This window comes from Alternaria dauci, chromosome 10, assembly GCF_042100115.1.
Source record: "Alternaria dauci strain A2016 chromosome 10, whole genome shotgun sequence".
NCBI lineage: Eukaryota > Fungi > Ascomycota > Dothideomycetes > Pleosporales > Pleosporaceae > Alternaria > Alternaria dauci.
In genome coordinates, this window is record NC_091281.1 from 1774462 (window position 1) to 1909130 (window position 134669).

The 134669-nt window shown below is 48.7% G+C and overlaps 37 protein-coding genes across 37 annotated transcripts; 22 read left to right on the forward strand and 15 right to left on the reverse strand.

Annotated features, from left to right (window-relative positions):
• The first annotated feature begins 3367 nt into the window (after window positions 1-3367).
• ACET3X_009986 (uncharacterized protein) lies at window positions 3368-5387 on the forward strand. The gene is made up of 2 exons (XM_069456161.1): window positions 3368-3693; window positions 3842-5387. Exon 2 carries the CDS (start codon window positions 3900-3902, stop codon window positions 4974-4976), a length of 1077 nt encoding a protein of 358 aa, XP_069302819.1. The 5' UTR covers window positions 3368-3693; window positions 3842-3899; the 3' UTR covers window positions 4977-5387.
• Window positions 5388-5899: 512 nt separating this feature from the next.
• On the forward strand, window positions 5900-7486 carry ACET3X_009987 (uncharacterized protein). Its single transcript, XM_069456162.1, has 4 exons — window positions 5900-6164; window positions 6268-6380; window positions 6457-6870; window positions 6927-7486. Exons 1-4 carry the CDS (start codon window positions 5995-5997, stop codon window positions 7142-7144), a joined length of 915 nt encoding a protein of 304 aa, XP_069302820.1. The 5' UTR covers window positions 5900-5994; the 3' UTR covers window positions 7145-7486.
• Window positions 7487-7821: 335 nt separating this feature from the next.
• Window positions 7822-9611, forward strand: ACET3X_009988 (uncharacterized protein; the record flags this gene model as incomplete). The annotated part of the gene is made up of 8 exons (XM_069456163.1): window positions 7822-7857; window positions 8038-8254; window positions 8332-8388; window positions 8444-8478; window positions 8534-8839; window positions 9024-9401; window positions 9469-9553; window positions 9598-9611. 8 exons carry the CDS (start codon window positions 7822-7824, stop codon window positions 9609-9611), a joined length of 1128 nt encoding a protein of 375 aa, XP_069302821.1.
• Window positions 9612-10417: 806 nt separating this feature from the next.
• On the forward strand, window positions 10418-12029 carry ACET3X_009989 (uncharacterized protein; the record flags this gene model as incomplete). Its single annotated transcript, XM_069456165.1, has 2 exons — window positions 10418-11547; window positions 12020-12029. 2 exons carry the CDS (start codon window positions 10418-10420, stop codon window positions 12027-12029), a joined length of 1140 nt encoding a protein of 379 aa, XP_069302822.1.
• An 864-nt stretch (window positions 12030-12893) lies between these two features.
• Window positions 12894-15065, reverse strand: ACET3X_009990 (uncharacterized protein; the record flags this gene model as incomplete). Its single annotated transcript, XM_069456166.1, has 3 exons — window positions 12894-13804; window positions 13853-14270; window positions 14595-15065. The coding sequence occupies 3 exons, from the start codon at window positions 15063-15065 to the stop codon at window positions 12894-12896; spliced, it is 1800 nt and encodes a 599-aa protein (XP_069302823.1).
• Window positions 15066-20994: 5929 nt separating this feature from the next.
• Window positions 20995-23015, reverse strand: ACET3X_009991 (uncharacterized protein). The gene is made up of 2 exons (XM_069456167.1): window positions 22976-23015; window positions 20995-22922 (listed from the first exon to the last, which is right to left on the reverse strand). The coding sequence occupies exon 2, from the start codon at window positions 22829-22831 to the stop codon at window positions 21188-21190; it is 1644 nt and encodes a 547-aa protein (XP_069302824.1). The 5' UTR covers window positions 22832-22922; window positions 22976-23015; the 3' UTR covers window positions 20995-21187.
• A 158-nt stretch (window positions 23016-23173) lies between these two features.
• ACET3X_009992 (uncharacterized protein) lies at window positions 23174-25572 on the forward strand. Its single transcript, XM_069456168.1, has 2 exons — window positions 23174-23699; window positions 23751-25572. The coding sequence occupies exons 1-2, from the start codon at window positions 23400-23402 to the stop codon at window positions 25524-25526; spliced, it is 2076 nt and encodes a 691-aa protein (XP_069302825.1). The 5' UTR covers window positions 23174-23399; the 3' UTR covers window positions 25527-25572.
• Window positions 25573-27437: 1865 nt separating this feature from the next.
• ACET3X_009993 (uncharacterized protein) lies at window positions 27438-27955 on the forward strand (the record flags this gene model as incomplete). The annotated part of the gene is made up of 2 exons (XM_069456169.1): window positions 27438-27498; window positions 27552-27955. The coding sequence occupies 2 exons, from the start codon at window positions 27438-27440 to the stop codon at window positions 27953-27955; spliced, it is 465 nt and encodes a 154-aa protein (XP_069302826.1).
• A 665-nt stretch (window positions 27956-28620) lies between these two features.
• On the forward strand, window positions 28621-29118 carry ACET3X_009994 (uncharacterized protein; the record flags this gene model as incomplete). The annotated part of the gene is made up of 3 exons (XM_069456170.1): window positions 28621-28669; window positions 28722-28970; window positions 29021-29118. 3 exons carry the CDS (start codon window positions 28621-28623, stop codon window positions 29116-29118), a joined length of 396 nt encoding a protein of 131 aa, XP_069302827.1.
• Window positions 29119-30507: 1389 nt separating this feature from the next.
• On the reverse strand, window positions 30508-31503 carry ACET3X_009995 (uncharacterized protein; the record flags this gene model as incomplete). Its single annotated transcript, XM_069456171.1, has 2 exons — window positions 30508-30785; window positions 30837-31503. 2 exons carry the CDS (start codon window positions 31501-31503, stop codon window positions 30508-30510), a joined length of 945 nt encoding a protein of 314 aa, XP_069302828.1.
• A 2766-nt stretch (window positions 31504-34269) lies between these two features.
• ACET3X_009996 (uncharacterized protein) lies at window positions 34270-35856 on the reverse strand (the record flags this gene model as incomplete). Its single annotated transcript, XM_069456172.1, has 1 exon — window positions 34270-35856. One exon carries the CDS (start codon window positions 35854-35856, stop codon window positions 34270-34272), a length of 1587 nt encoding a protein of 528 aa, XP_069302829.1.
• Window positions 35857-36274: 418 nt separating this feature from the next.
• Window positions 36275-37336, forward strand: ACET3X_009997 (uncharacterized protein). Its single transcript, XM_069456173.1, has 2 exons — window positions 36275-36647; window positions 36703-37336. Exons 1-2 carry the CDS (start codon window positions 36460-36462, stop codon window positions 37301-37303), a joined length of 789 nt encoding a protein of 262 aa, XP_069302830.1. The 5' UTR covers window positions 36275-36459; the 3' UTR covers window positions 37304-37336.
• A 554-nt stretch (window positions 37337-37890) lies between these two features.
• Window positions 37891-40084, reverse strand: ACET3X_009998 (uncharacterized protein; the record flags this gene model as incomplete). Its single annotated transcript, XM_069456174.1, has 7 exons — window positions 37891-38456; window positions 38506-38565; window positions 38638-38703; window positions 38752-39371; window positions 39561-39768; window positions 39822-39902; window positions 39958-40084. 7 exons carry the CDS (start codon window positions 40082-40084, stop codon window positions 37891-37893), a joined length of 1728 nt encoding a protein of 575 aa, XP_069302831.1.
• A 580-nt stretch (window positions 40085-40664) lies between these two features.
• Window positions 40665-41635, forward strand: ACET3X_009999 (uncharacterized protein; the record flags this gene model as incomplete). The annotated part of the gene is made up of 3 exons (XM_069456177.1): window positions 40665-40824; window positions 40873-41079; window positions 41127-41635. 3 exons carry the CDS (start codon window positions 40665-40667, stop codon window positions 41633-41635), a joined length of 876 nt encoding a protein of 291 aa, XP_069302832.1.
• Window positions 41636-43593: 1958 nt separating this feature from the next.
• ACET3X_010000 (uncharacterized protein) lies at window positions 43594-45371 on the forward strand. The gene is made up of 2 exons (XM_069456178.1): window positions 43594-44130; window positions 44198-45371. The coding sequence occupies exons 1-2, from the start codon at window positions 43861-43863 to the stop codon at window positions 44504-44506; spliced, it is 579 nt and encodes a 192-aa protein (XP_069302833.1). The 5' UTR covers window positions 43594-43860; the 3' UTR covers window positions 44507-45371.
• Window positions 45372-47571: 2200 nt separating this feature from the next.
• ACET3X_010001 (uncharacterized protein) lies at window positions 47572-48308 on the forward strand. Its single transcript, XM_069456179.1, has 3 exons — window positions 47572-47845; window positions 47920-48032; window positions 48104-48308. Exons 1-3 carry the CDS (start codon window positions 47737-47739, stop codon window positions 48188-48190), a joined length of 309 nt encoding a protein of 102 aa, XP_069302834.1. The 5' UTR covers window positions 47572-47736; the 3' UTR covers window positions 48191-48308.
• Window positions 48309-48674: 366 nt separating this feature from the next.
• Window positions 48675-50601, reverse strand: ACET3X_010002 (uncharacterized protein; the record flags this gene model as incomplete). The annotated part of the gene is made up of 2 exons (XM_069456180.1): window positions 48675-50049; window positions 50114-50601. 2 exons carry the CDS (start codon window positions 50599-50601, stop codon window positions 48675-48677), a joined length of 1863 nt encoding a protein of 620 aa, XP_069302835.1.
• A 602-nt stretch (window positions 50602-51203) lies between these two features.
• ACET3X_010003 (uncharacterized protein) lies at window positions 51204-52006 on the reverse strand (the record flags this gene model as incomplete). The annotated part of the gene is made up of 2 exons (XM_069456181.1): window positions 51204-51612; window positions 51669-52006. 2 exons carry the CDS (start codon window positions 52004-52006, stop codon window positions 51204-51206), a joined length of 747 nt encoding a protein of 248 aa, XP_069302836.1.
• An 895-nt stretch (window positions 52007-52901) lies between these two features.
• Window positions 52902-55451, forward strand: ACET3X_010004 (uncharacterized protein; the record flags this gene model as incomplete). The annotated part of the gene is made up of 9 exons (XM_069456182.1): window positions 52902-52981; window positions 53042-53189; window positions 53239-53294; window positions 53341-53481; window positions 53532-53869; window positions 53930-54397; window positions 54446-54578; window positions 54629-54944; window positions 54999-55451. The coding sequence occupies 9 exons, from the start codon at window positions 52902-52904 to the stop codon at window positions 55449-55451; spliced, it is 2133 nt and encodes a 710-aa protein (XP_069302837.1).
• Window positions 55452-55527: 76 nt separating this feature from the next.
• On the reverse strand, window positions 55528-56421 carry ACET3X_010005 (uncharacterized protein; the record flags this gene model as incomplete). The annotated part of the gene is made up of 4 exons (XM_069456183.1): window positions 55528-55698; window positions 55755-55927; window positions 55980-56037; window positions 56266-56421. 4 exons carry the CDS (start codon window positions 56419-56421, stop codon window positions 55528-55530), a joined length of 558 nt encoding a protein of 185 aa, XP_069302838.1.
• A 244-nt stretch (window positions 56422-56665) lies between these two features.
• On the forward strand, window positions 56666-58283 carry ACET3X_010006 (uncharacterized protein). Its single transcript, XM_069456184.1, has 3 exons — window positions 56666-56829; window positions 56879-57846; window positions 57912-58283. The coding sequence occupies exons 1-3, from the start codon at window positions 56710-56712 to the stop codon at window positions 58102-58104; spliced, it is 1281 nt and encodes a 426-aa protein (XP_069302839.1). The 5' UTR covers window positions 56666-56709; the 3' UTR covers window positions 58105-58283.
• A 121-nt stretch (window positions 58284-58404) lies between these two features.
• ACET3X_010007 (uncharacterized protein) lies at window positions 58405-60344 on the reverse strand (the record flags this gene model as incomplete). The annotated part of the gene is made up of 6 exons (XM_069456185.1): window positions 58405-58628; window positions 58700-58864; window positions 58926-59878; window positions 59946-60015; window positions 60219-60238; window positions 60283-60344. The coding sequence occupies 6 exons, from the start codon at window positions 60342-60344 to the stop codon at window positions 58405-58407; spliced, it is 1494 nt and encodes a 497-aa protein (XP_069302840.1).
• A 4542-nt stretch (window positions 60345-64886) lies between these two features.
• Window positions 64887-67463, reverse strand: ACET3X_010008 (uncharacterized protein; the record flags this gene model as incomplete). Its single annotated transcript, XM_069456186.1, has 7 exons — window positions 64887-65627; window positions 65679-66122; window positions 66196-66488; window positions 66552-66997; window positions 67062-67177; window positions 67242-67265; window positions 67332-67463. The coding sequence occupies 7 exons, from the start codon at window positions 67461-67463 to the stop codon at window positions 64887-64889; spliced, it is 2196 nt and encodes a 731-aa protein (XP_069302841.1).
• Window positions 67464-67815: 352 nt separating this feature from the next.
• Window positions 67816-72083, forward strand: ACET3X_010009 (uncharacterized protein). Its single transcript, XM_069456188.1, has 4 exons — window positions 67816-68311; window positions 68374-69027; window positions 69088-69514; window positions 69567-72083. Exons 1-4 carry the CDS (start codon window positions 68022-68024, stop codon window positions 72003-72005), a joined length of 3810 nt encoding a protein of 1269 aa, XP_069302842.1. The 5' UTR covers window positions 67816-68021; the 3' UTR covers window positions 72006-72083.
• Window positions 72084-76590: 4507 nt separating this feature from the next.
• ACET3X_010010 (uncharacterized protein) lies at window positions 76591-78264 on the forward strand (the record flags this gene model as incomplete). The annotated part of the gene is made up of 2 exons (XM_069456189.1): window positions 76591-76837; window positions 76913-78264. The coding sequence occupies 2 exons, from the start codon at window positions 76591-76593 to the stop codon at window positions 78262-78264; spliced, it is 1599 nt and encodes a 532-aa protein (XP_069302843.1).
• A 3525-nt stretch (window positions 78265-81789) lies between these two features.
• On the reverse strand, window positions 81790-83422 carry ACET3X_010011 (uncharacterized protein; the record flags this gene model as incomplete). Its single annotated transcript, XM_069456190.1, has 4 exons — window positions 81790-82015; window positions 82079-82451; window positions 82518-83140; window positions 83205-83422. 4 exons carry the CDS (start codon window positions 83420-83422, stop codon window positions 81790-81792), a joined length of 1440 nt encoding a protein of 479 aa, XP_069302844.1.
• Window positions 83423-84949: 1527 nt separating this feature from the next.
• Window positions 84950-86137, forward strand: ACET3X_010012 (uncharacterized protein; the record flags this gene model as incomplete). The annotated part of the gene is made up of 3 exons (XM_069456191.1): window positions 84950-85519; window positions 85582-85696; window positions 85752-86137. 3 exons carry the CDS (start codon window positions 84950-84952, stop codon window positions 86135-86137), a joined length of 1071 nt encoding a protein of 356 aa, XP_069302845.1.
• Window positions 86138-91719: 5582 nt separating this feature from the next.
• Window positions 91720-92178, reverse strand: ACET3X_010013 (uncharacterized protein; the record flags this gene model as incomplete). Its single annotated transcript, XM_069456192.1, has 3 exons — window positions 91720-91772; window positions 91886-92071; window positions 92124-92178. 3 exons carry the CDS (start codon window positions 92176-92178, stop codon window positions 91720-91722), a joined length of 294 nt encoding a protein of 97 aa, XP_069302846.1.
• Window positions 92179-94512: 2334 nt separating this feature from the next.
• On the reverse strand, window positions 94513-95866 carry ACET3X_010014 (uncharacterized protein). Its single transcript, XM_069456193.1, has 3 exons — window positions 95757-95866; window positions 95131-95700; window positions 94513-95073 (listed from the first exon to the last, which is right to left on the reverse strand). The coding sequence occupies exons 1-3, from the start codon at window positions 95814-95816 to the stop codon at window positions 94666-94668; spliced, it is 1038 nt and encodes a 345-aa protein (XP_069302847.1). The 5' UTR covers window positions 95817-95866; the 3' UTR covers window positions 94513-94665.
• Window positions 95867-96341: 475 nt separating this feature from the next.
• On the forward strand, window positions 96342-97373 carry ACET3X_010015 (uncharacterized protein; the record flags this gene model as incomplete). The annotated part of the gene is made up of 1 exon (XM_069456194.1): window positions 96342-97373. The coding sequence occupies one exon, from the start codon at window positions 96342-96344 to the stop codon at window positions 97371-97373; it is 1032 nt and encodes a 343-aa protein (XP_069302848.1).
• A 149-nt stretch (window positions 97374-97522) lies between these two features.
• On the reverse strand, window positions 97523-98887 carry ACET3X_010016 (uncharacterized protein; the record flags this gene model as incomplete). The annotated part of the gene is made up of 4 exons (XM_069456195.1): window positions 97523-97723; window positions 97794-98378; window positions 98439-98533; window positions 98587-98887. The coding sequence occupies 4 exons, from the start codon at window positions 98885-98887 to the stop codon at window positions 97523-97525; spliced, it is 1182 nt and encodes a 393-aa protein (XP_069302849.1).
• Window positions 98888-99118: 231 nt separating this feature from the next.
• On the forward strand, window positions 99119-100551 carry ACET3X_010017 (uncharacterized protein; the record flags this gene model as incomplete). Its single annotated transcript, XM_069456196.1, has 2 exons — window positions 99119-99456; window positions 99534-100551. 2 exons carry the CDS (start codon window positions 99119-99121, stop codon window positions 100549-100551), a joined length of 1356 nt encoding a protein of 451 aa, XP_069302850.1.
• A 696-nt stretch (window positions 100552-101247) lies between these two features.
• Window positions 101248-102509, forward strand: ACET3X_010018 (uncharacterized protein; the record flags this gene model as incomplete). The annotated part of the gene is made up of 4 exons (XM_069456197.1): window positions 101248-101277; window positions 101330-101583; window positions 101641-102202; window positions 102264-102509. The coding sequence occupies 4 exons, from the start codon at window positions 101248-101250 to the stop codon at window positions 102507-102509; spliced, it is 1092 nt and encodes a 363-aa protein (XP_069302851.1).
• Window positions 102510-104086: 1577 nt separating this feature from the next.
• On the reverse strand, window positions 104087-105962 carry ACET3X_010019 (uncharacterized protein; the record flags this gene model as incomplete). The annotated part of the gene is made up of 2 exons (XM_069456199.1): window positions 105698-105962; window positions 104087-105642 (listed from the first exon to the last, which is right to left on the reverse strand). The coding sequence occupies exons 1-2, from the start codon at window positions 105903-105905 to the stop codon at window positions 104087-104089; spliced, it is 1764 nt and encodes a 587-aa protein (XP_069302852.1). The 5' UTR covers window positions 105906-105962.
• A 1488-nt stretch (window positions 105963-107450) lies between these two features.
• Window positions 107451-109259, forward strand: ACET3X_010020 (uncharacterized protein). Its single transcript, XM_069456200.1, has 2 exons — window positions 107451-107613; window positions 107671-109259. The coding sequence occupies exons 1-2, from the start codon at window positions 107510-107512 to the stop codon at window positions 108827-108829; spliced, it is 1263 nt and encodes a 420-aa protein (XP_069302853.1). The 5' UTR covers window positions 107451-107509; the 3' UTR covers window positions 108830-109259.
• A 4987-nt stretch (window positions 109260-114246) lies between these two features.
• On the forward strand, window positions 114247-115094 carry ACET3X_010021 (uncharacterized protein; the record flags this gene model as incomplete). Its single annotated transcript, XM_069456201.1, has 2 exons — window positions 114247-114394; window positions 114448-115094. 2 exons carry the CDS (start codon window positions 114247-114249, stop codon window positions 115092-115094), a joined length of 795 nt encoding a protein of 264 aa, XP_069302854.1.
• A 772-nt stretch (window positions 115095-115866) lies between these two features.
• Window positions 115867-116980, forward strand: ACET3X_010022 (uncharacterized protein; the record flags this gene model as incomplete). Its single annotated transcript, XM_069456202.1, has 4 exons — window positions 115867-115971; window positions 116028-116257; window positions 116330-116676; window positions 116730-116980. The coding sequence occupies 4 exons, from the start codon at window positions 115867-115869 to the stop codon at window positions 116978-116980; spliced, it is 933 nt and encodes a 310-aa protein (XP_069302855.1).
• Between the last annotated feature and the right edge of the window lie 17689 nt (window positions 116981-134669).

Sequence of the window (134669 nt, forward strand, 5' to 3'; positions counted from 1 at the left end):
GGTGCGGGTACGTGGTCTGGGCCTGCTAGTCATGGTTCGCTGCTGTCTTGCATTACGATCGGCATGTGGTAGATGGGGGTTTACTAGCTGGCGGTGCATATCGCATTCCTATTGTTCCCCTTTCCTTCCTCCTTCTTTGCGCCCTCGGCGTGTTGGGGACGCGTCATGACGGGTATTGGTAACGAGCCAATCGTCTTCATGGTGTTGGCTTCGCGACAAGAGCTGGGAGTCATGGGGTGGAGCTGTGGGATCGAGGGTTGGATGGGGGACATGAACGTGGTGGCTTGCACAAGGCCTTGTACCGTCTCGTAAGCGTGCCTGTGGCTTTTTCGGAGAATTTTAGTAAGTCGCGAGGATCTTTGTATCTCTTGTAGCAACATGCGTACTAGAGTTATGAAACTCATATTCTGGTTTCATAATACAAACGTGGTTGGTTGTACACTAGACAGACCGTATGCACCTTCCTGTTACGGAGCCTTCAAAGGACTTGGTGAGTTTGTTAGTGTCCTCATCCTATTGTCCAGGTAACAGCTTCGTATTGTGCGCCCGAATCATCGTGCATCTATTCATCACTCATTCGCGTGGTTATCAGCACCAGTACTGCATCATGGATATACGCAAACTCATCTTGTCTCAGTCAACACTGTTCACACCCCAGCATGTGCCGGTCCACGTGCATGCGGCGTATGAGCAAACACTGCAGGCATTGGATGGGCAGGACAGTGTCGCATATTGCATCTCTTGCTATTGTACCTTATTGAGCGTGACATTTAAAAGGATGACATGGGACAGTAAGCAAGCGGTACGTACCACCGCGCCCCGAATCAGATACCTAGCGCCGTCTTTGTGCCAAAGCACATTCCAATCATATCTAGCAAAACTCTCCACCCATATCCACGGTGCTGCTACTATTATCATGCAAGTGCGCTCGCACACGACACGGGCGCTTAGCGTTTCTAACCAGCTTCCTTCTCTCCCTCTTGATTCGCTCCCAGAGCACTCATCCTCATTCCTCGATCCATGTTTCTGATTCGCGGGCAGAAGACTCCGCTCGCACAGTACCGGCATGTGGCTGTAGTTGGCCCAGCCAACCAGAAGTCAAGCGGCTGTAAACTGCTTAGCGCGTCGTTATTGTGACAATAGCAACAATGGGTATGCTAGAGGCTCGGTGCGCGATCCTGTGCATTGCCGGGGCGGGCTAGCTGGCATGGAGGATCTGGATCTGTGTGGCGTGTGGTGGGTTCGTGGGTGGGGATGGAGACATGCGGGCCAGGCTTCTTGCTATTGTGTTGGGTGTTTCAGGTGTGGTGGTTAGTAGGTGGAAGGCATGTGACTGTATATATAGATGGCTGCTGGTGCGTGTTGCTAGAGGGGTTTACTGAGGACAGCGCTGACGGCTAAAGGTTTGTGGTTTCTGTTGCCTTGCGCCTGGGGAGATGAGTGTTTGTTAACGAGTCTAGATTTGTACGGCAAACAACGCACGAAGACCAATATCTGCGGCAAACGTCATCGGCAACACATCTACATCGAAATCACACGACCTAATACCAGTCTCTTCCTACATCCTACACGTCTCGTGGTTGCGCAACAATATACCGGCAAAGCCTTTAACCACGATATTTTCCTGTACTCGTTGCACCCGAACTCGCATGATCGTCGCGCGAATCCGTCACACCAACATCACGCCACAACTCCACGGTCACGATACTCCACAAAACATATCGTCAAAACTCGGGATATTCTTGCTTGGCTAAGAGAACAGCTGTTCATATATGTCATGGGCCCATTTCAAAAGAATAGCGGAATAAATCCTGTAAAAGCATCACCATCGATATCTCATCACGATTCATTGACAACAAACATACCAACTACTACACATACCCAGAACAACACTACACACTCGCCTTCTGAGACAGAAGACCAGACACCACCAGCACCACCACCAGCCTACCACACAATCATACACCCAAACATGCCCATCCCCAACATCTCATCCCCCTACGACCCCTTACCCCACTCACCCACCGACCCCAACCCCCACGACACCGACGACGACACCCCAGAAATCACCATCAACGCCGCGACCCAAATCCGAGGCCACGGAAACATAATCTCCATTGCACAAATGGACAGCATCCGCATCGCAAACCTAATATCCAGCGTGCTCAGCAGCGCCAATTCTACCGAGACTCCCAAACCAGAAGAAAACGAGGACAACACACCTCCAACACCAATATCCTCCCCTACGACGGCGAGTCGGCAATATACATCCACAACCCGCGTCCGCGGCATAAAACGCTACCCGAATATAAACATCACCGTGCACTGCGGCGCGACCATCATCGGGGATAGGAATATAGTCGGTCCCGGGCTCGGCGATATCGCGAGACAGATGCAGATTGCGCAGAGGAATCAGGCGGCGATGGTGGCACAGCAACGGGCTGCTGCTGCTGCGGCGACGACGACGATATCACAGGGGTATACGGTGGGACAAGGGCAAGGGAATGGGAATGGGGGAATGGGGCAGGGGCACGTGCGGGTACCGATGGGTGTTGTGACGCCGCCGATGAGTCGGAGTTGTAGTTTGGATGGCGGGGTGGGGGAAAGGAAGAGGAAGGGGGTGGAGGGGGTGGAGAGTGGCGCGCAGAGGAGGAGGTGTTGAGGAGGAGGGGAGTATCTTTCTGGGTCGTTGGGATGGGTTGGGTGGGTTTGGGTGGTTCCTTTGTTTGAAGCGATCTTTGTGGTTGCGGCGTTGGGGTATTGGGATGGCGATTTTGGCGAAGATCGCTATGGGGATTTGGCATTGCTGTATATTGAATCCATACGGGTTATGAGTTATGAATTACGATGGGTTCTTTTTTATGACTAGGTTAGTGCGTTGTATTCATGGTCGTGGTGCAGTTGCCCCGAGATCTAAATGGAATTCACTCGTCTTACTACTATACCTTGCCTTATTCCCGTTGAGCAAGCCAGTTGCTGTCTATATGACGTCGTGTGCCACAGAAACGCAGAAAAGGCTGCTGTGAGACGCGCAATATCAAACGAGAATCCAATGGTGCACCGGCAGATGATGAATGGCCTGCGAATGGCGTGGTGTCAAGCCGCTTAAAAGGTTAAAGGCCGCCGTCGGGGTCGGAGTTCGTCTTCCGCTTCCGCGCGCGCGAGCCTGTGCTTGATGCTTCGTGTCCTTTTCAAGTTGCACGTGGGCGCAGATGGAGCAATTGAGTAGTCGTGGACGAGACTCGAGTGCGGGCGCGACGAATAGAGAAGGAATTGAATTGATGTCATCAACGCATAGAGGAAATATAATCACCCGCCTCCTGTAATGCATCCTACCGCCGCAACTCACCCCTGCTTAGCGGCATCCCGAACGGGGAAGCACATGCTCGCACCTTCACCCCAGCATCTCCCCTTCCTCTCGCCTTACACTATTAACACTGTAGCTTCGACACGCCCAAGTCGATGCAAAGGTGTAGCACGTAGATCAACACACACGCCCCCTCAACCGCGGCGCCAGTCTCAAGTGCGCGATTCGGTGGTTGCACTCGACGGTTGCGTAGCTCCCGAAGCGGTTCCAACACCTCTACCTGGCCTCTTCTCACAACGCCATCGACGCCCGCGAGCAAAGCAGCCTGTGCGACGCGTCTGCTCACCACCAATACGACGCCCAGGCTAAGACAAAACTAATTCCCTGTAAGCCCCTTTTGCTCAATACTCCTTGCTCGCCTCCCCCAACTCCGTCATCCTCTCGCCGTCCGCTCTGCCAGCTGGTTGCACATTGCTGCCGCATTCGACCCAATCGCTGCATCGCCGTACAGTGTTGACATTAGACGCTTTGTAGTCAACACCGCATCCTCGAATCGTTGACCACCTCGACGCACACACGCACCTCCGCCATCATGGAGCCGTGGATGAGCTGGGCCGTGTTCCTGGCCATTGGAGGCGCCGTCTACTGGTACTACATGCACCAAGGCACCACGGCCGACGTGCGCGGACGATCAACCACGGGCAAGTCGACTACCTCGTCACTCAAGGAGGCGGTCAACTGGGACAGCTCGGAGAAGAAGCCCAAGGCCGCAAAGAAGTCTGAGAAGCCCAAGGCGGCCCGCAAGTCGGTCAAGACGGCTGTCCAGGACGCCGGCAACAAGGCTGCCGAGACCCTCAAGCAGGCCGCGCCCAAGCAAGCTGCCGACGAGGAAGTCGCACCGCCCGCCGCCTACACAGACAAGGCCCCGAGCGGCAAGGATGTGTCTGACATGCTCGGCGAACGACCTATCTCCCCCGCCGTCATGAGCATCAAGCCCTCAGACAAGCCCGCCAAGTCAGTCAAGGCCCAGACCCAAAAGGCAGAGGTCGCGACCGAGTCCAAGAAGCAGCGGCAGAACAGGAAGAAGGCCGAAGAGGCCAAGGCTGCCCGCGAGGAAGAGGAAAAGGCGCGCAAGGCTCTCGAGGAGAAGCAGCGTCGCGTCGCCCGTGAGGCTCGCGGTGAGCCCGCCAAGAACGGTCTCGGTCAAAGCAAGCCCCCTGCCTCGAACCCCTGGACCGAGGTGTCCTCAAAGGCTTCTCGCGGCGCTGTTCAGCCATCCGCACCTGCTCCTACTGGCCAGCTACTCGACACCTTTGAGGCTCCCGCCCAGACGGCTACTACATCCTCTGCCCCTACCAATGGCGCTGCTAAGACATCTGCTCCGCTCAACAACCTCCCTTCGGAGGAAGAGCAGATGCGACTGGCCATGGAAGACTCGGCCTGGACCACGGTCCCCAAGGGCGGCAAGACCAAGCGCAAGACGGTCAACGAGGAGCTCGCCGAGGAGCTCAGCAACGTCACCGAGACGAAGCCATCACAGTCCGCCAAGCCAGTCAGGCCGACTGAGATCATCAAGGAGAACAAGAACCCTAGCTCGAGGTACCAGATTCTCGCTGAGGAGTTCAACCCCAAGACTGGCGACGACGTCGATGACTGGGCTGTCATGTGAGGCGGATGGACTGGAGTAGTCTCGAGACCTTGGGTACATATACACGTACCCGGACGACGTGGATATTTCTGTCGGAGAGGACCTTGGCGTCGATGCGATGGCTGACAACGTTCATCACGAGTATCATATTTGGCATGACGGACGGGCGGACACAACTCAATAGGACGGTGGTGGAATTGTCTGCTTGTAAGCATGGGCGAGGCTGGGACAGGGCCATCGGATGTGGGTTCCTTGCTCTGCTGTCCAGGTTCATGGAAAATCAATTGGCGTGTGGGAGTTGCATCTGATAAACTATTTGCAAGGGCTTCTCTTGCGTCCTCGTCGTGTATTTTACTACTACATCAGATCGCAGACTCGGTGCTGGCGAGGAAAAGTTATCGAGGTAGAAATTGTGGTTGATAATTAGACGTGCGAACCAATTGCGAGCCCTGTGATGAACGTTGCTTGATTATATGGACGGTCAGCAGTGGCTGCTATAAATACATTTACACTCGACGGTAATAGCGAGCGCCCGTGCCAAGTCGTGAATCAGCTAGTTCAAGACCAATGCGGGAGTCATTCGTACCGACTCGCGTTTCTGACGCCATGGGGAAGAGTATCGAGTGCAGAGATGTGGCCTCAAAGTGGTGTTTTAGCCGGTTGCGCGAACCGAGGGACAAGGCGCAGCGAACCTGGGAATTGCACACCACGCCAGGCGATTTCTGCAGTGTATATATTCACAGCCATCACGCGCGCAGGCTGCTGATTGACAGTTCCACCCTGCAATTTACCACACTAGCCTGTAACAGAAGGCGTTGTAGTGAGACGTACAAGTGTGTGCGCACAAATAGGTCTAGCCTAGCCCAGCTGACATAATCCCAACGTTTCCGAAAGGTTGAATCGCGTCAAGGACACCTGTTCGGAGTGCGGCCCCATATCAACTTTACCAGGGCCATTCAACCTACAAACTCCTGTCTGCCCAACCCACCTCCTTCTTTTTCGTTTCTCTTCTTTGTTATACCTATTTACGACGCAAGCCATGGCGCAGATACGCGGCACTGCTGGCTACCATCTGGGAAACCAGTCGCCGTTTGGTAACTCTGGGCGCAACGACGAGAGCAGGAATGATCCTAGTCCGCTCGACCAGTTGCGGGCGCAGACGAGCAAGCTCGAGGATATGCTGGACACGGTCGCGGACCCAATTAAGCCGTGAGTTCTTGTCTACAATTTCTCGATTCCGTGTTACACACCGCCCGCCCTCGAGGGCCCGACAGCGTCCACGAACATGGCTAACGCGCGATGCGACGAACAGATATCTCCCTGGCATCGGCCGTTTCCTCATCGTCGTTACTTTCCTCGAAGACGCGCTCAGAATCGTTACACAATGGACTGATCAGCTCACGTACCTACACGACTACCGCCACAGTACGTTGCGATCCCTCCCTTCCCTGTACACACAAAACACGTAGACGGATTGCTAACAATCCCTTTCTCTGCACAGTCTGGAACGGCGCAACGCACCTCTTCCTCATCACCAACATCATCCTCATGCTCGTCTGCTCCTTCGGCGTCATCTTCCGCAAATACTCTGAATACAGCGTCGCAGGCCTCATGGCCGTTGTCGTCCTCCAAGGCATCGGCTACGGCCTCGTCTTCGACCTCAACTTCTTCCTGCGCAACCTGTCCGTCATGGGCGGTCTGCTCATGGTGCTGAGCGACTCGTGGGTCCGCAAGAAGTTTGCGCCGGCGGGACTGCCGCAGCTCGATGAAAAGGATAAGAAGATGTACTTTCAGCTTGCGGGACGCGTGCTGCTCATCTTTTTGTTTGTCGGGTTCGTGTTCCGTGGGGATTGGGGGTTCTGGAGGATTATTGCGAGTTTGTTGGGATTGGTGGCGTGTATTATGGTTGTTGTTGGTAAGCAAATATTCCCTAATCACCAATTGCTGCATATGCTGACTCTGGACAACTAGGTTTCAAGGCAAAGTTCAGCGCCATCATGCTCGTCCTCATCCTCAGCGTCTTCAACCTGTACGTCAACAACTGGTGGACATTGCACCCGCACCACCCGCACAAGGACTTTGCAAAGTACGACTTCTTCCAGATTCTGTCCATTGTCGGCGGTCTCCTCTTGCTGGTCAACATGGGCCCCGGACAATTCTCGGTCGACGAGAAGAAGAAGGTGTACTAGATTTGTTTGGGGGAGAGAAGGACGAGATTTGGAACATGTTTTCACGCATATCACGATATGTGCCTAGGCGCTTTGGGGCCTTGTATTCGGTATATACGCATCACAAATGTGGGGGAAAAGCGGTGTTGCAAGACCAGAGATGAATGAGGAAGTTTGAGGAGAGTTTTCATCCCCAGTCTAGGGCTCTTCTGCCAGGTAGTGAGGAAGGGCAAAACGTGTTAGAAATATGGTCCAATCGGCGTTCTCTGTGTCCCCTCTTGCCGGCGATTGCGTTATGAATCGCCCGTGGTCTTTTTATAAAGGGGAGATCTTTTTATTATACATATATGCAAATGTTCTGCCCAAACTTACTGCGTTTTTGTGAATGTATAGGACACATATTCGGAGATCTACACACCACCGCAGAAAGTGGAGCCGAAGGCGCGCTATCGGTCAACTCCGCATTTGTCGGGAATGAGTACACAGACGACCTGCCACGCGTGGTTTGGTTTGGGCGCTATGCATGTGGGTAAGTGCATAACACATAGCTTGGCCGCTAGTTACCTAATCGTACATGTACGTTATCGGAATGTTTAGGTAGCAACTTGGCTCATGCAAGCCCAGAACAACATTTCGCTACAACAATAGCCATTTTGCAATTGCGATTCGCAACTACCCTGAGTATACCGATCGAAGCCATGGCGCCGAATAAAATTATTATAGATACTGATCCTGTGAGTTTTGTTTTTTTATTTCTGGTGAGATTGAGGAAAGAGTGCGGGGTAAAAGTCGGTGGGGGAGAGGGAGATGATAGTGGGACAAGGGGATATTCGCTGGAAGAGCCAACAAACTATTGGAAAGAAAGAGAAGTAAAAGGAAACAGAGGCTGACAAGAGAAATCACAACAATAACAGGGCGTCGATGACATCCTAGCCATGCTCCTCGCCTTCTCGGCGAAAAGCGAAGAGCTAGATATCCTCATGCTCAGTCTGACATTTGGCAATGTCGAAGTCAAGAATTGTTTGCGCAACGTGGTCACGCTGTTTCATTACATTGAGAAGGAGAGGGCGTGGCGGAAAGAGAATGGGCGGCCAGAAGGGTTTGAGACGCTGGGGGTGAGGAAACCGATTGGTAGGTGTGGAGAAGAGCGAGTGTGGGGGTGAAAGATGGTAATAGAGAGAGGAACTTACTGATGTGTGTGGTGATAGTTGCTGTTGGGGCTGAAGAGCCATTAGCGGAACACATGATGGTTGCGGACTTTTTTCGTAAGATGATAGGGTCCTTGTTGAGATGCGTTTGAGACTGACATGTCATTTCTAGACGGCGTCGATGGACTCGGAGGTATACATCACAGCGTGCGCTCTTCCTGCCACCGCAACGCGACCCAGGATCCTTGCTGATGTACTGCAGCACCCCCATCTCTCGCCCGAAGAGACATGGAAATCGCTCTTCACGCCGCAGCCGAGGAATCTCACGGCTGAAGACGCTGCAGCGCTACAAAAGGTCAAGGAGAAGCACTCGCTGTTTACGCCGTCGCTCAAACCCGCACACGAAGTCATGCTCGATTTGTTGAGGGAGAACGAGCCGGATACGATTACCATTGTAGCCGTGGGACCGCTGACGAACCTTGCTATTGCTGCTGCCAAGGAGCCAGAGACGTTTCTGAGAGTCAAGGAAGTAGTCGTCATGGGCGGTGCTATCGATGCACCCGGAAACGTAAGTGTCCTGTTCATCACATCATCGTCCCCTTGCCTTTCTTCTCTGAGGCTACACATAGCGTGCGCCACCACCCCTCCACCTCATCTACTCCCCCTCTACGCTCTTCATCCCCGTCCCCCCATTCGGTCTCATAAAACAACCCAACACCCCCCTCCGCTACTCGCTAAACACACGCAACCAGATGACGCCCGGCGCCGAATTCAACACGTACGCCGACTCGATAGCATCCGCCCGCGTCTTCGCCCTCACATCCGCAAACCAGCATCTCACCATGCCGCCCGCGCTCCCCAACCACAAAAAACAACAGCTGCCACCCTACCCCGAGAAACTGAGCAAGAGGCTCACAATCAAACTGTTCTCGCTCGATACGACGGAACTGCATGTCCTGCCTAAGGCCATGTATGAAGATTATGTAAATCTGAAGCCGATAAAGGGGAGTCCGATGGCGGAGTGGATGAGCCTGTTCCTGGATGCGACGTTTAAAAAGAATGCGAGTCTGAATCCGCAGCAAGATCCGACGAAAGCTGGTCTGCAATTACATGATCCGTTGACGATATGGGTACGTCTTCCTTTATACTCTACACACGCTTGATCCACATACTAATCATGTAACTTGTAACACACAGTACGCACTCTGTTCCACCAACAGCGCCTGGAAGTTCAAGGAAGAAGACGTCAGAGTCGAGACGAGCGGGCAGTGGACCAGGGGGTGTACGATTGTGGATCGCAGGGGCCGCCCGATTACAGAGGGCCAGGGCGATTTGAGTGAGGAGGTTGTGGGCGATGCGGGGGGTTGGAGGGATTCGAGGCGCGGGAATAGGGTGAGTTGGTGTACGAGGAGTCCGGGGGAGAGCAAGTTTGGGAGGATCTTGTTGCATCGCGTGTTGGGGGATGGGGAGCAGTGGTAGAGAGGGGGAAGATGTGTGTGTATGTGGAAAAGGAAGGGGGGGTGGGGATGCTAGAGTTTAGACCGGTTTGAATAGGATGGGACCTGTTGGAGTGAGTCTCGTTCTTCACTCGGATTCTGGGGGATCTGCTGTACTTCGGAAAAATAACAAGTAGATCTGCTATTGTGACTATGTCTCTACCCTCTTGCTAATTTCGCTATGTAACTAAAGATACACCGTAGCTACGCCGTGAATGCTTGGCTCACGCAATGCCTAAGCCTTTTTCATGGTCTCTTGTTAACATGCTTTCCGCTTATTATCAATCATCGAGAAGCTTGGACATATAATGAATAGTAATCACGAGAATGTTAGTAACATTACATTCACAACAATGTCACATTAGTAACTTTACGACTACAAGAATGTCATTAGTAACACGACGATCACACAATGTCAGCAGCAACGTTAAGATTGGTCATCCTAGGAATAGCAATTATCATAATACTTCTCTAGTCTCGCATACACCAACACAGTATGGGGGATGTAGACATATAAATTCGCGTACACCAACTACCCTTTGTATACCATCACACTCTCATCATTTGCCATCTATTCAACGTATCCCAATTGAGCCAACTTGATTTCTCCTTTCCAACACGATACCAAATCCCAGCATTCAACCACCAAAATGAACAACTCCCGTCTCTCCAAGCCAATCACAATTGGCAACCTCAAACTCCATCACCGCATAGGCATGGCCTCGCTCACCCGCTTCCGTGCATCCGACGACCACGTACCCGTAGACATGATGACGGAGTACTACGGCCAGCGCAGCTCTGTCGTAGGCACTCTGCTCATCTCCGAAGGCACCCTCGTTTCGCAAGCTGATAGCGGAATGGATAATGTCCCGGGTATCTGGAACCCGACGCAGGTTGACGCATGGCGCAAGATTACAGATAGAGTCCACGCGAACGGTTGTTACATTATCTGTCAACTGTGGGCGTTTGGGCGCGCTGCGATCCCAGAGGTCATGGCGCGTGAGGGGTTTCCTGTTATAGGACCTGATGCTATTCCTATGGACAGTTCTGCGCCGACACCCCAGCGCCTGAGCACTTCTGGAGTGCGGGAAAAGATTCAAGATTACGTCAACGCGGCGAAGAATGCGATTGCAGCAGGCTTTGATGGCGTCGAGATCCATGGTGCGGGTGGCTTTCTCGTTGACCAGTTCACCCAAGACGTCAGCAACCAGCGCAACGACGAGTACGGCGGCAGCATCGAGAACAGATCGTGCTTCGCTGTGGAGCTCACAAAAGCCATCGCTGACGCGATCGGGTCCGACAAAGTTGGTATCCGGCTCAGCCCGTTCGGCACCTTCCAGGGCATGGGCATGCGTGATCCCATCCCTCAATTCTCAGACTTGATCACGAAGCTAGGACAGCTCAAGCTCGCGTATTTGCATCTCGTCGAGGCGAGGATCAGAGGCACGGAGGAGATTGAGACGCCAGAGACGCCAGAGACGCTCGATTTCGCGTATGATTTGTGGGACCGAACGTTTCTTATTAACGGAGGGTACAAGGTCGATTCAGCGCAACGGCTTGTGGATGTTGAGCGGCCTGATAAAGATATTGTCGTTGTGTTTGGTCGTTACTTCATTTCTACGCCCGATCTACCGTTTAGAGTACTGAGAGGTCTGGAGTTCACGCCGTACAATCGCGCCACGTTCTACCACGCAAAGTCGGCTGAAGGTTATATAGACTACCCGTTTAGTCCAGAGTTTCTTCAGCAGAGCTCTCAACAGCAGATAGTATACAGAGCTAGGTCAGCAATATCTATATACCATACAATCATCTTTTGTACTACGTTCTATAGTCCATTATGCGGTGCCCCTGATCCGTCACACCACTCAAATCACCACCACCACCATCCCTCCCACCCCTACCCTCCCAACGGTCTGGAAATTCTCCGAACAGCCAAACAAAAGCTGCAGTCCGTAGCGCTGCAGCAAACGCCGTGCATATCATGTCGCTCAGCCCCCTTTAGTGCTACCTGCTACAAGACCTGCAACCATGACAAGCGAACCACTCGGTATCGCCGCCGTTTTTGTAGTACGATGGCACAAAAGAATAATGGTGGTGGTGGTGGTGGCGGCGGCTGGAAGACGTAGTGCTATTTTTGATAGGCAGCGAGCGGAGAGTTTCAATCTCCCCTTATTAGCTACGTTCATTTCCGCGAACGCGTAGTGTCTTGTCCTGTTGCCTCTATGTTGAACATCTTTTTGCTAACAGGGTAGTTGGGCTTGATAGTTAGAGCGGAGGTGTTTATGCTCGAGGTTATGTCTAGTCCATCATCAAGTCGACCGCAAGAACACTACTCATCCCATACCATTCCATTTCCATTCGATGCGAACAATACCAAGACTTAAGCGCACACATGATGCAACTGACATCTCCATAACCCTAACAAACTTATCCATTCTAAGCTTCCTCCCCTCCCCCCTCCTATTCATACTTTCTTGGAAAAAAGAAAACAAGTTCCAAAGACCGAAAAGTTGATTAAAGCGAAAGAACTTATATAGTCCCGCCATGTATACGAAGAAGGAAAAAAACAGGGGAACACAATTCGACGAAACCGGGTATATCTTTGTGCATGTGACATATGCCTGCCTGCCCCCAAAATCGAACACACCAAAAAACAAGAGGAAATGAAGCCCACACCCAGCTCCTAACGCACGGTAAGATGCAACAAAGTCTCGTAACAAAATAACCCAACAAAAACGAGGGGGAGGGAGGGGCTACAGAAGGTGTGTATATCAGGGGTTTCAATCATCAACGAAAGTCGCAAAAGAAAAAAACGACATCGCCAAAGCAAAAACAGCAAACGGCAATGGCGATGGAGAGAGACAACTAACGCCCCCGCTTTCAATGCACAAACAATGGGCATCCGACTCGGATTCTGCCTTGGTATTCTTCTTGCCCAACTCCTTCTCTTCGAACCATTGCGCAAACCACTCCGTCCCCTCCTTTACGTCCACACCAGCCAATCCATCTTCGTCACACTTTGGGAGAGACAGCATGAACAAGATATGGGTCAATGCCAATTTCGGATATCCTAGTGAGATATTCATGCTCATCTGGTCCGCGACACGTACAACCAACCATCGAACACTATGAATGCGGGTACGGTAGCGGACCACCACCCGGCCGCTCCTGGCCCGGACCTCCAGGCATTCTCGATGCAGTCCACGAAAACATGGCCATGTCGCAGATGCGCGCAAGGACCTGTTGCGTGGCAGATCGAGACTCGTGACTGATAAACGACATCGCGACGAGAAGTTTGTTCAAGTCGCTTTCAGGAGGCTGGCCGACGGGAGAGGGCAGGGCATTGGGGAACCCGCCAATGCGGGAACCGTAGTGACGAGCAATGGCAATAGAATAGATGGCGTCGCGCACTTCGCGCATGTGCAGGACGGTGCGCAGGATCCCCAGAGCATTGTCTGCGGCTCCAGGCGGTGCGATATCGGAATCAGAGTATTGGACAAAGTCGCCAAGATGTTGCCAGAAGCTGACCTGTGCCCTCGTCTCGTCATCCAGATTGGGTGGATATTCGAGTTGGCGCGTGGGGTTGGACTCCAAATTCTGATTTGTGAGGAGAGCTTCCAGAACGTCGAGTCGTGCTCCAGCTTCTCGTATTCGGAAGTCCTCGCCCTCTGGCGGTGAGCCATTGGCGGCCGGGAGCATGTGCTTGCAGGTGCCCAGCAGGTGCCATAACAGACGAGCTTCTTGGCTAAAGATGCTCGTCATGTCGGCATCTTGCGTAGCCTTGTATCTGATGGTGTCGGTGAAGAAGGCGGCCTCTTCGTGTAGATAGCGGTCGTTGAAAACTCTATTGAGCGCGTTGTTGTTAGCTGAGAACCAGGTGGTTTCGAGTACGACGTCGAGTCCCTGGCAGTAGTCGTTGAGGAAGATGCGGGAGAACTCGTCGTCGAGTTCACGCGGCACCGGTGAAGTTCGCTGAGGAACCTCAGGCGGGCTGTGGTTACATATTCCAAAGAGGTCCTGTATGTTCAATCGCTTGCCTGAATCTGGGTTAGGACAAATGCAATTATAAGGAGCAGGGTACCGACCTTTCATGGGCTCTGGTGGAGGTGGGTACGAGTTACCACCTGGAGGCCCTCTCATGGCGGGGTCCATGGCGTGCACACCGTTGTAGTGTTGGTTTTGTTGTAGACCAGGGTCGGCCTGTGCGAGTGCCGGGTCAATGGCGTGGAAGTTGGCTTGCGGATGCTCTCCACTCGTAGCAGGTGCGGGAGTCGCGTAGCCAGCAGACGAGGCGGGCGCGTAGCCCTGGGGCACCGGACTCTGGCTGTAGTTTGAAGACGACGGGGCGGGCGCCGGTGCGCTTGACGCGTGGGGTGCGGGCGCTGAGTTGGGGGCAGGCTGTATTTGGGCGGGACCGGATTGCTGTTTGAAAATTGGGTCGTAACCAAGACACTCTCGTTTACTCTTCTGGCAGTTTCTGCACATGGGGTGGGCTTCGTCGCACTGTCGGGGTCGTGGTTAGCGCATATGCAGGTGAGTGATGGTGATGATGATGATGGTGGTGATGTTGGTGCGCGATGCAGAAAATTTGCCAGAAACCAGACGGAGCGTGTTGGCAGCGCACGACGACGCGGTCGCAGTCACAGAGGCTGCAACGCACCTGCCAACCGTGTTGCTGCACCGTGCTGCACCGTCGGTCGTTTCTGACACGCGAGAGGTTGGATTAGAGGAGTTTGGGTTCCTCGCTCGGTTAAGCAAGCGACCAGGCAATAGCTCCTCTGACATCGCGTCGCGTCTGCACCGCGTCTCATTGACGTATGCACTCACCTTTATTCTTCGCTTGCGACATGTCAGACAGCCAGTCTTTGTGCGACGCTTGATTTCCTTCTTGTGCCGGCCGCCAGACAGCACTCTCTGGTCGCCCTGCGGCGGCAGCTGGTAGCGCATGGCATTGAATTGCGGACCGCCCATGTTGGCCATCATGGGCTGTCCGGGCTGCGCATGCGCGGGGTGAGGGTAGTATTGCGGCATGCCATGCTGTGGTGGAGGGAGCGGCGAGGCCATGGGCTGGGGCGGCTGCTGAGGTTGCGCCTGCGACTGCTGGCCATCTTGCAGACGTATTGGCGGCAGATTGAGGGGCGGCAACGACATTTGGGCGCCCTGGGGAGAGCTGCGATAGCCGTCGCTGCTCTGCTGGCCCTGGGGAGGCGGATACGTGTAGGTGGGCTGCATTGAGGGCGACGGGTACGAGTGCGGTGAAGGATAGGCGACGGCCTGCTGCTGCTGGCGCGCCTGCATGTTAGGGTCGGCCATGCTCTGGTGGGAAAAGTGAGTCGGGGCGGGCGAGTAAGGCGCCTGGTGGATGGGAGTGGGAAAGTCGTGCGACATGGGCTAGCAATGGAGTATGCCACCAGGGCGCTCGACACTTCTTGGGGATGTCTTGAAGAGCACGGCGGCGCTAGAAAGCTTGAGGCGGATGGGAAGAGGGACGGCAAGCCTGGCAAGGAACTGGGATTAGCTGAGTTGGCGAAGGCGTTTTGACCCGCGGAACAGGGGCCTGGCCTCGCTCGGTTCGACGCCGCCGGCCGTAGTACTTGTGCGTGCACTACATGGATAGTACACGGCGGGATAACTGCACTGAATAACGCGGGAGAAAAGAAAAAAAAAAGAGTTGTGATGATAGCTGAGCCGCCAAGCGACGTGGCGCGGAACAGAGAAAGCGGCTGAACTCGAAAAGACGACGACCGCCGTCCTTCAGCGCTCGAGGACACACGTCGCGAGTGCGCGATATCCCTCGCACGCCTCTAGGAAGTGGAGTGTGGGCTGCAGCATGGCTAGCCGCCTTTAGCAGGTAGGGAGGGTTGCATGTGGCAGTGCCAGAATGAATGAATCAATCCAACCTTGACTTACCTTACAAGAGAAGCGAGCTCGCTTGGGCGGGACGAAAGCAGGGTACTGGTGACAGACTAGCCACGCGCGCGCTGAGCTGGCTGAAGTCGTTTCTGCGAACGCGGCGAAGGACAATGGCGGCACGCAAGACGATGCAGCGTTAGTCGACAGGGAATTTCTGGGCCAGAAAAGCTAAGAGACGCAGACCGCTCCCACGTTCAAAAAGGATTTCGTGCCCCGATTACCCCCGCTAAGCCACATCGGGGCCGGTCACGTGCCCCTGTCCATGGGTCCCGCCACACCCCTCCACGCCGGTTCTTCCTGCAATCAGCGTCGTCCCGCCCGTCCACTGCACCCGTCTATTGGATCTCTGCATCCATTGGGGCTCCAAGTACCTTACTGAGCCAAGCAAATATGCGGCGTGCAGTGTCATTCCATCACCCGTGGGCCCGTGTATGCTGGCTCCGTGCCGGCTTGGGTACTGCCCTCGGTGCTATGGCAATGCCAGGCAAATAACAGAATCTGCAGCCAGCCTTACCCACGACGCAAACTTTGGGAAAAGCGCACCAGCTCCAGCCGTCCCGGGCTGGCAAAATCTGATTAAGGCTGATTGCGCAGCGCCTGGGTCCCGGCGGAACCGGCGCGGGATCTCTTCTCGAACACCTTCACACTGTAGGTAGTCGTCGATTCGCCTACCTGCCCTCCGTCGCTTAGCTATCGGTGGCTTACACATGCATCATCACCGACGAACCATTGCATAGTAGCCTGCGCGCTTTCGATCTCCAGGCTTGACCTTGGTTGCGCCATGGCCGCCCGGTGCCCTCGCCAGAACCCTTCGCATCGTCAATCGCTTCGACAAGGATGACGTAAGGTCCCGTTGTGACAGTGGTGCGCTGTCCATCGCATCGTGAATGAGACCAGACACAAAAGCATTCCACACTGCGTGTGCGGGCCGGCTCCCCTTTCTCAGCGGGCACGAATCGTCTCGTCCAAAAGCGCGTGCTGACAGCCGACAGCAAAGTTCCGTTTGTCCAATGCTCAATTTCCCTGGCTATTTACCCGCACGTAACGGCGCATATCTCAAAGGGCGGCGGCTCCAGCCACAACGCCGTCTGAACAACTAGGCTGCAGCCTGAGTACCCAGCGACTGGGTCCTACTATCTGGTGGCTCTGAAGGAGGTGTCAAGGGCTAACAAGCGGATAAATAAATGCATGCCGGGCCGAGCTGGGCAGCTCAGTGTGACCAATCTGTAGCGGGTGCATCAACGGCAAGACTTGTCCTTCCGCGTAGGATGGCGGGTAGCACTAGGAGCCCTTTCAACACGTGTCAAGATATCTACTGGACACTCCACCACTACCGTCGCCGAACAACTGCTACGCCAAAACAGTTTGGTTCGGCTTTGCGATGCGCGCATCGCTTGTCGCGTCGCATTGCTCCTCCCTTGGTCAACGTTGCACCAACGAGCAGAAAAGACCCTGGCCCTAGGGCTGACGAGCTGCATCTACTCCGGAGTAGCAGCGCCGCTACAGGAATGTGCGGATATTGTCTGCGCGCTCATTCTGTGCGACACCCAAAGCACCGCAGCGACACCGGAAAAGCCGAGAAAAGCGCAGCTAGGTCATCATGCATTTCGCAACAGAGTGAGTAGGCGAAGCGCGACCCTGAGAGCTTATGTATGATGACAAGATCTCGTCTATCTGTTCGCGAGACGAGACGAGAAGACAAGGAAAAGGCGCAGGTCAGGGATCACCCCAGCACAGACCGTAGAGCATCGAACGCTTCGAGAACAAAGTTCCCCAAGGTTTGTACGCCAACCGAGCGACACAGGCGAGGCAAGCCAGCGAGTCGCCCCGCTCTCGGTTAGAGATAAGATGGCTGTGGACCGACGTCGCTGGTTAACATGCTGCATTCTGCGACAATCAGCGTGTAATAGTTTTTATGACGCAGGAGCACAGATGCGATTTCGCAGTATGATTACATCTAGAGCGGGCATGAATACATGCAGGACACAATAGTAGATTCGTGAAGGTCTTTCGACGAACATGGTCCGGAGACCCTGGATGAGTTCGTGTCCTTTAGGTTTGCACTACGGCTGTTCGCGAACGGACTCCCTCAAGTGTCCCAGAACTCGTGCGCATGGCTGAGCATCAGCACAGACTCTTGTTCGAGCGTTATAAGCCACGGACACGACGTCTTGAACACTATACGACACTTTCAACTTTGTACACGGAAGAACACGTTACACTGACAGTCTTACAAGGAGTCCATGAATCGCATCTCTTCGCCGTCGTTGTCAACTCTTTTTGCAACCTATCTGCGGATCCTCGACTTGGCAGGTGCCTGTAGACATGCAGAGACATGGCTTTGTCTGTAGCGCCTCGTCTGTCGCGAACCAAGCAACGTGTGCAGAGAGTCACATTGTGTTTATCGGCTGCTATGGTAACTTCAACTCGCCCTTGCAACCTCTAGGATCATCGGAAACGTGGATGTTCATCGCGAATAATAGATATTTAGGCATCAAGCATTCCCGTGGTACATCGAATCTGGTCTGCCTGGCTAGTATTGCGACTGGACAAAACGAAGGCAGCGGCACATTTGACTAGGTAACCATCAATTGCAGTAAGTGATCTAAGTCGCGTTGAATATAGTGTAGCTTTTGGATACACGTTTCCAACATGCTCCTAATAATCTGTTCAATGTCATGGCTCAGTTCCTAGAAAAAAACCTGAGTGGGTCTTGCAACGAGACTGAACCAAAGTTGTAACGTATGGTACTATGTTCCAACTCCAGGCTACCACTTAGCTACCATGGAACGCAGCTCACCACATCTTTATGAATACACGCCACCATTTCTTTTCCATCTCCTTCAACATTAACTCTATTCCTCCAGCTCTGCCTACAGCTTTTTCGACAATCTTCACCCCGAGGTTCAAAGCTTATCGCAGTGTCTTCCTTCTTTCAACATGAACGCGACACTTGAGCAGCAAAGAGAGACCGCTTTGGAGTTGCTTTCCAGTATGCTTACTTCACTTCTACAAGGATATCCCCAAGTAACAAATTGCATTCCCGCACAGTCTTCCTCTGCGCTCAACACACTTCTCGCGAAGCCCACAGCGTCAACCGAAACCCGCGCCAGCAAACGAGATGTCTTCAAAATAGACGTAGATGATCTGGATCTCAGCCCCAGTAGCGAATCAGAAGACAGTTCTGATGATGATAGGCCGATCAGAAATACCCGGCACCTCAAGTCCGAGGTACGCAGACTCAAGGCGATGATTCGGAGAGCGAACCGTCGGACAGCTCGTCGCGCCGCACGTATCGCCAAACATCTGGATCCAAGCCAGGCTGCTGCGGTATTTGACAGTCTGGGAGCTTCGGTCACCCCTCTGTGGGCGCCACAGCTTGTCATAGAAGACGCCCCGGACAACAGCATGATTGAGACAGTGTTGCTGGAAGATGCATGTGCTGAAGCAAGCGATCCAGCTCCACTGCACACAGAAGCCATCAACACCCCAGTTACCACTCCGCCCATCTCAACCCCCTACTCCCCTCCAACCTCCACACCTAGCTCCGACATCCTCGCGGAAGAGACATCATGGCTCTGCAAGCCCTGCAACACCTCCTTTACCCATCTCGACGCCTACCACAACCACAAGCAGACCAACACATACCACAAAAACAACGTTGCCACCTACAAACATCTACGCCCGACATACACCGAAGAAGAAGTTTCCGCAGCACAAGTCACTCACAAAGCCCCCAGCGGCTTTTACTGCCCCGCCTGTGACTTCCGAACCGGCACGCACGACACCTACAAACGGCACCTGCGCCGCCAAGTCCACGCCAGGAACGTATCTCGACGCCTACGATACGGCCCGGGAGCGAAAAAAGAAGTAGACAATACACCAGCCGAGAAACCGGGTCACTATTGTGAAGCGTGCAAACATTTTTATGCAGCACAGAATTGGAGTCGGCATATAAAAGGGTCGGTGCATGCGAGTAATGTGGCGAATAACATGTATGATAACGAGCGTAGTGTGTTGCTGACGCCGCCGAGTGAGAGAGAGGAGGGTGGTGAGCGGGGGATGGAGCAGAGGGAGAGCTGGTGTGGGGCGTGTGAGATGTATCCGGGGGTGAGGTGGGCGAGGCATGTGGTGAGTCCGGGGCATGTGTTTAATGCGATTCGGTTTGAGAGACTGAGGGTGGGGAGTACGGAGGATGGGGAGGAGGGTATGATGGATGAGGAGGATACCACGGAGGATGAGGATACCACGGAAAATGGGAGTGAGATGGAAGAATACGGTCTCTTGACGGGAGGAGAAGAGGTCTCTTCCCCTTCTCCTTCTTCTTCTCCATCCCCCTCCTCTCCCTGCTCCCCGGTCATGGAGCTAATCCAAAAGGCGCACGTGGTAGTACAAGACAAAACGAAAGAACTACAAGAAGAGCACGAGGAACCAGAACACTACTGCGACGACTGCGACTACAAAGCCTCCGGCACCACATGGCACCACCACCTCACATCCGACGCGCACGTACAAAACGTCGAGACGAATATGCAACGGGATGGCATACAATACGATGACGAAGAAATCGATGAGGATATGCGAATCTTCTCCGATGCCTTGGCCTCCTCGTCTTGTCCTATCTCGATACCACCGGTATACCCAGAATACTATACTGGTGGACCTTTCTCTCCGCCTTTTCTTCCATGGGCGTCCTCACGCCCGTCGGGACAACAGGACTGGTACTGCGATATTTGCGATGCTAATGTGGCCGTTAGCGGGCCATGGGCGATTGGGGTTCATATGGCGAAGCACCAGCAAGAGTTGTATAAGGATTGGAATATGTAGAGGTGTGGTTTAGACCATAATATTGGGACTGAAGTGTATGTGAAGAAGGAGGAAGGAAAAGAGGCATGGACGCGGCAATTGTAGAACGTTGCGGTATAGAGGATAGGGCATGATGTATATATCAGATGTGTTTCGCGGCAAACGTTCATGTAGATAATACGGTATAAGTGCTAGTAATGTGTAATTGCGCTTTCTCTTATGGCTGTAGTTGTCGATTTGAAGTTAAAATGGGAGCGTGGTGTACTGACGTCAAGGAGTAGACTAAAGGATGTTCTGGATGTTAGTCACTATTCCGTCGTCCGCCATCTACTTCTCCGTCTCGACTCACACAAAGACACAACTTCGACGTTCCAAAACAGTCTCAAAAGATCAAAGAGCCCGCCTACTCATTCGTTAACAAGCAACATGTGATTTCAACATTCGTCGCCCATAAAGACCATCACCAAAGAACAGGCCCTCAGGCTTTGCAAATATCCAAACACAAAAGCCAGTATGTATGAAGCAATGTAAAAGCTTTCACAAACTATCCTCACACCTACAATACACGATCCCAAAACCACCACATACCACCAAATTCAGGTATCCCATATCCCCCTTAACAAAACGCCGCCTAATGCGCAGAACCCACCATAAATAACAAAGAACGCCCAGCCATGCAAACCTCCACACCAGCCACCACCCTAAGAATCCATCTTCGCCTTCTTATTCGGCAACGCCGGGACTTTGAACCCTCCCGCATCCGTCTTTCCCCCATTAAGCTGCGTAAAGCTGCCTCCCTTAAACCACCTATCCTCATCCGCCTTCCTCTTCCTCGCCGCCTCCTCCTTGGCCCTCGGATCCACGAGCTCAAGACCCTGCACAGGCGTAAACGCAATCGAACCCGTTCCACTCCCACCACCTAGCCCCACACCTCCAGTCCTCAACCCCTGCGCCCGCAGACTCGTCGCCGTACCACTACCACCAAACCCTTTGAGCGACGACGCAGCACCGAGCGTCGTATCTGTGCCCCAGCCTGCATTCTTCTTGCTAAGCTTCGCACGCGTCTTTGGATCGATTTGCTGCGCGCGCAGACGCCCTGTATCCGTAGCGCCAATCATGCCCATGCCTTTCACCGAATCACCATAACCCACCTCCTTCTCCTCTTTCCCAAACGTCATTCTGTTCTGCGCTTTACGAATCTCAGTCATGGCCGTTGCTTCTTTCGCCTTTCGCGCACGTCTTCCACCACGTTTACGTGATGGTTTCTCGTCTGGGACGGGAAGCGCGCGGCCGCCTGCTTTTTGGTTGGCTGGCATTTCGACGAGCTTGTCGAGACGGCGCTCGCATTCTTTGCGCAGGTCCATGCCGATGTCGGCTGTGTGCGAGTTGGAGTGTGCGTCTACGCGCGCGGCGAGGATGACTTTTGCGGAGACGATGCGGAGAGCTTGTTTGCGGAGATCTGGGCGTTGGTTCTGGATGATGTCGCTGTGGTACAGGTAGCCTTCGTGCCGGAGACCCATGTTTGATAGACCGACGGTGGCGCCGGAGACTTTGGTGGAGCCGAGAGGGGCGATGTTGCAGGCGGGGGTTTTGGCTAGGTTGGCGATACCGCCGGAGTAGGAGATGAGATGGGCGGCGGTCAAACTTCCAATCAGAGCAGTCAGGTTCGGTGCAAAGAGTTCGGTGCGCGACTCGACGAAGGCTAGGATCTTGGACTTGGCGGCGTGCAGGTCGAGGAGGAGATGGCAGGCGCTTGATACCAGGTCGAGCTCGGTTTGGCTGAGCAGCCTCCCTTGGACGCGTGTTGCTTCAATCTCGACAATCATGACCTGGGCCGGCTCCATGCCCTCGATTTGCCGCAGCTTGGGGCTTATGTCTTTGATGTCTGAGAGGGGTCCACCGCCAATGACTAGACATGCTTTGGCGTAGACAACGGGGTTCTTGATGAGATCCTCCAAGTGGGGGAAGAAGGCCGAGTAGTGGTCGCGGATGAACTTGTGGACAGTGGCGGTTTCGCCGTCGATCTGGGTAGAGAACTCGTTGGCCTCGGTCAGGAGCTGGTACTCTGGCGACTCCTCAAACGACTCGCCCTCGACCAAGTCCATCTGGTCCTGTGTCTCTTCGATGCGCTTCAACACGGGGTCGAGGTTGGCCTTGAGCTGCTGGGCGGAGCGGATGTCGGCTGGGCCCTTGTCCTCCTTGTCCTTCTTCTCCCGGTACTGCGCCTCTTCGTCTACCATTTCATCGTCGCCCGAGCCCTCGGCAAAGTCGTTTTCAAGGTCGTGGACATCTTCATCGCCGCTGTCGGCGAAGTCGGCCAGAAGCTCTTGTTCGAGGGTCGCCATGGTGGTGTGTGGTATGGCCTATGGGATCCGGTACAAAGAAAGTCGCCGCTAGGAAATAGCAGAGTCGCGACGGCGGCCAGAGGTTACCCTCCTAGTAGATTTGGGTTGAGTGTGGGATTCGTGATGGCGCAGTATTATACGTACCTGGTGCCTAGCTTGGCCGCCGGTCGAGTGCAAAAGGCGCGCAGGTAAATGGCGTGTCGTGGGGAAGAAGTTGCGACGAGCAGTGACGTGAAAGTGCGAATTGCTTGGCGTGCAGCGGGTAGAGCTGCGCTAACCAGGGCGCGTTCTCACCTGGCAGAATAATCTTGTCGCATCGCTGAACGACTTGCTATATATGGGAATTGCTGTCGCCTAGCTATCGTATTGTGGATGAACCGCGCAGGCATCTGCCGTCACGTGTCTGCTAGTTTCTGGATCAGCGCCAAAGTTTGAGCTCTACCACGACACTGCCGCGGCGCGAGTGCCTTCACGTCCACGACTGACGTGCGCCTCGCCGTCTTCCGCCATCGCGCGCAAACCTCTACGTCCCACATCACGCCGCTGAATATCGCATCCCAATCCGAACATGGAGGCAACACGAGGACCCCCGCGGGTCAAGAACAAGGCCGCAGCGCCTATCCAGATCTCCGCCGAACAGCTGCTTCGCGAAGCCGTCGACCGTCAAGATGAGAAGCTCAAGGCGCCAACGCAGAGGTTCGCGGACATCGAGGAGCTGCATGAGTTCCAGGGGCGCAAGAGGAAGGAGTTCGAGGACTATGTACGGCGGAATCGCATCAACATGAACAACTGGATGCGCTATGCTTCCTGGGAACTCGAGCAGAAGGAGTTTAGGCGCGCTCGGTCTATCTTCGAAAGAGCTCTGGACGTATGTATTCCTTATACAGACTATATACGAGGCAATACTGACTCCCACTAGGTAGACTCCACGTCAGTCCCGCTATGGCTGAGGTACATTGAGAGCGAGATGAAGCATCGCAACGTCCAGCACGCCCGCAACCTTCTCGATCGCGCCGTCACCATCCTCCCACGAGTCGACAAGCTGTGGTACAAGTATGTCTACATGGAGGAGACGCTTGGCAACATTGACGGTGCCCGCTCCGTCTTCGAGCGCTGGATGCAATGGGAGCCCGAGGAGGCAGCATGGAGCTCATACATCAAGCTCGAGAAGCGCCACGGCGAATTCGAGCGATGCCGCGCCATCTTCGAGCGCTTCACAGTCGTACACCCCGAACCCAAGAACTGGATCAAATGGGCCAAGTTTGAGGAGGAGCACGGCACCAGCGACCTCGTGCGCGATGTCTATGGCACCGCTGTTACGACACTCGGGGACGAGTTCATGGACGAGAAGCTCTTCATGGCATACGCAAAGTTTGAGGCTAGACTGAAAGAGCTGGAGCGTGCCCGAGCCATTTACAAATTCGCCCTTGATCGCATGCCAAGGTCGAAATCAGTTAATCTGCACAAGGCCTTTACGACGTTCGAGAAGCAGTACGGAGACCGAGATGGTATCGAAGATGTCATTCTGTCCAAACGGCGAGTGCACTACGAGGAGCAGATCAAGGAGAACCCAAAGAACTACGACAGCTGGATCGATTTCGCCCGGCTAGAAGAGACGTCTGGTAACACCGACCGCGTGCGAGACGTCTACGAAAGAGCCATTGCGCAAATCCCCCCAACGCAAGAAAAGCGCCATTGGCGACGGTACATATATCTCTGGCTTTTCTACGCCGTCTGGGAAGAAACAGAATCTCGCGATATCGAACGCACACGTCAAATCTACCAAGAGTGCATACGCCTCTTGCCCCACAAACGCTTCACATTCGGCAAAGTGTGGCTAGCATTCGCCCACTTCCTGGTCCGACAGGGCGAACTGACTGCTGCGCGCAAACTGCTCGGTCAGAGCTTGGGCATGTGTCCAAAGGACAAGTTGTTCAAGGGCTACATTGAGCTGGAAATGAAACTCTTTGAGTTTAATCGCTGTCGCCAGTTGTACACAAAGTACATTGAATGGAATGGGTCAAACTGCCATACCTGGATCAATTTTGCGAATCTAGAGCGCGGCCTCGATGATCTGGATCGCGCGCGCAGCATCTTTGAAATCGCGGTCGAGCAACCGGACATGGATATGCCGGAAGTGTTATGGAAAGCTTACATTGACTTTGAAGAAGGAGAGGGTGAATACGAACGTACACGCGCGTTGTACGAGAGGCTGTTGGCCAAGACGGATCACGTCAAGGTCTGGCTTTCCTACGCACAATTCGAGCTTGGCGTCCCAGACGAAACTACAGCAGCTCAAGAAGACGACGATAACGAGACAATCAGCGACGCGGCCAAATCCCGTGCGCGCACCGTCTTCGACCGCGCACACGCCCGACTCAAGGACCGCGAGCTCAAAGAGGATAGAGTCGCGCTGCTCGCTGCGTGGAAAGCGTTTGAGGATGTACATGGGACAGAGGAGGACAAGAAGAAGATTGAGGGACAGATGCCGAGGAAAGTTAAGAAGAGGAGGAAGTTGGATGATGATAGTTTTGAGGAGTATGTCGATTATGTGTTCCCGGCTGATGATGAGAGTGCGGCGAAGTTGTCCAAGTTGTTGGCGAATGCGCAGAGGTGGAAGATGGCGCAGGCGCAGCAGGCGGCGCAAGCGCAGGCGCAAGAGGCGGGAGAGGGTGCGGGTGGGGAAGGGGAGTGAGACGGATTAGCATCGTTTATAGGATGGTTATGCAATGGTGTGAGGGTCTGCGCCATACAATCGATCGGTTTACATCTGCTCTTTGCATCTGATGATCTATCTTGCTGTGTTCATGCTAGCTAGATATTAAAGTGAGACGAGCGTGCATGTTTCTGGTTCGCTCGAGACACTCTGATGTTGGTAATTAGAGAAGAATTTTTATCACGCAGTCTGGGACGTTTGTGTATGGAAATTTGGCTGCTGGTTTTGTAGTGGAGCAGATTGGTTTGCCGGCTTGGAAAATGGGTGATGGGGAAGAGACAAGGAATGGGGTCAGAGTGGTGGAGCGTCTGGATGAGTATAGAGAGGGGCTGAGGACATCTGAGAGAGGTTGAAGATCATGCTTGAGGCGGGAAGAGACTAACGCGGGAACAGCAGACAACAATTGTCGAGCTTGAAGTGGAAGGAGTGAGCTTGGATCTCCTTTGTCGACCAACAGGTATCTGGAAAAGAGTTCCTACGCAGAAATCCCCCTCCCACAGTCGATCCGGGAGTAAAAAACATGACTTTCATCACTAATCAGCAAGTCCTGGCGCAGTAAGAAACAAGTCTCAAAGCAGATGTCATCCAGGAGTATCCAGTTTGTTCCATATCAGTCGTGTCAGGCTCAGAAACTGGCTACCAGGTTGACAGGTGATAAACGAACAAGAGACATCGAAGAGTAGGTGCGATGGAAACCTCGGCATTCGTAATCATGATCAAGGGATTGGTGCGCTGACAAGATGACCAAGATTGGAGGCAGGAGAGAGGTGTAGATATGGCGGCTTTCGCTGACTACCGCGATAAGCAAGAAGATCCTTGGTACGTGTTGAAACAGGGAAATTTCACGGGTCCGAATGACCCATCACCTGTCATGGAGGGCGATGAGTCAGATCAAGCGACAAAACCATTTATGATTCATATATGAGTCAAGAAACAGGAACTTCAAGCGAGACAAGAACAATAACATCACGGCATACAGTAGTGTGAGAGTGCTTGCGACGTCATGTAGGCTGGTTGCGAAAGTGGTTTATTGAATCCACTGTCTTGTCCGTTTCTGATCTACGATCATTATCCTTCGACTGCTTGAAAAGAAACGCCCGGCTATCAGGCTAGGCATTAATCTCAACAGATAGCCATATGTGGGTCCCAGTAGTCGACATGGAATTTTGTAGCAACGATCAGGATAGCCTCGCTACTCGTAATCCACTTCCTGCGCATGCTGCAAAGACTGTTTGTTTGCGTGCTCTGAGATTCGTCAGTGTGTAGAACGCTTCTGACCATGTAACTTCCACTCACTCATGTGTGAAGTCATCATGATGCGCAGAGCATCAATCAAGGACTGGTATGCGCCCTCTATGTCGGACTCTTTATGCGCTTCCGACTCTAATAGAGGTTTCCACGAGGGATAGAGGTTGGGTGTATTGTCGCGGGCGTCGGGGTAGACGATGAGCGAGGCAATTGTCATGTCATTAAGCTCTCCGTTCTCATCTTTGTCGAAGCTGCCCAGGTGATGACGACATCGAAATCGTATTCACTGTAGGCTGCCTTTGCCTCGCCTACCAAAGATGTTAGGCATTTAGTGGGATCGCGGACTGGACCAAACCTACTGAGCACTCTAGCTTTCAACAGCTCTTCGTACTGGTCCCGAGCCAGCTTGTCGTGGAAGGAAGGCCCATAGATAGAAGACATTTTCGCTGCCGCTGAGAAAGGGTTCGAGGTCGGGTGTGAGACTGAATGACACAAAGTGAAGGTGAGTCCAACAAAGCGTTTGGCGAGGTGCTTGGGTAAACAAGAGATTTTTCGCGCAGCAACTTTAACTCTTCTACTCCAGCTATCACGATTCCATTGAACACACAATACTCGACAGCAATATCAAGCACTACTACCACCATGGCCATGTCCAAGTACGAGACCATTATTTGGGAGGAGAAGATGAAAGAACAAATCTTGTGTATGTGATTTGCAGCTTTTGACATGTCCAACGTTCAGTGCTAACTCGAGCAGCCCACGCCCGTATTGCGTTTGCCGACAAGCTCGCCCCGACTTCTACCCTCGACATTATCAGCACTGAGGTCCGGCGTGATTTCTTTACGAATTACATAAGCTATGTCATCATGGTCGACCCCCAGAGAACCACCGAGTGCAAAGTTCTTCTTCCTTCCGAGGAAAGCTGCGCTGTGAGTATCAGCTTGGAGAAACTGCTGAAGGTTCTGCGCAAGGACCTGGTTTCTCGCATGGGTAAGTCTCGATACATATTACTCATGAGTATCCTGCTGTACGGTGCTGATGCCATGTTCTTCGACACAGAAAAACTTGCAAAAGAAGTCAACCGAGAGACACGTGCTATGGTGGGAGATCATTCTAGCTCCGCCAGAACGGGCGATTTCGGCAAATACTCTCAGTTTTGAATGTTCCTGTCACCTCCAACAGATACTGGAGGCTACTGAGAAGCGCTTGAGAGAAGCGAGAATGAAATAGGTGTAGCAACTTCGCATATAAACTGGCGAGCAAATAATTCGATACCAAGTACTACTGCCACCATGAACATGTCTGAGTATTAGACCGTTCTCTGAGAGGAGAAAATGAAAGAAAAAGTCCTGGAAAGCCGAGGTGGCACTCCATGAAGCAGCAAACAAAGCTATTATTTCTGACTCACAGGCCCCAGTCCAGTACGAGAAGATTGTTAAAGCAGATACCATCTGTGAGATCACATTCTTCTACCCTTTGCCTTAATTACGTGATAGAATGTGGGTGCAGCTATGACGACGTCGAGAACCCAGCAGTGCATCGACTTTGTTGTTATATGAGACACAGAGAAACAATGCAAGGGGAGCAAGCAGAATTGTTTTGCAAACGGCCACAGTACCTGTTACTAGTCTTCTGTCAAAGAGAGCGATGTTATATTTACCCGCGATTATGTGGAATCAAGTCGGACTGAAGGTAAAGGTGACGTCAAAAAGTCGCGTAGTATCCCACAAGTATTTGAACAGGTTTCGATTCTTTCAATCAGCCGTCCACTTTTTCCCTGCTACACCTAAAGCCGACTCAAAGTTCCCACACGGAAATAGACAATATGTCTTATTCGTACCAAGTCGAGGAGTTCCTCAAATCCAGCATTATCTGTAAGCTAGAACACGATCGTTTCCATGCTCATAGTACTGACGCCTCCAATAGCTCATGCTCGCGTCGTATACGGTTCCGAACACCCAGCTGGCTCTGTTTTCGATGTCGTTAGTAGTTCCCCAAAGCGCCACCGTTTTGTCTCTCACGTCGTCGTTTACCCCAACACACAACCAGTCTCATCAGACGAGGTCGTATCCGGCAAGTGCGTTGGAGTACTGCGTTCCCAAGTGTTCAAAAGTATACTGCAAACCTACGAAGATCTCATCACCTTCTTGCGTACTGAAACTCTCGGTGCTATCGGTATGTAGGAGTAACATAACATAGAGAAACTAAAAGCTAACTGGACGCAGATAAAGAAGAGAGCGAGCAAGAGGACGAGGAAGAGAACGAGGAGGTTGATGAGGAGATGGAGGAGGGGAATATGGAAGAGGGAGATGGGGAGGACTAGCACAGAACTGGCAAGTGATCCCTGATGGGCTTGATGGCACAAGATTAAGCTTCTCATCTGCCGAGAGATAGATCAAGTCATCAGAACGGTTCGTACTATTCATGTAAAGTTAGATGATGAACTGGTTGCAGCGAAGTAAGAGTGAAGGTGGGGCGTTACATCTTGTTTTGTACAAAGGGTATTTATCCAAAGCCTCCAAATATTGCTTCTTCATCTTCTTTTTACGTGTAACCTGGAGATGTTGCGCGAAGACAGTAAAAAATATAGAAAACAGACCGGTTACCACGTAACTCGCATGTGCCCTATGAACCTCGAATGATGAGTGAGCTAGTCAGGACGGCAGTCCGGAATGTTGACATGAGTCTTTTGTCGTTGTATGCGCATACTTCCTCTTATATAATGCGCTGAACCATACTACAAAGTTCCACCAGTAAGACACGCAGCGATTGTTTTGTTTGCAAGTATCGTGTCGACTAATCCAAGATAGGTAAAAACGCGAGGTGAAGGTGAGTCGCGCTTTCAGCCCTTGAAAAAGCTTGTCACGCAAGCAGCTGCAACCCCTCTGCCTCACTCGTACAAGATTTTAGGATCTCATCAGAAACGTTCCGATATCAGCAGAAAGCATCTCCGCCATGCCGAAGTCCAAAATCGTTATGTGGGAGAACGAGATGAGAGAGTAGATCTTGAGCACGTACATGCCTATCAGGTTGGTATATCTAACGCTCAAAGCTAACGGTATCAGCGAACTTCTGTGTTCTGTTCGCTGGCTGAAGAGATCTCTGTGGCGTGTGTCCTTCATGTTGTTGTCATGAGGATGCTAAAGACAGAAGAATTGGGTTACTCAGCTCGCGTTGTCCTCACCAATCCATCAATCAAAGCTCCTTCTAGGCTTTTGTTCAGTGACGCGATCACGAGCTCCGTTGTAAAGAGTCTGGTGTTTCTTCTGCACAGGTCGCGCTTGATGCTGGCTGACCACTTCGGTAAGACTCTATACATACTCTTCAAAGAATCCCAGTGTACGGCACTGACGTCGGGTGTTTGAATACAGATGAATAGGATGAGACGAACGAGCTTTATATTTGAGTTCCAGATCGCGTTTCACGCTGTCGAAGCCGATCTTCCGGACTTGGAGCACCTGGCGACGAGCTGAATCTCTCCGGATGGAATTGGCTGATTGGGTGGTAGTACAGAAGATAGATCGAGAAGAAGCAATATGGGTGCAGGCGGCGGATACAGGGTTTCAAAAGGGACATAGCTCCTACTCAGATGAAATGAGAACAACGTGCCATGACACAATATCTTCTGTACAAACCGTTCTCTATCACACACTCGAAACAATTTCTCCCCGTCAACAACACGCCGCTCATCTCACGTCTCCCACAAGTCCACCTAGAACTTCAACTTGTTCCCCGCATTGGCCACCACCGCCGCCTTTACATTCCCACTCCCCAGCTTCGTATACGTATACGGAACCGAGGTCAAAGTACCATTCGGTGCAGTATTCGTTCCCTCACCAAGACTCACATCATTGACAACAGCGTATCCCGTCACTTTCCCATCGTACCAGCCAATGTCTTCGGCAGTGTTCTCGAACACGGTGCTTTCAACTAGGATCTGGGCGCCCTGACGCGTGTTGATGCCGTTGGTGAAGACGCCGTTGTAGTAGCCTGGTTTTTGGTTAAGCAGAGCGAAATACTATGGGAGGGAAAACGACGTACTGTTGAATATGTGGGCAGTTCCGAAACGGATAGATGGAGTGCGCGAACTGATGTTGTTCCAGTAGTTGTTCGCATAGGTTACGTGGAGATGTCCTGTATCTTGAGCGCCGTTGTTGTCAGAATGGCCGACCAAAGATGCCTTGTAGTGGTCGTGGATATAGCTGTTAGAGATGGTAACCCAGTCTGAAGCATGCGAAACGTCGATGAGGCCATCATAGTAATCCTTGTCGTGATCAACATCAGAAGATACATCAACATGGTCCACCCAGACATTGGTCGATGCCTGGATACCAATCGCATCGCCATTCTCCGCCAGAACTTTAGAGATTTTCAGATTCTGGATGACAACGTTCTCGGCCTTGTCGACGTACAGACCCACGTTTGTGAGCGAGGCGCTGGAATCCGTGCCGAGGATAGACTTGTTGGAGCCGATGTTGACTTTTGCGGGCCCAGTGATGGCACCCTTGATGTAAATGACCTTGGCCGTCGTATCTGTTTTCTTGCCGACGGCCGCAGTGAATTCAGCCAAGGACGCGACAGTCGTGGTCGTACCACCTTTTCCACCCGTGGTGCCGCCGTTCTGAGACGCGTAGCCAACAGGAGAGCCTAGCTGAGCGGCAGCAACGGAAACGAGAAGTGCAACACTGGCAAAGATTGGCGTCTTCATTGTGCCAGTGGAAGTGAGGATGTGTGTACGAAGATGGGTATCTCTTCGTTGCCCTCAGGGTCCTCGTCTTTTTAAACATTTTACAGAAGCTCAGTATATCGCTTGGCAGATCAGGTCGAAGACGTGATTCAAGCAACATTGGCGAAGCTTGTCAATGTCAAGGCCTAGCTCGTCTGCGGAACGATTTAGTCCACGAACAGGGCCTACCCCTCACACACACAACACATGGTGGGTTCCGCCAATCAGAACTGGCAAACTGGCGTGAGAACAGTTCCAAATGACGCAAAGTGATTGAAACGCGCCTATTCAGGCACCAGGTCGATACCAGGGTACAGTCGCACTGCATAATTGGATAGTCCGATTTGTTAGATGGCCGTCGGCAGACAGACTGACTAGCCGAATCTGAAACATGGGGTACGTCCTTTTCGTGTTTCGGGCTTGTTGTAAATTGGACATTAATCAATTCGACAAGATGAGCAAGTACAAGTTTTTCCGGTTCGTGCTTAATCTGTTGCCGATCAAATCATTGAGATTGGTTGTAGTGTGGTGGTGTGAAGAAGCGCGTCGTTAACACAAGCACTTGCCGCATTAGTGTTCCTTTCTATCAACATGGCTACAGTCCAAGTCAAGATCAACGGTGGTCATTTAAGCTACCGTGATGAGAGACTGAGAACAGCGGCTTTTCCATTAGTTGGACGACCATTGTCGGGGTACTGCCCTTGGTTTAGACGACCACTTGGCTTTGGACAGTGTTGGCAAGGAGCAGTGTAGGACAACCTTCGAGTATCAGCGGACGTTTGTAGGATATCTTGAAATGAGGCAGAGGAAGTACAGAAACTTCCATGGCTCAAAGGCTCCCGAAGACCGACGCGTAGGGTGATCAAAGTTGTATAATGTCTCTCCATGCACCACAAATCTCCCACCCCAAAACATCCCTCTTTCTCCTCTCCACACCCTCAAAACAGCTCATCCTCATCCACCTTCTCCCCCCTCCGCCCCGCCAACCACACCCTCCCACTCTCATACGCGCCCAAATACAACCCGGCCCCAACAAACGTCCACACACCCCTCAACGCACCACCCCTCCACAACCCCCTCCACCCCTTCTCTTCCACAATCTCCTTGCCCACAGCCCAAGCACTCTTCCTTGCTTGCACAGAGCCCTTCAGCTTCTCCACCTTATCTCCCGACTCATTCCCAAGCGCATCTACTAAACCACTTTTCCCCTTCCCCCCACCACCCCGTGCATCTCCCCCAGACTCAGCACCATCCCCCGCCGCCAACATAACCCTCGTCTTCACCACATCCACCGGCGTCGTCAGCACCGCACTCAGCGCCCCCGCCGTCCCCGCACTCAGCGCCGTCACACATCCCATTTCCACGATCCCACCCCGCGTCAACCCTTGCCTATCCCTATACGCCTTTATCCCTTCCTTGAGCCGTTCAAACAACGGGAACTGCATTGCTGTAAAAGGAAGATTGCGGCCGGCTAGTGCCGTGTAGCCGCGCCAGAGGGCGAGCGGGTTAGATCGGAATTTGTGGAGGGTGGCGAGGGTGGCGTTGGTGGATGTGGAAGAAGAAGAGGGGGAAGAGACCATTTGTGCGTTTTGTTTTATGACTTCGGCGGGGGTGAGGATGGCACAGGAGACTAGTTCTGCGAGGCTGGAGGCTGTGGCGTGGACGAACGGTATCGGAAGAATGGGTTGGTTGCTGGGGTTGGTGTTGAGGGTTGTGAGGAGGGATTTTGTGCGTTCGTAGGTGGTGAAGAAAGCTCCTGCTATATGGCGCGTTGTTGTTAAGTATGGTGTTGGATAGGGATGAGTGAGGTAAAGGGTGGCTTACAGCTAGGCAACGTAGCGATAATCACACTCCCAATACCTTGGTACACGCCGCGGAATAATTTGGGGTCGACTTTGCCGGTCCGGGTGTCTGTGTAGAGTTTCGCATATTGCGGACTTTGGATGCGTGTTTTTATCGTGTCGAGGGGGTAGACGAGGAGGTCTACTGTGAAGGCTGCTATTGCACCGGCCTTTTGTTCGTGTTAACACTACTCCCTTCTGTTCTCCTTCCCGATATCTCTTTCATTTTTCCGGAGTTGTTTCCTTGCTCTTTCTCGCTCTCTATTCTGCCTCGGACAGATACATGTGCACGTGCTCATAGCCATGCCCAATGTGCGAGCAAGCCCGCCACCCAAGTGGTTGAATGAGTAGAAAACCAGAAACTCACAATTAGAATATCTGAACTCGTATTACCAGACATTTGAGCAAAAACGACACACAGATCCCTTGTACAAAACGCAATTGAAGAAACACGAGTTGTGTTGCTAGGATTATTTTGAAGCTACAAGGTTCTTCGATAAACATATGCATTACGTCACCGTGATCCTCAGAACTGTAACGCGTCTGCACGTGTGTCGAATTCTTGCAAGCGTACATGTCGGATAGGTGTCTATCTCGAGTTATATAATATGTTTGTATTTTTTTATATCTACTATCTTCTATCTTGTCCTGGTAGTGAACGCTTCAAATATAAAATCTCTCCCATGCCTCAGCACGCAGATACAAAAGGAAGGGGTATATCAACCTAACCCCATACCAACTTCAACTCCGCTTCCCAGAGAAAGAAAAATGTCCAGTCTCTCTTTCTCCAAAGACAAATCCCGACAACCCTCCATGCCCAGAAACGCCCAAACCCCACACTTTTCATAAGCCATATCAATCATGGATGCTCGCCCGCGACCATCATCGTCATCATCACACCCCCTTCCTAAAGCTTAGTATCCTGCCTATTACTATCGCTCAACCTCCTAAACCCCGTCAACCCCACAACCCCCATCCCCGGCCTCGCACCACCACCACCCCCATCCACTCTTCCCCCATTCCCAGCACTCCTCGCACTCGCACCCGCCGCACTACCTCCCGGCGTCCTCGACCCACTACCCGCCGCACCACTGCTACTGCTACTCCTCTGCTGCAGCGTCGCGCTCACCACCCACTGCAAATGCATGCGCATGTTGCTAATGGCAGCATTAACGTGCAACATTTCGTCTTTTGAGCGCTGACTCTCATTGATAATCATCATATTCGTGCGGCCATCGAGATCCGTCAGCGCGTTCGCAATGCGTCCTACTTCCTCGCGGAGGCTGTCGTGCAGCGTGAGTAAATGGTGGATCTGCGAGTCGAACGGCGGAGCAGGAGGTAATGCTGTATTACTGTTCTCGCCGTTGCTGCCTCCTCCAGCAGGTGTTGGCGGAAACGAAGCTGGTGGGAGGCGAAAGTCTGGCGTGGGGGCTTGCGCATCGTTGGGGTCCAGAGGATCCGTGACGGGGAAACTCGCGTCGTTGCCGTTGGCGGGGTACAAGTAATTCGTGATATTTGTGAGGCCGTCTTCTAGGATGCCGACTCGGCGTGTCAAGGGCTCTAGTTTTGCTTCGGTGCGCTCGAGGCGGGCTTGTTGCTCGCGGAAGTGGGGCGCCATGGTTGCCATTGCGCAGCTGCTTTCGTGGGCCAGCACGTCGATGCGCTCGGCGGTGAACTTGCAGCCTACGATTGTGCCTTGGCAGGATATAGTGTGTTTGGGGCAGTCGTTGTTGATGTGTGGTTTGAGGTCGACGCGGAGGACTTCAGCTTCACACAACGAGCAGGCGGTGACGCGATTATCGCATAGGCTGCGCTGGTGCTCCTCGAGATCCTTCTTCAGCAGCGAAGCGTGGCAGTCGTCGCAACTGACGGTGTAGTGCAAGCAGCCCTTGTGGAAATCCTTTTGTGATATCTGCAAGCGACAGTCGGCGGCAGAGCATTCTACCGGCGTGTGCTCGCAGTACAGCATGACGTGGTCGTGGACGTTGACGCGCTGGTCGACCCAGGTGCAGCCTGCGTTTGTGTTGGGGCACTTGACCACCAGCTCGTCCAGCATCGTCTCGATGATCTTGGGCACAGGGCGAATGTCGTGGTCCGTCTCCACGGCATGGCGACACGTAGGACACGTCCGCCGGCCGCTGGGCTGCGGCGCCCACGCGTGGTCCAGACACTCGCGGCAGAAGTAGTGCTCGCAGGACAGCTGGACGGGCTTATCGAACGGCGCATGGCAGATGAGGCAGACGAGGTTGCTGTCGGGCGCCGAGACGTATTCGAGGCTGGCGAACTCGGGGGGCACTTTGACGATGCGGCTGTTACGCCGCGCCGTGGAGGGCGAGTTGGACACGCGGACGGCGAGGGGCGAGGGGCTGCTGGGAGGGCCTCCGATCATCATCCTGTCGTCGTGCTCGTCGGGCCAGGCTGCCGCTGCGGCGTTGCTCGAGGAGCGTGACGAGCGGCGGTCGTTGGGCGGCGGGATGGGACTTGGAGACGACATGGGTGCGGAGGGGGTTGAGTTGATTCACTTTGGTCGGGGCAGCGAGCTTCTTGTGGGCGGCCAGCAGTTGGCGGTGAGAGGGCTGTCTCGGGTCTCCTCGTTGAGCGGCGATCCAAGTGAGTCTGGCGGGGTGGTTGGTTGGTTGGTTGGAGGATGGTCGCCCTGACAGTCATTCGGTGGCTGCAGAGCGCCAGAAGCAAAGATTATATAGCGCGGGCAGGCGTGGGCATATTCCAGCAGCGGCAAGGGAGCATGCGGGCTTTTGTGTGTGGTTGCGCAGGAGCGAGCATGGCCGTGCAGTCGTGCATGCATGAGAGACGTTACCCCAGCCCAGCCACGACGGCATGTGGACCGCCAGGGCTGGCTGGTCTGTCGTCAGCGGTCCGCTCCCCAGTGCAGCAGCCTTGCCATCTCTCCACCAAGCGCGAGCTTATCCCGTGTGTCCGTCTTCGCATTGTGATTAATCGCGTCTAATTTTCGTTCTGCGCATACTTGATCCACTCGTGCCTGCCTCACTCGCTCTCCGCGCCTGCCCTGCTTGCCGCATTCCGTCCCCGTACTACACCTCCGCCCTGAATCCGCCCTTTACCACCCCAAGCCACCATGGCAACCAATCCCCCCCAGCTGTTCCTCCTCGCCGACCACATCAAGCTCTCGCTCCTCGAGCGCCAACGTGCATTGTCCCTCAACCTCCCGTCCAACAGTCAAGATGGCCAGATCTCACGCTCGCTAGACCAACTGCGCTCCGGCATTGAGTCGCTCGAGTCGCAAGTTCAAGACACACCAGACGAGTAGGCTGAAATCTTGTTATACTATAAGAAAATTAGAACTAACATCACGTTCCAGCGCAATAACCTCACAGCTCCCCCGCCTCCGCACCCAACTCGCAGAACTCACGGCGCAATTCACACCCGCGGCCACTACCTCCACCACGTCTCCCACCTCCCCAACCCTAACCTCCCCCAACGACCCCTCACTCTCCCGCGACTTCACCGCCGCCCAAACAAAAAAGCCTAGTACTACCACCCGCCCAAACCCCAAATCCGTCCGCTTCACCGACGCCGACGACGAAGACCCCAACCGCGCCTCCCTCTTCCCCTACCGCGACGACCCCTCCTCCCAAGACCCAGACCTCTCACACCTCGACAACCAACAAATCCACGCCTACCACGACCGCGTAATCCGCGACCAAGATTCTCAACTCGACGAGCTCGGCGCGAGTATCAGCCGGCAGCGCGAGCTGTCAATGCAGATCGGCGACGAGCTAGACGGACAAGTGTTGCTGCTGGATGATGTGGAGGAAGGTGTTGATAGACATGCGGCGCAGTTTGTGCGTGCGAGGGGCCGGTTGGATCGGTTCTCGAGAAAGGCGAGGGAGAATTGGAGTTTGACGGTTATTGTGGTGTTGATTGTTATATTGGTGTTGTTGATTGTTATTACGAAGTAGGGATTATATGTAATTTAGACTGCTGGGGGCGGCGTTTATTGGGAAAGGAAGGAATAGACTTTTTTTTGATCTGAACGTAGCCTACGTTATTCAGACGGTACCGTTCATTGTGTGCGGCAAATCTAGCTTGCATTCTACTATTACTCACAACACGCGCCGCCTACTTTGTTGGCTACGTCCACTATCCCCTTACTACACCACACCTATTTTCGCCAACACAAAGCTACAATATTATATGCTTCTCCCCCCTCGTTCCCAGAGTCCCCAAACATCTACGCACACCGGCTAGGCGATATGCAGCCACCGACGCCCAAACGCCACGCATGATGCAACAAAAGAAACGAACAAGACGATAAATGTTTTGAACTCGAAGGGTATCGCTGTCTGTGTATATGCAAGGTGAAGAAACCCCGCTAGGACTTTGGTCATCTGGTGTTGTGAACCAGAGGCCTAGGTCTGACTCGGCCTTTGCTTTGTATTCCCGCCCGGGCTCGGCGTTGCTGGTAGGCAAGTAGGTAGGTAGGTGGTGGTGGTGGATAATGATTGCCCATGTCTCCCACCTCTTTCAATCATCTGCCTTCCCTCCCTCAGGGCAGATCCAACGCCTTCTTACTCTTATCATAAACCACATACGTGATACTCACAGCCGGAACGACCTTGAGCAAGTTCGGCGTCAGACCCTTGAACAGCCCCCTCATCCCCTCGCCCTTGATCGTCTGCCTCGTGACATCCATGATACCCGTGTACGTCCGTGGATGCAGCACCGTCCCCTGGCTTTGCAATCGTGTTCTTAACAGATTAAGCGGATAAACCGCACTAGCACCAAACGCCCCCGAAAAGCCGCCAATGGCTGCCGTCATGAAGCCGCCCGGCTCGGCGTCTTGTTCGTGGCAGCCGAGGCGTTTAGCGTTGCGGCGTGCGACGTAGCGCTTGAGGTACTCAAAGGTGCCCAGGTCGAGGGCGGCGTAGGGAAAGATGCCGACGATGCCCATGGGGAGGCCGCGGTAGTAGGCGGCGATGCCACCGGAACTCCACATCTTTTTTGCTGTCGCCCAGATGAGGCGGTTGCCGTGGAGGCCGCCGGAGACGGTCTCGCATTGCATGCGGAACTTGAGAGTGTCGATGGGGTAGACGGCGAATTGTGAGACCATTCCTAGAACGCGTTAATGTGGGCATGTTGGACCTAGATATTGACGACGCACCGGCTAGACCACCAGCGACGAATTTCGACCAGGAGTGTATTATGGCGGGATCGTTGTGGCCTTCTATCTTGGCAAAGACGCGTTTCGCAGCCTGCGCGAGTTAGGGGAAGCGTTTGCTCTACGTGATCATACTTGCCTCGTAAGAGCCGAATTTGATGGCCGATTCCGGCATCACCTTGACAACGTTCAAGCCATTTCCTGTTGCCATTGTCAGAGGCCGCCAGCAAGAAACTCAATCAAACTCACCAGCATACAAACTGCGCATCCCGCCAGCCTGCCACAGCTCCTTGGTGGCCGTCGCAAGTGGCCTCCACGCATTCATGGCAGCCTTGATGATATTGCCATGCTTGGCCGCGACGACGGCTTCTTCCGCCACACTGGTCTGGGCGATGAGGTAGACTTTCAAACGATCGAGGGGCGCAGTCGAGGTGCGAGAAACAATGCCTGCAACGCCTCCCGCCACGAAATAGCCTGGATTGGGAACACAAGCAATCAGCATGGTTCCTAAGCTCTCTATAAGTTTTGCCGGTATCTCTTCAATGGAAGAAGAAGCGCTGCTCTTGTCGGCTTCAGACCGTGGCGGGAGGGCACCTGCACCTTGGTAGACCATCGTCGAAGGTGGAGAAGCCATTCCTCCGAGCGGTGCGCTAGCCTCTGGTGGAAGGGGACTGTAAGGCGGTGTGTGCGCTACAATGAAAAGGGAACCAAAGAAAAAACGAAGAAAACGCTGTGTAGTACCTAGGCCTTGGATTGTGTCGTCGCTGATGAGCACGTCGCCTTCCTGGTTGACCTTCATGGTGGCGGAAAAATACGACATTACGGAGCGGAGCGATGGTGCGCTGACGGGAATGAATAGAAGAAAGTCCCTTTATCAGTCAGTATGGTGTCGTAGGTTCATTACGGTGCCTGTGCACATCTCGAAACCGTTTCATGGTACAGCTCAAACGGCACCCAACCATGCAGTCCCGGCGTGTTCACACTTCCACAATATGATGGCATAGTCCAGGCTCGGACGCGCAACCGACATGTGATGATCAAACTGGCAGAGTACGTACCGCCATTCTTCAAAACTAATGGTCCCGTCATTATTGGTATCCACCTCTGAAAAGAATTTATCGAGGTTGCTGTTGGGCACAGTGAGTCCAGCAGTCCGCAGAGCCGAGCGCAGCTCCTCTTTGGAAATCCTGCCGTCGCGGTTGTAGTCGATGGTCTGGAATAGCTGGTGGAGCTCCTTTTCGGTTTCGTGTACGAATTTGCGGAATTCTGGGCAGCAGCGTCAGTACGTCTTTGTCTCCAAACAGGAGAAGCGAACCCACCCTGCTCTGTGATTTTCCCATTTCCATCGACATCCACAGCCTGCATTACCTCGTTGAGGAGCTGGTCCGCATTTTTCAAGGCTACAGCGTGATTGTCAGCAACAACGTAGACTTCGCGCGCGCCGTGCTCTCTTACGGTGATCCAGCTTGCGCAGCCCCTTCTTGAGACCTGCGAGGTCCAGGTGGCCCTGTTTGCGCGTGTCGAGAGTTGCCCATAATTCACCCACCCTGGCGTCGGCAACGCTTGCGCTCTTTGTGTCCATGTTGGTCCTGCTATCTCCGGTCTATCATGGCTGAGGTCGCGACACACACGGGAGGGCACCGGGCGCGGTGAATGGCGAGGAGAAGGGCTACGCTGTCAAGGAGACAGGCTCGTATGGGCTTCGACGTGGGGTATGAGGTCAGTCTCAGAGCTTGGAGAGGGCGCTGAAAGGGGTTAGCGGGGCATGTCGCAACACCGAGGGAAGCCACGACACGGAGCCTAACATTCGCTCGCAGCTGATTGGGCGCGACGTGCAACACCATCTCTCTCACGATCCTTCACTCCACGCTCACGTCTCGCGTAATTATATTGTGTCGTCGGATTGTGCACTGAAATAGTTATTCCTTGTCGCTGTGTATCCGGCTTTTACTGGTCTAACGACATTTTGCTTCTTCCAACGGTATCGGAGGTCCAGGGAGGCGTTCTTACTCGCGCATCGCTTCCGACACCAAAGTAACATCTAGGAACGTTGTGAGATTACTTGAAAAGCAGCAACACAATAGACCGCTCTTCGAGCAATCAGTGACTTTACCTTCCTGTCGCACCTCGGTGTACTTCCGTCGCCAGTTTGCTCCGCCGTCATGTCTTCAAGCTATTGGGAGTCAACCCAGCGCAAGTTCTGGACCTTCACAAAACAAGAGCTAGCCCTGGAACGAAAGAGAATGGAAGATGCAGAACGAAATCTAGTCAACCTATATCCTCTGCCAGACCGGAGGCACCTGAGCATCTACTTCTCGCATCGTGCGTAACGTGACACGTTGATCTAGCTTGCACGCTGACATGTCCTAGAACTCTCCAAAATGGCAAGACCGCTGGGTATTCGACAGCAGGCTCTGGCTACCGCACAGGTGTACGTCCGACGCTTCTACGCCAAAGTCGAGATTCGGCGGACGAACCCTGCGCTCGTGCTGGCAACAGCATTGTATCTGGCGTGTAAGATGGAGGAGTGTCCGCAGCACATCAGAATGGTACTAGCAGAGGCGCGACACTGTTGGGGTAAGCCATGAAACGTAAGGATAAAAGTCCATCTCTAACAAACACAGACACATCCTTCAACGACATTTCCAAAATTGGCGAGTGCGAGTTCACACTCATCTCGGAGATGAACTCGCAACTCATCCTGCACCACCCCTACCGCAGCCTCGCAGAACTCCAGACGCAATTCCAACTAACACAGGAAGAAAACGCGCTCGCATGGTCCATCATCAACGACCACTACCTAACAGATCTCCCGCTCCTCCACGCACCGCACGTCATTGCCATCACAGCCATGTTCCTGGCCGTGGTGCTCAAACCCATCGGCTCCCAGGTCAGTGCAGCGGGGATGAATAATGCGCTGCAGACTCTGGGGAATGCGCGTGGGGGGCAGGGGATACAGGCGCGGATACAGAAATTGGTGGATTGGCTGGCGGAGAGTAGTGTGGATATTGAGGCGGTGGTCGAGTGCACGCAGGAGTTGATTTCGTTGTATGAGGTTTGGGAGACGTATACGGATAAGACGTGCAAAGACCAGATTGCGAAATTTGTCAAGGCGAGGGGGCTGGATAAGTGATGGTTGGGTCTGGCTGATTTTGGGTGGAGTTTGATTTTGATAATTGTGGTGTTACACGGGAAATAGTCTAGGGACATACAACAACCTGTTTAATTCAGTTGCAACGCAGATACTCTCTGGATAGTTTTATCGTTCAGAATTGTAGCTCCAAAGAACACAAGCTTTTATGTATACTCAGCCCGTATTACTGGATGAGGTGTTTGGGTAATAGCAGCTCGGTGGTACTACACAGCGATGTACAATACACCAAACACTTGACAGCATCGTTTCGAATACTTCTATCAGCCAGGACAGGCATCGCCCATCCCTCAACGAGCATGCGCCACAAAGCCGCAGCATGCTTCCCCAGCAATCACTCCACTGTGCCACCACGAGTGCCGGCTCTTCTGTCGGCGTGCTTTGGCGTGCTTATCAAGGTGTCAGCACTCTAAAGCAGTAAGCAGGCCACAGTATCACCATGAACCATGCATCAATGCCGCACTTGGCCTACGTCCAGATAGATTCAGTCAGCTCGCGTGCACTTGCTCACCGCGCGAGGTGGGGAGACGATCAAATGAGATTTGTTTGGAGCTAAGAGCGAGTCTTTATGCGGCAAAGCTTGACCCGTCGCAGGAACGTTTACGAGGCGCAGACGTCACGGGGGCACTCGTGACCGACTCGAACAGCTCACGATGGCCGCCACTGGGAACCCACAACAACAACAGCAACGACACGACACGACACGACACAACACGGAGATGGAGTGACGACAGGACGTGCCTAGGATTGTCGATCACTGGACAGGCCGTCGAGCGTCCGGGCCGGGGAGAACGAGTGCAGTGCAGAAAGCGCTATTTTGGTCTCTGGTAGTGGCGGCCTTCTATTGGCCATGGCGCGACATCCTGGCAGCCGGGACGTCACACAGGGTGAAGGTCCGGGCGTGTACGGAAACACACAGCGACGGGAGCACAACGTCTCGCATGGCCGTCGGCGTTTGGACGAGGGTGTTGTCGAGGCGCAACGGGAAGACCAAGTTCGCATGGCGCTGCTCATCTGATGCCCCATGGTTGGGGTAGTGGTGGTGTGGTGGTGGTGTCGCTCGCAGCATGGGCTCAACAGTTTCCCATGGGCAGCCGGGGCGGGCGGGCAGCACTGGTGGCATTCCAGAACATGGGCAGTGCGCTCAGTGTGGTAGCGATTTGCTCACACAGTCGGCAGGGACTCGGCCGCCACGAGCGAATCCTGGCATGCGCTCAACCACCGTGTCAAGCTGCTGCTGCTGGCCGTCGCAGGCACAGCTGCGTTAGCGTTCCAGCGCGCCAGCACCACCTCACTCGCGGCCTCACTCCAGAGAGGCTTCGGGATTCCCACTTGCGATGCGGCCGCCCTTGCCGACGATGGACAGGTGGTCGTGGGCTGGCCGGCAAGACTAGATGGATTCCCCTGGCGACGGTAGAGGTGCGGAAGAAGCGGTCAGGGCGCAGACACAGTGTGGGTGGTCACTTGCCAGCCAGCTCACAGCCTCGCTGGGCTGGCAGCTGTTAGCGTCGCATGTCGCACCAGGGCGGTTTGACGATGCGCCGCCGGCTGGCCTTTACTTTTTTGCGCGCGCATCCCCATCGAATTGCCTTGGACCGAGGGCAACCAGGCCAGCGCGATGGGCATGGCCGACTGCTGAGCCAGGCCGGCCTGATACTCGACGGCTGGACAGCGATGTCCTCGGGAGGCGATCCGTCTGCGCACTGTCTGCGCACGCTGGCGGCGCCTTTGGCCATGCAGCGCAAGCGTCCCAAAGGCCCTAGCGCTGGCGGCCCCTGTCGCGCTAGAGCGCATCGGTCCAAGGAGGCGCGGTGGCGAATTGGCCCAAGGACGGCGGCCAATGGCACGGCATCGCTTGTGTCGCTCGCTGCGCCCGGGCCACCACCCATCCATCTGACCCAGCCTGTTCTTCACCAGCCCTCTCGCTCCTCTTGTTCCTCGCAACTTCTGCACCAGCGCTCTCCACCACATCTCTCAGCCTCGCATCGCAATACTATTAAATAATACTCTACGCATCCGCACCACTGCCGCCCTCCTCTGCATCCATCCTGCATCCTCGACACCCGCCACTTTCCGAGCTATACCCCTTTGTTTCGCCTTTTGTTGTGGTCGAGCTCCCTGGATTACAACGCACCCCTCCTCACCCACAACAGTCATCCCATCCACCACCACCACCACAACAACAACAACAACAACAACCCGCAACCATGTCACAGTTCTTCAACTACGGTGCCCAGCAGCACCACGCCCAACACCTCAACGCCCACTCGCACAACCACCACGGCCGATCGCGGAGGGCGCCCCGGATCTCGGCGCAGCAGCACAACAAGCAGTTCCGCCAAGTCCGCACCCCCAAGGAATTCAACGTCGAGCCCCCCACCCTCATCGCATACAAGCGCGACTTCGAGGCCGCCCGCTCCTTTGACATCGAGGACGATGAAATGTTCTGCCCCTTCCACCTGCTCACCGAGGATGATGTAAGTCGCCAACATTTGCCACCCGCCATCGACTCCGCCCAAGCAGGCGCTGACACTCGATGAACAGTTGCAATCCATCCACTCGTCTGGCTCTGACCGCTCCTCGCTATCGAGCGGCTCGCCCGAGCAGTCGCCGCTCCAGCACCAGCTGCAGCCAACTCCCTCGTTTGTCCTGTCCTCGGCCGGACCCAACCCCTACACGCCCGTCGGCTTCCAGCAGAGCAACTCGCAAACCAAGCTGCACCAGCCGCTAGCCCAGCGCACACGCAACGCCATCCCCATTGTTGACCCCTCGACCCGAACTGTTGCCAGCCCACCTCCCTCCGTCTCCCCCAACCGACAGATGCAGCAACAGTTCATGTCGCGACGCTGGTAGACTCTTGCAGGCACGAGGCCAAGCGTCTTTTGTTCGGTCAACAACTGCGGCGTTCTGTGTTGCTAGGCTGGTGAGCTCCCTGGATCTCTAATCCTCCTTCACCATGTCCACACTGTATAAATCTACGATATCTTCTTCGGCATATCCTGGGTATACCACTTCAACTCGGCGACGGCGTTGCAATTGTCTGCGACAAAAACAAAACCACACATGATTTTACCGGATAGAAGCGCTTTGGTTCTCGATTGCTTTCAAGCGTTGAAAGCGCTAACGCATTAACGGCGGTTTGCACATACATCGGTGTTCTTCTGGGTCTGTTCACGCATTTCTGGCTATTGCTATCTGTTTTTTCAAACCACCTTTTGAAAAATATCAAGGTAGATTTCCTATGTCGCTGGTTGGTTCTCTCTCTTCTTGGGGTTTACAAGCGGAGCGGTGTTGGTATATACCATTTGTTTGGGCGCCCTATAACTTGCGAAAGCGACGGTGTCTAAGCGTACATGTTGGTGGGATCATCAGTTCTCAACGGTGTTGTTGTCTTTGGGGGCGGGCGTTTTCGTTCGCCTTTTGTCGCGTTACTGTTGTGTACGACGACGCTGGGATGATTCTACGCAATCAGGCGCTGGTGTATCTTCGTTTTCGTTTCGTACCGTGTCTTGTTTGTTTGGTTTTATTTTCTTTGTACGAGGATTTATACGACGACACACCCGGTGTGGTTGGGCAATCTCTTCTTGGATGTTTTTTCTCTCTCTCCATTCCCTTGGGATTTCTGTTTCTCTCCCCTTTTATATCTACACGCCTCGGCACTCGTTCTTTGGAACGTTTGTGTTTGAGGGCAGTGAATATCCTAGGAAAGGAATAAACATACGCAACTTTGTTCAATTTGTTGACTTCTAAGATGCTACGGTGTGATGTTTTGTGAAGATTGAAACTCTACAGCTAAACTGATGGGATGTGAGAGATGGGGATCGTCCCAACACAATTGAGTTGCGTTGCATTGCGTTGCGGCTGCTCTTGTTTTGACCCCGCACGCCATGCCACTACCCACCCATCCCCATGTCACCTGGGCTCTCTCTTTTTAAAGTTTCAGGGACTGGGACCAAGAAATGGACTAACTAACTAACTTGGCTTGCCTTGCCACACACACACCAATCAACTAACCAACCAAGCTCGGTTGGGGAGGGCTATGCTATACTATGCCAGGTACTCTCCTCCCCTCTACATGCAGTCGGGACGGATGACACCGGCCGGCCGGCTAGGGTGTGTATGTGCAGAGACAAGAGACGGAAGGAGGTTAGTTCCAGGGGGTTGGGGGGGAAGCTGTGCCGAGTGAGTGTGTGTTTTGGGCGGGCGTGGTTAGACTTAGCTTGGGGGACTAGATGTAGAGGGGGAGATGGCACGGGGGAGGGAATTGTGCGATGTGGTGGTGGTCTAGATGTGGCTGCGGGTTGCGGGACGAAGGGAGTGTGTAGTATAGCGGCGGGTTTGGTTCTTGTTTGTTGTAGTGGGGTGATAGGGTGATGCTAGTCTGGTAGGTAGGTTGTGGATGTTATGTAAATAGAGTGGTCTGATTTATTTGCTTCTTCTTCTTTTGAGCAAAGCAACGTCGGTAGGCTTAGATTTAGCGATGGGTTTGGTGGTGGGATGGATGGTGTCTTGTGGTAGTAGAGATGTGAGTGGACGGTTGCGAGGTTGTCATGTAGTAGAAAGAGAGAGAGAGTGGGTAAGAGTTTGGCAAGAGGGTTTATAGGCGTGATGTTATGGGAAGGAGGTGAAAGTAGTTGATGCTGAGATGGTATAATGATGTCGAGAGGAAATCGATTGCTACCTGTAGACTTTATGTCTTTATTGACGGTACGTTCGAAGCAGTTGACATGTGTAGAGGTAGTGTTCCCATGTCGCTTATGGTAACATTCTTTATAAGACTTTGGCGCATGTACGGAGAAGGATACAATCTGCGTTGTTAGTCCTTATTCTTCTTATCCGCAGACGACAAGAGTTACAACACTTGCTACCTCTTAGCATATCGTGTTCCGTTTGTTAACATTCACTTGATACGCGCGTTTAGACTAAGAAGAGTAAGTGCTAAATCCTGTACACTCAAACAATCAGGCTAGGCGCGCAGATATCCCGAGGCATGTCATACTCGCTGCTTCGATCCTTACAGCAACGGGCCTGGTTACGCACCGACATGCATACCCACCTTGGGCATTTCTTCTCTCCATACTTATATTCCCATCTCACCTCCCATCGAACTCTTTCCTAATCAGGTAGGTGGTCGAAGGGTGTGGATTACGGTTGTACTACTCCAGTTGCTGATGCACTCCAGCTAGGTGCGGTTGTGCGACTACCCCCCTGTACATGCCGCTATCCTTCTACTAGACCTTGATCATTGTAACACCGGTCGCAGTGGCAGTCCTTGGGCGCAGTTTTCTGGTTGCTTTTTTGACGGGGTGGACCAGATTCGATGGCTCTAGCTGTTCGTCGCAACGAGTTCTCCGGCACCAAACTTCGTGCCATGCAGCGCGCTCCTTGTCGACTAGTAAAACCCCGGAGCAGCCGCGAATGCGTCACGCCATCTCGCTACGTGCATGGCTTACCCGCACAGATGGAGTCGATGTTCATCACGGCGGTGCCGACGCGAAACTGGTACCGAAGCGCAATGTACACAGCCATCGGATTTGCAGCATTGGTCTGTGCATTCCATGTCCGTTTTGATACGGTCGGTACGAAAAAGGCAAGCAGCTGTTGGGGGCTGCGGCGCTATGACCGACCATACTAGAGGTGCAACCGACGTCTTGTGCGATGCTGCATAGAGCCCATAATGGTGCTGTGTGCTGGAGATGGGGAGTGGGCGCGAGAATGCCATCAGAGCCTCTCTAGATCTAGGCCCCATCTAGCTGTCGCAAGAGCATGACTAAGGCGGCTCCGGCCAATTGCTGTAATGATGATTGCCGGCCGGGGAAAGGATGACGTCGTCGTGGGAAGCTAAGCACGTCCACTAGCCGAGGAACGTGTGTTTTCTACAGCAGACCAGCCCTTTCTCCTGCCATCGTCATCTGCCAGCTTTTTCTTACACTTTGGAGATATCTCAGCACTTCAATTGACTTGTTTCTGGAGAAATACACACACGAAACGAACAAGACGTGCAACTAGAAGCTCCGAGCTATACCGCCGAAACCCCGCAAACTACGACTCCCTCGACGTACACACCTCCCACAACACTAGCCATGTCCGCTATCCGTGCCTTTGCGACCCGTCGCGCCCCCGTCGCCTTTATCCAGCGTGCAGCCTTTTCCCAGTCAATAGCTCGCACCGCTGGCAAGGAGTCAGCTCTCCGTACGTCTGCACCAGGACGCTAAATACGCGCCAATTGAACACCAAGAGAGACTAGAGCTGACACAACTAAACAGACTCCGAGAACCGTGCCGAGGAGGTCGAGAAGAAGAAGCAGGAGCAGCTGAACAACCAAAAGCAGGGCAAGGGTGCCTGGGAGGAGCAGCTTGCCAGTGACAGCGAGAGCGCTGTAAGTTGAACAACTCGCCCTAGGCTGGTGGCGAAAGTGGTTTGTAAGGGCATTGGCTAACGCAAATGTAGATTAAGGCGGATCGCTCCGAGACTGGCAAGGACACCAAGCAGCAGATCAAGGAGTTGCAGGAGGAGTCGAAGAAGGTTGGCCAGTAAGCGAAGCGAGAGGACGACAAAGCTTGATACATGAAATACACTCACCGCTAGCTATGCGGAGATGCCAGGCGCCAGAGCACCGTGCTTGTATTGGGTCAGGGGCGCTGGAAGGAAATGGGATAAAAGCACGATGAGCTGTCTTGCAATATCCAAATGAAAATATCACCCCAGTCAGACTTCATGAACGATCCCTTTTTCGCATTACCGACGTCGCAGTTTCTACAACCGACTTTGCTTTCCCCAGAATTAGCTGACATCTGTTCCAGACCGCCATCCGCCTCCATGCCCCACACCAAGCTAATCAACTTGCTGCGACCCACTCTCATCCTCCAAGACGAACAACACACATCACGTACACTACCAAACGCACCAGTGGTCCACATTGAGAAAACAGTTCTATTACAAGCTAACGCCGAACGAATGCAAAAATACAGTCTATCAACTATCGCTTCCAAAACAACCCCGAACGATCAGACCCACCTCTCTAAACCCTACACAACTTGCCACTATCAAGATCATACTCCCACCTCTCCGTCCCCACTCCAGCCAGCACAAACAAACTCTCACTAGGATCATACTTCCTCTTCACCTCCCTCAACGCCTCATAGTTACTGCCATAAAACGCCGTCTGGAACGCATCCATGAACGGATTCGCCTCATTCATGTACGCACCCGACCCCGGCGCCCACTCCTCCCACATGGGCTCCTTGACCTCCGCATACCAATCCGCACCAATCCTTAGCGCCTCCTTTGCCGACCCCGCGGCCTTGGAGTCGATAGTAGCCCCCGTGGCGATGAAATGGAGGTATGCGCGTCGCCAGCCCGGGTGCAGAGCGCCCCAGTGCGTGGATGGCGTAGAGTGTACGCCGGGACCGCCGCTGAGGCCGATGGTCGCGTAGTTTCCTGGGTGTGTAGTGTTTTGGCTTGCCATGGCGGTTTTCAGGTACGAAATGATTTGCGTGTGGGGTGTGTGGGTGAGTTCTGGGCGGCCGAGGAGGCGCGAGGAGGTGAGGGATTCGCCGCCGGCGATGTTGTCGCCGGAGATGACGGTGAAGAAGGATGTGTAGTTTGCAAAGGTGGAGGAAGTGAGTGAGGTTGAGAGGAGGGAGGTGTTTGTGCTGTGGTTGTAGGGATGAGAGGCAAGGAGGTTGGAGAGGATGGGTTGGACGAGGGCTTCGACGGCCGCGGGCGTGGTGTTGAAGGCCCAGAAGACCTGGTTGATACCTATGCCAGTGAATGGGCCACTGGATACGTTGAGGTTCGGGAAGAACTTTGGTGCTGTGCTTCCGACTGCGACGGTCGCTGCGCCTGCGAGTCCGGCGTCCATGAGGTCGGGGAGCGCGCTGAACCAGCTGGCTGCTGCGGACCACGATGCTTCCATACTGGCATTCGTGCTGCCGCTGGGCACTATCTGGACACTTGCCATGACGACGTTACTGGGTGCTGGATGGTGCTTGATCACGTATTCGGTAACGACACCGTATTGTCCTGCACCACCTCCCCGGAGTGCCCAGAAGAGATCTTGGTTCTGGACCTCGTTGGCGATAAGAACGCGTCCAGTTGTTGTTACGACGGTCATCTGGCGCACTTGGGCTGATGCAAGACCGTAGGTTGACGCCAACGGACCGTGACCGCCGCCCTGAATGTAGCCGCCCAGACCGACACTGGGGTCCTGGCCAGTCGTTACGACACGGCCTTGGCTGGTCGCGAATTTGAGAACGTTGCCCCATTGCTGGCCGCTGCCGACTATGAAGACGTCTTCTGCTGGCGCAGAGCAGTTCGCGGGACGCCAGGCGGTATCACGTGTCAAGTTGTTGAAGTAGCGGGTCCAGATGGAGAGCGAGAAAGCACCACTTGAGCTATACGGGCCTTGTTAGCTTTTTTTTCTCTCTCAAAACACATATGCAGGAAATGGGAACGTACCGTCCGTTAAGGTCATGCCCTGTGCCCTTGACAACGATTCGAATGTTGCGATCAGCAGCCCATTTCATCGCAGTCGCAACGTCATACTCCTTCGTCGAGTTGACAATGTACTGCGGCAGAGCACCAATCGTGCACTCCTGCTTCGCCGTCCAACTCCCCGCTTCATCTGGCAAACAAGAATTGTTCGCATACAGCTGATAATCAATTGACTCGGGGAGTTGGGCGTGCCAGGTCCCGTTTGTCCACTTGTCGTTGACTTCCTGGCAGGAGCGAGGGGAGGGGGAAGCGAAGGTTCCATTGGCGTCGGGCCAGCAGGACGATGCGACGGGTACAGTGCGTATCAACGATCCGCCAATCGTGTTGTTGAGGGAAGACCAGTCAGCGGGCGTAGGCCATGATGCATCGGAAGGCGTTGAGCGACAGAATGGTGGCGTTGCTGCTGCTGCGCTTGCGAGAGCGGGAGTTGCGAGAGCGAGGAAGCGCAACATGATAGTTATCGAACGTCCGAAGAAAAGTAAATGAGTGACTGATGGTGAATTCTTGAAACGTGTAGGGTGTCAACATATTTATGTCATGTTGAGATTTGACCGAGAGTCGTTTTTTCGTATATCTTCTCTTTCTCGTATTCTCTCTCTTTTCGTATTCTGAGGCTCTGGCGGACTTTGCCATGGTGGGTATGTCAAAGCGCACAACGCGAAAGCCACTTGTTTGCTCTAGCTTTTTTCTAGATTGCGTGTTAAACTAGATACTATGGAGAAGAAGGGATGAAAGAGTTGGTTAGCTGCGTAGTTGTTGTGGCGCAGTGCGTAATGTCATGGATCGTCAACGTGTGGATGCCGAAGATTGCCGTGGATGTAGTTCATTATGTTTGCGCTGTGTCTCATTGATGAGTATCTTGGATCACAGTCAGAGTATGGGTTGCAAAATGTCTTGGTATACATTAATGCAACGGCGAGACTTTGATGGGTTGAGAGACGGATTTCTTCTTTACGTTTGACAAGGGAGATATTCTCAATAGCGTCATCTTCATTACAACGAAATATCCTTCCCATTTATTACACTCCTAACCATTACCTACGCGTCAATGACTCTACCACTCGAGCTTGTCAGTCTGACATTTCAGATCGCACACGAAAGCCTCATCTTCATGTACTTCCGTTGCCGAATCTGGCAGAACCTGCCGAGCAGGCCATATCTCTCGACCCAGTCGCCTTTCACGCTTATGATGCTGTCGAACAAGGTTGCGCACAGTTTTCTGGACAAACACCGGCCCCTTCTCCATTCTTGCATGCATCTCGCCACTGACGTAGACACCCGCAGCATAGTTCTTCTGCGTGTTGATGCAAAGCCACTTGTCTTCGTTCAACACCCGCTTGTACATGGAGTCGATGGCTTCGAATTCTGCGTCGGAGGCGTCCTTGTGTCGGTAAACTTCGTACTCCATGGAGCAATGAGTGGCTGACGTGGGCACGCATCTCATCATGTAGAAGAAGAAAGGTCTACTCTTGGTCAGCCAACTGTAATATAGCTCCTGATCTGTCCGTCTGTCACTTACGTAACCGTCATACAGGCATTTGGAAAATAATATGTGCTGCGAACTCTCTGTCCCTCGTCCATGGCAATATTCTCCGCGTTGGTGAAGTGCTGAATGTGCCCTCCTTGGGTGTTGACCGCGTATAGCTTCAGGTCGGTGATGCCAGCCACATCCGGGTGAGCTGTCGGACAATGATAGCACTCATTGTAGTTATCAGCTAACGCCTTCCAGTTGTAATCGCCGCCCATCTCCCACGTATGGTCAAATCGGTAATCGTCAAAGTTAAATACGTCCATTCGAGGCTGCATGTCAACTCCCTCAAAGTCATCTTCCCATGCCACCTCTTTTTCCACATCCATATTTACCCATATGAATCCCTTATGGTCAATGTGAACCCTCAGCGGGAATAAGCCATTCTGCGTCTTGTCGAATCCCACCATCTCTTCGTAGCCAGGCGCTTTTGCTAGGTTTCCATTTAGCCCGTATGACCACCCGTGATATTTGCAGGACAAGATCTTCACTCGCCCTGCAGGTTCGGTAACGACGGGGAACGCTCGATGCCGGCAGACGTTATGGAAACCATTGATATTACCATCACGATCCCGACACAAGAAGAAGCGGAAACCTGCTTCTTCAAACTGCACGTAGTCCCCAGCAGTCGGAAACCTGTGCTTGTGTGTGACCAAAATCCATCTCTTCGAGAATATGGCCCGCCGTTCAAGCTGATAGATGGCGTCGGACGTGTACCATGACGATGGCAAACTGCGTGAGGTATTGGTGGGTCGTGGGTCGGCTTCCGAGTCCTTGTAGCCTAGGAGCTTCCAGAGATATTGACTCATCGTGGGCAGAGCGGGTACTCATCAACAGTCTTGACCTCACGGCCAAGACTACGCTGAACTCGTTGCGACATCCCATATACCCCTCGATACTGCCCAGGTGTGTTATCGGGACGTGAGGCACATTGTGAGCAAGCCGGTCACGTGGCTTTGCCGTTCCGCTCAGGTGATCGGGAGGCAAAGCCTTGGCACCAGTGTCAGGCCGTGGATTGAACCACAGAATGCTGAACACGACACTCACGCTGAAACGGCCCGGATTGATGTGCACATCAGCTTGTTTTCAGTACACGCGTGGTGATGCTTACCTAGTCTTATCTCTGTAGGTCTGTGCGCGTTCTATCGCCCGCAACGGACCTCGGCCGGGTCGCCGGCTTCCTGACGCCGCACGATGTGAAACCATTCAACGTACATTTTCTAGATGGCAGAATTCCGGCGGAGCAGCCGACACCACCCGTATAACTCTAACAAGCGCGCAAGACAGGCTTGCGAGAATTGCCGGTACGTGCGTTCGGATGGATCACTATCCCCGCAGACTTCCACAACTGACACGACTGCAAGTCGCAAGAAGTCAAAGTGCACCGGAGAAAGACCAGACTGTTCGTGTTGTTTGCGACTAGGACAGACATGTGTCTATGCTACTCAACATCGAACTCGCGAACGGTCTATCGGACCTCACGATGTCCCTCACACCGCTGGCACTAATGATGTAATGCGTGCCAACCACGTTTATCTGTACTATGCTCATGCCTTCTCAGTCTAGTCATCTCGACACAATTCAAGATCTGCTGAGAAGACTTGCTGCTACGATAGAGTGTGTTCCCTACTCCACGTTTCTCGATAAGGACTAATGATCCTAGCCTACAGCGACCAGCTAATTCAGCCCAACCTTCCACCCAACATAGTCGAGGTGATGAGCCTACGACGGCGCGAAGTTCGCAAGAGCCTGCAGTTGAACTTCCATTAACACCGCTCACTGCACAGCAATCTCCCTATTTACAGTATGGGCTTTACCGACGACTGCAATTATCACACACTGACATTCCAGTAGTATACAAGACGCACAACTACCAGACTCACTCATATCTGAGGGTGTTGCACTCTACTTTTCAGAGTTTTGCAATCAGCCATGTCCCATCCTGGCTCACTCTCGCACACTCGATACTGGGCAAGAAGACGTGTTGCCTCCAATGATTCTATATGCCATGCTCGCTCTGAGTTTACGCTCGGCCCAGCATCCATTTTTCAGGAACAGGTCCGAAAGAATAAGATGTATATCGAGACTGACAAAACTGTCGTGGAATCTCATCGCGAAGGCATACTGTGACTTCGCAATCGATGATGTATACTTTCAAGCGCTCTGTCTCCAGGTCCAGGTGGATTCAGGAGGTAAGCCCATGTACCTATTGAACCGATTTTGTTGACATGAACTAATATATTCTCGCATAGATGGGAGGCTCGAAAGGGCGCGAGCACAGGTGGCTTTGGCGTTGCGAATTGCGCAAACCCGTGATATGTTAGGACCGGAATCGCTCAGTGGTCTCGAGCTCGCCGATCGAGCTCGTCGGCAGGAGATCGTCTGGTCACTTTTCATGTTAGACAGGATGCTTCTCGGTGGAAACACAAGGAATCCCTCCACCCCTACCACATCCTTCGAGCTTCCGGTAATCCAAAGTGGGCCTTTTCACCCAGATATTCGTCCCCAACCACTTGAGCACGATATATTCCTGCAAAGTGTAGATTCTGATGCGCCTCTTCCGCCACAGAGTGTCACTTGTTTACAGATACAGACAATCAGGATTTGGGAGTGTGTCATTGACTATACTGCACAGCCCTCAACGAACGCCGATGTGCCTCTCTGGAGGCATGACTCTCCTAGAGCTGCCATCTTGACAAAGCTCTTGGATATCGAGATGAGTAAGCATGCTCTTTGATCTGTGTGAACGAAGCTAAACAGCGTTACAGGGTGCGAGACGTCAGGACACACTTTGGCGTGCATAGGGTCTCCCGCTCGAGTGCTAGATGAACCACATCTGAAAGAATATTTTGTGATATGGTTACGGTTTCAACTAACTCTGTCGGTCGTGAACTGCACCTTGTGAGTAAATCATAAGCTCTTGTTCCGCCATCTCACTAAAGTCTATACAGGAATCATCCTTTCATGATACACATCAAGACAATACGACTCAAGCAGAAGATACCTTTGACTTTCCTGCAAAAGTCTTATGAATTCTCTTTGATACACGCAAACTGGGTCGTCAGGCTGCTAAATCATATGGATGAAGCCAGATTGATGCTCCGCGATCCCTTCCTCGGTCACTTGGTCGCAATTGCAGCGTCCATACACCTGGAGCATACTAAAAGCCAGTACCCAACTGTAGCTGCGTCTGCGAAACAGAAATTCGAAAAATGCTTCGACTTTGTGAAAAGACTTTCGCGAGAATGGCCACGTATGCAAGATACTGTACGTGTTCAGCTCAGCTTCCTCACTCTAGACAAGAGAGCTAACACTTGTAAGCTTTCCCTTCTCGAGCAGCTGGAGGCGCGAATTCCTTACCGTTCGATTCTGAATTATATAGAGGAAGAGTATGATGGTGCAGCCCCACCTGAGGGAGCCAACCAGGTGCACCTTGAGGAAGAAGACTTGTTGTTGTTATGGAAACTGTTCGACTACGCATTAACGTCAACGAAGTCGAATGCAGAGTGTGCTTTTGACGAAGAGCACAACACCGCCATGCACAGCGTACCGCCACTCTTCGGTGCTCCATCTGATGTCGTCAATGGTCAGCTATCTGGCAGTCAAAGCCCAATCTCATCTGCTGGTATGTTGATTCAGACAACCGGCGCAGGACTGGAAGATATCGCGTTCCAGGCGTATGGAAACACATCTGTATCTGGCGGAACTGCTTTCAACTACTTTCCTGACGATATTGATTCATTTCATCCGCAAATAGCACAAGTACTGAGATGAAATGACATAAATCTTATCATTGTTTGTAAAGTCTACTATGAAAATCAAGTTCACGGCCTGGTACTGTACGACAAATTCAGATCCTCGCCCGAGCGCCGGTTCGTGCCGACTTCCAAATCTGACACAAAGGACCAGCCCTACCAAAGACCGGGTCAGAATCAGGAATTGCCACACTGTCGATTTCCTGACGAAGCGCATCCATAGGCTCATGTTCTTCGCAGTGGTTGTTTCGCCAGCGTGGAGCCGCCTGTACATGGTAAATAGATGCTCGAACTCAGTGCCAGATCCCGATCGAATTCTTACTTTGGGATATACCCCGATGTACCTGAAGTCGCCCTCAGATTCGAGCGATCGATGTGAAACTCCTGCTGGGATGACGATCACATCTCCGGTATGAATATTGATCTCAATGCCATCCGTAGCATCATGTTCCTTGGACCGACCGAGAGCTAAGCGCGAGCTTCCTCGAAGTATAGCTGCACGATTTGCATTAGCCTAGCTAAGATACTGTAGCTTCAATATTCGCACCATAACATTCGTGAGTATTGGGATGAAAGTGTGGTATTGTTATCTCCCCCCACTCGCCCTGGTACTTAGTCAGCGCAAGTACGGATAAAACAGTGAGAGGTCTAGTTGTCAAAGATTACAATAGAACACTTCGCATAGTTACTTTCGCCCCATGAGAAGGGCGGTATTTATCTGCCCGAGACACGCTATTCCAGAATGGATTTAGCACATGTGGTTTGACCACAGGGACTCATTGTACCGCAATTACCTAGGAATGAACGCAAGCCAGTTTGCATCAATTACTCACCCGTTTCTCCCAGTCGTTTCCCTCACAAAGACGCTTCGTGAGTTCAGAGTTCACCGGGGTAGGGAGAACGCCTCGATAGATTAGAACCGGTAAGATGTTGTTTGGGACATGTGTAGCGCTGGGAAGAGCGTATTGCTCTGGCCAAGTAACGGCCATTGTAAGTGTTTCTTTCCTGAATGGTCGCTCGTGATCTAGGTTCCATACCGGTCAAATAAACCGGCAATACTGGGACATGGCAGTTAGCGCCGGAATTGGTCCCGTGTCAGCTCCGTGTCACTTCCGCTTCCGTTCCCGATTCGATGCACGTCTTTTTAGCGTGTATTACCTAGCAAGCATGATCCAAACAGTTGTCCAACCATAAAGCGACACCGGTCTGTATCCAGCATCGAAACTGCTTACTATTCAACAAGTTGTCGATATTACCAACAAGATCCTGGAAACGAAATGCACAAAGACAGTCGGATCGTCATTGTGGGCGCAGGCGTGTTTGGCTTGTCAACAGCAGTAGAATTGGCACATAAAGGATACAGAAACATCACGGTGGTAGATCGTCATGTACCTCCAGTATGTTGTTTGCGCAGATAAGAAAATGCCGAAGCTGACTGTGAAATAGGTACCTGATGGCTCCAGCGTTGACATCTCGCGAGTGATACGATTCGACTATCGCGATCCACTCTACGCCAAACTTGCAAAAGAGGCATTTGATGTCTGGCGTGATGATCCAAGATTTCATGAGATATTTTACCATGGTCCAAATGCATTCATTGCAAGCAAAGCGTACGGGCGGACTCATCTCAACAAATGTACAGATGCCCTTGATGGTCTGAACCATCCCTGGGAACCAATGCTGGATCAGGGAGCTATCAAATCCAAGTTCCCGATTCTATACGGTGACACCGTTCACTCAAATCTTTCCGGTTACTGCAACCAAAGTTCTGGCTGGGCTGATGCTCAGAAGGCAATTACTGTTCTCCGGAATGAGTGTATCGAAAGTGGCGTGTCTTTTGTATGCGGTAAACAAGGCACTGTAACTGCTTTCCAGACAGACACAACGACCCGCAACATCGTTGCCGCACAAACCGAAAGTGGTCACGACATCCAAGGAGATTACTTCATACTGAGCGCTGGCGCTTGGTCGACAAGTCTAGCACCCATGTACAACTCAACAATATCTACGGCACAAGTCTTAGCCTTTATCAACCTGACGGATGCTGAAATGGAAGCGTACAAAGACCTGCCACTATACATAGACTACGATTCCGGCTGGTTCTGCTTCCCGCCCCACCCCGAAGCCCGGGTTCTGAAAGTTGCCGTACACGGCTGGGGCTACACTCGAACGACGGAGCAGAATGGTATCTCCCTACCTCCAACAACCACACGAAGCAAACGTACCAATTTCGCGCCAGCAGACGGCGTGGAGCGTTTACGTGCAGGCCTTGAAACTATCCTCCCATCCCTTGCACAGCGACAGTTTGATCGTGTCGCGGTATGCTGGTACAACGACACACCCTCTGGGGAATTCATCATCGACTACCACCCCGACCACCCGAATCTGTTTTTGGCAACTGCCGGTAGCGGCCAGTAAGTACCCGGTTCCTCTCGCATAAGTCCATACTGGATTTTGTACTGACTATATCCTCCCATAGTGCATTCAAGTTCCTTCCCGTGCTGGGCAAGTACGTAGCGCAGGGTTTTGAGCGCACATTGCCCTCAGATTTGCAACAAAAATGGCGATTCAGGATGGAATACAAGGATCGTGAGGACACTTTCCATGGCGATGGAAGCCGTGGAGGACCAGCACGGCGTGAGTTTACGCCGCAGGAGAAGGCGCTACTGTGAGTGTGGGTAGAGGGGTTGGTCAGTTCGTGTAGATATGCACAGTTCTGGAAATTGAGAAGATCGATTTCAGTGTATATCCCTTCTCTATATTCCAAGTTCCGAGATGAAGTGTATGATCTTCGAGCATGGCGCGAGAGCCAGAGGCTTTCATACCACATGTGTTAAAAAATGAACAGAGCCCAAATCATGGCCGTTAACCTTCTCCACTATATCACTTCATAGCATTTCATCTACATTCACAAGGACTGGATTGGAGAGCTTTATGACAAAGCTGTATAGCTAACTCTTTCTGACCCTCTCCTAAGCGAGAGAAGGCATCTGTAGTAGCGGCCCATGCTCTAGATAGTGGCTGTGATCACCCCCTGCCTTCTCAACAGCAGACTCGCCTTTGCCCCAAATCCCATATCGTCTGCCACGATAGGTCCAATTCCAGTCTTCCCAGCGATCCTGCTCCAGTACTTCGCGGTAATGAAGACTACTTCCAGGCCACACCGCTGTTATCTTGCCTCCTTTTCCGCGTTTGTCTGGAAATTGAGTTAGTACAAGACCTGGTATTCTCTTCACTAAAGGGTGGAGAAGGACAAGGTAGACTTACACCAACTTGTGCAATTCCCAGTCCAAACAGCTCCCTTCATGAATTCCTCAACCTGCAGGTTAAAGTCTTCCTGTGCGCCTTGGTCCGGCATAAATGTAGCGACGCCAAAACTATCCACGCGCTTGAGAAGCCGTACGATGAAATCCGCCATAGCTTCGAGACTACCTGCGCAGCTATGAGCATGGAAAAAACAGCGGTGAGACAAAAGACAAAGCTCCTTACGTACCTATCAAACTGCCGTTCGCAACCGGGCAGTTAGGACCAAGCATAGATACGTAGTTCGGAAACTCCGCACACCCAAGCCCCATGTACGATATAGGCTCGTCTTTCCATAGATCTCTAAGATCGACTCCATTGCGTCCCAATAGCGGGAACCGTGGGCGAAACGATGTGTCGAATCCTGTGGCCGCGATAATGATATCCGATGTCTCGATGCCGTCCTGCGTCGCGAGACCTTCTGGCTGACACTTCAGAATCGGACTGAACACGCACGTGGCATTCGGTTCTTGTAGCGCTCGTAGAAACGGCTCTCCGGGACTAATTCTACGGCAACCGAGCTCGTAGTTAGGAATGAGATTCTTGCGCAGCGACGGATCAGCGATATGTTTTCTCATCCACGATTCCATCTCTTCGCGCTTCTGCGTCTGTGTTTTCGAGTCCCGGTAGAATACAGGGAAGAGCTTGTTGTAATAGCTTTCGAGGCTCTTGCATCTTTGGAGGTAGTCTGCAGAGTTGTCGTTGACACCCTCGAAGCTGTCGGGCAGAGTTGTGATCCAGGATGGCGTCCGGATGTAGACTGTGAGCCGTTTGACGAGCGGTTGGATCTGGGGTATGACTTGTACGGCGCTTGCTCCTGCTCCTATCACACTCACGTTTTTCTCCTTTAGATTGACTGAACGATCCCAGTCTGCAGTGTGTATTAGACGGCCTTTATAGCTGCTCAGACCAGGTATGTCAGGATACTGGTAATGGTTCAGGATTCCGGCTGCATTGATCAGGATATCCGCTTTCCTGCCCGTGCTGACAGCACCATTGCATTCGGTGTCAACTAGCCATTTGCTTTCCTGCTCAGACCAGGCGGATCGTATCACTGCTGTCTTGAACTCTATGTAATGCGCCAAGTCAAAGTGATCCACAACATGCGATAGGTAACTTTGGATCTCTCCAGATGATGCGAATCTATGCTTGTCAGTCTGTATCACTTGAAAGCCCAATGTAACGACACTGGAAGTGACCAAGTACGTACAGTTTAGACCAGTCCTTCGTCGGCGCAAAAGAGTATTGGTATATGTCACTTGGTACATCGCACGCGCAACCTGGGAGAATCAGTCATCTTCCACGGAACATGGTATCGGTCTTGCGCCTGCCTGGGTATGTATTTTCCAACCATGTCCCTCCAACAGCCTGGTTCTTCTCCACGATCTGGAATGTATAGGCGTGCGATAGATACAACTTGAAGTGATGTGCTATTAAAAAACATGTTATTTCCTGCACTGCTTGCTTTAGTGGTAACACACACCAAGTAGAATACCAGAGACGCTATTCTGGTTAGCAACGATGGTGTGAAGGTTCCGATAACTGACCCAGCACCGATGATTATAATGTGGCGTTTCTCTTTCATGTTTCTTTCAAGGATCTTTGTCATGATAGTTTTGCGCAAGGCTCCCAACGTGTTGACAAGGTAGATAGTATGTCGCGATTGGAAATGTCTAGCACTATTCACCAATCCCTGATCTGATGAAGCAACCCCTCAACTTCCATGATCTCGGTGCTCACTTCGAGCGGCAACAGTCATGAACGGACCGTGTCGTACGGACCGTGTCTGTCATCCGGATCACTCTCTAATGATGCCGTAGACGGGCCGACATCCGCGCAGTCCGGTCACGTGTTCCTTGGCACGATAACGCTCATGATATCTCTACCGGTTGTAGGACCTGTGATAAGCGAGATTTTAGTACCTTCCAACACTGAGGCCATTGAGCTGCGTGTAGGGGTGAAACTGCAATCGCCAATGACTGTGTGGGCCCCGGTGCCTTCGCGTTACGGTTGAAGGGACTTCACCATACCTTTTCGCGATTGGAGAGTACGAGAATGATCCGTTTAGCCCACGCGACTCGATTTATCCAACTACCTTCTCAATGAGATCCATGTTGGTGGAGTCATGGCTGGTTTAGTGCTTAGGTAACTGTGGTGAGCGTGCGAAAAACTCGAATATGCGCAACACGCGCACAGACACGGTATTGGAGGCCCGAGCTTCGCGTGATCGAAACGGGCATAGTCCTGCGCGTATCAGAGACGCGCCATTTCTCGAGTGTTTCCACGAGTGTGTAGAGCTGCCTTTGAGTCTTCTAGTGAAGGTTCTATATGGCAGTGATGACGCGCCATTCGGAGATAATATATTGCATTTCCGGTCTGTATCAACGGCAAACACGTGATCCGCTATGGTCGTAAGAACGGTGTTGTGCGTTGCAGAAAAGCCATCAATTGCGAAAGCAATTGTAAACCACTTAGGAGGTCAAGTGACTACTGTGAGTACAGACTTGCGCAATCCGCCAATGGAACTAATGGCGGTGCAGCATAACATCCAAGGCAATCTATATGTAAAGAACTACGAATTCAACTACACCTTTCCGCAATGGAGTCATTGCAGTGTCACGATGACCTCGTTGCTAGGTCACCTCCTCAGCCACGAGTTTGAGACCCGATACAAGAGCTAGACTTCATGCGACCCGTCTGCGCCTTTCGACGCTCGCATCGAGGTTTCCGTTAGTGACAACGGAAAGCCTGTCGCGGAAAACATCAAGCGACAGGCTCGCCGGGCCGCCGTGCTCTACATCTGGACTGACTGCGACCGCGAAGGCGAGCACATAGGCACCGAGATCCGGTCACTTTAGCTGGGCTCGTAAACACCTTTTTGACAGAATGACAGCTGTTATTCTCTATGAATGGTGTCTTACTTTGCAGACTGCTAGGGTCTGAAAGGTTAAGTCTAAACTAACGAGCAAATGGAAACCTTTACTGTTGACTACTCTAGAGCTTTAAAAGTGCGGTAGCACATTCCTTGGAATGGACAGTTAAAAGGTTCTACAGACTGTAGAAAAGCTATATTAAAAGTGTTGGATTAGCTATCCTAGAACTGAGACAGATTATTTTGATAAAGGAATGAACCTTCGCGGCCTCGTCTAAAAGCAGGTGCAGGGCGGCCTCTAGGCTGGTTATGCAGTGGCGCTGGTTGAAGGAGGCTTTTCGTGGCCCTGTAACGGACACAATAATGATAAGGCCTACCCGCCTATCTATCTGATTAATTTCGTTAATCTCACTACACTTTCACACGAAGAACAGCGTGTCTATAACTTTGTTGTCTGGCGTTTCCTAGCATGCTGCAGCAAAGATGCCTAGGGGTTAAAGACTGACATTGGCATTCGCTATAGACTGGAAATATTCAATGCAACTGGCCTCGTAATTTTGGAGCGTAACTACCTCGACGTCTACGTATACGATTGGTGGGGCAGCCAAGAGCTTCCCCTATTTATTGAAGGCGAGGTCTTCGAGCCGACCGAAGCTATGCTTAATGAAGGCAAGATGTCACCACCTAGGTATCTGACTGAACTGGACCTGCTTGCACTGATGGACGCGAATGGCATCGGCACTGATGCCACAATGGCCGACCATATTGTCACCATTATAAATCGTCAATATGTCGAAGCCAAGGCTCAGTCAAGACAGGCGCGGCATGAGAATTACGAAGAAGGGTCCGAGGAGATGTCAGCCCAAACGAGAGTCGGAAACAGTCGTAGAGGTAGAGCTACAGTAGCCCGTCTTGGTGCCGGCAGGAATAGCGGTGCCGGCCGCGGCGGCGCTGTAACAGGTATTCGGAAATTCATACCCACGACGCTAGGGGTGGCTTTGGTTGAAGGCCACGAGAATATGGGGTTCGAGACTGATTTGACGAAGCCTTTTTTACGCAAGGAGGTAAGATAACGCCATTAATCAATCTTCATCATGAGCTGCTACTGACAGGCAAAGATGGAGCTGAAGATGAAAGCCATATGCAATGGACAGACGACAAAGGCTCGGATCGTGAACGAAACCATTGAGCAGTATCGGAAGGTCTATGTTCGTATGAAGCAACACCCGGATGCCCTTTGTAGGGTGAGGATCAAGTCCCTCGGCGTACTTACTTCTCCGCTAATATGATAGTAGGCTGCTCGAAAGTATGTTTTTGATGAAACGAACTAAGGATTGTATACCAGCAACAGCACATTCCGCTAGATAAAGTTATTGAGTATCTTATTTCCCCCATGCACTTCCTCCCCACATCACCTTCCCTTAAGCTAGACATCAGCATATGTTGATGTGGTTAGAGATAGCACTGACGATGCGCCACGTTGTCACTCGCTGAACAGCTTCGAGGCTCGAGCAAGATATCCTGATATGAGCTTGAACAATCAGTATGGCCGGATTGGGCTTATGTGCCTATGAATCATAGCAATTTTCATTCGACCAATAGTCTCCAGCTCTACCTATAACTCTACATCTCCAGTATTCTCCTTGGCAGCTGAACCGTAAACAACAGATCAGCAAACATATTTCCGCATCATTATTCCAGGACTCACCCAACTCCGTAGACAGCGCATGTTGCAGCAGCAGAACGAGAGCGTCCAAAGCCTCCTCGACAGATTCTTTCGGCTTAGTAGACATGACCGGTTTCCAGTCATTCTTATCTTGCGGTTTGTACACCACGATGTGAGCGGTGTAGCCCACGTTCGTGAGCAGCTTTTCTGCTGCAGGATCGTTCAGACTGGCAGTAGTCATGACATCGAAGACGGAGTAGGGATCGTACTTGGTGGCGTATACGGCGATGGTGTAAGCTAGAAAGCAAGGTTAGCAGCTAGTGCGGGATGAGCCGGGGGTATGGAGAAGTGGCCGTAGCGTACTTAGAATGATATCTCTGATCCCTTTTTGCCACAGAAGTAGACGGTATTTCTCCTCGCTCTTGGTTGGTAGACTCTTTGGAGTTGATCCTGCAAGTAAACAGCGCAGACAGGTCTGGAACAGCTAAAGAGAGGAAGCCAGAAGCGCTTGCATGATGAGATTCTCGTTATCAGTTTGTCGCTTGTGTATCATCCTCAGCTACAAGCGGCAACAGCAAACGCAATCTGAGTTCCATCGTACGCTTCGTATCTCTAATGGCATTGGGAACATCACTGTAAAAAGGAGCTCGTTTGTTCTAGCCTGATCGTAAGTTCTGAATGTCTCTCCTTGATCCTTACTAACAGAATCGAGAAGATGACACATTTCGCTGCTCCCTCTTGTCGTAGCTCGCCGATAACGTGCGTTTCAGTTCGCATTGCTCTTTCCAGTTCAGATGCAGGTGAGGCGATCGGACCTGATTTTTAGCTAGTGTTGATCGGTGATACAACAGACACTTTAAATACCACGGAGAAAATGTCTGGGGTAACAAGCTAATACAAAACTGCTTGTAGTCACCCCGCCGTGCACGCGCCGTAATGTTGTTCATGATCGTATAGCCCCACATATGGCTCATTACATCTACTTCCGCGAGTAAGAGCCCTGCTTTCCTAGTATACGATCTGATCTCAGTCTCTTGCTCAACGGTTTCGTAGGTTTAGGGTGTTGCTAGATACCCTCTCAGCCTGCAGTGATCAATGTGAACCGTTTTGTGAAGATCACAGGGTGGGAAGGAATATGTACTTTCTTGGAGCTATTAAGACCTGATTTATTGAACCTCTTTGTATATTTAGCATAGTTTTTGCCTACGCCGAGGACGTCTCAGTCTGAAAGAAGTGAAGAATTTCGACCAATGAGACAGCTGACGATATGCCGGCGGCGATAACGTTCAGCCGACAGTATCGATTATTTAATAAAGATATCCAGCTACCTTTTCACCTATGGAGGCTCAAGATTGAACCCATTTTTCTTTAAAGTCGTATTGACCGACGTGGCTCTGCCAGGTTAATATATATCGATGGAAAATGTAGTTGGTGAGCGACACGTCCTCGTGGGCTGGATCCAACGAAACCATGGCCGCCCACAGTTTGGGATTGGCACCAATGATTTGTTGTCGTGTTTATCAGTTGCACCCGCAGTAAGAAAGATAGGGAGTGCGCGGGCGGTTGAAGCGGACATAACAATGCAAGGCAGCTCGTTTCCTATTCGTGCTGTGTTACGTGTTGTCGAGGCTGTCGAAAGCTTCGCCAGATTCCTGGATCCAATACCCTAATTGTGTACCAAGTGGATCAAGATCCATGCCGCCAAAATCTGTCCACGGCTGGCTGTCTAAAATAGACGGTACGGTAGTCGTATCTATGCTCCCATTCCACGTCCCATCATGGTCGCGCATTGGAGCCAGCCCTGCCAATGTATTCGGGAGTCGCTCCAGTTCCGCATCCTTCCAGCTGCTTGATGTTTGGCTAGGCGGATAGTGGCTAGGCTGTATGTGGGCTCGAAATTTGATGTGTACTGCGGCCAGCTTGTAAAGTGCCTGGAATATCTCCAGCTGCTTTGTGCATGATATGTACTCTGGGTTCTTGGAAAGTGACTCCAGAGCATTGATAAAATCGTTCAGACTTTCTAAGTCGTCGAGATTGGCGTTTTCAATGATGTTGCAGAAAATTATGTCGAAAGGTACGAACGGAAAGAGAATGAGTCCACCGTTAATCCACAGCTCGAACATCGCAGGGTCGTTTTTGTAGCTGACTAGCAACGCGACACACTGAGTGTGCTCATGGAGACTTGTACGAGCAGCGGCTATGCATTCAGTAGGAATCTTTGGTGATGGCTGGCTGAATGCGACGCGGTTAATGGCCACAAGAAGCAGATGGTCAGTTGCTCTAGTGGCGTGCTGCGCGAATTCCACTGGCATGAATTCTCCAATTGTACCACGCGTGTCTTCATGCCATTGTGCCTGGGTGTTCCAGTCAGCGATAATCAACGAGAATGAGAGGATTAAACAAACCATAGACGATTCTTTCGAAGCAATAAGACCACACCATTCTGCTGCAATGGCTTGAGCATGGGTTATCCGATGAGCTGCGGGGAGTGCGAGTGCGCTCGGACTGAAGAGGTCATCGTAAGCACGGCCATATAGTCTTGACATCTCGACGGCATGTATCAAACTTTGTCTGCTCGAATTGAGACCATGTAGTGTTGGGTACTGCTCCGGCTTTGGTATGGTAATGTGCTGGTCACGTATCGTTGAAGGACGTGCGAGCCTAAGTGCTGTGGGTCGCTCAAGGCAATACGTCGACCAGAACAGACAAAAGCGCCGATGCCGTTCTTCGGGTGAGAGTCCAGACGATACATTGTTCTGGTGCAAGCCCAGCGCTTGGCCAAGCATAACCGCTTTGTTGATGAACGTCCAACAAGCGTATATCTTGCCTTTTTGGAGACAATACAAAGACTGGTACACGAGAAATTGTACATCAGCGACATTTTGCGGGACCAAAAATGGTATACAAGGATGTCTATCTTACCGCTAAATTCATGGCTAAAACGGCATCAACTGTTGTTGGTAGCCAGAAGTTTAATGCCGACAAGACTGTCTCAAGGCTGTTTTGACACAGATCTGCTTGCTCTTTGAGATCCCCTCGAGTATCAGGATCTGCCCACATCGTGCACATGGTGAACATCCAATACAGCCCCGAGAGGGCAATGATGAGCTCGACATCGGTGATAGAGCCGGGAGAACAGACCTGAACGATGATCAGGGTAAAATCGCCGAACGATTTTGTTTCTCCCAGCCACGGGACTGTGGTAGTTCCATGATCTAAAATGTGGGTGAGCCAATAGGTCCCTGCGATAAACAAAGATCATTCAATGACGGACGTACCTTGAGCCATTCTGAGACATGCCATGACCTTGTCTATAGTTGGTAGCGGTACCTCTCTCGGAATAAGCCCAGTCAGCAGCGATCTTGCAAAAGGCGGGCCTTCATTTTGGCTGCTGCGCCGGCTTTGTGACCCTAAAGCGTTTTGCAAAGTCCGACGACATGATTGGATGTCAGCAACGGTCGACGACTGATCCCCAATATTTCGATTGTTTAGGGCTGTCTCCAGCAAGTCGGCGACCTGGAGAACGTTCACGAGCAGCGAGATATCGATACCCTCATGATCAGGAACAGATTTCTGGAATGATGGAGACGATCTCATGACCTCATGTAGATCGGAAGCCATGGCACCAGGCTTGGAGAAGGTTCGGTCTGGCCTCACTTCGAGCCGCTGAACGAGGCAAGTTAATTCGTCAAGCTTTTGGTTTATGTGCTCGATCTTGCTTTCACTAATGAATGTCAAATGCCAAACCCAATCAATGGCTTGAACCATACCATTCGTTAGTCACGTACTACAAGCTTGAGATCAGAATCCTCTGTCGCTTTTCCCGATTCTGGATTTCTGGAAACGTGCACTGCAGTGATGCTCGAAGGCATTGGGCGCATGGGTCTTGGCGACTGCACTTGATCTGGGAGCAGACTTGTCAACATCCGGCATCATCGTTTTACGTCCGTTTGCTCAAGGGGACTGACTTTGCGTCTGCGGCATCGATCACACTATTGATTCCAGTTAGCTAACCATTATCTAGAGATGTCGTTTGTGTACCCAAACTCCTGACATACAGCGACTTTCGAAACAGGACCTTCGAAGTTATGGATGGTCCCATGCTCCTCGTCGTCACCAATTCCGTCGTCCTCGGGAAGGGCCCCATCATCGCCCAATTCTACGGATTCTGAGGCCGGTTGTAGGGTCATGCTGGCAACGAAGATGGCAGACTGCACACTTGGGGTTAGTAAGGGGCGCAAGCGCGTGGTCACGGGCCAATTACGCGCTTTGATGCTTTCAACGTGTAGTAGCGTGTTCAGAAGGTTGGTCTACCTGCCAGTTGCGTTCTGATCTGGGCGACGGATCTCTTGGGCCCGGAAAGCGGAGGTGGAAGAGAAGAGGAACGACCGCCGATGCATGTCATGACGCTAGCGTCACGTGATCGATGATGCGGACATGCGGGCCGTTCAGGGTCCGCACGCCGCTTGTCCTTCCCGACTCTCGCGCTGCAGCCTGCGGCCTTTTCACGTCCGCTCCTCCACCAAGTGCAAATCAACACGCGCGCAACACGTCTAGGGGAATCAACACGACTCAAGTGCCGACACAATAATTGTTTAAAAGCCCGACGACATGGCTTCCTGTTCCCACTTATCGTCCATCCCCGGTGCCATACGCTTGACTCGTTTTGTTCCCTAATTTATTCATCTCTAGTGGATCCTATCAGGCACCACAAGGACGCATTTCTTTCTGATTGCGAGTCGAACAAGATGTCAAAAAAACAGGAGCCAGATGCGGTTCAGAACCGTATTTATACTGACACAGAGCTTCGTCAAGCCGAGAAGAGGTCACCTTCGGCATTTGCGGCCTTCTTTAGAACTTTCACCTACGCCACGTTGAGTCAATATATTCTATTGGGGATCTCGATTGTGGCCGCAATCGCTGCGGGTATCGCGCAAGCCATGGTCAACGTGGTCATGGGTGAGTTCGTACGATTGCTTGGTAGCGTCGGCACCGACGGCTTCTCTAATGACTACATGAGTGCAGTCAGCACCACTGCGTACGTAGATCTCGATTCCTCTTCGAATATCCAAACCTGAATGCTGACAATGTATCCTCTAGTCTTTATTTTGTTTACATCGGCATTGTCAGACTGGCTTGCATTTATCTGTATGGCTCACTGATGACTTATGTTGCGTACCACCTAGTTCGGGCCGTTCAGCACGACTACCTACAAGCAGCTCTGCGTCAAGAGGTCGGATACTATGATCAAGGTGTTTCTGGCTCGATTTCCACGCAAGCAACGGCAAACGGCCTCATGATTCAGTCGGGTATCTCGGAGAAGCTCGGTCTGGTTGTGCAGTCGGTGGCCACCTTCGTCGCAGCCTTTGCCATCGCCTTCATTGCCCAATGGAAGCTCACCCTGATCTTGGTGTGCATCGTTCCAGCCTCACTTCTACTCGTTGGTGGAGTTGGTGCTTACGATGCTATCAATAACCGTCAGGTGTTCAAAATCTATTCAGACGCTGCCGGCTATGCTGAAAACGTTTTGAGCGCGATGAGAACCATCAAGGCTTTTAGTTTGGAGACGAAGACACTAGCAAAGTATAACCGCTACTTGGATATTGCATTGGAGCTCGGGAACAAGCGTAGCAAAACCTCTGGCATCATTTTTGGCGGTCAGTACTTCGTTGTCTTCGCAGGAATGGGGTTGGCATTCTGGCAAGGCTTCAGAATGATTGCACGCGAAGAGACCGATCTCGGGACTGTATTCACGTATGTACGATATTCTGCATGTAAAGTTGTTTTCGAGGCTTGACTGACTTGAACTGATAGTGTTATCTTCTCCGTCATTATCGCCGCTTCCACAATTATGCAGACAGGGCCGAACTTCGTTACCTTCGGGCGTGCTGGGTCTGCAGCGGTGGCGCTATTCAAGCTCGTCGACAGAGAGTCTCAAATTGACTCATTGGCTACTTTTGGTATAGAGCCTGCGGCGTTGACGGGCGATATTGAGCTAGATTCTGTTAGCTTCACTTACCCGATGCGTCCCGACACTGCCGTTCTTCGCAACTTCTCGCTCAAGATACCTGCTGGTAAGGTGACTGCCCTCGTGGGGCCTAGCGGTTCAGGCAAGAGTACTATCATTGGCCTTCTTGAGCGGTGGTATGATCCAACGTCGGGAGAGATCAAGATCGATGGACATGTCACCGCAAGCTTGAATGTACGATGGTTACGAACGCATGTTCGACTCGTTCAGCAAGTAGGTACCATCATGCGATCACGTATTCTAGCTGATGTGCTGACGGAATAAGGAACCTGTACTCTTCAACGGCACCGTCTTCGATAACATCATCCATGGCCTTGTCGCTACAAAATGGCAGAAAGAATCTCGGCAGCAGCAGATGTCCCGAGCTGTTGATGCTGCAAAGCTGGCTTTTGCGCACGACTTCATCATGCAACTTCCCAATGGTTATGATACTCGTGTTGGAGAGAGAGGTGGGCTACTCTCTGGAGGCCAAAAGCAAAGGATTGCTATTGCTCGCAGTCTAATATCGGATCCTTGTATTCTCCTACTGGATGAAGCCACTAGTGCACTTGACCCAAGTTCCGAAACCGTCGTGCAGAAAGCACTTGATAGTGCTGCACAGAATCGCACAACAATCGTTATCGCACACAAGCTATCTACGATTTGCAATGCTGACAATATTGTGGTCATGTCTAAAGGCGAATTAGTCGAGCAAGGCACTCATGCGGAGCTATTAGATCGTAATGGGATCTACGCCAAACTCGTGCAGGTGCAGAACCTATCGTCAGACCAGCAACAGTTCCCGGATACCAGAGATGTGTACTTGGAAGGAACAAAGAACCGAGACGTTTTCACTCAAGAAGCTATCTCTCTGGAGAAGCTAGACACCACGGGTTCACATAATCTCGACAAGGTTGGGGAAACAGAAGACTTCCAATCGTTCAAGGCAATCGGACTGCTCCATAGTTGTTTGAGACTGGCGCGATCGACTCCGGAACTACGCTGGTGGTACATTGTGGCAGGAGCTGCATGCGTATTGGGGGCTGCTGTCAACCCTGGTCAAGCCTTACTACTAGCTCAGCTCGTAGGACTCACGGAGGTTGATGATCCTACGCAGAAGGCCAACTTTCTTGCTTTGATGTTTCTGGTTCTTTCACTGGGCTGCCTCTTGTGCTACTACGCTCTGGGATGGTCCATGAACGTGATCGCAAACACTTTGAGCACGAAAGTACGCTCCGGTATGATGAAGTCCTTACTTCACCAGGATCTACGATTTTTCGACCGGCCAGAGAATACTGTTGGCTCTATGACCGCTAGACTCGATTCTAACTCACAGGCTGTACTTGAACTGATGGGTATCAACATATCTTTTTCCATCATATCGATCGTCAGCGTCGTCGCATGCTGTTGTATCTCCCTCGCTACGTCCTGGAAAGTCGGAGTCCTCGGAATCTTTGTCGGCCTTCCTCCTCTCATACTGTCCGGCTGGTTGCGGCTCAGGTTGGAGAAGCATTTAAACACAATCATCAGCAACTCCTTCAGTCAGAGCGCATCTTTAGCATCAGAAGCTGTCCTCGCTATCAGGACTGTATCGTCTCTTGCCATAGAAGAAGACGTATTACAGAGATACACCAGGGCGCTCGATCTTGCTATCCGCGAGTCTACGCCGCATCTATTTCATGTTATGATTTGGTATGCGCTCACTCAAGCCATCGAGCAATTTGTTCTTGCACTGGGCTTCTGGTGGGGGTCAAAGCTAGTCACCACTGGCGAGATCAGCTTCTCCCAATTCATGGTTTCATTCATGGCAATCTTCTTCTCTGGAATGTCCGCTGGAACACTGCTCAGCTTCACCGGTAGCTTCACCAAAGGCCACGAAGCGGCAAACTACTTCTTCTGGCTTTCAGAGCTGCAACCGACCATAACTGAAACGGATGAGAACAGTAGAGTTGCACCAACGGAGAACTGCAAGACATATGAAATCAACGATCTGAACTTTTCATACCCGCTTGCGCCAACAAATCGAGTTTTGAATGGTGTCTCTATTAGCATTCAACGTGGCGAGTTCGTGGCATTCGTAGGCGCATCGGGGTGCGGTAAGAGTACCATGATCGCTCTCCTCGAACGCTTCTATGATCCGACAAGTGGAAGCATCGTTGTGGATTCCCAGCTTCTTCGAAAGATGAGCCCGAGGAACTACCGCCGGAACGTCTCTCTTGTTCAACAGGAACCATGCTTATTCCCAGGCTCCGTGCGTGAGAACATCATGCATGGCGTGGACGTTGCTAACATCTCTGATGCAGAGGTGGAGGCGGCTTGTCGAGCGGCCAATGTCTGGGAGTTTGTTTCCTCCCTCCCGGAAGGCCTCGACACACTCTGTGGTGTGGGCGGTAGCCAGTTCTCTGGTGGCCAGAGGCAGCGTATCGCCATTGCGAGGGCTCTGATCCGCCAGCCAAAGGTTCTTCTGCTAGACGAAGCGACGAGTGCTCTAGACACTGGATCAGAGCGCGTGGTGCAGACTGCTTTGACGGATGCTGCTTGCGGCAACAGGATCACCATCGCCGTTGCTCATCGCCTGTCGACTGTTTGCAGAGCCGACCGCATCTTCGTCTTCTCAGGCGGTCGAATTGTTGAGGCTGGAACTCATGAGGAGCTGCTCCGGCAGAACGGCATGTATGCTAAGATGTGTCAAGCTCAGAGCTTAGATCGTGTGATATCTGCTTGATGAATTTCGGATTGTTCTATTGCAGAATCCTCACGAGACAACAGCATAGGACGTAGTCACCAATGAATTCCAATGAGCATGATGTTGAGCAGTGGTGAAGGTCCAAACTGATGTTGAATTGAATAGAACACGACTGCTACAGCAACGACATTGAATTGATCAGAAATCATGGTTTCCGATAAGTCAGACGAAGGCGGCCGTTGTCAACACCAAGAGCTGGGTCACCCGCAGGGCACCAGTCGTCAAACACCCGTACCGATAAAAGACGCTGTTGATCGATCTCATAAGGATCAGTGCAGGGCCTTCTGTCCGGATTCACCGTTGAATATGCAATGTAGATTTTGCCCCCCCACACCGCAGCGGATATCCCTCCTTTAGTCTCGAACGGACTTAGGCCATAGTCGACAATACTTGGTGTGTTCTGTTCGATCTCATGCCCATAGATGATAGTGACTCGTATCTTGAAATGCGTGTCTGCATAGAAGTAGTAGATCGCATCTCTGAAAGCGCAGGCACAAGCAGGGTAAGGAGATGGTGTATGGGCCTGCACACTGCAATAATTTCTCCAGCTGTTTTGGGTCTCTTCATCCACACGTGCTTGCTGTCGAATGTGACGAAGATGCAAACGATTGTACTGTTGAGGATGCAGATATTTGGAGCCTTACTAATCAGGTTGTCGCCGAAAGTTGATGCCGTCCAGGAGGAAGACGTGTGCAGTTTGTCGAAGAACCAGAGTCGTTGGTCGAGACCTTGAGCAGCGAGAGTCAGACTACGGCCGTCGGCGACAATGTCTACTCGTGTTGGGACGCTATGGGTTCCAAGTCGCTGCACATCGTCATGGATTAGCAGTTTATCTGAAACAGCAATATAGCCATCTTTGTCGAACGCTACAGCCTAATACAAAATCCCTCCATAATCCTCCATAGCAACAATGCCATTGACATTGTTGCCCCTCGTCATATTCCAAGAATTGAGGTCACCTGATTCGAGTGTAGTTACTACGTGACCCGGATAGTTGTCGTGTTGACGAACGCGACTAATATACAGCCTATGGTCACCACCACCTCCTCCATTAAATCTGATAGCGGTCTCATACTTGCTGTTCCCCATGAACATGTGGTCCAGAGCTGGGAGGTTCCAGGGCATGTAAGCCTCCGCAACCTTGTCATCATGGTTCGTGAAGATGCTCAGGAAGTCGCCAACGAGTTTCGAGATATGCTGCACCCAGAAAAGGACTTGGTTCCGCATGCTATATCCTGGGAGCTGCCCCAACAACTCGTCCCAGATTGGGTCGCCTGAGATAACTTGCATCTCCGTACTCTTCTTTGAGATCGCGTATGATACGTCGATTAAATCTCTGTACCACTTGCTATTGCTGTGGTCCGCTTCCCAACAAACGATGTGTGCTGAGAGAGTATGATCGACGCGGCCATCGAACAGAGCGTAACTCGATGGAAAATCGTGCCCAGAGTCAGTCTTGACAGAGCCTATCTCTGAAGTCACATGCTTTGACGCGAGATGATCTCCAGAGTCAGCACCAGATGCCAAAGAGTAGTAGATCTCATCTTTCCCTACCTCCCCCGATTCTTTGATGCAGTAGTGGAATGTGCAGACCTGTCAACAATCAAGCTAGCTTAATTACTATTAAGCTGGCGCATTAAGCTAGCTATTTAATTAAGCTAAGCTAGGGTAGAGGTATAGATTAATTAAGCTAAGCTAGCTTATAGTAGCTTAATTAATTAGCTTAATTAGCTTAATAGAATTAATAGCTACGTAATAGCTAAGTAGTACCCCTTAGATAAATAGGATTACGTAGTAATAACATTACGTAGTAATAAGACTACGTAAGGATACCCTGTACTATCCCTATTTTAGCTATTTTAAGAGGTACCCCTTAGTTATTAAGCTAAATAAGCTAAGCTTATAGATTTTAATTATTAAGCTAATTAAGCTAAACTAAGGTAGAGGTACCTACTAATTAAGCTAAGCTAGGGTACCTAGCTTACTTAGCTTAATTGTTGACAAGTCTGGGAATGTGGGTTGAAGCTTGACACGAGGACCCTTGAACAAAGAACTCATCGTGTTGTTACTATTGACTGACGCTTCAGGTTCACTCCAGAAGACGGTCGTGGACCTTCCTGCTTGCGCAGATGCCGCTTCGAATGCTTCATTGTCCAAGCCGATCCTTTCACCCGTCAGGGGATCGATCATTCTAACATTGGCGTCAAATTGCGGAGATGTGCCCTGGACGCCGATTCCCTTGGAGGCGATATCCTTCTGAAGATGTTCTACGGTGTATGGCTCGTCATCGCCAAGAGACAAGGTTGCCGTAGTCAGCCAGCCACCTCCGGATTTAGAACGTCGGGCAGATGATACTGCTTCAATGTAGGCATCGAGCTCGTCGTCGCCGTCAACGACCGTGTCGAATAGCCCCGTAGTCCAAGCTTCGAGCTTGCTAAGCGGTGCTTTGCCCCTTCGCTTTCGGTCCAGAGCATGAAGAGCAATGGACGTGAAAAGATGAAAGTCCTTCGATGGACCTGAAGCAGTCCGCATGTTCGTGCCTTGCAAACCAGCACGCAGACGACCGATTCTTTCTTCTCTTGTTGGGAAGGTGGGCATGATTGGTTGTTCAAAATGATTGATTGGTTGATCTTCTTGTAGTTTGGGTTCGTCAACTGATGTTGGCGACTACCAACAGTACCGCGGAGGGTGCTTAATATAGGGCGCGACGGCTCCCTAGTGGAAGTTGAACACAGCAGACGGAGGGGCAGAAACACACGTTTCCATTGGGAGCAGTATCAGGCGTTGGCTCTGAACCTTGTGGAAGACGCAACAGAGCGCCTTTGTCCAATGCCGTATCTGCCCGTCGAATAAATAAGACATCAAGCCATAGATAAAATGGAAGAAGCAAAAGCTAGAGCTGGTGGGTGCACCAATAGCCATGTCAGATCGACTTCTTCAACAAAAATGTGGTTGCGACCTCCGAGTGCGTCAGCATATGTGCCCAGACTGAGAAAAGCACTTTTCGTGGTCATCGGTTCAGAAAAGTCACAGCTTGCATGCGTTGATCCCACCACTTTGAAGTAGGTGTGAATAGATTTTCGATCCTTCTGTGCGGCATAAATGGTTTGACTCCTGAGGAGACATTGAAATTTCTGCATGTGTGGTCAGCTCCCAGGATGATAGGCGTAAATGACACAATCTAAATGACAGATGGTATGTAGCGGGTAGCGCCGAAGTACCATGTCACCTCGCCAGAAAGAGCATAACGTCTGGCGCATACAATTGCAGTGGAAGCTTGCGGGTGGAGCCGCGAAGTTTGGACGGGCCGTTGGCGGTTGCTGCCCAGGATGCAGGAAGTCGCGCTAGTCGCTTGCTTCTTCGCGTGACGACGGGCCCATGCACATGAAGAATATAATGAATGGCTTGCTGTCGCTTCGCGGGGTCTCAACACGTTGGCTTCTAGTTGTATGATGAGTCAAATCGACCAATTGGGCGCTTTCTTCCTACTCTATCGTGGGTCGACAGGCTACTTCGTAAGATGGTGTCGAGCAATCTCACGCCAGGCAAGTTCGGGGAAATGCTACACAAGTCTTCTCAGGGTTAAATTTCCGCCAAACCTCAATACCTTGCCGCTTGCGCACGTTTGCGGTGTTGCTGCGAAAGTTATGAAATTATGGTGCGCAAGAGCATCCATATTCTCGTGTCAATCGAGTGTCCCGATTACATCGCCCCCGTGTAGTTGATTTATGGAAACCGAGAAATTCAGCTATAGGGTGAGGGAACTCTATGGCCGAGATAGGTGTATTGAGCACGAAGTAGCACAGGTTGAGGGGAAGCTGTACTCTGGCAAATTTGATGTTCGTCGCACAGACCACACCTCACGTGATCATGGGCGGGATTGGGGATCCGACTAACGACACGTGGAGACACCTCTTGTTCTACTTGCATTGGTTCCGCAACCATCTGTTGGTCGCAGCATCGCGAATACCCATTATCGCTTCTGCAGGAATCAGCCACAGCTGGGTCTATCTCTTCGCTCCAAGAGACGTATCAAGTCTCTACGCTCATCTTCGACTATGCATGCCGAGCACGTCCGTCCCTTCTGTGGCGCAGCGTGTCACGAGACTGCTCTTGCACTCACGGAAGCAACCACGACATCAAGTTTCTTCCTGATGAACAGGCAGTCGGCACAAGGTGATACCCCAACGGCTGAACTCGTTGTCCACTTTCGTGCGGAGCACCAGCGCATTCCAGACTTTTACCAGATTAAAGATCTCCGCAGTGCTTCCGATCCTTGAGCTGCACAAGGGTTGCATGCTTCAGGAAGCGTTGAACAACATGCGGGGCTCTCAAAGACAACCAATACACACCACATTCGCTGTTGTACAAACACCCCGCATCATGCATAACGTGTACAGCCTGCACTGGTCTCAATGGATTTCTCCCGTATGACATCGCGAGGTTCGGTTGAACTCAATCACTTGTTATAAGAGTCTAGTTAAAGTCGTCCCACGTTTGAAAAAAATCATATATCGCCGGCAACCTAAAGCAACCTCATTTGTTTTGCTTAAAGCTCAGAAAAATGATGCGGCAGGAATTAGCCATCGGCTCTCTCCCCAACCTGCTCTCGGAATACCGAATACTCGTCGGCGTTGTCCTGTTGTTCACTTACGTCATTGGCAACGCAATTTACCAGCTATACATCAGCCCTCTGTCAAAGTTCCCAGGTCCAAAACTAGCTGCAGTAACATTGTACTACGAGATCTACTATGATGTGTTCCGATGGGGTAGATACTGGGCGGAGATAAAGAAGATGCATGAGAAGTATGGTATGTTACGACGCTGATATCAGCAAGTAACAAGATTTACTCATATCTTCTGGCATACAGATTGACCTTGACCAGGCCCCATAGTCCGCATCAGTCCTCATGAGCTCCACGTCTCGGATCCTGCCTTCATTGAAACGTTATACACTCGATCCGCACCACGCGACAAATACAGTTTCATGACTGCTCAATTTGGCAATCCTTTAACAACTTTCAGTACGAACGATCACTACCACCACCGTATCCGCCGCGCAGCTATCAATCCTTTCTTTTCCAAACAACGCGTGATGAGCCTGCACGATATGATTTGGACATACGTTGAAAAGTTATGTACGAGATTTGAAGAGTACAACGATGCGAAAAAACCCATACCCACAGGTCAAGCGTTCAGTTGTTTGGCCGCAGATATAATCATCAAATACTCTATGGGTGTGGAGCAAAGGTCTCTCGACGATCTTGATTTCGCGCCATACTTTACGCAGGCCAATAAAAGGCTCTTGTCTACAACTATCGTTACCCGCCACGCGCCTTGGTTGCACTTTATCATCAACGCTTTGCCACGGAACTGGGTCGCCAAACGAAGTCTCGAGTACGCGGCAATGATGGATTTCCGGCAAATGAATATCCGACGAGTGCAGGACGTGTTTGCACGCAAGGAAAAGGCCAAGCATGGATCTGTCAATGCAGACGGCAACTCGGCCAGCCAGCATACGGTCTTTGATGACCTAGTTGACAGCGACCTAACACCCGAAGAGAGGACTCTCGAGAGACTCAGCCAAGAAAGTCAGGTCATCGTCGGCGCTGGACTCGACACAACCGGCAATACATTGGATGCAATCCTCTTCCACCTTCTTGACAATCCGTCTACCCATGCAAAGCTGAAGGCGGAACTAGTATCAGCAATGCCAGATCCACACGAACGCAAGCCACTTGTCGAACTAGAGAGACTGCCCTACCTCACCGCCGTCATCAACGAAGCCCTCAGGATGAGCAACGGTATTTCGATCCGCAACGCGCGCCTCGCACACTCACCCATGGTTTATCAAGACTACATCATCCCCGCATTCACCCCTGTCAGCATGACCGCGCCCTTGATTCACACCAACAAATCAATTTTTCCTGAACCAAACTCATTTATCCCAGAGCGTTGGCTGGATGAGAATGGTTTTGTTGGTGCTAGAACATTGGATGGGCAATCATTGGACAGGTTCCTCATAGCGTTCGGTCGAGGCGCAAGATCGTGCGTGGGTATCAACTTGGCGTATGCAGAGCTGCGGATTTGTATTGCCGCAGTGGTCAGGCGGTTCGACATGGAGCTCTTTGACTCGACCCGGAAAGACGTCGATTTAGTACACGATCTCTTCATGCCTACTGTCGATCGAAGCAGCAAGGGCGTACACGTGCTAGTCAAGCAGACACTTCGATCCTAGCGGTGGCACTTTCATGTTCATTCAAATATGGTGTGCCTCCGTACTCTGTTCTTTCATGCCTGAATCGTGGTGCATCCTCGATGGTTCTACGCATTAAGCACGCTGCAGTCGTGCCAAGGATGTCTAGACCATGTGCTTGGATCGCACTCTGAGTGGCGCATCGTGGGCTACGCTCATGCTTAGCTTTGGCTTGGCTTCACGAAGCGCTTCGCTTTCTGGTCTTGTTCGGCGGCGATACACGATCATTTCAGCGATGCAGTAACCAGAACTGGGCGAGGTCATATAAATCACGGACATAAACCTGCATTGTATCTAGAGGAAGCGATATCGTTGCGCTACGTCTTTTATAACTTTGGTGCCGTAGGCATACAGCAGCCGTAAGTGCATCTTTGACTCCACAGGCTTTCGCAAGGCTGCATCCGTGTTAAGTCATGCATCGCTTTCGGGTTTTCTTAGACATGCATCTGCCGCGTCTCTGTCGCACCCCGCTACTGATGACTGCGAGACTAGGATTGCCGTCTCATGGATCTCAATCAGATTGGGACTAGACAGCGCAGTACGGCCAGGTTCAAGCACCGGAGAATAAAACAGACTTGATATTTGGTTGTTCAGGCGAGAGTGGAATGCATCCGTTCAGGCACACCCGCATGTGGTGGAGACAGACTAACAATCGACTTCCACAAGCCACGCGCCCATGCTATGTCCACGTACCTGGACCTGGGATCTAGGTTCAAAGCGGATTCTCTTGAGCCCAGAATCTGATCCGGCTATTGCCGTTAGAGTCTGGGGACGCAAGGCGGGGCTTCCGAGAGACCTACGACTAGTTTAGGTATTGCGCTATCCCCTCGCACCAATCCAATGGTTCGCGAAGCTGTCCACCCGCCTCTGGTATGAACATTCTTACAATTACTACCGTTATGTTACCCCTGCGACGATCGAAACGTGGAAGGTCGATCAAACCGTTCGCTACGCTAGCTGTGACGATCCACAAGACCGTGCAGCCGGAAAGAACGAGGCATCGATGCGTCCGCTCCCGCGCCATCTCCACGAAACCCAGGAACGTGATCTTGGCGCCGTAGTCTCCTGCTCTAGGCTTATATTTTCTTGCAAAGGTGTGGTATCGATAGACAGTCACGGATTAGCAGTGTATTTGTCAGTCGTTATTGAGGTGGAATATTATCTTCATCACATCGATGGAGTATTGACCAAGACCACAAAACTGCGAGCTTGATTGTCGAAGATGATAGTATATCTGTAGAGATGACCTGTCGCATTGAAAGGTTAAGCCTTGAAGACGGAATTTCTGATACGACGTTCTGAGCCACGACTTCAACGATGGTCATGACACACATCAAGCGGTACTGTATCAGGTCCTAGATTCGGGAAACGAAATCGAGTTCCTGTTGGGCGAACGAAAAGCATCATGAATCAAGATAGTGTTGACCCTGAGAACAAGCTCCGCCTCGGCACTAGCCTTAGGCAGCGCTCGTGCTTCCGGAATGCGTCCCGGAGTGCGTCCCGGACTGCTAGGCTTCTTAGGGCCAAACCTTAGATAGCAACTAGCCGGCACTGCTCTCTTCTGATTGGTAACTGTATCACTCCTTGGCGCCTTGTATGGAACGAAGCAACCAACATAAAGGGCCAGCCGTCTGTGAGACGCGCTAAGATCTAAGCTGCAGGTTCCGCCACGAGATCGTGCTAACTTACTCGAGCCTATAACGGAACAGCCCCCGTGCAATGAAAATGCTCAAACATTACAATTAAGAAATCTTGCACGAGGCTGGTCCCGACTAATAAGCCTCTCCACCAAGCAGGTACCCAGCTTGGCGTACTTCCGATAGCGTACACGGGGCGTTGTTCAAAGTGACTCCTAACGCAAAGTTCTAGACCCGGGGTACGTTTATGGTCATTACGGCCCAGAACCAAGGAGTGAACGAGGATTTGCATTCCTGGTCAGCATCGATCGAGAACCGTAACCAAGAACAAATTCCAGATGATGTTGGTCCAGGGGACGTTCGAAGAGCGTTGCGCTTTACATCCGAAAAGACATAAAGACGAGGAATTCTTCGCGAAAACAGAAAGCATCCTCAGCAACTTCAGCTCCGAGCATCCAGCTTCACTCTCGCTCTCCATCTCTCGTTCTATTCGGCATTTCTCGGTCGATCTCTTCTCTCGCTTACTCCGAAACATCATTCACTATGAAGCTCCTCGCTACCATCACGCTCTTTGGCGCATTGGTCGCAGCCGCACCCGTTGTCGAATGGGTCGAAGTACGTGCTGTGACTACTACCACTATGAAAACCAGCAGCGCAGTGCGGACCAGCAGCATGGCAACGACCATCAAGACAAGCAGCGCAGTCGCAGCAGTCACGTCAAAGACCAGCAGTGCCGCCGTCGTGGTCTCTTCTAAGGCCAGTAGCGTGGTCGTGGCAGCATCATCCAAGGCAAGCAGCGCAGTTGTCGCAGTCTCTTCGAAAGCAAGCAGTGTAGTTGTTGCAGTCTCTTCCAAGGCAAGCAGCGCTGTCGTCACCACCTCTACGGCTGCACCTTTGCTCGACGTCAACGTCGGTGGATCCTCCTCGCCCCTTTTGGGAGTGAAAGTATCATCCTCGACGTTGCTTGCCGTCGTGGTTGGTTCAGGATCCACAACCAGCGCAGTCACGGCCTCCACAATCACTGCGGCACCCACTAGCACTACAGCGACGGCAACCACAGCTCTTCCATCCACATTCTCTGCCCCAGTCCAGGGACAAGGTGTTTTAACGCTCAACAACCTCCCCGCGATGCCGGGTGTGATCGACAAAACCTTTTCCGGTGTCCTTGGCGTTGCCTATGGTCTTAGTAAGTCTGCAATGCTGCTTATAAGAAATGTAAGCGTTCGGTGGACTAATGCTTATACAAGTGTCTGGCGCATGCGATTCATCCTACAGATGTAACATCACTGTAGCCGGTACGATTTCGAATCTTCTTGTGGATGGAAACAACTACCAGACGGCCAGCAGCGTGGTAGCTTGGTGTGATGCAGGCCGCTGCTGGGGTACCGCCACGATCCCAGTGACAGCCACAGCTCCGTTCATCATTACCTGTGATCAGCTTAGCGGTACGCAAGCCTGTTCTGCTACAATTTCTGGCGCAGCAAATGCAATTTTCACGAACGGACAGTCTGTTGGTAAGATTCACTACTTCTCTCAACATATCATGAAGCTAATATCTTTCAGAACTGTGGGGCTGGCTTACACCCGCCGGATACTGCAAGGATGGCGTATGTACCGCGTCTATCACAGCCGTGGGCGATCCAATGTACTAATACGAGCGTAATGAGCCGGTGCAAAGAAGTATAATTTCGAGGAGAACGAGAGATGTTGAGATATGTGCTTGCTTCAGTATTGTTCTACTTCTTTTCATGTACGCGACAGAGATACCTACTACACCTGTTTTCTCCTTTGTATCACTCCTATTAATGAAATCTTTCACCTTCATCATACATGTTTCACACGTTCCCGTACCACCATAGCAGCCTATACGCTAGGCATCAGCCGCGTCTTTCCACCGAGGCTTGAGCACAACATTCCATTTTCCATCATGAAACTGCATCGTGATGAACTGCCGGAGCTGAATCTTCTGATAACCAGCTTCCTCGATAGAGAAGCGAGAAAGGAGGTTTGCAGATACTGTGCGCATCTCCGCATATGCAAAATTTTGTCCTATGCAATTGTGTCGACCGTTGGAAAATGGAAAATAAGCATCCATACTGCAACAACACGTTAGCCAAGATCAGGGATGCGTTTCCCATCTCATTCTGAGGTAGACTTACTCAGGTTCCGGCGCACCCTCCCTTTCCTCACCCTCCAGCCATCGTTCCGGCCAAAACCTGTTTGGCTCAGGCCAGTATCGTTCATCTCGATGAAGTGCCCTATAACTGGCTGAAACAATGGTATAAGGCGGAACATTGATGCCATTCAAATTTTGGCCTTGATCCAGAGTACGGCGACCGAGTTCAGAGGCAATAGGATTCATCCGCAGGTTCTCTTTGATGCAGGCTTCGAGGTAGCGATACTTTGGATCCGTTCGCACGGTTTTGGAGTCAAGGATGGGGGATGAGGGCGACAGAGGGGGAAGCGAAGCGAGAAGCTTGTTGAGGGCGGCAGGAGTTCGTGCCAGCTCTACGAAGAGGCATGCCATTGTTCCTAAGTGGATCATCAGCAACCATCCAATGTGAGGTGCGATTGAGAACAGGGATGTTTCAAGCTTACCGGATGTAGTTTCCGAACCAGCGAGGAGAAGTTCCGACATCTGGTCGATGATGTCCTGATTAGACATGCGCTCTCCAGTATCCGGTCGCGCGCCCTCGTCCAACATATGCTGCAAGACATCAATGCGTGCTGCGTTCTTCGCTGAACTCTGCGCTGCAGCACGTTCGTCGACGAGTTCACAGATAGCAGTGGTCATTTCCTTAGGCCAGTCAACTTCCCATTCGTACCCCATCCGCCTGAGGAACCTCTTGATGAAAACTAGCCCATATCTCCTCGCTTGCCCATCGAAAATGGCATTGGGGATTTTACTCCACCGTTTGTCTCTGCTCGACATCATCTTGCTAGGATCGAAAATCTTGTCGATCTGTCCAAAGCCTTTGCCGAAAGAGGACTCGCCCATGATGTCTAGGGCGAGGCAATGTAGGTCGCGCATGAGGTCTGTTTGGATGTTGCCGTTTGGTTTGGGGCCACTATCTTTCAAGACCGCCTTGTTGACTTCCACATAGTAGTTGTCGAGCAAGGTGGATACGCATGCTTTGAAGTAGGCATCTAGTTTGTCTACTGAGGAGACTGTGAAGGCGGGGCTGAGAAACTTCTTGAGGTTGCGATGAGGCACTGGGCGTCTGTAGATATAATTATCAACTGCTGTTATCTTGTCAAACATAAATACCGGGTATCAATACTTACATTTCTCCGAAGAGACCTGGACTGCTCCGGTCTCTCGAGATCTCAGCATACATGGTGACCTTTGGCAAGTCAACAGTAAGAAGAATCTGTTTCATGGCTCCTTTGTCCGAGACCCAAATCTGCCTTGGTCCCAATCGAATGACATCTCCGTATTGCTTATGCATCTTCTCAACATACTCGTGGATTGTGCCGCGGGCGAAGAGCCATCGGAGGTGCATGGCCGTGTAGGGTGCATACCACGGTCCAGGGAAGCTTTCGAGACCAGTCTTCTTCGTAGCGGATCGATAGTAGGATATTGTAAACACTATGGCTAAAAGAGTTGCAACTATTGCTCGCGGATGTGGCACCTCTACAGTGGAGGGATAATCTACAGACAAGAGAGAATCGATAGTCGGCATAACATGCCATGGGAAAGTAGGAGTAGAGACGTTCATTGTGTGTGATCAAGGCACATACGTTGACGATTGAAAAATTGGGTTATATGAATGCTGGGTCGTGAAGCAAGAGGAGCGTTTTATAGTCACCGCGCCCGAGTAGTCGCTATCTCATTCCTGGTTCTCTTGTCGTCTCCCCTGTTTCAAGAAGACAGTCGATCGCTGCACTTTCTCAACGATTGTCATCTCCAAGGCGTTTGATGACACATCGGATACTTGCTAACGAAGAGTGGTGTTGATCCACTTACAGGGTTGTAACCATCACATACGCAGCAATAAGCCATATGCATGCAACGGTCAGTTATCTGCAAGCAATATAACTCATCTGCAAGCAACAGTCAGCTACATGCATACGATAGTGAGCTATAAGCACAGAATAGTAATCTATATGCATACAGTAGCCTCTTGTTTGCACGCAGAGGTTAGCGCTGTGCACGGGACAGTTAGTATATACATCTCCGTCTCCAGTCTTCGTTCAGCAATAAGTTTCGATTCGCTGTATAGGCAGGGAAGACGTCGGCAAACGAAGAACCCTGAATCGAAGGAGTTCAACGCAAGCTGACAGGTGTGCCTTGTTTGTCCGGTGCTTATCGCTTGGCAGGGTAGCCTATCTCGTCCGGAAAATATTGTACCGAGTGCTCAAACACTGTAATATTGTATCGCCCACCGACAAGACTTTCTATGAGGCTGAGGGGCTTAAGACCCTGTAAGTAAAGGGTTCGATACCAAACTTTATTGTTGCGTCGTATGCTTTGCATAAGGGCGGTGCGATGCGCATGACCTTGGTTTTCGGACCGCGCAGTGGACAGTATCGTAATTTCGCTACTGATTCCACGAAAGTGTAAAGCTGCTTTCGAGCTCCTAGGCCAGGCCTACTGTATCGCGACAATCATTGGGTTGTGCTTTGGGGATTTCGCTACTGGTTGAGACCACTGAATATGACAGGTGTCACCAGTGTCTAGAACATCTATAGGTCGTATTCGAGTATGCCAGGGGTTCATCGAAACAGTCAGCAGTGAAGCGGGCCGCGCCGGGCAAATAACGAAATTTTGTCATGACAAGCTTTCAACGCAGGGAAGTAAGGCTAAAGAGGGCTCAGGTGCTTCCCTGTAACTCGGGTCCAGGTTATGGCAGCCTAATCAAAATGCCTTTGTAAGCTTTAATAGTACCTCGGAGAGCTCACAGCTTTCTGTCTCTCACGAAAGATTGATATATGTAAGAAGCCAAAGTCTCCCGCCATATTCCCATTGGCTAACATTACCTTCGTCACCATTACCTCAAATTACGTCCACATTATCGCATGCCCTAGTCATGGCCCAGAAAAAGATCCTTCTCACCGGCGTCACAGGCTATATCGGTGGTAGCGTGCTCTATCAATTGCTCCGCGGCAAGCATCCAGCAGTCCAAGACGCCGAGATAACGTGTCTCGTTCGAGGCCAGGATAGAATCGCGCAACTCCACAATGCTTTTGGCCCCGAGCTCAAGGTCGTGCTATTCGACGGTCTGGAGGATGTTGCACGCCTTGTCGAGATAGCAAGTCAATACGACATCATTCTCAATATGACGCTGGGCTATCATCTCGCCAGTGCCGTAGCCTTCGTCAAGGGCCTTTTCTTGCGCCGAGCACACACTGGCAGAGACGTGTGGATGGTGCATACTTCGGGGGTGTCGAACCTCGCTGACCAGCCACTTTCCGGGGCCCATGTTGAGTCCACCCCGGATCTTGAATTCAACGACGCCGAAGACGACATCTACGCCTACGAGAAGGCCCGTAACGCTAAGAAGATGTACATCCAGAGGACGACGGAGTTGGGCATGATAGACGCTGGAATCGCGTTAGGCGTGAAGACTGTCGTCCTCATGCCCCCGTTGATCTACGGTGTGAGTGGTGCCTCCACCTCCCCACAATCCGGGGAGGCCCACGATACTAACTCGTGAGTCAGGTTGGCACAGGCTTGTGGAACAAGCGTAGTCTACAAGTGCCGCGGTTGGTCCAAGCGGCGATAACAGAAGGTCAGGCCATTGTTGTTGGCGAGGGCCAGGGCGTATGGGACAATGGTATTTCTCTTGCTGGGGTATATCCATGTGACCGTGAACTGACTCAGTACTCCAGTTCATATCGAAGATCTCGCGGGGTTATACGAGCTGATATTAATCGACATCGTGTCAAGGGATGGCGCCTCCCTTCCAACAGGCAAGCAGGGCGTTGTTTTCAGCGCGCACAGGCGTCATACGTGGATCGAGGTGTCGCAGGCGGTTGCAGACGTTGCACGCAGAGCTGGAATGATTAACAGCAGCGTTGTGAGGACTGTCAGTCTCGCAGAAGGAGCCAAGCATCTCACTGGCGGTGTGGAGCAAGTTGCTGAGTTGGGTTTCGCAAGCACTTGCCGGACGCGCAGCGAAATCGCGAAGAAACTAGGCTGGTGCCCTAGCGCCGGAGTCGAGACTTGGGAGCGAGGTTTCGTGGAAGAGGTCAATGCACTTAGATCGAAGTTGTGAAACGGCTCGGTGGATCTTGAAGCCATTCGGTGCGAGTATAGCTGTCGAACCCCTGTGATAGACAGCTTTGCCGACCGAAGATAGGACGTAGTCGATAACATGCATATTCCAATCTGCATGCAGGACTTGCGTCAAGCACACATGACAAGGATCAAACTGTTACCGGAAGTTAGCCGAACTGGCCAGTATAATGACTTGGGGTCAATGAGCTCCGTAACAAAGGTTGAAGGAGGACACTAATTCGTCATTGTCGGTTTCACGAGAGTGTAGCGTCGTTTTTCGGTCTCTTGGTGGAGGCCCATTGCATCGCGATAATCAATGGGTCGTGCTTTAGGGTCATTGTTGTAGATTGGAGCCAGTGGGGAATATCGGACGTATCTGACAATCCGGGGACCAGGTTCATGTAGATCGCACGCCAGAAACCCGATCAGCGCCGACCCCACTGACGAGAATCGCCACAAGTCAGAGTCAGTTTGCCGACGATGAGGGATTGTGGAGGCTGAAGATTTCCAAGACGCTAGGCACCTGCCGGTCGAATTATTGCGGAGCCGAACGCGAATTCTTGGCGACACCTTTATCGATCGACGGGATCGTCGAAGTTCGCGACTTCTGTAGCCGAGCGAGTGTGTAAAGTCGCTTTCCAGTCTCCTGGTGGAGAACAACACCATCCTCAGTCCACGCATGTCCTGTCATATTCTGGTCGCATTCCATATACTCGACGACTTCAACATGCCTAGTAAGCAGTAGCTCTCGTTTGCCTGCGATGAGCCCCACATCGTCACCAAAGCAATAAACCACTGGCAGTCGTATAACTACCTAGGTTACGTCTGTGTCGTAGCAGTTTTGAGGGCGGTGCTTCTATATTCGTCAATCTGTCAATCTATATGACGCGACTGCTCATCGCTTCATTTTTGGCTTCGTTCTCCTCTGACTCGTCCGTTCAATTTTCGATTCCCTCGCTGCATCCGCTCAGCGCTCTGAGCGGCTAGCTCTTACTATCCATGCCGCCTTTTTCCGATGGAAGGTTGACAAAGTAGGATCTCACGGTCGAGATGCGCAACCTCGCTCAGGACGGTCAGAGCCACGCGTTCGTCTTATATTCCACCTTAATGGCCTTGAATAAAATTGATCTTCAGCATATAGACCCGTTTCTGCATGTCTGTGTCAATTGCCACTTCAAGGTATAGGCGAGTGAATCGATTGCGACCAAGACTCAGTTGTTTTGCCAAGGGGGTTGCCTGCTGAAATGGCAGCACATCTGAGGGGTGGTCTGTATAGGTCCCATATCTCTTTTCAACGTCCAGCCATTCTGTGTGGCTCAATATGGAAACCCATGGCTCTGGCATGCGTCCAGACTTTGTACTCCGCAACCCACAAAACAAATAGCAATAGTTGACAGTGAGATTAGCAGCTAATTTCTCAATGTCAGAGCGCAATGCCCGCGCTGGGTAGAGCTTCCAATAGCCTTCGAAGACGGGACGACCCCGCGTAACGAATTGCATCCGGGCAACGTCCCAGTTCTCGCTGTTTACTGATCCGTCTACGATCTGTAGCGCGTGACGGCCTTTAAGTGCGAGCGTATCTGATGAGACTTGTATTGAATACTCATCCGCTAGGAGTAAGTCCGCTTGAATTGAAGCTGTGATATGCGAGATGATGTATATGTTTCTCTTGGCGATGGTGAGCAATGATTGCCAGCGAGCGAAAACTCCATCGAAGTCCTTAGTATCAAAGTACTGATTACACCTCGCAAAAAGGTTCGGCCCAACAAGCTGTAGAGGCAAAACCTCATTTTGTCCGAATGATCGTGACAACATGCAGAATAGAGGTAAGACATACAAGCCGGACTCATAATCGATATAAAGCCGAGCTTCAGAAAATTGTAAACCTCTGTTGGTCAGAGCATATGCACTACCATGATACTGATCATCCTTTGTGTGGACGAGGTTCGCGCAGTGAGCGAAATAATCCGGGGAGGGCGCTAGCAGATCGCAAAAACGATCATCTCCTCCGGGCTGCTGTGACGCGAATATGGAACGATCGTTTGACTGTTTTATGATCTCCTCTTGTAGACGTATGAATGCCTTCGTGCCTTCCCCATACAGAATAGGCATCTGAATGTCGAAGATTCCCAGAAGACAATAAGCAATGTCCTCTGCTCGCGTTGTCTCTCTCTTAGCTGCCCATGCCAGCCTTTGGGCGATCGGAAGCGTTTCCATCGAGACTTTGCCGTCCAAAACCTCCGTCGCAATAGCTGTGATTTTCGAAATTTGTGACGACAAGCCTTCTCTTGAACCAAGAAAGTTCCACAAACGGTCGAAGAACTCAACGTGCCGCGGAGCGACAAGCTCCTGCAAACACCAACCTCTCTTGAACCATCTGCATTTCCTGATTGGCGCCATATCCCGTGTATCTCCAATCTCAAAGTCAGAGAAGAGAACATAGCAAACAGCCGCATCGCGATACCATCGGAACATGGAGTTGATCGCTTCGCTCAGCTCAGCGCTGCTGGTCTTGTCGATGCAACACGTGTCCACCCAGCAGTACCCATAACCAGCCAATTTGGCTTTTCGGCAAGTCTCCACAATCTTGCGATACCCCGAGCGGCCTTTCTTCAGGTTCTCGGACCCTCTGTTTATAGCCAACATGTCCTGGAGCGTAACTTCGTCGCTTTCGGGGCCCCACGTGTGTGACAGAATCGCATACTTGGGAACGGAAGATCCCACAAAGGATCTCAACTCCAAAGTCTCGGTGTCAATCAGTCGTATCGACATTGCGAACTTGTCAAAGCCGATGAGGGTGCGCAAATGGTGCTGGGTGAAGTGTCGTTGCGCAACGTGTTGTACTCCGTCAGGCAGTTAAGCCCAGTTCGTGGGGTAAGCGACATGCGACATGTTAGTAAGCAAGGTGAGCGAGCATGTGCCCAAGGCTAAATGCGGTGCGTTAATGAGTAGGGCGCTCATCACGAGGCTGAATACATGTCAACGCAAGTTCACGTCCCCGCATTCAATGCCTATGGAGAACAACTGCGCAAGAGTGGCTGGTGTTACTGACGCCCCACTACCGCTAATTTAGCGCTAGTGATGTCGTGGCATGATGTCATCTGGGCCGAACCACAGCGAAAGATGTGAGACATGGCTACGCGCATTTCAAAGATCAACTTACCTTGACATACTTCATCTTCGAAAGTCCGTCTGCACGTGTTTAATACATCAGGCATACTTTCGTGATTCCAGCCTCGCGCTTCTTCTTCTTCCTTATGCCAACGATAGACATGAGTGCGTTGAGTTACTTTTGGGTCTCCTGGCGAAGGCCTATAGTATGGCCATGGTCATTGGGTTGCGCTTTGGGGATACTTTCTCCACTGCGATAGGTTAAGACGTATTCCTCGAAAAGTCAAAAGTACGTAAAGCCATAGCACGTAACAAGGAAACATAATTTGTTCGTCTTAGCGTTACTGTATTTATACGCGTTTCAGCTATATTGAAGTGAAATTACTCGTGGAAAATGTACAGTGCTAGACTAAATCAAACCATCTCCGCCGATCCTTCTTCTTTCTTTTCCCCTCAACAGCCTCGCCGTTCATAATCCCATAGACGTAGCATGGACCAATGAATTGCCATTGTTCATCTGGCATAGGTCTCAGTACGAATGGAAGATCCCCCCCAAACAGCACTACGATGACATCGCCTTCATTCATCTTTGCTGGTCCAAGTCCAAGCTGTCCTTTTCTTGTGATGAATAACCGTCGATTGAGCATGGTGCGATGAGCGCGTACGGCATATTTCCATCCTGGTGCAGTGGTGATTTTTTCTGGTTCAGGATCCCAAAACAACGGACTCGAGAGTGGCATCATGGTCAACGTGTTGAGGGCGATTCCCAACGCTAACCACAAATCTGAAACTAGCGGTATTATTGTCCCACGGAGGAAGTCTTGCAATGCCGTGATGACCTTCCCCTTGCCACGATAGGAATACGCATTAGTAGTCAATGCAAACGCCATGTGAAGTTCGTGTGTAGACATGGACGAGATTTGCTGACCGCATTCACCTAACAACCGAGCGAGATCCACTCTTAGCCTACCGGACGTTGAAGTATCAAGATCTCTTTTGTGTATGTCTCGCAGTCTTAGGTCCTCTTCACGTACCGGTGACAAGCATGTAGAGGCTGAGCTGATTTTTATACCACGTAGGCGGAGGGTGGAAGACTTCGTAGTTTCTTCCATGACTGATGGACGACTTTTAGATGCATTGAATCTCCGCTCTAGTAGGGACGCAGTCATAAAGTTCCTGCTCATTTTGGGAGAACCGATAATGGAGCACTCGGGCACGCTTGTATGCCAACGGGGTACCCAAGATGGAAGTGATTTGAGTGTCGGCTCTCCAGGCCTGGGGCCATGATCAAAGTACTGAAGTATGAATAGTGATTGTGTGCTTCTGATACAGTAGCGAGCAGTCGCGACAAATAGGTCCAGGAGTGGTGTTTCGTAATTCGGGACCAGCTCTATCGGCCATGCTCCCGCATCGTAGGTGGTGTCCCATGCTATGCCCAGTAGACTGTAGATGCGGTCGTGAGCGTTAGAGGCGCGACAAGTACGGGATAAAAAAAGAAGGCTCTGCAGATTCAGATTTCGATATCCACAATTCTTCCCTTCACCAGTCCACTTTCTGATTTCCGATATGTTGACCACAGACTCTGTGTGCGTCCTTGGCTCCCAATATTCGTACCATAGGCCGTCGTAATTTTCTTTCTGTCGCTTGCCGTCATTTCGCTCGTCATCTCGCGTGTCCTGGAATCGCTTGTTGAACACCAGGGACATGTGGTAATGCCGATCGAACCGAGACAATCCATGCATAAAGTGCTCAACATCTGACCACATCATCCCCATTTCCCTGCCACATAGTACGACTGGTGATTTTCTAGAAAGTGCAACCTCTTGTATGATCCAGCACCTTGAAAACCAGCCCAATCTTTGAAACTCTCTGATTATGGATCGGATGCCGTGAGAGTGTAAATACATTTCATACTTCCAGAGCGAAGCGTCTGCGTTTGTTGTGTTGCCTGGCTCTGTACTTGAAGATGGTTCCAGTATTCCATTACCTTGTTCAGTGACACTGGCTGCCGCTGGTGCTCTCCTCATATAACCACCGACCACGAATGCGGGTATTCGATCCAGAGGAAGCCATATTATTGTGTATTCACTCTGCTGATATATGGCTTGCATCAAGCGTACTTGACTACCTTTTTCGTTGTTGTTGCCTTGATCGATGCAGATTTGATCGATCCAGAAGCGCCATTGATCGTCGGTATGTTCATAGCCTGTCCACGAGCGGCGGCCGCCATTTCGCTGGGTATATTTAAATAACCTTCGCATCCCTTCTTTCAGATTGGGTGTCACATCGAACAAGCGTCCATTGCACGAGATGCTTGCCTTTTCTTTGCTGTCCCCCCAAGCGTAGCTCAGGGCATTATACGACGGCAAGTCGCCAAGGCGTGTGCTCTCCATCTCGCAGCGCACCCGAGGGTATATGGAGACGATCTTCAGGAGTCGAATAGAGTCCGCATGTTCTAAGGGGGAGTACTCAAACTTCTGGGCTTTCGTCAAAAGGCTCGGAAAAGTGACGACTCTTGGGCGCTGGGGTTCTGTGTTTATGCAAGCTCCGTCGGGAGGCGGTAGCGCGGGTAGCGCAGTCGCTGGTGGCAGAGTCTCCCAGGTTGATATCCGCTCACAAGCCACGCGATACATACCATGGAGACGATCGAGACAGCTAGCTGTTATTTCTCCTATCGCAGAAGTAATTGACTCGTACTGTTCCTTGTCGACCACGTATTCTTCTGACCCTTGTGTTTGTGGGGACGACTCCGATATTGTGTTCAGTATCGGGAGAATGTCCGTATTGAGCTTTTCTAGTTCGATCTTGAGACTATCGTGGACTTGAATTACACTGTCAGTACTCATTGTCGAGCATTACGACGGTCTGCTTACTTTCGTTGTTGAACAGCTCATTTCCAGCCAGCTGATGATATCTGTTGTTAGCCATCGCGATGGCCCGCATGCACTTTTGGATATGTTGTCTGAGGTTCTCGATTCCATCGACGTTGGATACAGGCTCTAACACACGTCGCCCATATTGGAGACCATCCCAGATATGCGATATCCATGTTTCCGAATCAGCATCCTCTAAAGTTTTTTGCTGCATCCTGCCGTCTTGTAAATCGGATCGCTACTCTAGCTTCAGCCTCGTACTAGTTGTTGGTTTGACCTAGCATTAACAAAGACAAAACGCGGGAGAAAGAGCTTTATCAAAGACGCAAGCCCTACAGTAGCCAAAAAGTATTCAAGAAACGCTCGTAAGAGTACGACATACCACGAGTGTTAGATGTGGACAACTAGGCAGCAGGATAAGCGTTTATAGGCGAGACGCTCAAACGAAGGACGAGCAGGGAAACGCCGGATGGAGTCGAGCTTGCTGCGATCGAAGATCATATTGCATGAGGCTAGGACGCATGTCAGATGTATAATCATCAGGCATCGCGGCTGCAGGCGCCAAACGCTTTTGGTTCGCTACTCCCGTTGTATGTGGCGCAATGTGGCGAGGCTGAAAGATAGGTCTGACTAACCGCAACGACCAGAGCCTCTTATCTTCGAGAGTGTGAAGGTCGCTTTTTCCGGCTCCTGGGAGGTCTACTGTATCGCGATAATCATTGGTTTTGAGCTTTGGGGAACGGTTTCCTCTTATCTTCGACTTTCTAGGCTGTATTTAATCGATACCGCTGCAATCGACACTGCTGTAATCGATACTAAACCTTTCGCAAGATCTTAGACATTTACGATTCAAGATGAATACAAGGAAGCCCACTTACTCCAGCGCACCCACGCCCACTTCTCCCATCAGACCCTCCGCCTCCAACTCCAATGCCCCTCCACATCCCCCCTAAACCCCTCCCACATCTTCCAATTCTCTGTCCAAACCCCATCTTTCATTTCAATCGCTTCTTGTGCCTTCTCCGCGTACCCCAACGCCCTCTCCCTATCACCAACGGCACTATACGCCAACGCAGCATACCCATACGGTATATCCATGAAACCATCCAAACCCTCTTGCCAGTAAAGAGCAAGTAATTCTTCCGCGCTAGCGACAGAAGCAGAAGGGGAAGAAAAAAACCCAGACGACCAGTCATTGAGCTTCTTTTCCAAGCTCTTGATACGCTCGAGCGTGACATCGGAATCAGGATCCATGCACCTCTTACACATACACGTGAAATGAAACCCTTGCGACAAATACCCCCGTCGTACCTCCGTTTTCTCCAACGGACTCGTATAACTAATTGTAATCTCCTCGTCTTCACCAATCGCTCGGGTGACACGCACAGTGTGCGTCAACGTGTCCGTATCAACCACATACTGCGCGTTCGGCGCACACGCGTGGTTCAAACGCGATGTCTCGGGCCACACGGCGAGATGATTTGCGCCGCCGAGCAGGATCTGGAAGGTGTTTGCTTTGACGATGTCTTGGACTCTTACCCGTTCGTCTCCATACACGGTCGCTAAAGAGAGAAAGTTTTCTTGGAGGGGTGGTGGTAGTTGGGAGATGGCGGTGCGCCAGAGGGTTTCGCGATCGAGCGTTGATAACTCGTTTTCCAGGTACGCGATGAAAGCTGGTGTGTGGCTGGTGACGGTGTCGCCAAAAGCAAGGGGGCGCGTGGTTAACATGCCGATGCCTTTTCCTGGTATTTCGGTTGCGCGATAGACGGCGGTTGGTGTGTTGATGTTCTGCGCTGCGAGGATTGAATCATTCAGGAAAGCGGGCAGCGCAGCGAATTTCCAGGCGAGATTCGGTGTCGTCACGATGGAGATCCCGCGTCCTTGTGCAAAAGTAGCATGTGTGTAGACACATAGGGTGTCGTTGATGCCGGAGAGATGTGGTGTGCAAACCGGGATGTGGGTCCATGGGTTGTAGACGTTATCTGGTTTCGCATGAACTTCTCCTAAAGAAGAAATAGAGTCTGCGCAAGATGCGTGGGTCTTCGATGCGTCGAGTGAGGTTTGGAAGTTCAGAGCATAGAGGGGACTTTCTTGCCAACATGATCGGTGTTGACGCGTCCATGGTACTGAGCCAACCGAAGCGACATGTGCTAGGAAAGCTAACGGTTTGCGCATTATGTTGGAAATCCGAGCAAAGCAGCGGGGAATTTGGCCTGACTGTCGTTGTAAAGTCGCAAGAACATGGTGAGGAGTTTTCGACGTTGCACTGCGGTTGATATGTCAGATTCGCATGTGAGACGCAAGGCGTTTGGACGCCTGTCGCCAAGCATAGAGCGCCAGCCAACGGCCTTGAGGCTGGCGAACTCCCAAAGGAAACGACCGGTGATGGTGGTAATACAGAATTGGGTATTTGAACTTATCAAGCTAACCTAAACACCTGTTAATGCTTTTATGGTGTTCCCCAGAATCAAGAAGAATGCGCCTATACTCCACGACCAACAGCATATCGCCGCAACATCAGTCTCGAATCGCAGGACACGACTCAAGCATCGCCATTGGCCTCGCCCTCGGAGCTGCGCTTCTTCTTCTTCTTTTCCTTGCCCTCGCCCTCTTCCCGTTTCCGCTTCTTCTCCTTCTTCTGCTTCTTGTCGCCATCCTCTTCCGGCGCGACATAGTCCATCATCCTCTCTCTCCGCTTCGCATCCATCTTGTCCTTCATCTTGTCTTCGCGCTCTTCCTGTGCCTTCCTCTCCTTTGCGTGCTTGCCCAAAAAGTACTCTCCGCTCTCGATTTGCAGATCGACCTTGCTCTTCTCCTGCGGCGGTGGGAAGGGCGTGTAGGTCTTCTTGGACTTGTCAGTGACCTTGTGGGGTACGCGGCGCTTGCTGAGGGAGCGCTTTTTGAAGTTTGGGAGGAAGCGGTCCCAGCTCTCGTTGACTAGCTCCGGGTCCTGTGTGGTGCAAAGTCAGTGTATGTCGCGTGTGCAAGTCGTGCTGCCATGGCTTACCTTGGCGAGCTCCTTTTTGATCATGAGCTCCTTGATGGCGTAGATGGGGTGGATGTTGTGCATCGTGTCCTCGACGATGCGCCGGACCTGCTTGAGGCCCTTGTAGGGACCCATGGCGGCGACGGTGTTTCCTTGTACCAGCAGATAGGTCTCTGTAAGTAACTCCAGTGCCTTGAGCGTCGATCCGTTTGGCCCGAGGATGCGCTGCCGCCGCTTAACAAAGCGATCCTTGTTGCCGACCAGATTCCGTATCTTGATAATGTCCATGGCCACCTCGTCCTCGAGAATCTTGACTGCTTGTGGTGCCGGCACACTTCGCGCAAGCAGCTTGATCAGGTCGCGCGCATTCAATATCGCCGCTGGGTCGTATGTCTTTTGTGTTGTCCATACCGTCATGGAACCCTCGACCAAGTTGAGCTCGCACCCAACGCCGTGTTTCTGCAGCGCCTGCGTGATAAACTTCCACGACCCCTTCAGATACTGTTCGCGATACTTTGGAAAGAGCGTGCTGAAACGTGACTCGTCGGTGAAGGCGCCTGCGGTATTGTCCTCGGGCTTGAAGGGCTCAATCTGCGCAAATGTTAGCCGTGAGCTCTCGGAGGCGCGCAAATGCGGCGCAAACGTGCCTTCCACTTGTCGATATCATCCGTGTCCCAGGGCTTCTCGGCATTGTGTGTAGACGGCATCGTGGGTGTTTTGGGTGTCTGTACGTCTCCACCGAGACTGAAAAGCGAACTCTACACTTTCGTGGGTGTTCGTCGGGCGTGCGATTGGGTGTGGGTGACTTTTTGCAGGGCGCGCTAAGATTCTGCCACCGCCCTGGACTTAGCACCGGTAGAGACGTTCGGATCTGCCACGCTATCTCCGCAACACCACACCCACTCGTCACAACGTCTCACTGCGTGCATGCCCGTGGCTTGTCCGTGCATCGCGGTGATTCAGCCTCGCGCAGGAAACTCCAATAATAGACAGCATGACGGAGTGACGGAGTGAAGAGCGGCTTTAAGGCACCAACGACCGGCTTGTAGACAACTGCGCTCTGAACTGACATGCTTCGTAGATATCGTGTCGTGTATAAAGGGCCAGATACACACATGCTTTGACCGGCGTATCGCCACTAAAGTACATTCATCTGGACCATTCACTTATCATCCCTCTAGCTTTTCATCTCCATTCTGTCCTCTTTGAAAACATCATCCCCATCATTCAACATGGCCTCGTACAACACCCCGGACTTCACACGCTACGCCGCCGCCCACGAGCACCTCAACGGCGAAGGCGACGCTCGCCCCACAGCCCTCCAGATTGTCAAAGACAACGACCTCGAGGGCAAGCTAACCAACAAGACCATTCTCATAACAGGCTGCTCCTCCGGCCTCGGCATCGAAACAGCACGAGCACTTGCTGCCACAGGCGCCCGTATCTTCTGCACCGCGCGCTCCCTGGAAAAAGGCCGCACAGCACTCGCCGAGATCCTATCACCAGGCAAAGTCGACTTGCTCCATCTAGATCTCGAAAGCTTAGCTTCAGTCCGTACTTTTGCTGCCGAGTTCCTCAAAGCAAGCGGTGGTAAAATACACATCTTGATCAACAACGCGGGTATCATGGCCGTACCGCAATCTAAGACCATCGACGGCTTCGAGTCGCAATTCGGCGTAAACCACCTCGCCCATTTCCTCCTCTTCCAGCTGCTCAAACCCGCTCTGCTCGCGTCCAGCACACCTACATCTGCGTCCCGCGTCGTCGCCGTGTCTTCCATGGGTCACCGGTACTACGCGCCTAACCTATCAGACATGCAGCTCCAAGAACCCGGTGCATATGATCCCGAGAAGGCATACGCGCATTCCAAAACAGCAAATATCTGGTTCGCAAACTATATTGATAGACACTATGGTTCTGATCCCGAGCATCCGATTCACGCCTTGTCGCTGCATCCAGGCGGTATTTGGACGGGTCTGAATGACCACCGGCCTGAGCTGGATGCGCTGAAGGAGGTCCCTGCTGTGCAGAGGTATATGAAGAGTCCTGCGCAGGGAGCCGCGACGACGGTGTGGGCGGCGGTAGGAAAGTGTTGGGAAGGCAAGGGAGGTGTTTATCTGGATGATTGTCAGGTTTGTCCGCCGGTGCCGGAGGAGGGCTATGAAGCTCTAGATCGGGGGTATGAGAAGTGGGCGTATGATGTTGAGAGCGAGGAGAAGTTGTGGGCGATGAGTAACGAGCTCGTCGGATTCAGCGAGGCGTAGTGTGAACATCACTGTCGGACATTTGACCGGGTGGCCGTGAGATGTAGTCTGTTTGTCATTCCGCTTTCGTCGAAAGCCATCTATAGGACCGAGTCCATGATCAGATTATGCTATCCTCAACCAAACGCTCACTACCTTTTGCCATGAAACTATAGCACCTCAAACTCATAGTACACATACGCCGTGTACTCCTGGTCGCCCATCTGACCCGCTTGCGCCATGTCGGTCGACAGCGCCTGGTCGTCCTTTTGAATCCGTCCCTTGCTATCGCGACCAAAGGCGTTGCCACCGAGGTATGAGTACGCGCTGTCGAGATTGGACTTTGCCTTTTTCGCTTGCTTCGCATCGGTCTAGGTTCCGCGTTAGTGAATGTGCGATAGAAACTCCCACGCTGAGCTCCTCGAACTCCTGTAAACTCACCTGAACGATTCCCGCGACAAAGTCAAGCGGCAAGCCATATCGCAGCACCGTCTCGACAAACACTCTGAGCGCGAGAACATGGATCCAGATCATGGCGCTCTCGCTGTACCCCGTCCTGCCGAGCCGTAACGCCTCGCCCCACAGCTTCTTCTCGTCCTTGGCTAATTGCTCCGCCTCCTTGGCCTCTTCCTCCTTGTTACCTTCCTTGTACTGGTACTCTCTGGGTGTCCACCGCTTCTCCCTGCACTTGTGCACAAACTCTGTCGAATGCTTCTTGAACGTCGTGACGGCGAACAAGGTAAACTCTGCATCTTTGGCGAGCTCGTTGGCGGAGCGGGGCACCACCATCGGCGAGAGTTCCTCGTAGTCTTTGTAAAAGTCCTTGACGTTGTTGTTGGGGACGGCAATGAGGTGCGTGTCGAGGTACTCGGAGTCGCGGACAATGGCTTTTGGGTTTACGACGTTGACGAGCGACTTGGTCGCGAGGTTTCCGGTGCGTTTGCGCTCGGCGGCCTGGAGCGCCGACTTTGTCTGGTTGTACTGGCTCATCTTGGACTTGACGTCGTTGTCCACGCCTTGTATCTCCTGTCCAATTCGTCAGCCATACGCACTCGGGCCACAGAGGTTCCCTGCATGCAGACGCACCTTTTGCAAAGCGTCTATGAGGTCGGCAATGGGCTTGTCGGCGCGGTACTTGACCTTGTTCCACTGGAAGTTGCGCAGGTACTGATCCACAGGCTCTACATTACGTGAGCTGCCGTTCGCCAATCGCGTTCTGCCCGTGAGCACATACTGTCGTTGATGGTCTTTTGCTGCTGGATCTTGGCCTCGTCGCCGTCGAGTATCTGGCGCAGGCTGTCGCCCACCTTGGCCACGACCGCCTCACACGCATTGTTGAGCTTGACGAGCTCGTCGGCCTGCTGCACGAGGGCGTCGAGGGTGCCAATCTTGAAGTTGGGTATCGCGAACGGCGAGGTAGTGCCCACGTCATTGGTGACGGTGGAGCGCAGAGCTGTCAGGGCGTCGTCGGCGTGGTTGGACGGCGAAATGGACGTGGGCAGCGACACCAGCAGGTACTTGGAGCCCTTGGACATGGTTGCGGCGGTCTCTCTGGGGCGGTCGGGGCGCGGTATAGGCGGCGATGGGAACGATGGCCGTTTTGGTGGATGGAATCCAGTCGGGGGAGCTTGGGCCTGGTCGCGGCCTAGGGTGCCCGCCGCAGAGGTGCGCTGCCGTCATTGGTGTCTTATATAGAAGGCCGTGAGTACCCGCCAGTCAGTCAGCAAAACCACCCAACTTGACCATTTCCTCGTCACCACCGCAAAATGGCCTCGAAGAAAGCTGTCGCTGCATTGCGCCCGGCTGCCAATGGCCTGGCGCCGCTGATTTGGAGGCCAGAATGCTCACGGGTCGCGACTTACTCCACAAGATGGCGCGCAGCCCCAGCCCCACGCACATGGCAGCAACAAGTCCGACATGCTTCATCTGAAGCTGCGAGCGAGCAGCCGGCAAAGACGGGCCTGTACGACCTTCACAGCAAGTATGGCGCCAAGTTTGTGCCGTTTGGCGGATATGCCATGCCCGTGCAGTACAGCGACTTGAGCATCATCGACTCGCACAACTGGACTCGCGAAAAGGCGAGCTTGTTCGACGTGGGACATATGTACGTTGTGCGACTTCCTACTTGTTCACCATTACTCTCAGCATCATCCAATCACGTTCCTGCGCTAATCCATCCAGGGTCCAGCACCACTTTTCTGGGCCTGGCGCCGAGGCCTTTCTCGAGACCGTCACGCCCTCGTCGCTCTCTTCACTGCCCGAACGCCAGTCCACCCTGTCGACCCTGTTGCACTCTACGGGCGGAATTGTCGACGACACAGTCATCACGCGCCTGTCCGATCGCTTCTACGTCGTCACAAATGCCGGCTGCAGGGAAAAGGACACTGCCTACTTCAAGACGCAACTAGAAGCCTGGAAGAATGCACACCCTGACCAGCCAGTAGAGTGGAACATTCTCGATGGACAAGGTCTTGTCGCGCTCCAGGGCCCATTATCCGCTGAGATACTCTCTCGCGTACTAGACGACAAGTCCAAGCAGGATCTCCAGTCACTGTACTTTGGCCAGTGTGCCGACGCCGTCATCAAAGGCACAGATGCCCAAGTGCTCATCAGCCGGGGTGGATACACCGGCGAAGACGGTTTCGAGATCAGCATCCCTGCCTACGCCACCGAAGCCGTGACGCAGTTCCTGCTCGACTCTGCCAAGGACGAACTGCGCTTTGCAGGTTTGGGCGCGCGTGACACGCTGAGACTAGAGGCGGGCATGTGCTTGTATGGACACGATCTTGACGATACGACCACACCGGTCGAGGCTGGACTATCCTGGATCATCGGCAAGGACCGCCGTGCCAAAGGCGGGTTCCACGGCGACTCGGTCATCCTGCAGCAGCTGAAGAAGAAGTCTGAAGGCGGCGGTGTATCACGGCGTCGCGTTGGGCTTGTCGTGGAGGGATCGCCTGCTAGAGAGGGTGCTGAGATTGTTGACGAGGCGGGTGAGAAGATTGGCACTATTACTTCTGGGTGTCCATCGCCTACGCTGAAGAAGAACATCTCCATGGGATATGTCAAAGATGGTATGCACAAAGCGGGCACTGAAGTTGAGGTCGTTGTCAGGGGGAAGAAGAGGAAGGCTGTTGTGACGAAGATGCCGTTTGTCCCTAGCAAATACTTCAAGCAGCCGGCGAACATCAAGGCATAGACCTGGTGTCGAGCACTGAATCACGAAGCATTCAACATGTAGTCTTCTTTTTATTCCTCTCATATTCTCTTATCCACGATATTCTGGACAATCCGTGCCCGAACTTCTCCCGGGTCACGACCAGACGCGCAAATCACGTCGCGGACTAGATCGCTGTTTTATCGGTCTTTCTATCAGTCTCAAACGCGCATTACATCAGCCACGGTGATGGTTCGGGTGATGCAGGACGCGACGCGGCGACATGCCGACCGGCGCCGCGACAATGCCGCAAACACTGGGTCGCGGCAGTTCCGGCATCTACAGTATCAACGCTAGCAACGAGACATCGACGTCGATGTTCAACATCAGTCCACTGTTTTGCTACACGGTCCGGTCGCTGCAGTTGCTTCATTCGTTTCTGTGGCTCTTGATTCGTTTTCGATAGTGGCGGAATCACACCATGGTCTGCGAGGCACGTCAATTACCCGGCAGCAGGGAAGATGCTGCTGGGGCTGCAAGTGACAAACAATGGAGCATCGAGAAGGGTCGTTGGGTGCAGGGCAGATGTTGTGTGACCTTCAGAGAGGGGTCGGTACATGGTGATCTTGGTATATAAGACGTCGTGAAGGCCCACAGCTTTAAACATCAATCATCACAGGTTTGACTTGCATCTTCTCTACAAGACACACAACACTTTGATACAAAACATCTTTCATCATGCCTCTCACCAAGTACAAAGCTGCCTGCGTCAGTCCCCATCATCATCTTACTTGCCAAATGCTAGCTGACTGAGTACTAGGTCACCTCTGAGCCATGTTGGTTCGACCTGGAAGCCGGTGTCCAAAAGACCATCAACTTCATCAACGAGGCCGGCGCTGCAGGCTGCAAGCTCATCGCCTTCCCTGAAGTCTGGATCCCAGGCTATCCCTACTGGATGTGGAAGGTCAACTACCAGCAGTCCCTCCCAATGCTCAAGTCCTACCGCGAGAACTCGCTGCCCATGGATTCAGAAGAGTTTCGACGCATCCGCCGTGCTGCGCGAGACAACCAGATGTAAGTCTTCTTGTACGTCCAACAGAGAAAAAGGGATGTATCTGATATCAGATGTAGCTACGTCTCCCTCGGCTTCTCTGAAATCGACCACGCAACACTGTACCTCGCACAAGCCCTCATCGACCCCACGGGCGAAGTCATCAACCACCGCCGCAAAATCAAGCCCACCCACGTCGAAAAACTCGTCTATGGCGACGGCGCAGGCGACACCTTCAAGTCCGTCACGCAGACGGAACTCGGCCGTCTCGGGCAGCTCAACTGCTGGGAGAACATGAACCCGTTCCTGAAGTCGCTCAACGTATCTGAAGGCGAACAGATCCATATCGCGGCGTGGCCCGTGTACCCTGGCAAGGAGACGCTGAAGTATCCTGACCCTGCGACCAATGTGGCGGAGCCGGCGTCGGATTTGGTTACCCCGGCGTATGCAATTGAGACGGGGACGTGGACATTGGCGCCGTTCCAGAGGCTGAGTGTTGAGGGGTTGAAGAAGACGACGCCCGAGGGGGTGGAGCCGGAGACAGATCCGAGCACGTATAACGGGCATGCTAGGATCTACAAGCCAGATGGTACGCTTGTGTGCAAGCCCGACAAGGACTTTGATGGGCTGCTATCCGTTGATGTAAGTTCCCATCACCTACCACGACCAACGATATCTCGATCGCTGTGCTAACATACCGTAGATCGATCTCAACGAGTGCCACTTGACCAAGGCGCTGGCCGACTTCTCGGGCCACTACATGCGTCCTGATCTCATCCGTCTGCTCGTCGACACGCGTCGCAAGGAGCTCGTTACGGAAGCTGATACGAATAGTGGTATCGCTTCGTACACGACCCGTGAGCGTCTTGGCTTGAATGTCCCGCTTGATGCGCAGGCGCCGAAGCCAAAGGCCAAGGCTGCTGATGCGACTACTACTACTGCGATCTAGGCTTTGCAAGGATATGGTTAAAGGATGCCTTCCTGTAGATACGGAAGGTAACCTGTAGGAGATTCCTAGAACGTCAATCGATACATTTCCCCACTCTTACATATGCTTGAACTTGTTCCTTACTACTGCACTAACGTGAGTGGCGCTGTCAATTTGCAGGAATGACACCATTCCTATACCTGTTTGGAAGCTAGAATGCTTCATGCATGTGCAGCGCGGCGTGCAGACACAACCTCTACCTACTCGACTCCCTTGCAAATACCCCGCTTGCACCCCTCACATAAGTCCTCTCTGTGTGGCGGCGTTTCCTTCTTCGCGTAGCTCGGTCTCTCCTGCTGAACCCCCTTCCAAAGCAGTAGCCTGCAGACTTGTCAACAATCAAGCTAAGCAAGCTAGGTACCCCAGCTTAGCTTAATTAGTAGGTACCTCTAACTTAGCTTAGCTTAATTAGCTTAATAGCTAAAATTAATAAGCTTAGCTTATTTAGCTTATTTATCTTAATAGCTAAGGGGTACCCCTTAGAGAAGCTTAAAAAGGGGTTAGTATAGGGGTATCCTTACGTAGTCTTATTATCACGTAGTGATAAGACTACGTAACTCCACTTACTCTTATTATTACGTAGTAATAAGATTACGTAACTCTACTTACTCTATCCTTACTAATTCTATTAAGCTAATTAAGCTAAATAGGTAAGCTAGGCTTACAGCAGCTTAGCTTAATTAATTTATACCTCTACTTTAGCTTGGCTTAATTAAATAGCCAGCTTGATGCCCTAGCTTGATAGCGATCAAGCTAGCTTGATTGTTGACAAGTCTGGCAGCCTGTACGAAACGCGATCCACATATGTCTGTTCGTTCAACTTCAAGCTTTCTAACCACTGGCATCTCTTGCAGTGCTGCAAGAATACTTCCGCATCGTAGTGGTCATTACGGTACTGTCAGATTAGTATCGTCACTTTTCCACTTGTCCATCCGTGTGTCGCACAAGTATTATTATGGCATCGAAACCCGCCCACAACGGATGTGGGGTATGATTGGGTGACACCGTGTCTCGCGTTTATGCCGTTGAAGCGGAGTGATGGTATATGCTCAGCGACGGCGTCTGCGACACGGTGGTGTAGCGCCGGAAACATGCATGAGTCATTGCGAGGGCCTCGATTCTGGTTGGACATGTCGCGAAGATACTCCTGTCGGTTGTGATGGGGTTAGTGTGGTACAGTGTGGAGGATGTACTTCAGTGGTCAGAGCAGTTGAACTTTTCGGACAGCGAACAGCCTGCAGAAGCACGCCTGGGAAGGACTTTAGCCAAATGAGAGTTTGCTGCAATCTGTGGGATGTGACCCCGCAACGCTATGGAATGTACTGGAGCGTGTGTCGCACGAACATGAATGCCCCTCTTCATCGTATGATCTGTACATGTGTGCAGGACGCGATGTTGCGGCGCAGTTAGATGTTCCTCAAATCGCGAGGCGGAGGATGGCAAAGCTAAAACTATCCACCGCTAGATGTAATATGAAGGTATGTTGCTGCATTTTGTGCGCATCCTAACAGTAGAATACGTCGAAGCTAATTGTCTTGCTACTTTCTGGCCATTGTTAATTGCATCAAGGCCTGCGCTGATCCGTCCTGACCCCCCTTGAGCAATTTTCTCACGCTCGGTCCAACCCCCGTTAACAACGCCACACTCTGTAAGCTGAGAGCTGTAACGGAATCTCTATCCCCATGCCAGACCTTGGAAAAAGTATCGGTGAAGATCAAGTTGTACAGAAGTGTATCGCCATACACCAATAATGGTCCCCAACCAGGCACGAGTCCCAATCCGATCTGTGTAATTGAATTGATGAGCCCCCACACAAATTCCGGCTCCACTGGTAAATCGTCATACTTTAGTCGTACACCCCACTCCTTCTTCAATATCTCAACAAGGTCACAACAGTATGCGTTGGAGAACATCTCTCTCTCCCCGTACGACCAGTCTGACGGAATGTTGATGGAGTCGGTGGAAAAAATGGAAACACCGCAGTATGCGGAATGGTAATCATCGGAAAGCCATCCGCGCGGCAACATGGTGGAGTTGTATATCAGGGATATGTCGAAGCGCGCAATCCAGCCCGGACGGAAGTTCCAACCATACTCATCATCGCGCTCGAAGGTAATGGGCTTGCGGGTGTAAGTATTCATCTTGAGGCGCTTACGCATTGCGTCGTCCATGTTCTTGTCAATGTACCGGGCATTCTCAACTGTCTTCCAGTACAGCGACATCTTCTCTTGTAGCTTCTTCTCCTCGTCAGGCTCGAGGGCATCGCCGTGTGGAATCGACAAATGTCGGTTTCGTGCATTCTCAAGGTTTTCAATGGCATATTTGCCGATACGCTCAAGGTTATCGAACTTGCCAGGTGGCAGATGCATGATACCTGCCGTCTCCACCATTTTCTTCTTCATATCTTTGAAGCCTTGCTTGGAGTCCTCAATCATACGCTGGTAGCGTTCGTCGATGCTTGCAAAGTCTTTCGCCCACCTCTTGGTTGCTTCGTTCTTTTCATACTTGTCTTTGTCGCACATCTCTCCTAATCGCGCTTCGAGTGCAGAGCGAAGGCTTGGGCTTTGCTCCTCCTTCAACTCCTTGAGCTTAGACAAGGATTCAGAAGCAGATTCCTTGTTCTGAGACTCAGTTCCCAACCTCTCGATAACATCGAGGAGGTACTGATCCCCGGACTTGTACCCCACCCCATCGATAGAGATAGAGAAGTTGGCGCGATCTTCCTCCGTAACCGTTTTCTCGCCTGAACGGATATAGGCGCTGAAGTCGAGCTTCCGGTGGCGGAACGAAAGGTGTTGAAACATGCACCAGTCGCTGTAGGCGCCGTTATCGACCTTGTGCTGGCGAGGCAGATAGATTGCACGGACGGGATACGTAAGATCTAGCCATAGGAATTGCTCAATGGCTGTTGGCATCCTTACAGGCACGAGGTAGATCTTCGGCGCTGTGTTGTTATGTCGGTCTACAATGTCTCCAGTGCTCACAGAGCTTTTGAGCCTGGTCCATTCGGTGATACACTTTGCCTCTGGTCCGTACATGACAGACATGTACTTCCATTTACGGTAGTTAGTCTGGTTGTTGGGAAAGGCAGGGACTATTGGATGCGCTGTCAGAAGTGAAAACATGTTTTGGAGGTGCTTGGAACTGACGTGTGTTATCCTCATACCCAATTGTGTGCTCAATCGTTCGGCTATGGTACTGGTCTCCCAGGATTCCTTGCTTGAATCTTGTGGGTTTGTTGACTACGACTTCCAGAAGCAAGTACTTGTAGAATATCTTGTCATTTGCGGGGTCGTAGTGCTCGCGCTTGAGTGAGCTGTGCTGGAACCAAATGGGACCTTCTGGAAGAACGGGCATGGTGAAGCAGGTCTTGATAGCTCAAGAGTATAGATTGATTTGAAAAGGTAGGCACACGGAAAGGAACAAGCAGATTGTCGATGATACAAACTCTAGAAGCATAGCCCAGAGGTTGTATTTATGTTCAATCCTGTAGCTTGTAATTCTCCGCAATCTGCTTTCCAGCCCAGAAAATCGGCGCGCTCTGTCGGATGGAGAACATGTTCGATCCTGCGAATCAGGCGCTAAGTTTTTCACAAGAAAATTTCCTGACCAATAAACGTGGATAGCTGTACAACATGAGGGGGACAGCTCACAATATGATTTCTTTTTTCCTACCGTTCAGCTTGATAAGTACGACACCTGCTTGCACATCAGAGCAGGTTAGGAGGGGAGCCGAATCGCAGTCCTACGTGGAGAACCGAACCCCACAATCTGTGGTTGCAACTACGTATCGTTTTCCACTATGTTTTTCGGTACTCTTGGTGTCTCCATTCTCTCTCGTAGTCATACACACATGCTAAGAAAGGTTAGCAACGTACAGTGTCCGTGAATGCAACAAGCTGGTCCAACCAATGAGCCACGTTGCCGAAAATTCTGCATTGTAGAGATGAAGCTGCTAAGCGACACACAAGACTGACAAGACTGACAAGACTGACAAGACTGACAAGACTGACAAGACTGACAAGACTGACAAGACTGACAAGACTGACAAGACTGACAAGACTGACAAGACTGACAAGACTGACAAGACTGACAAGACTGACAAGACTGACAAGACTGACAAGACTGACAAGACTGACAAGACTGACAAGACTGACAAGACTGACAAGACTGACAAGACTGACAAGACTGACAAGACTGACTAATGTGTCTGTGCGCGTAATGCACATGTTCCCACCATACCAAAAAGCTGTACAAATCGCGTCTAATGGATCCGATTCGAGAAGATATTGCAGGAATCAGATCGCGTGGACAAGGTGCATGTTTCCCTTGTTCTCAAATCGCGCAAGAGAATGGTCTATGACGCTCAACGTTCATATTGAAATACTGCCAAGGTAAAAGCATCAATGATTGCGACGTGCAGTTGCAGAGGCGTCCATTGTCTGTCGTCATGAATGAGCGTGGGGCCGTCAGAGCAAAAGACAGCGGCTGGCCAATAGTCCTTTGTTGCCCGCCTCTCAAGATGTGTTAGCATCAGATATTGGACACGTTACGCACTGGTCTTGAGGCACATTGCTGAAGCTGATTCCTTGATGGATGCACCCCTCTGCACTTTGAACGAATCTGCTCTGTCGTGACAAGCGCTGCATGTGACCCTCGCGTCGTACGTACCGAGACGGCGCACGAGACATGGTTTCTGTCCGTCCAATCGCTCGCATTCAGTATTGTGAATGATAATAGATGACGGACCGATGGACTTTCCCACGAGAGGCAGGAGCACATGTGGGGGTTGGCATCGCTGTCGTACCGATAGGGTGACGGTAAGCGAGATCCCTGCCGGCGCTAGCGCAAAGGGCCGGCGCGGGAGTCATGCATCCCTGTCTTTGTGAATCTCCAAATCTTCCCCGCCCAACGGCCAACTCTCAACCCATAACACCCGCTGCGACCTCTCTCTCGTAACAATGGCCGACGCAGACGAGGATACCCCGCATCTGCGCGTACCCGACCCCGCCGACTACGATCCCACGGAAGAAGCGCAGGACTTCCTCAAGCTCGACAAACTCACGTACGCCTTGCCATGTGCAACTCACCTTGCTTCACGTGGCTGACACAACCCCCACAGCGCGCAAGACACGGCACACCCCACGCTTCCGAAGCGCGGCGAAAAGGACTTTGAGAGCCATGAAACAAACCTCCAGCTCGACACGCTCGAGGCCTCGCGCCGGGCCATGCACGGCGTCCTCTCGTGGCAGCGCACGCACACACAAAAGGGCCATATCCTGGCCATGTACGACCCGGAGCGCAACATGGCATGCGTCGATAAGGTCCGCTCGCAACACTTTCAGACGATAGGGACAAACAAGGGAGGAAGAGAATGGCTGTTGCCGGAGGAAGCCCTGTTCCTGCTCGAACGAGGGACGTTGGATGTGCGGTGGCCGGTGAAGCGCGAGGTGGGCGACAAGACGGTATACAGGACGGAGGACGGCGCGCCGATGAGTCTCCAGTCGGCTTATGCCGCTTTCATTGGCTTCGAGAGTGGTGTGGGCGGGAAGCTGACGTTGGAAATGTACAACGTCTATGCCGGACTGAAGAGATCGGGATACGTCATCTTCAGGACGGGTACGTGGGACGATGATAGAGGAGAGATTGTACAAGCGCCACCTCCAGCGGCAGCACAGACATCGTCAGGCCCCGGCATCTTCACGCGCTTCTTCACTGAGTTGTGGCGGCGCCTAAGCCAGCCCGAACACTCCATCTCACCCGAGGCCCTCGCGTTTGGCCCGCTCATCAAACCCGGTTTGTATCGCAACTACAACGACATTTACCGCCTGCTCAAACTCATACCGACACACGATCGTTCCTCCCCTCCTACCTTCATCCTCCCGCCGTCCTCGGACAACCCATATCGCGTCCACTTCGACGTCTACCGCACCACAGCGCGCTTCAAGAAGTCTGCTCGCGGCCCGCCAGACTTCCGGATATGCGTTGTTGACGCGCGTACAACGCCCATACCGACAGGTGCACAGCTGAACGACCTGATGGTGCAGGTGCCGGAGGACAGGCCCAAGGAAGATGGTCATCCGAACCAGAGGCTAAAGCACGGATGCAGAAATGTGGTGCTCGCCGTAGTGGATAATGGTATGCCGAGCTACCTGAGGGTTGCGGATAGTCCGTTTGAAGAGGTCAAAATCTATGAGAGGTCGGCGCCGAGAGGGAAGGGCGGAGGAAGAGGAAGGGGAGGCGGTAGAGGAAGAGGCCGGGGAAGAGGCCGAGGCCGATGATAGCGTCGCTCTTGTGCTCTACGTCCCTCCTTGTAGTATCGCAGTCGTCAGCGTGTGCTAGCTCACGACACATGACGAGGCATGATAACGGGTCTATGCGGTTCATGGTAACGAAACGTGGTTGAACGTCGGTCAAACGGAAAGAGCCGAGGAGGGATAAATGCTGAGCATCCTACGTAATCCCGTACCCTCGCGTCGTGTGGTTTACAAAAGGGAAAACTTCTTCAGACCCCCAAAAAGATCAAGCGTGGTCTCGTCGTCGTGACACAGACATCCAGGAGTAGGGACGGAAAATTCCTAGAAAAAACATGGAACCCGGTCGGCCATGACTACGTGAGCACGACTGCATTGCGCGACCGCCGTGTGGGGGGCGATTCACGATCGATTTGTCCGCTTCCGAGGTTCGGTGGCATTGTGCCACCGAACACCACCTGCCTGCATCGTGAACCTCTATAGAACTTGGCACACCACTGCCTCTCAGCGCTTTAGCCTTTGCGGAGCCTATCAATAAAACATCTATACGCGTCGTCCAATTCTCCAAGTCAAAAAATTGGCCTTTTGGTTGGCAAGCCACGGCAGTTCCCGATGGCTGGTGTACCTCACTACTACACAGCCAGCTAGACCCGAGATCGACATAAAGACTAGAGTATTACCCGCACACCCTTAAAGGGCAAAGTCGAACACGCTACCTCAACAGCCAGCCGAAAAGAGTTGGACTGTTCCCTTTTAAGGGCATGCCCGTACTAGACGGTCTTGTGCCATTTCTACGGATAATCACTCGCCATGGCGGTTTCAAGACTACCGGCTAGTGGTGGATTAATTCATTGTGCATCAACCTCTGCGAAAGACGCAAATGCGAGACACAGGTGCGCATCTTGGCTAACATATACAAGAGAGCGAAGAGAACTATTATTTGGCCAAGCGAAGGGTTAGACGAGGGCAGTGACCGCACAGACGCCATCGACTTCACGCACTGCCTCTCCAACTTGCAGATCGTGTTCATTGGGATTATCACGCTATGCGCAAGAAGCTCATGAACCCCGAGTTGATCGAGAGATGTGCTGCTATCAATGCCTTGCTGCCAGGCCGAGGTAGACAAGTATCTCGATTTTGCAAGAATTTGTCGTGATAGACATGAACTAGACGTTGAAGGTTTAAGCTGCAAGAGGTGTTGGCTATACCGGAGGTAATCTTCGATCGGCTAAATTATAGTTACTCGGCCTCTTGCCGCGCTGCCAATACGAGAGCATCTAACCAGTATTGTTAGGTGAAGAGACGAGTAGACGGAAGCGTTCCTATCTTAGGCACCGGTCCTATTTGGTGAAACCCTCAGGGTGACCAAGAAGAGTGTACGTAGAGTGTTCCTCTTGGGTTCAATACAACCAAGAGATTACGCTAAGTACGGTGAATCTTTCGTAACATAGAAGCAGTGTCGTCATGTCCAGTTGGTGTAGGAAAGATCACTGTACTGGTTTCAAATGCATATAAAACCCTTTAGAGAGACCTACAGACTATTGCATCAAGAGTCCAGCTTCATCTCGTACACATTCACTCCCGTCTCAACGCACCTGCTGCACCGATATCTACCCTATCTTCACTCGTTTACAACGACCCCCAAGTCCACCATGCTCTCCCGCTCCCTCCTCTTCGTTGGCATGGCCAGCGCCCTTCCTTCTCTATCGACCAAGACCATCGAATCGCGTCAAATGGGCGCAAACACGCTCTTTGGCCCCATCACCCTCCCACAAATCCAGGTTACCAACCTCCAACTCACGCTCTTCAACTTCCAGGACGAAGTCTTCGACATCTCCTCAGTCAGCATCTTCGGCGACGTAAACGACAGTGGGGATTGCAACGAAGCAGCAGATGCACCTGCGACCCCTGAGTCTCGTCCGGGGGCTACAGTTGTAATTGGGCCTGTCAATGTACCTGCGTCCATCAATGTCACGAACATTGAGCTCACTTTGTTCAATTTCGCGGACGAGGTGGTCGATATCAGCTCCATCGCTTTGTTCGGAAATGTCAATGGCGGGGGTTGTCCGGCGGCAGCATAGTAGAGATGCTATCTCTGATATATCTGGCTTGGGTCGACGTACGGTCAGCATTCTCGGGAGTACCTAGGTAGATGGCGTTGCGCTCAGTATCCCCTTCTACAACTTACTCCTGTGTGTCCAACTTCTTGTCGTAATAAATATTCATGTATTGTATATCTCCTGTTCGTGCTTATGCTGTGAGGTCTGTGTGACGCTGATCGACACTCAAGTCGTTGACTGTGCAAGGATTGGCATGGACTATGTGTGGGGCTGTCAGACCAGAGATGGATTAGCCAGGTCCACGGGCTCATTCACGGCGGCTGCGAGCTCATTGCCTCTACATTATGTACGCATTCGTTGATCTTGTAGTCGTTGTGACTGCGCCTCCTCTAGTTTGGGTAGGATGACGAGGCACACGATGCGGTGGGAAACTGCCCAGTTGTCTCCAGAGGCACGCTATCTTTCAAGACCACCATCTGAGAATGCCTACGGTCCGAGTCGGGTGATGATACCCCTGTTGCTGAACTATTTTCATCCAGACATGCAGATGGGGTTTGGCTCCTGTGTCGTAACCGCAGACCAGCAGTCTCCCTTCGCAGCTAGCCTCGTGCACAAGTCCTTACCCCTCTTACCCCAAGAAACTGAACGCGGATCGTTGTTCTCATTCCTGCGTCCATTGTTTTTTCCACCGGGTTCCTACACGGCCATGTTTTGTGATGTGACCTGCCATTGAACGCATTGGTAGTGGAGTTTCGTTACAGCATAGCTTGAAGGGTTGATGCTTGGCTTTCGCAGCTTATCGCTTCTACTGAGCATAAGAAGTCTTGTAGGAATGTTCTCAGGCCCTGTAGTCGCGAAACCAGTCCTTCTCGACTTCCTCCATAATCAAGGATCTGAACGAACAGAGTCTCTCAGAATGGGAGAATTTGCAAGTAAATGGATGCCCGACCTCCTTCATCGGAAACAGAGGAGGCGGATACAGCCGTGTGGGTACTGCTGTCTTACGTGTGGCATCGATCCGATAATGCCGATTGTCTGAGCACCGATTCGCTGTGGAGACGTTGTGGTCGGCTTAGTCGCTCATCGATGCTGACAATTGCGAACTTTATCGGCTATCAGTTAGCATTACACTTACCTGGAAACTCTGCGGTGACTGTTCTAACTTCTGATTCATGTCGGCTACGCTGGAGGGCTGATAGACCTGCATTTACAAGAAAAATAGTATGTCGATGCGATCACCCTTCTCCGACGTCATAATCCCGGCAGGAATAACTTGATCACTATCATAGTGTATCTTGGCGACCACTCCGCGCTCAACAACAGAGATTGCGTGTACTCCGTTCTTAGTCTGATTACTTAACGAGATCGACAGCTTACAGGACCCGCTGAATATACTGCTAACCTCGCACATCACGTTGCGAAATTTGTTCACTCTTCCTGGTATGCTGATGAGTCGTTAGACATCATTTGCTTCACGTGTCTGTTCTGCCGCGACGCCGCAGTTCGCGATCCGAGTACCAAAGACGCAGTACCCAATTGTGCGCCAGATTGGAGGACCGCTATCGAAATCGCTTCACCCTTGCCACTCATAGCCAGCCAAAGTGCCTGCGAATACATCGGAGTCTTCAGGCCGCTGCGGTCCATGTGTTGGCAATACTTGTACGAAGCACCTGAACATGTCCGAGGAGGGAATCAGGCGTCTCTTTTTCGATGATCTGAAGAACCTGTATTGTAACGGCGTCATCTTAGACGCTATACACAGCCGTGGTGAACCTGACGGACAGGAGTTACGATGCCAGAGCTTCGTCTGCAGCAAGGCTGACCGTCAGCTGGTGCAGTCGACACAGAAGCAACGTACCGCACCGAGAAGTACCATGCTGCCCATGGATTGGATCGAGTCTGTAGCACGCGCTCTGGTCATCGACCGCCAGGACAAGTGACTCTGCTTCCAAGCACCAGTGCACTATATCACCGACTTCCTTTCCTTTGCCATGCGCACATTGACGGTGATCCAGTCGACTGGACCTTCTCTTCATAGTCAGAGCATAACAAGAAGCTTTTGTTCGGCGCGACATCGCTGGAAGACCTCGTAAAGCAGATACCCACAGAGTTTGGATCGCCACCCCCAACACTGTATCGACCGCCATCCCACCCCGTGCGCCAGACCAATGACAAGCCCCACACGTTTCTCTCGCGCTTCCCCGATACGATGCGGAAAAATTCCGTCGGCTGATGGTCACCGGGTAAGGCTGTGTGGGCATTGCGACTTTACACACTCGTGGGCGTGGCACCGTGTCGCGCAAGACCAGGCGACGCCGTTGCTATTTTGTTCGGTTGCAACATCCCACCTGTCCTTGGGAAGGCGTCGCGAGACACATGGCGAGTCGTGGGCGAAGGTTCCGTCTTTGGGTGCTTGAATGACGAGCTTGCGGATCCGGTCAAGAGCACGATGGTTAGTGTGCGTTGGCTGAGGCTGGTGCGAATCGCCGTGTTTCTCAACAACAAACTAACATGACTAGGTAATCGGCGACGGCGCCAAGTATGTGGCGCGACCCACGCGGGGTAATCGGCACCGGCGTTTTCGGTTACGGCTCAGCCTCACGGAAGATCGCGCTCTCTTTGAGAACGGACGATCACGCGCTTGCGCCATCCGGACTTGAGCTTGTACTCTAGAAAAGCCATGGAATCTGAATGAATCGCGTCTGCCAGGTTCGGGAACTGAGGCATTGCGCCAACTTCTCGTCGCATCCCTCACAGGCCCGCAGTATCACATGGCGCGGGTCGTGGGCTTTTCCAAGGTTTCCACGCAATGCCAACAACACAACTCCCCCTCTAGTCGAGATGCGCAGCCTTCTCTCAACTCCATTCTAACGGATAGGAAGACCTTGGCAACGCTATGGTTATCGTTCTCCATAAAGTATAAAAGACACTAGCAAGGAGAGAAAGATCACATCTGTCACCAAGTGGGTGTAATCAGCGAATACAAGAAGAGGAGCCTAGGAAACAACACTGCAAAATTGACTAGAAGGCAGCCTGCAGAGCACAGCATGCGACACTCCTGTAGCTTCGACTGGAATGTTGTTCCGATTTGTTATTGAACACTACTACTCTCATCGCACTGCGGACAGCGCGCTGATCTAGTAGCGATCTCGCTAGACTGTCTCAGCCTCAAGCCACCCAGCCTCGTGGTTGGTGCCCTTTTGATCTAGACTACAAAAGACTTCTTGATACTGCGTGCGAGGCTAAGATAGGCGTATCTGAAGCTTCTACAAAGCTATCGCTGGAGCAGTTGCAACTTACAATCCCCCGTTCGTTTCGTTCGATATCCGGCTTTGTTCACAGCTGCTCTATCCCGACCACGCAGCGACGCCACCTTTTTTGGATATGTCTGGCGCTTTCAACTATCCACGCGAGGAGCATCATGTTGTCCTCAACGTCGATGATGTAGTGGAGGTGTCCTGGTGGTCGGACTTTGCTAATATGTTGGTGGTAGACTGCTATGAGGCCGGCGATATTGCTGGGCAGTCAGAGCGTGGGTTCCACTTCAGTCTATCTCACTATCGTAGCCCCACTGACAAGGCGAAGGCTTCAACATCGCGATTGAACAGAATGGAACAGAGCCGTGGTCGCCGGTTTATCTTTCTAGGAGATTCGATGACTGGACACTCCCCGCTGGTTGCGAACTGGCGCTCTCAAAAGAAGGCGGCGGGTTTATTGGGGGTGCCACTATAGGTGTAACCTCTGCCGCTTCTCAAAGCGCATCCATCTTGGCCTTATCGTCGACCGTACCATGGGACACTCAGACAACGCCCTCCGCACCGCCAACTCCAATCACCACATCGATCCTAAGCTCTGTTAGCACGACATCCTCAACGCTACCAATAGCCCCTCCCACAGCCCCCGTCATAAGTTCAGGTTCGTCCATAGATGTGGAAAGTAGCAGCGGCTTGTCGACTGGTGCGAAGGCTGGCATCGGTGCCGGCCTTGGTGTAGGCGCATTGCTTGTCGTGGTAGGAGCATATCTACTCTATCGCAAGCGTCGCAGTGCGAGGACCTCGGAGGCTACAGGAAGCTATCAACACGAAGCGCAGCAGTACGAAAAGCCAATTGGTGTCTCGATTGCGCATCACCCGGGTGATGGGCACAATAAGCCATACAACGATGCTACGACTTGGCCACAGGAACAACAGCCGCCACAGGTGCCAATATCGGAGCTCGCAGCGACACGGTAAGGATACGAATATCTCGAATAGGATATGTATAGGTACAAAGAACCTATAATAGATACATATTGATATTTTCTTCCTCTGTTGTATTGAGACACTGAGTACTTTTCTTTGATCACTTTCCAAGAACACTAGCATGCCGCACGATGCTTTGAGATCGCTTCATGTGCAACGATTCCTGGGAAGGGTAGAATAGCCACAAGTGTATAAAGTCGCTTTTGAGTCTCGTGGTGGGGGCCTAATGTTTCGCCATGACCACTGTGCTTGGGGGAAAAAGAATAGCCAAAAACATCAAGCACCAAGCATCAATCATTTCCGATCGGCCTCTGAAACTCCTGTGCCCGGTAACCCCGTGAACCTTTACTAATAACGATGGATCGCGCAAAATAAGATGCAGCCTTGCGCGATGCTACATCCAGAGCCCGCGCGGGTGTTCCAATTGAGCCTAGCGCTGCCGCCACCAACTCTGGCCGCGCGCGCAACTCAAAACGATCTCTTTGACCAGGTACTCATGCACTTCAGGCCTCAAAGATGCTAGGGCATGCAGCTGCTCTTTCGTCCGACGGTGATTATGTCACGCCGAAGACTGTCAGAGAGAGCATGTATAAGAAGAAGCGGGTTTCGCACTTTTGTAACTCTCGACATCAGCACCACCCGACAGCAGCCAGATCAGCATCTGCCATCATCGCATCATCTCTCTTAAGCTTTGTCGCATCGACAATCTATATTCTATCAAAGACAGCTATACTGCGCATCGTTTCAAGAACGATTGTACAAAATGGTCACCGTAGCAGTCATCGGAGGGACGGGCTCTGTCGGCAAAACAATTGTCGATGCTTTCCTCGCAGAAGGCACTCATGAGGTCATTGTAATCTCTCGCAAGGTTCGTGATCATGATTTCTATAGCCAAGTGGAAAAGAAGTTCTTATCAAAATGCAGGTTCCGGAAGGCAAGAGCGCTGCCCAGGTCATTGCGGTCGACTACACGAACGTCGACGCGCTTACCAAAACGCTTGAGGAAAAGAACATCCATACTGTCATCTCAACCATGGTCATGTACGACCCAGAGGCTGCACAGGCAGAGAGAAACTTCATCGCAGCTGCAGACAATTCCTCCTGCACCAAGCGCTTTGTAGCAAGTAACTGGGGCAATGCTACACCCGAGGAACCGTACGTGTCGCCTTTTCACCTTTATTCTCCTTCCTTGCATTGAGGGCTTCTATCCTGACGATGATTTGCCAGATCCCTTCGGCTCGAACTTAACGGCCTGCGAGAGCCAAGTATTGCCGCTCTTCGCAAGACCGGACTGGAATGGACGCAATTTCATATCGGGCTCTTTCTAGACTACTACGGTATGCCGCACATACCCACGTACCTTACACCTCTCGTTGTGTTCGTAGACATGGCGCACAAGACTGCGGCGCTGCCGGGTGACACGGGTGATGAACTCGTGAGCTTCACGTACACACAAGATCTGGGAAGATTCTTAGTCGCAGCCATGGGATTGAAACATTGGGAAGAAGCGCTGCATTGCTACAGCGAGAACACTTCTTTGTCTCGCCTCTTGCAGTCGGCTGAAGAAGCCCGCGGTATGCTATTCGCCTCCTTTTAGACTCACGAACCCCGTATTGATGAATGACAGGTTCAAAGTTCACCGTCACTTTCGACCCAGTCGAAAAGCTGGCACGCGGCGAAATCACCGAAATGCCTTCACACCCACATTTGTACCCATACTTCCCCAAGCCGCTACTCGTGGGCCTCTTGTCCAAGTTTGGGTTGTGGGCTGTGAATGGAATCATGTTCGTTCCGCACGAGGGAAGTCTGAACGAGAAGTTCCCTGAGATCAAGCCCAAGAGTGTGAAGGACGTTGTTGGGTCCTGGAAAGGGAAATGAGTTGCTCAGCTCCTATGTTGGAAGAACGAGCGCAGCGTATTGGAATGTACGAGATTTAATCCACCGTTTTAATGTGGAACTTTAGTGTAGCTAGACTAACAGGATTGATGACCCCAGAATGCCGAAACAAGATGCAAGATTCCAGTTGATCGTCCCTGGCGTTCCTCTTCTTTGCCAAACCTTCACCATGATCTGATGTGCGTCCTCCAATGTTCCAGCTGTATGAACCTTGCCTAGACCTGCGAAAAGTCTTGAGAAAAAGAGCTCTTCTTCTTCTAGCGCCAGACAGCCAGCGACGCAAATCGGCCAAACGAGAGCGCGAAGCTGGTAAGGCGGGACATCTTCGAGAAGTACGATGATATGGCCAACGTTGGTCCTGATGTTCGGACTAGACAACTGCCAACCGGATACGGTAACTGTAAGGTACAACTGTGCTGCATGGGTCCATATCAGCGTTGAGGTAGAAAAAGCGGAGGAATTGAGAGCTAGATCAAGCGGCCCCCGGGTGTAACGGTCATGCGCAGACCTTACAATCTTCTCGTTCTCAATCCCAAATATGTCGCTTTTGAGCGAGTGAGCGATTTGCGACGCGCGATCAGCGAGTTCCATGGCATCCAGGCTGTTCGTAGCGATTTTTTCATCCTTCCATACGTTGAGCATCGATATCTCGGCGATGGACCGCATGACACTATTGCGACATCCGATAACGGCAGAGAGGTGAATCTCGGCATCGCTTGGGAGATTGATTCCATCATCTTTTTCAGCGAGAAGTACGGCGTGATAAGGAACGAGCGTCGGTGGTTCTTGGAGAGCTGTACTTGCTATGATATCGACGAAGATCAGTAGCGCTGCACAGAATCTGACACCAGCTTGGGCGGGCGACCAGATGTGGGTGCCGTCGGTGGGGTTAGTCCAAAGTGGAGGCTCGATCTTCAGGAGGACTGTCGCAAATTCTGAATGCATGTGGTTCTCGCCAGACGACAGATTACAGGTCATGATCTGTCTGAGCAAAGCGTACGCAGGCGAAAGATGAGAATTCGAAGCAGCGGCTTTGTTCAATGCCATCTCGAAGATGAGGAGGTGAACAATGTTTTCCAAGGCCTCAACCTTTGCCAAGTGCTCTATTTCTTGCGTGTGGAGATCAAGGGCCAGTATATTCTTCCTTAGGCTATCGAAACAATTGCCAGCATGTTGCTCGACTTCATCCCAACGCAACATTCTGCATTCGGCATGGTCGCCAGATGTGCCCTCCAAATCGACGAGTGCTATAGTGAAGAAGTAACACGACATGCTGAGAGCGGCATGATGTGCGATGCGGCTTTTCCCTAATAGTTGCAGGAGCCAGCTCCGGCCCGTGTCAAAAAGAGAAGGTCGGTAGAAGGGGAAGAGCGCGGGAAAGACAAAGTCGATGTACTTGTTGATGAAGTCTGCTTCGATGGGTGAAACCTTTTGCACGGGTTGAGAGTAGTGGTAGTGTTGTATATCGTTGGGTAGCAGAGAAAATGGGAACGGCACGGGCATAACAGATGCTGAGATGCTTGTTGAGGCCGATGTCTGCTCGGTTGGTACAAAAGGATCCCCGAGGTTGATTGACGAAGTGTCCTTAGACACTACGATGTCTGGTATGATTTCGAATTGATGGACAGCTTCCGCTTGCGCAGTGCGGTTGGTGGCCGCGTTGGACTTCTCTCTCCTCAATGCCGCTTTGTGTTTGACTTCATCTTTGAGTGACCTGGCTTTTTGTCGTTGTTGCTCGTCAGTATCCATCCAATGCGGCTTCGCTCCATAGATGCAGGCAATCTCTAGACTATCGCAGTCTCCGCATATTGGTTGCGATTCGTCGCATTTCTTGCGGCGTAGCTTGCACGTCCAGCAGCCGTTATGCCTTCCGCGTCGATGCCTTGCTGTCACGGGCATGGTTGCATTGGTACAACGCGACTCGGAGGAGCATGCGACCGTGCGAAGAGATTGTTGATGCAGATTAGGTGTCCCTAGGCATAAAACAACCCGCAGCTATGCGCATCCTCTGCGCGTCCTGTGCTATTGCTCTTGTGCGTTAAGATACCCCGCACTCGCACTTTACTATAACGCGCACCCCTAGGGGGTTAATAGAGGTAAGATACCTAATTCAATTAGATGTATATATATTAAACCGTTGAATAGTATAAAATAATAATATAAGATTTTGATATTTAGGCTAAGTAAAATATTATTAGGGTAAGAAGTGTAAAGGTTATCTCTAGATAACCTAAGGGTTAACGTAGGTGTATACTTTATAGCCTAGTAGGCTTTATAGCCTACCTATACTAAGACCCTACTAAAACTTACTCTATTATAGCCTATTATAACCTACTTTAGTATAATATAGTAAATAAGACTTAAAATTAGCATTAAGAGGCTACTTCTACTATAGAGTTATACGTTTATATATTATACCTTATATTATTATAGTATCTATAGTACTTTTAGGTTAGCTTACCCTTCTTAGTATATATTTACTTCTTTACCTTCTTCTTATTACTACGCGCCCTAAACTCTTATAGAGCTATCCTATACTAACTATCCTTTATTATTATAGACCCTTCTACCTTTACCTACTTTCTTTTATATAATTTATACTATATAGTAACCTTTTTAGTTACTTAAAGCTTAGTATTATAAATAAAAGGAATCCTCTTTACTTAGTAAAGGAATTAGGACTAAACGCCTCTTAATAAGTATTATTATCCCCCTTAGGCCTTGAGGATAGAGCCTATAGTATTATTTTATATTACGTTACTAAGAAATTTTAATACTAAGCCTAAACTATCTTAGTATGTTTAGAAGTTTCTTTTTACCTATAATACCTCTCTATCTAACCCCTATATTATACCTAGCTATACTACCTTAATATCGCTACTATTATAATTACTACTAATACTACCTAAAGATTAAGCTCTATTATATTATAGTAATTATTATAAAGTAAGCTTATAAGTAAAGTAATATATATATAGTTTAAAAATTAAAACTATAAATAAGAGTCCTTTATTTCGTCTAGTATATATTTCCCCTTTTAACGTCCTAATATTCTACTAAAAATTAATCTTTTTTTAGCCTACATACTAAGCTAATACTAACTAATACCTACTTACCCCCTTTCTAGCCTAGTTACTACGTTACTTTCTTACTCTAAACTATAACTATTTATATACCTATTTTACCTATTATACTTCTTATAATACTACTACCTAAGTACTATAAGTATAGTAAAGTACTAAGTACTATAATAGATATATTTTAGTTTAGGAAATAGAAGTAAAACTAAACTACTTACTTTCTACTTATATATATATATTAATATAATAATATATATATAACTTTAAAGTATTAGAGCCTTATAATATATACCTTACCCTTTACCTCTACTTTACCCTTACCTTTAATAGTAAATCTAGAAATTATATTACTTATACCTATCTACTTAAACCCTTTATTATTATTACTTTATACTTAAATACTTTTACTTATACTATATAAGTGTTATAGTGTATAAAGATACTAATATCTTAGTATTAAAGTTTTATCCTCTATATAGCTAGTAATGCGTTCGTAGGTAGATAGTAGATAGAAGTAATTAATTATTATAAGAAGAGTAGTAAGTATATTCTATACTATTAAAAGAAAAACTTATAAAAGGTTCTATAAAGGTTTAATAAAATAGATAGATAGCTAATAGATAATTAATAATTATTTCTTTTTTCTACTACCCCCTTAATATAGAGTAGAGGGAGTACTTATAGGAAAGCCTCCTTACTTACTCTATACACTAGTATAAACCTCCCCTTCCTAGAGTTATAGTCCTATTATAACTCTTCTGCTTATAGGCTTTACTAAGTAAAATTAAACAAATAAAAACTAATAAACGAGAAGATTAAAAGAGAGATAAAAGTTAGTTTATACTTATAAAATCTAAGGAACTAAAGTAATATAAAAGAAATCTTTTTAACTAGGTAATACCTTATATTATTATAGTAAGTGTTTTTAATAGAATTTAGGATATAGAGCTATAACCTAGATTTAATTACCTAGGTACCTAATTCTTTACTTCTTATAATAATTAATGCGACTTAAGGCTATAGTAGGGGTAAGAGGTATAGTAATATTAGATACTTATAGGCTACTAGAATAAGAGTAAATATTCCTATCCTAGTTAGTTAGTAATCTAATAGTAGGCTTATTAGACTTTATAAAGTATCCTATCTTATCTAGTTCTAGAGTAATCTTATTAGCTAGTTAAGCTAAAGTATTAGCTTAAGTAATATCCTTATCCTATTTATTCTAATCCTTATCTTAAGCTAGAGCCCTCCCCTTATTAGTAAAGAAGGATTAATTAGGGATATTCTCTCTAGGCACTACTATAAAAGTAGATATCTCTAGTTATTATTAAATAACCTAAAGTTCTTTAACTATCTTAATAACTTTCTATTACTTAACCTTTATATATTAAATCTACTATTCTTTACTTATATTATTAATCTTAATATATTCTAGTTATACTATCTTATTATCCTATAAGAGTTATCTAATTAATACCTTTTAGATAGGATTACTAAATAGAATATATAAGTTAGCTAGGAAAGCTTACCTAATACCTCTAAACTAATTTAGGTATCTAGAAGGAGTATAAGGAGGAGCTATTAAGTTTTAATATATATTATAGATTTCCTTATAAGTACTTATAGCTAGTACCTCTATAACACCTTTATAAACTATAATAAACTATAGAAAGATAGTATATTATACTTTTATTACTAGTCCTATTAATCTATATAGTAATATTAGTAAAGTAATATAAGTATCTCCTTTCTTATATATAACCTTTATCTATTTAATATTTAGGTATTAGGATAAGATTACTATAGGCTAGTCTTTACTATTAACCTATCCTTTAATATAGCTAGTAGAAGAATAAATACTAGCCTTAGTACGCTAGTTAATATAGTCTAGAACTATCTTATAAAAACTAGTTAGAATCTTAGTATAGTTCTAATTATCTTTATTATTTAAAGATACTAATCCCTAGATTATATCTTACCTAGTACTATCCTAGCTAGCTTATTCTAAATTAAGATCTATATATTAAAAAGTAGTCTTATCCCCTTCTATTATATACTTAGTATAGTAAGGGTAAGAAATTAATATATATTCCTTCTAGAGTATAGCGTAGCTAAACTAGTATCCTAAGTTAGTACGTATAACCTACTAAATTAAAGAGTAGTATATATTATAAAGTTATCCTAGGTTCTCTTTTCCTCTAATATAGTATAGGTAATATTAGTATATATTAAAACTTTAGTTAATAATCTCTACTATTTCCTTATCTCTAAATAGGTAGTTAAGCTAATTAGTAATAATATTACCTTTATTAGTAAACTTTATATAAAAGGACACTATTCCTTAGTCTTTAATAATCTTATCCTAGTTAAAGCTAGTAAAGTTACGTTTATTTAGGTAGTAATAATAGCTAAGTATATTATCCTCCTATTAATTCTTATAGTAATAACTAATAAAGAGTATTAAAGTAACTAGATTACTCTAGATAATATCCTATTAGCTACGTAGGTAATAGAGCTAGTAAAGTGTATTATTAAGTATTATACTAGATATTACTTATTTAAATAGTCTTATTACTATAGTAGTAGTACGCTTATAGATAAAGTATAACTTATTATAGTTCTTAACCTTATTACTATCTTAATAAATCTTATAGTACTATTCCTTAATAACTATATACTATTCTAAGTCTTTAAAGGATACTTTCTTCTTATATACTTTCTTTAATAGTATTAGTAAGATAGACCCTATATCTATATACTTATATAAGTCTACTAGGATTTAAGTTAACTATTTATAAGTATCTAAGTCTTCCTCTTAATACTTATTATCTTCTAGAATAGAATTAATAGTATTTATACTTTATTAGTAAGTAGAAGTTAGCTTTAGTACTCTTAAACTCCTCCTAAGAATAAGTAGTAATAGAATATTAGCTATTAAGATATTTTTCTTAGCTATAGTATTAATTATAGTAGTCCTCTTTACTACTACTTTCTTACTAGCTTCTAGTTCTACTATCTTATATACTTCTAAAAGTATATTAACTCCTAAGGTCTTAGCTTTATTTATTACTTCTCTAAAGGAGTAAGTTTTTAATTAAATTATAAAGGCTAGATTAGTAACTCTTTCTTTTACTTAACTAACCTTATTATTAATAAGGATAGCTAAATAGTACTTTAGATATATCTTAAGTCTTTTATTCTTTAAGTTCTTCTCTTATTACTAGATATAGGTAGTAAACCCTAAGCTTAAACTAAGTACTATAACCTATACATAATAAGGGAGTAGCGTTATCTAAAATAGTAGTTAGGTTTCTAATTATACGTTAGGCCTAAGCTTCTTTATATTATAGATAAAGTTATCCTCCTCTATTTAATAGGCTTTAAATATTTATCTTAGCTCTTTAATATTACTATCTACTAACACTTTATATTAGTTTATATTAAAGGTGTTATCTACTATAAACTAGTATATAGACTTTAGTTTAGATTTTAATATTACTTAGTCCTACCTATTAATAAATTAATTATTAGTATAATTCTTTATATAGAGTCTAGCTACTATAATTTAGTTAAGGAAAAGTATAGTATTAATAAGCCTTATACGCTTTAGTATAAAAGCTATATTAGCTATTATCTAGAAGGTACCTATTATATAAGACTTTTACTTATAGAGGTAGTTCTTAACTAATCTTAGTTCTAGTTTCTTAATAGTCTTAATTACGCTAATTATTTTAGTCTTATATTTATCTTTTATACTAGTTATTTCCTTAATAAGAGGGTAATACTCTATAAAGGCTTTATATCCTCTATACTTATCTATTAGGCCTAGAAGTTTCTTATATATTACTATTACCTTAAGTATATAATTACAGAAGAGCTTAAGGGCCTAAGAACTATTATAGAACTAAATATCTAATATTATATACTACTAATATAGAGTCTTATTTTTTAGTTAGTTAATAAGGTTATGTACTAAGTCTTAGATACTAATAGGAGCTTATTAGGCTATATTAAGAATATCTTACTTAGCTAATACTAGCTCTTAGTTTAATATTATAATATATTACTCTTTATTAAGTAGTTTAGATATATCTCCTACTCTAAGATTACTAAAATTAAATAATAAACCTAGGGTTATTAGAGGTAAAGTTTACTATAAGGAAGGAGGTATTATTACTAACGCTTTACCCTTATCCTTATTCTTATTTTTATTCTTTAGAGCTATTTATTACTATTCCTTTAGTAATATAGGGTACTTTAGTATATAGAACTAAGTGCGCTAGTAAGTAATTAGGTATAGGAAGTTTTTTATACTACTTCTAGCTACTACTCTTATAGTTTAAATATTTTATATATAATTAAGTTAAGTATAGAAAGTAGTTTAAAAGAAAGAGAAAGAGATTAGGAGCTTAAAGCTAAGGGGTATTACTTTTATCTATCTTATAGTAGTATATTTATAGCTTCCTTAGCTAATATTACCTAGGTAGTAATATAAGTAAAGGTAAAAGAGCGCGTAAAAGTAAAGGTAAAAAAATAGTATATAAAAGTAAGCGCGTATACTATAGAGGGGTTCTCTACCTTTATATTCTTCTTTAATTAGAACTAATAGCTAATTATTAGGGGCTATAAGTTAGCCTATTACTAAGGCTATAGATTCTAAGTTTATAACTCTTAGTAGAGGAAGAAAGAAGGAAGAAAGAAAGGATATATTCTATTTATAAAGTACTAGGACTATACCTAAATACTACTTAGTAGCTAGTTATAGAAGTTTTACTTTATATAATAAAGATCTAGACTAAGTATTATCCTTTTCTTCCTCTCTATTCTTAAGGTAGTATTATAAATACACTTAAGTTATTATTTTCTAGTATCTAAAGAGATTTATAATATATTATTATATAGTATATAGTCTATAATATATTCTAGTAGTTAGGGTATAGAATCTAGGTTATAGCTTATAAACCTAGATTCTATATTTAAAAAGTATAAATAATTAGTATTATTCTAAATTAATAAAGGAGTACTTAGAGGTATTAAAGTACTACTAAAAGCTACTCCCCCTCCCCTTCTTAGAAAGATAGACTATCCTATAGTCTATTTAGATACTAAGGAGGTATTAGAGTTAGATCTAAAGTTAGAATTTCCCTAATCTTATATATATACTTATTATTCTTCTTTTATTAAACGTTTAGTAATAACTACTCTAAGAATTATCCTACTATCCTTCTATTATATAGTTAGTTATATTAATAGTCTATAGTCTTAGGGTAATAATTCTTTAGTATCTAGAATAACTAGAATATCTAATATAATACTACTATTTTCCTAGTACCCTAGATTCTATAGTTTTATATTACTTTTATCTTCTTCTATAATATTATCTTTAAGACGCTAGTAGAAGAGTTTTAGCCTTTTTCCTAGTATAGTATATAGGAAAATAGTACTATTAAGGTCTTTTAGGTAGTAGGTTCTATAGTTAGGCCTTACTTCTTATACTTTATATAGTCTTAGCTATCTTATATTAAGTTTTTAATCTCTTAATATATTAATTTTATATATTAAATTCTAAAGAAGTACTAGGTCTCTAAGTATAATATCTTCTTAGTAAATTTCTTTTATATTATCCTAATATTCTTTCTTAGCTACGTGTATATAGTTAGTATAAGCTATAGCTTCCTTAGTAAACTAATCTCTAAGATCTAACTATATTACTTAAATTATAAGTAGCTATACCTAATCTTTAACTTATTAGAATAGTAAGGTCTACTACGTTAGTAGTAATAGTTTAATTAGTAAGACTAGGTTCTAGCTAATAACTAACTAATATAAAGAGTAGCTAGTCTATTCTTATATTAAAATTCTATCTATAAGAAGTACTATAAGAAGATTCTTAACCTATAGACCTAAGAGTTTTACTAGAGTATTTATAATAAGCTTATATCTTCCTTTAATCTTACTTATTACCTATAAGTTATATACTAATAACTATATATAGTTAATCTTATAGGTTTTTACTAAATAGTTAACTACTTTAGTAAAGCCTAGTCTACTATCTACTATAAGTTTTCTTATTATACTCTATCTATATATAATATCTTTATAAATAAACTTAGTAATAGTCTTAGACTAGTTATTTAATAGTATGTAGGCTTCTAGCTATCTACTAAGATAGTCCCTTATAATTACTAAGTACTTCTTTCTAAAGTATTATAGTATATAAACTATATTAATAGTAATTATTTCCTAGATTATAAAGCTATATATATTAGTAAGTATATCTACTATCTTTTTTAATAATCTTAATTAATAATCTAGGTATATTACTAAATATCTATAAATATAGTTATATATCCTATTCTACTAGTAATATTACGTAAGTATTAAGTATACTATATTTACTCTATAATATCTAATCTATTAATAAATATTCTATACTATAGTAGATTATAAGTTAGGATTATCTATAACTCTCCTAATAGCTATATTACGTAAAGTTTTCTTAAATAGTATTCTATCTTAGATAAAGAAGTTTAGGGCCCTCTTTTTCTATACCTAAAGTTCTTATAAGGTTATATCTCTTAGTATTTTTAAGTTTAATAGGAATTAAGCGTACTATTTAGACGTATTAGTAAACTCTTATTAGAGTATTCTCCTCTCTAGTAATAGTAAAGAAGGTATATTTATATTCCTAATTATATAATTAATAAATTCTTTAAGATTATCTTTAGGTTCTTTTAATAGTTCCTATCCTTTTAGTTTTAGGTACCTTAAGAGAGCGTCTACTACTATATTTTTCTTACCTAAGATATACTTAATATTAAAATCCTAGAGTATAATAGTAGATATCTATCTATTTATTACTAAGCCTAGGTTATCTATAGAGGATCTATTAAGTTAGGTAATAAGAGTAGCTATATTAGTTTTAATAGTAAAGTATACTCTATATAAATATATTTAAAACTTCTTTAAGGCTTATAATACTACCTTATATTCTAACTTTATAGAATACTATATTTATTCTTATACTAACTATAAAGTACTTTTAAAATAGACTAGGTAACGTCTACTATCTTCCTTAATTTACTTAATATATACCCCTACTCTATCTTAGCTAGTATCTATTATAAAGAATATTTTATTAGTAAGGATATCTAAATAATCTAAATTAACTAGTACTAGTACTAAAAGAATAGACTATTTTAAAGTATATATAGCCTTATCTTATTCCTTTAGCTATATAAACTCTATATCTTCTTAGAGAAGATAGAATAGGGGTTTTACTATTAGAGTAAAATAGTTAACCTAAATATAGTAGTATATATAAATACTTATAAATAATTAAACCTCTATATAGTTCTTATAAGGTAGCTAGTTTAAAATCTTATTAACTTTCCTAGTATTAGGGTACTAGCTGTCTAGACTTACCTTATATCCTACTACTTCTAATTATTCTATAAGGAAGTAGTATTTCTTCCTATTTACTAAACCTCCTACTTACTTAATATCTACTAAGACTTAATCTAGTTATAAGATATATTTTAGGATATACTATTATACTCTAAGGAATAATTCTTCTCTTCTATAATCTATTTTAGGTCCCCTAGAAGTAATATTATCTATAAATAGTATTATCTCTAGCTAATAGTCCTTTAAGATCTATATTATTACTCTCTAAAAGGTAGTAACTAAATTTATAGTACCTATAACTATAGTATAAGATTAAATAAGGCTAATTAGAGTCTAGAAAGCTATTATATCTTAACTATCTAGGTAGAGGGTAATCTAGTTATAGCTAGAGAATAGGTCTATAAGAGATATAATCTCATAGCTAGTAAAGCGTTTAGAAAACTTATTAGTAGTAGGAGGAAGATTTACATCTCTTATAGTAATACTATTAAGTTTTTATATATTACTAATCTAGTATACTCCTTTATCTTTCTTAGGGACTAAGTACTATAAGTTATAATATTAGCTATTATATCTTTCCTATATACCCCTATTTAATTACGTATTAACTATTATAATTACTTTTAGTTTAAGGCTCTTTAGGACTATAAAGCTACGTATCTACTAAGCTTTATATAGTATAGTCCTTATTTTATAGGGTAGGTAGACGTCTAGGTAAATCTACTATACCTCTTTAAATTACTATAATAGCGCACCTTCTTAATTATAGAGTATTTTAATTATTATATTATACTCTTATATTATAAGCTATTCTCTAATATATAATTTAGTAATCCTTTTTATTATTAGTTAGGTTCCTCTTAGAAATATAGCGTAGCGCTATTTAAATAAGTAGTTATAAGAACCTAGATTAGAGTTTTAAATATTAATACATAAGTATTAATATTTAATTACTCTCTCCTTCTAGTCCTTATATCTAAATTCTATTAGTACCTCTTATCTAAGAATATCTACTAGCTAGACCTTCTTATCTACTATTTTATATAGCGTTTATATATTATTTTTTCTTTAGATATAAGGTAATTATTCTTAGTTTATATATTCTTAGTTTAACTTACTTATAATTACGTACTAACTAAGCTCTAGTAGACCCTCTAAGTCTTTTACTTTACTTATAGCTATTATAAAGACTAGATTTATCTATTATTTTTAACTTTAGATATCTTATTTACTAATAATTATTCTATACTCTCTTAGTCTAGTAGTAGGATTAGACTATACTACTTTATAAAGATACTTTACCCTTACTACCTTAGGAGGATATTAATTACTATTTATAAGTATATTAATTATACCTAATCTTAAAGACTTATTATTAGGTAAGTATACTTCCCCTATACTTATACTTACTACTTATTTTCTAAATCTTTATTATCTTTATAGGGCGTTATCTATAATAAGTAATATAGTACTAGGTTAGATACTATAAAAACTATATTCTTAGTACTATCTTCTAAGAGTATCTTATATATAACTCTCCTAAAAGTATTATATTAAATAGTTATCTTTACGTATATATACTAAGGACCTCTTAGTATTACTAATTAAGTAATATTAATAACTATTTAGAAGTTAGTAAGTATTATTACTAAACCTATTTATATAAGTATATTAAAAGCTATTTTAATAAAAGGATTATATATACTATTTACTAAGGTAACTCCTTAAGGTACGTTACTAAGTTTATAATATATAAGTTTATATAGTATTTTTATAGCTCTAGCTACGCTAAGTTATAAGATATTTATCTAGGTATTAGTATTAATTAAGTACTTTATAGAGTTACTATTAATTATTACTTAGTATTTAGGTAAGTCTATTTATATATAGGCTTATCTATTTTATTAGTATATACTATATACTACTTTAGTAGGGAGTATATCTAGTTCCTTAATCTAAGTATTACCTCTTCTAGTAGCTCTATATCTAGTTTATATACCTAAATTATATAGATAAAGTATACTATACTTTTTACTACTATATATTATTATACTATAATAGTTATATTCCTATATAGGAATATAGGTAGCTAGGTTAAGGTTGGTAAAAGCTAGCTAATTAGATTATATAGTAGAATCTAGGTTATATCTAGAGAACCTAGATTCTATACCTAACCTAACTTTTAATATATTAATACTTCTACTACCCTTAACTAACTCTATATCCTTATCTAAAAGATTATATAATTACTTTTTTAGTCCTTCTTAACCTATTAGGTTTATAATAGTAATACCTCTTACTTCTTAGTTAAGTAAGGCTTTTAGGATATAGTTAAAGTCTATATAAAGTAATTCTTATAATCCTTCCTTAGGTAAAGTACTTATAAATTTTATAGCTTTCTTCTTACGTCCTTATTATAGTTATTTTAGATCTATAGATATATTACTATTAATAGTTACTAACTAAGGTAGCTTAATAATAGAAAATAGATCCTTTTCTTACTATATTTCCTAGTATTTATATATAGTATCTATTAGCTAGGAATCTATAATAGGATTATTAGAGACTATAGGGGTACCTTTATATAGCTCTTTAGTAATCTTACACTCTCTATTATTCTTAGTAAGTCTTTCTTATTTCTAGATATCTCTATTCCTTATACTATTTATATCCTATAATTTTATACTATTCCTAGGTTTAAGGTATATTATAGTATAAGCTTTAGTAAGAGTTTTAAGAGTAGATTCTCCTCCTCCTAAGATAATATTTACTATATTAACCCTATCTAGTTAATAGTCTATATTAGGTAGGTAGGGGTTAAATAATTAGTCTTAGAACTACTAGAATTTAAGTAATATATTATATTTCTCTTTATATTAGTCTAAAGAGGAGGTAACGTTAGCTAAAGCTATAAGGTTTCTTAGACTAGTATACCTTATAGCTAGACATAAGTCTCCTCCTAGAAACTTCTTAGGAATAATACTTAAAGCTAGCTAGTTAAGGATATTATTAGTAATATTAAAGTATTCTCTAATTTTAGCTTTTAGCTATTAGAGAATATAGTTAAGAAGAACTAATCCTAGGATCCCTCTAAGTCTTATATATAGAGGGCTGAAGTAGTAAGTCCTATACCTAGTATCTAGGTCCTAGTTAAAGTTAATCTACTTTATCTTCTTTAAGTAATTATATAAGTTATAGTTCTTAACCTAATATCCTATCTTATTATATATATTAAATATATTATAATATTCTCTACTACTATAGTTAGCTATATCTTAGTTTAGAGCTATATTTCTAGGTACTATAGTAATAAAGGTACTATTATTCCTTTTATTTAGAAGTCTAGCTATTATAGCTTTAGTAATAAAGTATACGTAATTACTTAGCTTCTTTAGTAACCTAGACGTATCTAGATAGGCTATTAGTATATCTACTATAGCTAGTTTAATCTTTATATCTCCTAAGGACTTAATTAAATCCTCTACCTCCTTATCTATATTATTTAAGGTAGAAGGAATAGCTACTACTTTCTTTACTTTAGATATAGCTTCCCTTATACTTTTTAGAGTAAGGGTTACTTTCTTATTAGATAGTATAATATATTATATTTCTATATTAATATTACCTCTTTCTTAATAATATATCTTATTAAGACTATTAATCTTCTTATAGGAGGATTTTAAGAATATAGATATCTAATCCTTATTATATATAAACTAGTTATTACCTATTAGAGTATTAGTTATATAGTATATAATTACTTCTTTATCTAATTAAAGTAATCCTTTAAAAAAAAGAATACTAACTTCTACTTCTAGTAGCTATCTATTATTAATATAGGTATCTACTACTAAGGAAAAGTAAGTATAGTACTCTACTAGGCTTAGTTAATCCTAGAGGTAAGAGTATAAGTATACTTATAAATAGGATTACTTACTTATTATTACTATAGTATCTTTATCTTACTACTACTCCTTTATACTTATTTAGAGCTATAACTAGTTTTTAAAAGAGTAACTAGGTAGCTATTTTAATATATAAGAGATAGTTTAATTTATATTAGATAGTTAGTCTAGAAGTATAGAAACCTTTATCTTATTAAGGATATTTCTATTATTAGCTTATTAGTTAAAGTCTTTAAGGAACTTAGTAATATCCTTTCTTATAAAGACTAAACTAGTATACCTAGGTCTAGCTATAGATAAAACTAAGTTACTTAGAGTAGATATAATATCTCTACTAGTACTAGTTATTATTAATAAAGCTTCTAGAGTAGCTTCTAAAAGGTTCTCTAATATTAATAAAGAGAGTAGTTACTATTCTAAGCTACCCTAGTGTTAAAAAGTCTTCTAGCTCTTCTTTATATTATATAATATAAAAGAACTTATAGATTAGTTCTTCTTAAACTAAGTTAAATTAATATAACTAAATAATTAATATATTTAAAAGATAGACGTTTACCTTAATAATTTAAGTAGTATATCTAGTATACGCCTCTTATAGTAACTACTAACTATCTCCCTTAATTACTTCTCTAGCTTATCTATATATACTAGTAGTATTACTCTTTAGGTTTATTAGATTAGTATTTTCTATCTAATATTATTTTTAAGAGGGGTTACTATCTAGTCTATTAAATTAGTATTTTCTATCTATAGTATTAGTATAGCTAATTCTATTCTTAAGTATAGTACTTATTTTAAGAGTAAGTAATATTAGTCTAAGAACTTACTTAATAGTATAGTATAATATAGCTTCTAATAGTCTCTTCTAAAGAATCTTATTATAATATATTCTTTACTACCTCCTTATAGGATAACTAGTAGTATTAGCTATATATTAGAATTACTTCTTTACTAAGTTAAATAGTATCCCTATAAGTATTACTATTTATATAGGTGTTAGAGTATATAAAGATACTTATATCTTAGTATTAAAGTTTTATCCTCTACGCAGCTAGTAAAGCGCTTATAAATAGGTAGTAGATAGAAGTAATTAATTAGTATAAGAAGAGTAGTAAGTATATTCTATACTATTAAAAGAAAAACTTTTAAAAAGTTTAATAAAAGCTTAATAATAGATAGATAACTAATTAAAGATTCTACCCCTTTAATATAGAGTAGAAGGAGTACTTATAGGAAAGCCTCCTTACTTACTCTATATACTAGTATAGTAGTAGACTTCTTACTAACTTAGCTAAAGGAAGAGTAAGTAAATAAAGATTTCTTAGTAGGTATTATAGCCTTACTAGTACTAGTATAAGTAAGGAGAGGTAAAGTAAGAGTATTAAGGATATTAGAAGAAAAGATAAAAGAGAGTTAACTAATATAAGTAATACTATAATAAATAAGAATATTACTTAAAAAAAGTTTAAATTAGTAAAATATATAAAGAAGAAAAGAAGAGGCTATCTAAAAGATAATTAAGTACTTATAGTAGAAAGAATAGGTATCTAAGGTACTACTATAAATATAATTAATATAAATACTATTCTTATATAGCTTACTATTAATATATATAATAATATAGATACTATAGACTTTAGCGTAATAGTTAGAGTTATAGTAGCTATACGTATAACTAATATTATTAGGGTTATTAATACTACTAATTATAATAGTACCCTAATAGATACTTAGTATTAAAGCCTTAATATTAGAATTAATAATAGTACGCTTTATAGAGCTAGATAAGTAGAAGTATATACTAATAGTCTTAAACTTAGGAAGAAGATTAAGTAGCCTCTTAGAGTTAACTTAAAAGTCTAAAAACTTATTATTAGAGTAAATTATAAATACTAAGAGTAAAGGCCTAAGGGTAAAACTAATATACTTAAGTCTCTAGAAGTAGAGCTAAAGGGATCTAATCTAATTATAAGAGATAACTTTATTAGTATTATTAATAACTATATAAGGAGGGATATTAGAAGGATATTTAGAAGGATAATAAATAGAATTTAAAACTTATAGTACTCTATAACTTTATTATAACTAGAATTAGAAGAAGGATAAGTAAAGAGCTTAAGATTAATAGGACTCTTAGTACTAGGAACTACTCTCTTTAAAGGAGAGATAGGTTTAGCTTTACTAGTATTAGGCTAGATAAGAGAAGGTATAGTCTAAGAGATATTTACTAAGTCTATAAGTATAAGAGTAGAATTATAAATATCTTTATTATTATCTTACTTAAAGAGCTAGGTAATAGTAGCCTAATTAGTAGTACTTACCTATTCTTACCTTAAGATAGCCCTAGTAATAATTAAAGAAAGCTTTATATAGTAGTAGTAGGATAAGTAAAGGGAGGGGGAATTTAAGATATTATAGTCTATTACTAAAGTATTTTTAGGTAGTATAAGTAAACCCCTAGATATTATAAAGATAGGATCCTAAATATTCTAGTTAAAGACTAGGCTATTAGAGTCCTACTCTCCCTAAGATTAGTTATTAAGATCTTAAATAAGTAAAGCTAAGTAATATAGTAGAGAATTAGAAATAGAATTAAACTTACTATTAGAGCCTAATACTAAAGCCCTCTTAGTTATAATAGTATCCTTAGTAATAGCTAGTAGAGGTATATAAGTAAGTAAGGTAAAGGAATTAGGTAGTGTAAATATAGTAGTAAATTACTCTTTAGGCTACTTATTACTATACTAAATATAAAAATACTCTAGCTTCCTAAAAAAGTTAATAGTAAGAAAAGATATTATAATAAAAGTATTATAAAGTTAAGAGAAATAGTAAGAAGGTAATAAAGCTAAGGTAGAGTAAGTAGAAATAGTATAATTATTATTTAGTATTTAGTTACTAGGTACTAAAAGGCCTTTAGTAATAAATAGAGCTAGAGTAATATTAGGGTTTATAGAAAAAGTAAGTCCTATAGCTAGTACTAAAGGATATTTAGAATATACTTAGGATATAAAGAGTAATCTATATAGTACTATTAAAGGAAGTAAAGGTATTCTAGATAGTATAAAGGCTAGCTAAGTAGTATAGGAAGAGAATTAAATAAAAAGAATAGTAGATAGCTATAAGAACTTAGTTAAATATAAAGTAACTTCTAATAAATCCTAAAGGACTATTAGAAGAAGAAGTAGTTTATCCTAAAAACTATAAAGTAAGAGGAAGGGAATAAGGATAGTATAGTAGAGAAGAATTAAAATTATAATAGGAATTAAGAGATATAAT

Excerpts from the sequence above, each read along its gene's own strand:
- ACET3X_010000 (XM_069456178.1), top strand. The coding sequence starts at position 43,861 with ATGTCACAGTTCTTCAACTACGGTGCCCAGCAGCACCACGCCCAACAC. Across the intron at positions 44,131-44,197 it reads ACCTGCTCACCGAGGATGAT|TTGCAATCCATCCACTCGTC; the intron begins GTAAGTCGCCAA and ends CTCGATGAACAG.
- ACET3X_009986 (XM_069456161.1), top strand. The coding sequence starts at position 3,900 with ATGGAGCCGTGGATGAGCTGGGCCGTGTTCCTGGCCATTGGAGGCGCC.
- ACET3X_010009 (XM_069456188.1), top strand. The coding sequence starts at position 68,022 with ATGTCAAAAAAACAGGAGCCAGATGCGGTTCAGAACCGTATTTATACT. Across the intron at positions 68,312-68,373 it reads AGTGCAGTCAGCACCACTGC|TCTTTATTTTGTTTACATCG; the intron begins GTACGTAGATCT and ends TGTATCCTCTAG. Across the intron at positions 69,515-69,566 it reads ATGTTCGACTCGTTCAGCAA|GAACCTGTACTCTTCAACGG; the intron begins GTAGGTACCATC and ends TGACGGAATAAG.
- ACET3X_010020 (XM_069456200.1), top strand. The coding sequence starts at position 107,510 with ATGGCCGACGCAGACGAGGATACCCCGCATCTGCGCGTACCCGACCCC. Across the intron at positions 107,614-107,670 it reads CTCAAGCTCGACAAACTCAC|CGCGCAAGACACGGCACACC; the intron begins GTACGCCTTGCC and ends CAACCCCCACAG.
- ACET3X_009987 (XM_069456162.1), top strand. The coding sequence starts at position 5,995 with ATGGCGCAGATACGCGGCACTGCTGGCTACCATCTGGGAAACCAGTCG. Across the intron at positions 6,165-6,267 it reads GTCGCGGACCCAATTAAGCC|ATATCTCCCTGGCATCGGCC; the intron begins GTGAGTTCTTGT and ends TGCGACGAACAG. Across the intron at positions 6,871-6,926 it reads GTGTATTATGGTTGTTGTTG|GTTTCAAGGCAAAGTTCAGC; the intron begins GTAAGCAAATAT and ends CTGGACAACTAG.
- ACET3X_009992 (XM_069456168.1), top strand. The coding sequence starts at position 23,400 with ATGGAGGCAACACGAGGACCCCCGCGGGTCAAGAACAAGGCCGCAGCG. Across the intron at positions 23,700-23,750 it reads TCTTCGAAAGAGCTCTGGAC|GTAGACTCCACGTCAGTCCC; the intron begins GTATGTATTCCT and ends GACTCCCACTAG.
- ACET3X_010006 (XM_069456184.1), top strand. The coding sequence starts at position 56,710 with ATGCACAAAGACAGTCGGATCGTCATTGTGGGCGCAGGCGTGTTTGGC. Across the intron at positions 56,830-56,878 it reads TAGATCGTCATGTACCTCCA|GTACCTGATGGCTCCAGCGT; the intron begins GTATGTTGTTTG and ends ACTGTGAAATAG. Across the intron at positions 57,847-57,911 it reads GCAACTGCCGGTAGCGGCCA|TGCATTCAAGTTCCTTCCCG; the intron begins GTAAGTACCCGG and ends ATCCTCCCATAG.
- ACET3X_009997 (XM_069456173.1), top strand. The coding sequence starts at position 36,460 with ATGGCAACCAATCCCCCCCAGCTGTTCCTCCTCGCCGACCACATCAAG. Across the intron at positions 36,648-36,702 it reads GTTCAAGACACACCAGACGA|CGCAATAACCTCACAGCTCC; the intron begins GTAGGCTGAAAT and ends ATCACGTTCCAG.
- ACET3X_009991 (XM_069456167.1), bottom strand. The coding sequence starts at position 22,831 with ATGGCGACCCTCGAACAAGAGCTTCTGGCCGACTTCGCCGACAGCGGC.
- ACET3X_010014 (XM_069456193.1), bottom strand. The coding sequence starts at position 95,816 with ATGCCGTCTACACACAATGCCGAGAAGCCCTGGGACACGGATGATATC. Across the intron at positions 95,701-95,756 it reads ATGATATCGACAAGTGGAAG|ATTGAGCCCTTCAAGCCCGA; the intron begins GCACGTTTGCGC and ends ACATTTGCGCAG. Across the intron at positions 95,074-95,130 it reads TCAAAAAGGAGCTCGCCAAG|GACCCGGAGCTAGTCAACGA; the intron begins GTAAGCCATGGC and ends TGCACCACACAG.
- ACET3X_010001 (XM_069456179.1), top strand. The coding sequence starts at position 47,737 with ATGTCCGCTATCCGTGCCTTTGCGACCCGTCGCGCCCCCGTCGCCTTT. Across the intron at positions 47,846-47,919 it reads TGGCAAGGAGTCAGCTCTCC|ACTCCGAGAACCGTGCCGAG; the intron begins GTACGTCTGCAC and ends ACAACTAAACAG. Across the intron at positions 48,033-48,103 it reads CCAGTGACAGCGAGAGCGCT|ATTAAGGCGGATCGCTCCGA; the intron begins GTAAGTTGAACA and ends ACGCAAATGTAG.